This window comes from Nipponia nippon, unplaced genomic scaffold (genome assembly GCF_047370975.1).
Source record: "Nipponia nippon isolate SJK-2023a ecotype South Korea unplaced genomic scaffold, ASM4737097v1 scaffold_59, whole genome shotgun sequence".
Taxonomy (NCBI): Eukaryota; Metazoa; Chordata; class Aves; order Pelecaniformes; family Threskiornithidae; genus Nipponia; species Nipponia nippon.
The window spans coordinates 60,509-201,880 of record NW_028262379.1 but is presented as its reverse complement, the minus strand read 5'-3'; positions in this window follow the sequence as shown (position 1 = coordinate 201,880).

Genomic DNA, 141,372 nt, shown 5'->3' with positions numbered 1-141,372 from the left:
GCTGTCGTGGTTTAACCCCAGCCAGCAACTCAGCACCACGCAGCCACTCGCTCACTCCCCCCTTGGTGGGATGGGGGAGAGAATCAGAAGGGTAAAAGGGAGAAAACTCATGGGCTGAGATAAGAACAGTTTAATAATGGAAGTAAAATAAAATAGAACAGTTATATAGGTAAAGCAAAAGCTGCGCACACAAACAAAGCAAAACAAAGAATTAATTTGCTACTTCCCATCAGCAGGCAGGTGTTCAGCCATCCCCAGGAAAGCAGGGCTCCATCACGCGTAACGGTTACTTGGGAAGACAAACACCATTGCGCCAAATGTGTCTGCCCCCCTTCCTCTTTCTTCCCCCCTCTTTCTTCCCCCATACTGAGCATGACGTCATATGGTGTGGAATGACCCTTTGGCCAGTCTGGGTCAGCCCCTCTGGCTGTGCTCCCCCCCAGCCCCCCCGCCCCCCGCCCCGGCACTGGGCAGAGCACGGAAAGCTGAAACATCCTTGACCAGTTAGCAACCATTTAGCAACAGCTTAGCACTGCTTAGCACTACTTAGCAAGAACCAAAACATCCGTGTGTTATCAACATTATTCTCATTCTAAACCCAAAACACAGCACTACACCAGCTACTAAGAAGAAAATGAACTCTATCCCAGCTGAAACCAGGACACCTGCAGAAAGTGAAAATTTTCCACTGAGGAAAACTATGAACCACCTGTGTTCTGGGAAAGGAATTTGGAAGGGAGCTAGAAGATAAAGAGTATTTGTGTTATTAATGAACCGTGGAAAACTCATGGCTATACCCTTGAAGAAGAGCTAGTGGACTGATACAAGGGTACATCTTGGCACCAAAGGCTGGATGGTGGCCAGACAAACATGATGCACACAGGTGTCTGAGTTCAGACGTGAAACAGCAGAAAAACCTTGACACACCTCCTTTTCACTGTCCTCCTCCCTGTGTGCATACTGGGAATTCCTCGTTTCCCTGAAGTCCTCCCAGACTAACAGGGATGTGGCATCTGTCCAGTCCACGTGCCACTACGAGAAACAGTTTTGACCACTAAGGGGGTAGAAAACAACTGCATCTGCAGAAGCAAAGGGGCAGCCACACCTCAGCTTCAGAGATGCCCAAAGCTGCCCTGAGCCGCAGGAGCCCCTGGCACCCTGGCATTTGCTTGGCCCTGAAGCCCTGCGGGGCCTGCCAGCACTGGGGAGTCCCGGGGACAGAAGCCAAGGACAGTGGTCAGCCCCTGTGGGGAAAGTGACAGGGCTCTGTCCTTCCTTCTGGCCACAGGAGGATGCCCTGGGCAGGCCGTCTCTCCTCCTCACCGCCTGGGGGAAGGCGAGGCCTGAGGAAGGCCCTGGGTGCTGGGCTCAGCACGGGCGCCGGGACCAGGGGCAGAGCCCCGTCTCCTGCCAGCTGCCGGCCTGGCCGAGGCCAGCGGCTCCTGTCACGCAGCTCCTCCTGCCCAGGGCTGTGGCTGGAATACAGACAGACCCACAGTTTCGGAAAGACTTGCCAATCAGAGCAAATCCAGGGCAGCTCCCCTTCCTTCCTCTTCCCTGCCCTTCTTCCCCTTTCCCTCCCCTCCCTCCCTGCGCAGGCCCAGACCCCCCGAGCAGACCGAGGGACGGCAGAGCTGTGCACACACACACCTTGCGCTGCTGAGAGAGCAGCTCCCGGCGCCATGGCCCTTCTGGAGGCCGTCTCTCCGCAGGCCCCGTGTCCCAGTGGGCTGAGGAGCTGCTGCGCTGCGGGGCAGGGCGGGCGCAGGGCGCAGGGCGGCTCTGGGAGGAGAGGCCCAGGCTGCCTGAGCCTGCCCGGCAACAGCTGCGCCATTGGCCATGGCTGAGCCAATCAGTGGAGCCGGAGGTGGCCTGTCAGTCAGAGCTGGGCTGGGGCGGGGCCGGAGGGGGCCGAGGCCGAGGGGCCTGAGGAGAAAGGGGCGAGAGCCGGGCCGGGGGCAGCCAGGACGAGGAGGGGAGCAGGGCCAGGGCCAGGGCCAGGGCCAGGGCCAGGGCCAGGGCCAGGGGAGCTGCAGGAGCAGGAGCAGGAGCAGGAGCAGGTATGTGCCAGTGCGGATGGGCCTGGAGGGAGGGATCTGGAGGCCTCCCTGCCCATGGGCCCCACCATGGCCCAGTCCCCAGCCCTGGGCCTGAGTGCTCAGCCCAGGGCCAGCCCCAGCAGCAGGGTCAGAGCGGTTCCTGCTGCTGCCCCGAGGGTCGCCAGCCCCAGCCCTGCCAGCTGGAGGTGGGTGTTTGATGTCCGCAGGCCAGGGGAAGGTAGAGCGGCCTCCTCTCCCACAGGCGGCTCCAAGCTTTGGAGCAGGCATGCTGTGGTGGGGACAGGCCAGGGGCCTTTGCTGTCCCCATGCCTTCGTGTGGGTCTCATGCTGATGGACAGCCGCATCTCTGCTGACAGCCTTTGATAAGACATGGAAGTTGTTTCTTTCTCCAGGTGAGAGCACGCACCGGGGCTTTGTTGCCAGAGGAGCCAGTGGGGAGCGCTCCTGGTTGGAGGCAGCTCCCTTGGCAGATGCTTGTGCCCCTCTCTGGGCCCCAAGGTCTGATACCTGCCTTTCCCCCCACCCAAGCTGTGCTGCGGGCTTTTGGGAAATGGGGGTACTGAGGGCGGATGGTTTTACCCCAGCTGGGAAGTTCCAGTCAGCCTGTCAGGGATTTTTTTCTGCCTGGTTCTGGCAGTAACAGTTTGGGTTTTTTCTTTTAATGTCTTTTTTCCAAGGAAACTTCACCAAGGCAAGTTCAGGGTTGAGCTCTGATTGCGTTCTGTGTGGATTGTGCCTGTCCTCAGCCAGGCACACGGTAGCTTTCAGATGAGGAATGGGACTATTCCAGGGTGAAGTGAGCAGTGGGGATCCCAGGCCTGTTTTGTTTAAGGCAATCAGGGGAAAATGTGCAGTTAGAGCTGTCTGTGTTGATGACCCTTTTGATTGCAGTGCTCCCTTCTAGTTCTCTGTAATGCTCGCTTCTACTACTTGGCTCCATCACGTTTAAATTTCTGTAAATTGATGCTACGCTTTGCAACTCTTTCTACTTGATTGTTCACAGGTTTGAAAATTCCCTCTTCAGGTCTCTCTACTTTCTTCTCTCCTGTGTCCCACAGAACCGTATTTGACTGCAGGGGCTGCAGAGTCTGTGTTTCCTCCCCGCGGTGAGGAAAACACGGACATGAAAAAGAAATAGATAGTGATTCTGAAAAGACCCCTTTCTTTGTGCTCATTTTCACATTCAGTTGCCTGTTGTGGGTTCTTAAATGATGTGAGTTACTCTGAGTCTTAGCAATCCCTTGTTTGCATGCTCAGGAGGTGCCTCAGAAACTCTGCTTGGGCATTGCTTATGCCAGACAAGTAACCATAGCCCTTTCTGAAAAATAGCTCCTGGGTGAGTTAGTTCCTCAGCCATAACGGCAGGGTTTCTGTTTGCATCTGCAAGAACTTGGGAGCAAACCCTGCTGATGAAAACCCTCAGGAGAAAAGGAAGGCTGGAGAGAGCAGAACAGATCTGTAGAGCTGCGCTGCTTTCCCCCCGATGGCGTCACACCTCCTGGCTTGGTGATTCTGGGTAAGGGTGCTCTCGGGGTGTTTTCTAACCTTTTCCAGTGCTCACCACCAGAGAGCTGACGGCGCTGGGGGAAGGGCAGGACCCCCTTCTTTGTGCACCCCAGGATCTTCTCACGCTGCATAAGCTCCTGTGCAAGCAGAAGTGGCCGATAGTCGACTTTTTCAAGGAGGCTGGTGTGGGCACGAGGAAGATGCCGGGAGCAGACTTCCTTCAAGTCACCAAAGGGGTCTGTAGGGAGCAGAACGGGAGTGACCTGCTGCCACTGCCGTATGTCCTTGTGTGCAGACCCAGGGTGGTTCAAGTGGAGGCAATGGTGGTGGTTCAGCAAGGGGCACTTTCTCTTGTCTTACCCTCAGAGGACGACTCCCACAGTCTGGGAAGCTGGAGGGGAAAGGGAGGGCAAGGATGCAAGATGTGGGATGTCATCTAGAGCGGGTTGTAGGAATGAGGGTACCCATTGCCTCATGGTCTCCAAAGAGAGTCACTGCTCAGTTCTGTGGCTGCCTGGATCCTGCTGCAGACACTGAACTGGCATCACGTTTCCCAGTGTCAATACTTGACCTTTCCCCCACCAGTCTCGTATCTGTATTCTCATTGCGCTGCCTTCCAGCACATATCTGTGCAGCACTGCTCATCCTGAGCCTCACTTCCCACAGGGGACAGCGGTACGGAGCTGTGAGGAGCACGCTCAGGTCTACAAGGGTTCAGCAGTGCAGGTGTTAACTGATACTCTAGTCCAAGCCAAACTAAGCCTTCTCAGTGCCCAGGGCGCTGGGAAGTTTGGCATGTTAACAGCCGAGAGGTCTGCAGAAGGCAGCAAAAGCCCAGTCAAGCCCAATAAAGTTGTTAATGCTTAGACCTCACCAGGTTTTCTTTGTGCTGTGCTTCCCTGCAGAACACCAGCAAATCTCATCGCACCTACTCTGGTGCAAGCCTTGATGTTTTTGTGATCACACTGCCATTTTCTGTATTAGTTGCCAGGCCAAAGTTCCCATGAGAGCCAGGGATCAGGAGGACGTGGTCATCTTGCTGATTTCCTTGAAACGGGGGAAGCAGTGGAGCTCTGGCTGAAGGTCAAAACCAGTGTCTGGAGCTGAGGAAAGGACAATGCCGAGAGACCAGAAGAGGTGAGAGGAGCCCAGTGTGCTGGGAGAGCATCTCTGTATCCTCATTGACGGGAGATGCCAGAGTGGATCCAGAACATGGTTCCCTGAGACCATATAGCAGCCTATAGCAGAGTGGTCAGGAGGAGACTGCTGGGGAAGAGCTGGAGAAGCCAGGGGATGTGCAATACTGCAGTCAGCCCAATGGCAGGAGAGAGGTTATTCAGTCCTTTGGGTTAGACTCAAAATCTGCAGCCTGAGGTGTAACGTCCTGTACTGGATTTTGGTAGGTAGCACTGATCATCCAGCTGATCAAAACCAGACCCTTTCTCCAGCTGTTAGTGGCAGCTGGAAAACAGAGGTTCAGGAGACCTTGCTTTTTAAAACCTAGCCCAGAGCAGAAGGCTTGTCATGGTACCTGTGTTGTCTTTCACTGCAGTTTTCGCATCTGAGAGAGAAGAGGCTACCAGTTTGTAGTACTGACTGTTTTGCAGATTAAACATACCTTGTAAGCATGGAAGAGAACTGGACATGGACAAGCAAATGCCTGAGGCAACTGCAAAGTAGAGATGGGGGCAGTCTGTAATATTGCTGTCAGGATCAAAAGCTAAAGGCTGTTTCCATTCCAAGAGCCGAGTCTGTTGGGAGCTCCAGTCTCAGAAATTCCAAACCCTGTGTGTTAAACAGGGATCAGCCCTGATGTTTCTTTCTGCTACTCTCTAACACAGTTTCTCTGGGCTTTTTCTTTGGTTGGTTTTTAATCTCCGATAGGTGTCCAAGCTCTGTTCCATCAAGCCACTTGCAAACCTGCCACTTGCCCAGCTTCTGCTGGGGGCCAAGCCAGAGGGATGAAGCCTTGTGCTCGTACCAAGCCCAAAGCAAAGTTAAAGCACTGAGAAGTTCCCCCAGTCAGCCCGGAGCCAGAGTGCAGGTATCTAAGCTGTGATGAGATGGAAAAGCCTGGAAAACAATTCATCAGCAGGAGGCGATGGAAGAACGGACAGTGTGTGTGGCACCTGGGATTAAGTGACAGGCTTAGTTTCATGTCTGGATCAGTAGTGTACTTGCACATTTACTAAGCCCCAGTTCAGAGCAGAAATTCTTGTTGCTCATCATGGGCGCCGGAGTGCTGTTCCTGCTCTCTCCTCCCCGGTGCGTTAATTTAATCTTTTGCATATATGCAGGGCCTTGATAATGCTCCTGGGTGGGCAGCGTGTATGTGAATGGCAGGTTTTCTGCATATTTGTGACTGATCTTTCTTGTTTCTTTTGAACAAGAAAATCTTGATAGGTACTCCCCAGGAACTATAGAAATGCAACAACCTGATGAAGAAAGAGGTGCCAATCAAGGAGGGAGTGTAGATTAGTTCTGGTGGGTGTGCAATTGGCTGATGGGTCAGGCTCAAAGGGTTCTAGTAAATGGGGTTACATGGGGCTGGCGACCAGTCACTAGCGGGGTTCCACAGGGATCCATCCTGGGGCCAGCGCTCTTCAATATCTTCATAAATGACTTGGATGGAGGACTTGAAGGTTTGTTATCAAAGTTTGCCGATGACACAAAACTGGGAGGAGCCGTTGACACTCTCAAGGGCAGAGAGGCCCTGCAGAGAGATCTGGACAAATCAGAGAGCTGGGCAATCACCAACGGTATGAAGTTTAACAAGGGCAAGCGCTGGATTTTGCACCTGGGATGTGGCAACCCTGGATGTACATACAGACTGGGGAAGGAGAGGCTGGAGAGCAGCCCCGCGGAGAGGGATCTGGGGGTTCTGGTTGACGGCAAGTTGAACATGAGCCAACAGTGTGCCCTGGCAGCCAGGAGGGCCAACCATGTCCTGGGGTGCATCAAGCGCCGTATTGCTAGCCAGTCGAGGGAGGTGATTGTCCCTCTCTACTCTGCACTGGTGCGGCCTCGTCTTGAGCGCTGTGTGCAGTTTTGGGCACAACAGGACAAAAAGGATACAAAGCTACTAGAGAGTGTCCAGAGGAGAGCCACAAAGATGGTGAAGGGTTTAGAGGGGAAGCCGTATGAGGAGCGGCTGAAGTCATTTGGTCTGTTCAGCCTGGAGAAGAGGAGACTGAGGGGAGACCTCATTGCGGTCTACAGCTTCCTCACGAGGGAAGGAGGAGAGGCAGGTACTGATCTCTTCTCCCTGACGACAAATGATAGGACCCGAGGGAACAGCAGGAAGGTATGCCGGGGAGGTTTAGGTTGGACATTAGGAAAAGGTTCTTCACTCAAAGGGTAGTGGAGTACTGGAAGAAACTCCCCTGGGAGGTAGTCATGGCACCAAGCCTGACAACATTCAAGAAGCAATTGAACAATGCCCTCAGACATAAGGTATGATTTTTGGGGTTGTCCTATGCGGGTACAGGAGTGGGACTCGATGATCCTTGTGAGTCCCTTCAAACTCAGGTTATCCTATGATTCTATGGTTTCTAATTTTCTTGACTGTGTCCTAGCCAAAAGCCTTCTCTTAAACAATTGAAATGAGCTGAATTACTGGGGATTTTTCATCCCTACACAATTCTGTATTGCTACAGACTTTCCCAGCCATAGTCATGGACTCTGAGCCTGTACCGTAGTGAGGTCCAAAGAAGGTATTAAAAAAAAGATTGAAAACAACAGATGGCTGTGGGCAGGTGGGAATAGACAGAAATGGGCAGTGTTACTCAGAAAGAGGAACAGTGATGTGGGTACAGTCGTAGCGTGACAGTTTTCATGGCCTTGAGCAGCACAGCAAGGATTTTCAGGCACCAAGGCCAGCTGCCAGGGGTGTGTGAACAGGTCCTCTTGAGCATGGAGACGGGCATGGGAGAAGACAGTGCCGTTCCTGTTGGTGTGTAGCAGGTGACAGTTGGTGGAAGCTGCTCTCAGGGCCTGTAATTTGGAGCTGTCGTCGTGGTACTCAGTGGGAAATAACGAGGGAGGGAGCTAAGTCATGAAAGGCCATATTAACTCTATGTGTGAAGGGAGGGTAACAACTTCGGGGTGTTAAGGAGACTGTTAGTTGCAATTAAGGCAGTGAGTGAGATGATCCTTTGAGGAGCTTTCTGGATGGGTCAGAAGCGGGCAAGACTGCATGTAAGGACAGAAAAGGTTGTGGCAGTAGTTGAGCCAATCAGATCTCAAGTAGGAAATGATTTGGGCAATATCTGGCGAAGTTGGCATCTTGTACGTGTGGCACAGCCTGCGTAAGGCCTGACTGCTGGCGAGGAGGGGAGTGTGAAAGGAGTGCTGGAGTGCCAAGGAACGGGGATGGAAGTGATCACAGGCTCATTTCTCAGTTTTCCATGGGCTATCTGTATACCCCATGTAACTCATCTTGTGTTCAGGAAGAAGTGCCACCCTTTTGGGGAAAAGAGGGGGAAAAAACAAAAAGGTAATCTGTAGCAGAGCTTGAACTTGGAGTGAGATGACCGTGCTTAGTCTTACCATTCTGGAGTATTAAAAACATTTCCTTGAAACACTTTCCCAAAATAGCAAGGCATGACTTTCTGAAATAGCTGTTTCCTAGGAGCTGCATCTGAGCTAAGGCAGATGAGAGAGTCTTGCCTGCTGTTAGTCACTGAGGCTGATGACAGGTCAGCCAGCAGTTCCGGCAAGGACAGAACAAGATAGATACGTATGCTTCTCTGTGCTGATGGTAATTTCTGGAACATGTGTTGCATAAGTTGGTCTTTTGGTTTTGCAGGTTGTAGGTTTGGCAGGATCTAGTGTGTCATGGACATGATGGTAATAACAAAACCCGGTTGGATGGGGTTGAGAATCAGAAGGGTAAAAGTGAGAAAGAAACTCGTGGGCTGAGATAAAACCAGTTTAATAATTGAAAAGAAATTTTTAAAAAATATTGTAGGGAAAAGAGAAAAAAAAAACAAACAGAGAGAGGCAAATAAAGCCCAAGAAAAACAAGCGATGCAAATGAAAACAATTGCTCACCACCAACCAACCGATAGTCAGTCGGTACCTGAGCAGGGTCCCCCCTGCCACTCTCCCCCTCAGTTTTATTGCTGAGCACGACGTCATAGGGTATGGAATATCCCTTGGGTCAGCTGGGGTCAGCTGTCCCAGCTGTGTCCCCTCCCAACTCGCTGTGCACCTCCACCCTGCTCGCTGGTGGGGCAGCGTGAGGAGCAGAAAAGGCCTTGATGCTGTGTACGTACAGCTCAGCAGTAACTAACACATTGGTGCATTATCAACAGTATTTTCAGCACAAATTCAAAACACAGCCCCATAAAAACTGCTTTGAAGAAATTTAACTATCCCAGCCAAAGCCAGTACAGTAAGGCATTTTGGATTTCATGTAATTTGCAAGAGTGCTTGAACAGTTTAATGTTATGTTGAGGTACAGTAGTTATAATGTCATCAGAAGAAAGTGAAGACAAAGAAGATGAAGGCGGCAAAGATACTCAAAAGCATTATAACCTTTGGCAGCAGAAACATGTCATTTACAGTTTCTATGAACAGTTTTCCTCCAATGTGGTGTTCTTTTCCAAGATTTACAGATGACATTTTGCTATTTCCACATCAGAATTCAGTGATTTTAGCATAAATCTCTCCAGTGAAATGTAAGAAAAATGACTGATGTATCCTGGAAAGAAGTGTCATTACATAGACTGGATAGTTTTACTCTTGTAGTTTACAGTTCTCCTTAAAACATAGGCATGTGTTTTCAACTTGTGCTATGCAGTGGTTAAAAAACCAAACCAAATAGAAAAAAACACCCTTGAAACTTTCTTCTGAAATTAGAGGTGGGTGAGATATATTACATTTTCTGCTTTTTCCGCTATCCTGCTTTCTCTTAAACTTGTTTGTATCACGCTCATAGATCCCTTGCTTACTCTAGAGCCAAGGCAATGTCAGATATTTTTGGGGGCTGGTCTTCTCCTGTCAGGCAGAGATGTCCATGTAGAAGTGCTTGGTCGCAGAGGCAAAAGGCCCGAACAGGTGGGTGCATGGGTAGTGATGGTTCTCCCTTATCAGCAGTACTGTCGGTCCCGTCAGGGAGTAATGCTTTGGAGGGGTTTCTGATCGGTGGTAATTGCAGAATAATTACATGATTATAGTATTATATTCTATTACATTAAATACTACCTGTGGCAGTCTGAGGGTATGAGAAGAACAAAGATTTGGGGAGGGGAGGATAATTTTAATTTGCCGTAAGTTTTAGTACAACAACGTGTTTGTGTGTCAGTGCCAAGATGGTCATGGAGTTGGCAGCTGAGATTCTGTACTGGAAATCCTTTTGTTCTGGAGCTGAAGCCCAAATCGCCCTCTAACAGTCTTAGTCGGACTACTGAATCTGGCAGTACACAGTTTCTTTTCTTAAAACTGAAGATAATTAAGTTAGATAATTAGAATTAACTGAAGATAATTAAGTTAGAGGGCGAGCCTGTTTTCCAGTCTGGGGGAGTCTGGGAGCAGAGGCCAGCTGGGGGCTGGGGTGCTCGGGGGAGGGGGCTGTTTCTGCCCCGTGCCCTGGGCCTGGCGCTCCCAGCTGGGAAGGGGCTTTCCAAGCTCCTGCTGGAAGGAGCCAAATGTGGGACCTGTGGCCAAGCTGGGGGACAAGGAGCACGCCCGGACCAGGCTCAGGACCTGTGGCAAACCTGCCTCAAATCAGCTTTTCCCAGCTGGAAACTGCCCAGGAGTAACTGTGAGTGTTGCTGTCCTCCTTCAGGAAGCATGGCCCGCCCCAAGCACAGCCAGAGCTACGCCTGTGCCAGGAGAAGACTTCAAGCAGAGCCGGGCCTGATGGTGACAGGTCCCAGCAGCTGTCCAGCTCAGGAAGATGCAGGTAAGATGCGACAGAGGTGACCGTGACTGACTGTCACTTCTCTTGCAGGAACAGGATTTAAGAGCAGAAGGGAGGCAGGACGAAATGCCCTTTGAGGTCAAAAAGTGCATCAGGCACCTGGCGCAGCTGCGATGACAGCAGAGGAGGAAGAGAAGGAGATGTAGGTGACCCGGCTGGGACACTGCTGCTGAGGTAAGATCTGCCACAGAGACCCAGAGACAGACACTGGGAGGTGGTGGAGTGAGTGAGAAAGGTGCCTGGGAGAGAGGAGAGCACGGGGAGATGGGAGACAGAGATGGTGATGGAGGGGAAAAATGCAGGGTGTTGGAAGCGAGGATGCTTCTGCTGCGCGGGTGCTTGTGAGGTCACCAGTCTCTGAGTAGCTGTTAGCGTCACAGCATGTCCTGGGCTTGTGCAGGTGCTTGTGGTGTCCCGTGTTGCTTAGTAGATTTCTGGGTGTGAGAAGTCACCTTGCTTGTGACACTTCTTCTGATGTCACTGATTGCTGAGCAGGTGATAGGGCGAGAGCAGGCCCCTGGCTTGTGCAGCTGCTTGTGCCGTCGATAACTCCAGTTTTCACATCTTTTCAGACAAGAGGCAGTTTACAGTACTGATTGTTTTGCAGATCTTTTGCTTCTCTGTGCCCTGCTCTCTGTACCTACCTCTCCCTTTCTCTCTCCCCTTCCTTTTTCCTCTCCTCTTTTTCCCTCTATTCCGCTCCCTCAGCCTAGCTGTGTTGGTCCATACCTCTGTCCTCCCTCCTGCCCTCCTCTGCTCTCTCTGTCCTGCTGCTCGTCACCATGTTCTTGGCTGCCCCTTGCCCCCTTCCCCTTCGTGACCTACTCCCTGTCCCTGTGCCTGCTCCTCACCAGGGGTTTCCTTTCTCCACCCGCTGCCCAGCACCCTGCCCCATACTCCTCATCTCTCTGTCTGTATCTTGTCACTCTGTCCTGCTTCTTTCCCTCTCCGGGCACCCCAACACCCTATCCCACCCCTCTCTGCCACTCTGTCCCTCTCTCTGCCTCCTCCCTGCCCCACTGGGGTCTGGGACACAGGCAGACCAAGGAAGGAAACCCTGGGGCCTGCAGGAGGATCGGGCCCAGCCAGGGCGGTGAGGCAATGTCCCAGCAGGGTGAGACAGAAGAAAGGAGCACCCCACAGCATGCTGGGAGGTGTAGTCCTGGAGCACAGAGCTGCAAGGTGGCCATGTTGTTTCAGGGAAAAGCCGAGAACTGTAGTCCTGAGAAACAGAGATGCTGGTCAGAAATCTTGGTTCCTGGGGCATAGGACTGCAACGTAGCCATGTTCGAAAGTCTTTGAAACCCTGCCGGCGTCATCCAGCCTCAGAGATCAGGAACTGTAGCGAGACTGACTCCAGGGACATGTGGATCGGTAGACAAGCAGCAAGAATGCTGCAAAAGTAGAGCTGCTTTGCAAAGTTGGACTGTGATTAGGAGTGGGTAGCGTGGGCAGGAGTGATCAGTCAAGTCGTCTGGTACCTGGAGGATTGAAGAGTACAAGAACCCTGTGTAAAGGCACACTCGGGCTGCCCCAGTTGGGCTGGGACACGGCACGCGCGTGAAAGAATATTGCCCCCTGTATTTTGATACTTTGCGTCCTAGCCTCTCGCCTCGGTTGGCACGGGCCGTTTGCGCGTTGCTGGTGAGAGCGGCTCAGGGCTGGCCTGTGGGCAGGGGTTTTTGCTGGATGAGGTCCGGGCAGCGCCGGACGAGGCCATAGAGGGGGGCCGAGCGAGCCGTGCAGCCGTTGCAGCGGCAGCTGCGGGGTCTCGGTGCGTGAGCCTCGGCCAGCGACGCCCGCTCGCCGGCCACGGGGCGAGCTGCGTTTTGCGCGCTGAGCCTGTCTCTGCCTGGCCCCCTGGGGCGGCCGCGGCTCCTTGCCAGGGCTGGATCCAGCTGGCCGGCAGTGATGCTGGTGCTGGGGCAGTGCTGGTGATGGCGGTACCGGGGCGGTGATGCCGGTAGTGGGGCAGTGCTGGAGGCCTCCGTCCTCCCGGCGTTGGTGCGAATCAGTGTGGTTTCTCCCACGGGCGCCCGCCACCCGGAGCAATGCCCCGTCTACCCATCGTGTCGGTGGCCATCCCCAGCCCAGCTCAGCCACCCGCGGGGTGGGCAGAGGCTGCGTTAAACCCCACCCACCCCACCCCGCCGCTGAGCAAATGGCCGCAGGCAGAGAGAGGCGCTGCAAAGCGAACACGCAAGCCTTTTAATGAATGAAAGAAAAAAACGGGGGGATGTGGGAGAGGGCTGGGGATGGAGCGGGTGGGTGCAGGTCCCTGCCTGCGCATCTGCTCTGTGCGTGGGTGCTAGGGGGGACGGTGCTGGAGCGGTGGCTTATGGGTAGCCGTAGAAGTTGGCTATCTCCATGTCGATCTCCCTCTGCAGAAAAAACTGCAGCTGCCCCAGTGTCATCTGGTGGGCCGCCCGCTGCTGCTTCTCCTGGGCCAGCTTCTTGAGGCGCTCCCGCTCGGGCCGCTGCTCAGGCGTGATGGGCACGGACTCCTCCTGCTCTTCCAGCGGGGTGTTCATAGCCCGGGGCCAGCGGGAGTCAGGCGGCAGCGTGGAGTTGGCAGGAGGGTGCAGCAGCCGCGGCGGCATGTGCAGCTGCTGCGGCAGCCCCTCCCACAGGGTTTGGCCCCCCGTGGGCGACAGGCGCAGCCAGCTGGGCCGCTTGGGTTTGGCAGCAGCCCCGGTGCGTGCCTTGCTGCTCGATGGCGCCGCTGGTGCCGTCTCCTTCTTGCCATCAGCCAGGGGCTTGGAGGCAGCCGGCCCCGCGCTGGTGTCGGGGGCAGGGGCAGGGGCCTGGGGACCCTGGGGGGCACGCTGGGGCCGGCCTGGGGCTCCGGCTGGGGCGGTTGGTGCACTGGCCCCACCGCCTTCACCCTTTGCCCCAGCGGGTGGAAGCTTTGGATGGAGGCCAGCAGGTGGGCCCTCAGGTCGGTGCGGGGTGTCCTCAGCCCCCGCAGTGTTTTGGCCTGGAGCTTTTTGCGCAGCAGCCTGTCGTGGGGTCGCATGGCGCAGGGATGCGTGCTGCGCGCCTTCTCGACCAGCAGCGGGTGGGGTGGGCGGGTGGGCGGGCGGCAGGGGCGGGGCGCTTTGCCCCCCGGTGTCCCCAGGGCTTCTGGGTCGCTTGTGTATGTATGCAAATACTTCCAATATTTGCCAGTATTGAACTTCAGGAGGCTCCAGAAGGAGACAGCGCCAGCATTTGTGGGTCTGTGAATGAGGTTGCCTGGATACTTGAAGAGCAGCAAGAGCTTTTGGTCCTGGCACCTTTGGTGTGGGAGGAATCCCTGGACATTCGCAATTGCTGTGCCTGGCTCCGGCCGTACTCAGCGGCCCAGGCAGATAGTATTGGACTTTGGGAGGCTCTCGAAAGAGACATCGCCAGCGTTTGTGGGTCTGTGAATGCGGTTGCCTGGCTACTTGAAGAGCAGGAAGAGCTTTTGGTCCTGGCATCTTTGGTGTGGGAGGAATTCCTGGACATTCACAATGTCTGAGCTGGGCTCCAGCTCTACTCAGCGGGCCATGGAGAGCGACTGTATTGAACTTTCTGAGGCTGCAAAAATAATGCTGTGATTAGATTTGAAGGATTCTTGAAGACAAGCTGTCGTTACTTGCCCATTTTTTGAGGGAGAAATCCCTGGACCTTTTTAATTTCCACACTGGATTCTTGCTGTAATGTGCTCATATGGTCACCCAGAAATGTGACAACCCATATCCATGCTCTCTTTCTACATGGACCTACCAGATACATGGGGAAAGGGCGTCCCACAGTGAACTTCCCAACCGTTTGCTTTCTGCTGACTTGTCAGTGACACTGGCAGATATGGACCTAAAAGCACATATCCCAGACATGAGTCATGGGCTTACTTATCAGCTATTTCAGAAAGAATTGATCTCACTGTCCCTTTTTCTAGTTCTGTTCCTGCTGCTGTCCTGTCAGTTCTGGTGACAGAAGTGACCTCACAGCCACCTTCACAGGAATGTGCCTCTGGCTGGGTCATGAGATTGTGGGACACAGGTGACCTTATCACAGCATTCCTACCCATCTCTTCCTTGTGGCCTATGAGCTGATCAGATACAGATTACCTCACATTCCTCTTCCAATGCCATGCGACTGTTCCAGGACCTCACAATCCCTGCCCTAGTCCCGGGGACCAAGCAGCTAAAATTAGGGTTGGAAGAGCTGACAAAGATGGGGGGGGTTAGAGTGCAGGAAAGAGGTCTTTGAGGATTAGGTGTTCAGGTTAGGGTTTGGGGATTAGAGCTTGCGAAAAGCAAAGTCTTACGGGGAATGTTTAGTGTTCTGCTTAGGATTTCTGGTTAGTGTTTAGGGTATGGGCTAGCTTTGTGGGTTAGGGGTTTTTTAAAGGCTGCATTCGGGGCTAGGATTAAGGCCAACATTTTAATGCTAGGTATAAAAGCTAGGGATTAGGTAAGAGTAAGGGTAGGAAATTAAGCGTTTGGGATTTGTCTTAGAGGTAAGGTTTGAGGTTATGGATTAGAGTAATGGATTCCTATCAGGGTGAGGAGTAGCATTTAGAGGTAAGGTTAGGGCTTATAGTTACTGGTTAGACAGAGGATAAGGGCCTATCATGAATGTGTTCATAGTCAGTTTCACAGAGGCATCAACATTACCTGAATCCCTTTTTACCTCATTAAAATCTTTATCTCTGTTTCCCAAACGCCTCCTCCATCCCCCAAATCTCCCATCTCTCTCATCCAGGCTCCTCCGGACCTCCCCAAATCTATGATTTTATTGGGGGCTGCTTTCTGATGACCTTCATGACCTCTGAGTGTCTGCCTCGCCCCTGCTGGCCACTCACTTCCTGAGAGGTTAAGGAAAGTCGCTTGCTGGGACTTGAGATGGCTTCAGAGAGGAGGGAAATACAGCAGGGAAGGGGCAGGAGGCTGTCAACGAGATGGAACCACCAGTGGTGCCAAGGAAGAGGATGGGAGACCACAGGCAGAAGTTGAAAGAAGAGTGGTTCAGACTGAAGAATAGAAAATATTTTTCACCATTAAGAAAATCAAGCATTTGGAACAGGTTACCCAGGGGGGTTGATCAGTTTCCATCCTTGGAGGTTTGCAAAACTTGATCGATAAAGGCCTGAGCGATATGGTCTGACCGCAGAACTGACCCTGCTTTGAGCAGGAGGTCAGCCTAGAGACCTCTGGAGGTCCCTTCCAATCTGAATTATCCTTTCATCCTCTGACATGTATCTCTGGGACCATTTCTGATGGTCCTGGGTTTTTGAGAGGGCCAAGAAATTTGGGGTGATGTGACACAGGGCTTTGATTTGATTTTCAGCTTTTCTTCTATATCCAGTTTCCTTTATTTTTCTGCTTACAGAACAAGTGGTATCAGCAATCTCCAATTCATGTGGATGCAGAGCATCTCCTGATGAAGTTTGAATACGTAGGAAAAGTAAGATCCTTTCTGCCGCATACACTATGGGCAATGACCACCTGTCTGTCCATGTCCCCCCGCCCCCTGCCTTTTCTGTCATTGGCTATCTGGGACTTACATCACGCTTTCTCAAATCTAAGCTTTTTCCACTAAAGTCTGCAGCTGAATGATTCAGATCATTTGCACTGATTCCAAACCTGCCTTGCTTGGAGAACCGGCTGTGCACAGTCGCAGAAGTATATTCCTTAATTGTGAAGAAAAAAAAAAATAATAGAATAGTTCAGTAAAAAGTAAAACACATTCCTCAGCTATATATGAAGTCCAAGTTGCCTGCACTGAAGTACACCTTCCACTGTGGGTAGCTTTGGTGGAACACTCTCACCTTTTCTACAGGAGCTTTGGATTTGGCATCATCCCTACATCACAGAATCATAGACTGATTTGGGTTGGAAGGGACATTTATAGGTCATTGGCTAAAGAGGCCATCGGGCACACTACTGAAAGACAAGGCAAGCTTTCAACTTTCTGAAGCTCAGTGCAGCACCTGGGTAGCTGAGAGGTGTCTGCATAGACAGAGAGTAACGGGAGGAGGACAACTGGATGGACACTGGAAACTGCATGCGTCCAGGCAGTCTGCTGAAAAGATACCTTTAGAAGAGGTCAGTTCAAACAGGACAAGTGGAAATACGTGAAAGAGTGCTGAGAGTCAATACACAGTATACTAGGCAGAAAAGTGTCATGGATGTAATGGGGAAGATCAGTATTTCTTCTCCTGAGTGTAGTACACAGGCTGGAAATGTCCATGTTGGTATAATGGAAAAACATTGCCTGTGGATGAAAATATTCAATGCATTTGACCTGATGAATGAAAAACGTGCTCCTATTTTCTTTAAATGTTGAAAATGGTTTCTTAGCTTTCCAGGCAGGGCTCAGTGCCCAAGGCACAGCCCTGTCACTGCAGTTCTTGTACAGCCGGTCAGATCTTGTCCTGGGACCAAATCTCTCACTTCCTGCTTGATAACACCACTAACCAGCCATCTGCAATACAAATGGGGACACCAAATGAGCTCTGCCCTGAGCCTGGCACAACCACTTGCAATCGAGGACTGATGTTCCTCAGGGAGGTCTTCCCCTTCACCAAAACGTGCTTCCTTAACTGGTAGTTAAGGGTCTGTGAGTGTTGAATGGAGAGACATGATCATTTCTGGAAGGGGGAATCGAAAGCCTTATTGAGAAACCTGACCACTGCCTGGTGCAGGTCCAGGGAATCACCCTGCATGGATGCAGATGTTTCTCAGGAAGTGGTCCCAAACCAGGTACCAAAATCTCAGACCATGGGGTAGCTTTCACCCACAGACCTAACCTTTCCTTCTAGCTCTTTCAAGGAAGCGCTTGATCCAGAACATGGACTTTTCATGATTGCTTTCTAGTGGTGCTTAATTTTCCTTAATGACAGCATCACAATGTCTCTGGGCACATGTCAGTGCTCAGTCACCCTCACAGTGAAAAAGGTTTCCTGATGTTCAGACAGAGACTCCTGGGTTTCAGTTTGTGCCCATTGCCTCCTCTTGTGTAACTGGGCACCACTGAAAAAAGCCTGGCTCCATCTTCTCTGCACCCTCCCTTCAGACTGGTGTCTTCTCATGGGCCACAGTTGAAGAGACAGCAGCCATAGTCGAGCGGACAAGGACTTCAGTTCTGTTGGTGGGGGTGACCCAGCCCCACCAAGCCTCTTTGCTGTCCCCACTACAGGCTGTCCTACACCTGTGCCTGCTTCCCTACAGACTTTAGCCACACTCCTCTTTCCCCATCTCAATCTGACCTCATGATGTCTCAAGCTTTACTCATGTGTCTCTGTTTTCAGTGGTCATTGCTTCAAATGGAAAGCTGAAACTGTTGATAATACAGGGCTGTTTTAGCTGTTACTGAACAGTGCTTGCAGAGCATCAAGGTCTTTTCTGTTTCTTGCACTACCCCAGCAGTGAGTATGCTGAGGGTGTACAATAAGCTGGGAGGGGACACAGCCAGGACAGCTGAGCCCAACTGACCCAAAGGGTATTCTGTACTGTATGACATTGTGCTCAGCAATAAAAACTGTGTGGAAGAAGGAGGAAGGAGGTACACTCAGAGTAATGGTCTATGTCTTCACAAATAACCATTATGTGTGATGAAACCTTGCTTTTCTGGAGATCGCTGAACTGCCAGTGGGAAGCAGTGAATTAATCCCTTGTTTTGCTTTGCGTTCATGCACAGCTTTGCTTTATCTATTAAACTGTCTTTATCTCAACTGATGAGTTTTCTCATTTTACCTTTCCGATTGTCTCCCCTATCCCACTCGAGAGGAGTGAGTGAGCTGCTGTGAGGGGCTGAGCTGCCTACTGTGATTCACCCAAGACACTCCAGCCTCTGTAGATCTCTCTGGATGACAGCTCTGCCCTCCAGCATATTGACGGGCTCTTCCACAGTTTAGTGTCATCTGCAAACTTGATGAGAGTGTACTCCATCAGTTCCTCCATGTCATTGGTAAAGATGTTACCCAGGACAGATCCCAGGATGAACACTTGCAGTACTCCACTTGTGGTTACTGGTCTGCAGACAGAGAACCACTTATTCAACATGATCCTCTGAACACCACCGTCCAACCAGCCATCCAGACTGTAATGTCCTTACTTGGATACAAGAGTATCCAAGAATATAGGGGGGGGCGGGGGGGCGGTGTTGAAAGCCTTGCTTAAATCCAGGTAAATGACGCCTACTGCTCTCCTCTCATCCAGAAACGCAGTCCTTTTAATCACAGAAAGGTGTGAGGATGGTCAGACATGATCTACCCATGGTAAATCAAGTCACTCTTCCTTTCAGGTTCCCAGAAATGGGATCCAAGAGGACAAGCTCTGTGATACACTCCTCACCAAAGTGTGATTACATAGCCTTTAGTTCCCCAGCTTATCCTTTGGGCCTTACTGGAAGATGCATGTGACTCTTTGCAAGTCATCAGGGACCTCCCCTGATCTCCATGACCATTTCAACATGATGCAGAGTGTCCTTACTATGCCATTGGTTGGCTCTCTCAGCACCCCTGGATGTCTCCTGTTTAGTCAATGGACTCTGAAGGGATGAGTTTGCTCAAGTAGTCCCTGACTTGATCTTCATCCACTGCTGGTTGTTCTCCTCCTCTTTGAGTCCTGCCTGAGGGCACAAAGACCTGGGAGACCTTGCTGGTGAAGACAGAGGGAAAAAAGACATAGTGTACTTCAGACCTGGCTGCATCTACTTTTCCTAAATTCAGTAGTGGCCCAATTTTCTTTGTTTGTTTTTTTTTTTTTTTTAACTGTTAAGGAAGCAGTAGCAGCTTATCTTGTTGCCCTTTGACATCCCTTGCAAGCTTGAACTTTTGGGGAGTTTTGACTCTCCTAACACAATCCTTATTTCTCCAGACAACATTTCTAAACTCCTCCTTTGTAGCCTGTCCCTGCTTCCACCTTCTGACTGCTGCCTTTTGGCACTGGAGCAGAACCATGAGGTTCCTGGTTAGCCCAGCCAGTTTCCTGAGTATCAGGACAGATACTTCCTGTGCTTGGAGGAAGATGTCCTTAAAGGACTCTCAGCTTTCCTGAGCTTCGTTACCTTTCAGAGCTGCCTCCCCATGGGATCCTCTACTACCAGAGCCCTGAGTAGGCCAATGTCTTCTTCTCTGAGATCCCAAACCTGTGCTCTGCTATTCTCCAGCCTCACTTTGCATGGGAACTGGGACCCAGCAATGTCACAGTCAGCAAAGCCAAGGCTGACACTTTAACTTCCTTGACCAGCCCTGACTCACACTCTCAGCTCACTTGGCAGCTGTAATAAGAAGTTGACCCCAAGACAAGACAAGAAGAAAAGAAAAGAAAAGAAAAGAAAAGAAAAGAAAAGAAAAGAAAAGAAAAGAAAAGAAAAGAAAAGAAAAGAAAAGAAAAGAAAAGAAAAGAAAAGAAAAGAAAAGAAAAGAAAAGAAAAGAAAAGAAAAGAAAAGAAAAGAAAAGAAAAGAGAAAAAAGAAAAGAAGGAAAGGGAAAGGGAAGGCGAGGGGAGGGGAGGGGAGGGGAGGGGAGGGGAGGGGAGGGGAGGGGAGGGGAGGGGAGGGGAGGGGGAGGGCGAGGGGAGGGCGAGGGGAAGGGGAAGGGGACGGGAAGGGGAGGGGAAGGCAAGGGGAAGGCAAGGGGAAGGGAAGGGAAGAAGGGAAAGGAAAAAGAAAAGAATAAAACGGAGTAGTTCCATTGGAAGGGACCTACAACGATCATCTAATCTAACTGCCTGACTGCTTTAGGGCTGACCTGGCATAGCACTAGAGGCTTTTTTTATGTGACTTATGTCTGAATTTTTCAGTTAGCTGTTCTGTAGTGAGTGCAGTGGATGGAGCCTAGAAAGACATCTCTACCCTCCTTCTTGTGCACTCCTCCTTTTGATCAGCTGAAAGCCAACAGCTGCCATGGAAATCTGAGTCTAAGAGATCCTCAGATGCCCTAAACATTGGGTGTAATCTGAGGTGACCAAGGGAGCCCATCCTCACAGCACCACAGCTGATGCTCAGGCATGTATGTGTGTCCTGTGTATGCTCCATCAGAGCTTGCAGACACGTACACAAGTCTTGCACCACTCCTGGCACCTCACATGCCACCAGGTGTTTGTGTGTGAGCAGCCAACTGCCACCCTCCATCCCCACAGATCACAGTGGGATCTCAAGGAAGAGGCTGGTCTGCAGGCACCTATTTTCAGCACACTTAGCTGAAGCAAGAGGAATTCCAGCTCCTGTAGGTCTGTGGGGTGTATGGGGGAGAGATGAACCACACTCCAGTCTCCAGACTACTTGCGGCAGGGGAGATACCTGATGGACTCGGCTGAATCCCTGTCCTACGTGGGGGAAAATGGGTCACAACAACCCCATGCAACACTACAGGCTTGTCCCTAGCGACAGGCTTGGACGGGCATGCGCTTTGCTGGGTAAAAAACTGGCTGGATGGCTGGCCCAAAGAGTTGTGGTTAACGGAGTTAAATACAGTTGGTGGCCAGTCACAAGTGGTGTTCCCCAGGACTCAGTATTGGGGCCAGTTCTGTTTAATATCTTTTTCAATGATCTGGATGAGGGGATCAAGTGCACCCTCAGTAAATTTGCAGATGACACCAAGTTGGGCAGGAGTGTTGATCTGCTGGAGGGTAGGAAGGCTCTACAGAGGGATCTGGACAGGCTGCATCGATGGGCCAAGGCCAATTGTATGAGGTTCAACGAGGCTAAGTGCAAGGTCCTGCGCTTGGGTCATAATAACCCCATGCAACGCTACAGGCTTGGGGAAGAGTGGCTGGATGGAAAGCTGGCTGGTGGAAAAGGACCTGAGGGTGTTGGTCGACAGCCGGCTGAATATGAACCAGCAGTGTGCCCAGGTAGCCAAGATGGCCAATAGCATCCTGGCTTGTGTGAGAAATACTGTGGCCAGCAGAACTAGGGAAGTGATAATCCCCCTGTACTTGGCACTGGTGAGACCACACCTTGAATCCTGTGTTCAGTTTTGTGTCCCTCACTACAAGAAGGACATTAAAGTGATGGACCGTGTCCACAGAAGGGCCGTGAAGCTGGTGAAGGGTCTAGAGCACGTGTCTTATGAGGAGCAGCTGAGGGAACTGGGGTTGTTTAGCCTGGAGAAAAAGACGCTCAGAGGAGATCTTATCGTTCTCTACAGCTACCTGAAAGGAGGTTGTAGCGAGGTGGGGGGTCGGTCTCTTCTCCCAAGTAACAAGCGATAGGACAAGAGGAAATGGCCTCAAGTTGCACCAGGGGAGGTTTAGATTGGATATTAGGAAAAATTTCTCCACTGAAAGGGTTGTCAAGCATTGGAAGAGGCTGCCCATGGAAGTGGTTGAGTCCCCATCCCTGCAGGCAGTTAAAAGATGTGTAGATGTGGTGCTTAGGGACATGGTTTAGTGGTGGACTTGGCAGTGCTAGGTAACGGTTGGACTTGATGATCTTAAAGGTCTTTTCCCACCTAAACAATTCTATCATTCTATGATTCTATGTTGGTTTGAACATGCCACGGATATTCAAAATTCTCAAGAGCTATTGTAACTAGGCTGAATGAGAAAAGGAAGGTGAAGGAGCTGGGGAAGGTGTACCCCGCCTCTCTCCGCCATAGATTGTTTCTCTAAGGAGAAGAGGTAAAAAGTGTGATTATTAATAGTTTCTGAGAGATGGCTCCCAAAGTACGGGGATGACGGCAGTGCTGAGTACCATCTTATGACAGATAATTTTATCATACCGTAAACCAGTGTTACACAGTACGGCAAAGCGATAACTTTAATCCACCTCCCAGAGGTGATAAACAGCACCACAGGGAGTGCATACAGCAAGTAAGGTGTTACATAACACAACTTTGAGAGCAAATAAATCAACATTGCGACCAGCGACTATTAAACTAATGTAATGAATGCTTATCACAAATTTGTTTTAACATGCTCTGGTCAGATCTGTTGTTATCTCAAACCCTTTGGGCCCCACGTTGGGCGGCAAAAAGGACTGTTGTGGTTTAACCCGGCAGGCAGTGAAACACTGCTGAGCTGCTCACTCCCCCTCCCCCTCCCAGTGGGATAGGGGGAGAGAATCAGAAGGATAAAAGTGAGAAAACTTGCAGGTTGAGATAAGAACAGCTTAATAATTCAAATAAAATAAAATAAAATAAAATAATAATAATAATAATAATAGTAGTAGTAATAATAGTAATAAGAATACTAATAATAGTGAAAAGGAAAACAACAACAAAAAGGAACAAAAACACAGGAAAACAAGTGATGCAACTGCTCACCACCTGCCAACTGACACCCAGCCAGTCCCAGAGCAGCAATCACTGCCCCCCCTGGCCAACTCCCCCCAGCTCATACACTGAGCATGACATCATATGGTATGGAATATCCCTTTGGCCAGTTGGGGTCAACTGTCCTGGCTGTGCCTCCTCCAAGCTTCTTGTGCACTTGGGGAAGAAGGGGAGCATGGGAAGCTGAAAAAGTCCTTGGCTACTACTAGACCTTGGCACCACTATAGCAACAACTAAAACATCAGTGTGTTATCAACATTATTCTCATTCTAAACCCAAAATACAGCATTATACCAGCCACTAGGAAGAAAATTAACTCTATCCCAGCCAAAACGAGGACAAGGCCCTAGTGGCAACATGACACCACTGTGAGGGTCTGGGTCTAGGGTTTCCATACTTAGTGTTAACCCACAGGCAGATGAGGAATTAGTGACTTCAAGACTTGTAGTAGCTGTCAGCGGAAATGATAGGTTGACCAGGGAACTGTTCAAGTTGGAAGGGAGCTTGGGATGTGTCTAGACCAACCTCCTGCTCACAACAGGATCAACTCTAAATTCACCCCAAGTTCCTCGAGACTTTTTCCAACAGAGTCCTGAAAACCTCTTCTGGGGACTTTCTCAGAGATCCTTGGTGAATTTGAATCTTGATCCAGGGAGCCCTCTGAGGAAGTTCAAGGTGCCTGTTGCTGCCAGGTAAGGATAGTCAGAAGAGACCTTGACTTCTGACAAGCTGCTGCAAAGCTCTAACAGCTTCTAAGGAGCTCTGTCAGCTTTCCTTCATGAATGGGTGCACTGCTGAGAGACTGCTGAAGATTGTCTGGCCCTTGAACAATTACTCCCTGCTGTTCTTCCAAATGAGCACTACTGGCACTGTCCCAGGAGTAGTAAGTAACAAGCATGATTACGTGACTCTGGGCACAATGGTCAAGGTCGTGTGGCACAAGTGGTGATCTCCTCAGTCCTACTGCTGAGGGGAAAAGGTTTAAGAAGTGGACAGATCCTGCAAGTAGACAACTTGTTGCACAGCTGGTGTCAGCTGTCTACCATGAGACCCTCTCTGAGGATCAACAATTGCTTGGAAGAGAAGGAATTCACATGCTGAAGTGTGGAGAAAGTATCTCTGTCAACAAACTGGCCAACCTGGCAAGAAAACTTTAAACTGGAAGTGATGAGGAAGGGAAGGAATGACCAACAATCACATGAGGAAGCGGTGCATGGCGTTGACAAGTAAAGGGTTTTTCATGGTGCATACAGAAAGGACATGGTAATCAACAGAACAGAGCTGGGGGTCAATCGCACCAAATATATGTACATATGTAAGAGCCCTGATGAAAATGCTCTCATGCCCTTTCTGAGAAATCAGCATGACTGGACACCTCTTTTGAGGGCTTGCACAGTAATTTTCACACCATGGAGAACAAACAAGAGGAATTAGATGTCTGTATGCAGTTCCAGAGCCACAGTCTCATTTGGCTAACAGAGACACGGTGCATACCTCACATAACTGGAATGCTGCAATGGATAGATACAGGCTCTTTAGAAAGACAGGCCATGAAGGGGAGGAAGAGAAGTTGTCCTTCACATGAGAGAGCAGCAGGAATGCATGGATCTCTGCCTGGAGAAAGGTGATGAGTCAGCTCAGAACAAATGAGTTCGTGGGCAGAGAAACATGGGCAACATTGTTTCTTCAAGTGTTCACAGACCCTGCTCCCACAGGGAACTTGAAAGCCCTGATATCTGCCTGAGAGGAAACACAGAAGGGCACAAGCTATCTAGAAGGCTTCTGGAGAAATGATAGTTTCCCAACTGTTGAAACATGGGGTTAAGAAAGGCAGACTCCCAGCCAACTCCCACCTGCAGTTTAATCTGGAAAGGGACATGAAGGGCAACAAGAGAGAGTGACAAAAAACATTAAAAAAAACGAGGGATTCGATGCATTGTTAACTTATTTATGCTTGTTATGCCAGCTGTTAGTAATCCCAGACCCCTGAGGCTAGAGGGAAAGTCTGTATCAAGGAAGACATACACTTTCACAGAATCACAGAATGGTTGAGGTTGGAAGGAACCTCTAAAAGTCGCCTGGTCAACTCCCCCTGCTCAAGCAGGGCCAACTAGAGCCAGTTGTCCAGGATCACATCCAGGTGGCCTTTGAATATCACCAAGGATGGAGACTCCACAGCCTCTCTGGGCAACCTGTGTCACTGCTTAGTCAACCTCACACTAAAAAAATGTTTCCTGATGTTCAGAGGGAACATCCTGTGTTCATTCCCATTGCCTCTGGTCTTGTTAGAAAATCCCTGAAAAGAGCCTGGCTCTGTCTTCTTTGCACCCTCCCTTCAGGTCTTTATAGACATTCATAAGATCCTTCCTGACCCTTCTCTTCTTCAGGCTGAACAGTCCCACCTTCTCACCTGCCTCCCTGCCCTTAGGATCCTGAAGTCTAGGACACCATCTCATAGTCACTGAAGTCAAGGCTGTCTTTGACCTTTCACATCCCCAATGGGCCCCAATTTCTTTGGCAGTATAAGGACCAGCAGGGAACCTCTCCTTATTAGCTGCTCTGTCACTTGGGAGGGAAGCTGTCATGGATGTTCCCCAGGAATCTCTTGGATTTCTAATAACCTGTTGTGTTGTACCTCCAGCAGATATCTGCATGGCTCAAGTTCTCCATTGAGACTAGGGCCTGAAAATATGAGGCTAGTTCTAGCTGCCTGTAGAACACCTTTTGGCACATGTTTTTCCTGGGCAGATGTCCTGGACAAACAGCCACTATAACATCATCAGAGACACTGATCAACAGCATGGAATGATAGAATGACAGAACAGTTTCATTTGGAAGGGACCTTTAAAGATCATCTATTCCAACCCTCCTGCCATGGGCAGGGACATCTTTCACTAGAGCTGGTTGCTCAAAGCCCCATCCAACCTGAGCTTGAACACTTCCAATGATGGGGCATCCACGACTTCTCTGGGAAACCCGTTCCAGTGACTTGCCACCCTCATCATAAAACATTTCTTCCCTGTATCCTATCTAAATCTACCCTCTTTCAGTTTAAAATCACTGCTCCTTTTCCTGTCACTACAGGCCCTGGCAAAAAATCTCCATCTTTCTTATAAGCCCCCTTTATATACTGAAAGGCTACAGTAATGTCTCCTTGGAGCCTTTTCTTCTCCAGGCTGAACAACCCCTACTGGCTCAGACTTTCTTCACAGGAAAGGTGTTACAGCCCTCAAATAATTTCCGTGGCCTTTCTCTGGACCTGCTGTAACAGGTCCATGCCTTTCTTGTACTGGGGATGCCAGAGGTGGATACAGTACTCCAGGTACGGTCTCACAAGAGCGGAATAGAGGGGGAGGATCACCTCCCTTGACATGCTGACCACACTTCTTTTGATGCAGCCCAGGATACAATTGGCTTCAGCTATGTTCAGAAGGGGAATGCACATTGCTGGGGGATGGCTGGACTATCATTAGCCATGCCCCATGAGCTCACCTTGCTCAAACTTGGAGAAGCTGATGCTAGAAGCAGCAGCAGCAGCAATTGCCATGTGCTGAGAGGAGTATGAGGCTTGTGAGGTACCCAGGAGGGTGTCTGAGTGGGTTTCTGGGCCCCTGATACCCTTGAGCTATGTGTGTGGAGGGATCAGAAGGAAGAAAGGAGGACCAGCTGCTAGAAGATACCAACACGCTGGGGCACTGCAGTTTCGCCAGGCAGACTGCCTCCGCCCAGGGCCCCAGCACCAGTCATCATCCCCCCACAGGGAGTTCAACAGAGACTACCACCTGACAGAAAGCTATGTCCTCTGTGTCTAATTGTGGAATTAGCACCCACTGGGACACATGCAGTTACCCAGATAAAACTCCCAAGGCAACATGGATCCATCCTGATTTCCAGCTGCAGGGTGTTCCCAAGGTTTAGAAGAAATGCTCAGCCTGGTGTCTGAGCTTCGGGAGGAAGTGGAAAGGTTGAGGAACATCTCGGTATCTAAGAAGGAGATTGATGGAACCATGCTCTGCTCTCACTGGAACAGAAATCTCAGCTAGACATAACACATAACATGGGTGATACTGCACTCTCTCTCCACCCGGAATAAGACTTCAGGGATAGAGGTGAATGGAAACACCAATGGCAGCAGGAAAAGCCCCTCCTTGTCTACCTTGCCTTCCCAGGTGCCCTTACACAACAGATATGAAGCTCTGGAATTGGAAGGACAGGGACATGATGAGGTGGATGACGATCCATCTATGCTAGGAGTCACCAAGGCCAAGTCAGCCTATCCCCCACATCATGACCACCTCCATGAAGTAGAAATAGCCAGTTATTGTTGTAGGTGACTTCCTTCTGAGGGGAACAGAGGGTCCAATCTGCCGATCAAACCCACCTTTTAGGGAAATTTGCTGCCTCCTTGGGGCTCAGCTTAAAGACGTGATCTGGTACAGATTATTGTCTGCTATCGCTTTTTCATGTGGGTACCCAAAATCATGATGAGAAGTCCAAGGGTGATAAAAAGAGACTTCAGAGCCTTGGGGAGATTAGTAAATGGACCAGGAGCACAGGTAGTATTTTCCTCTGTCTTCCCACTTGTAGAACGACCTTGAAAGAAAGAGGCAGACCCAACTTCTCAATACCTAGCTTCAAGGCTGGTGTCACTGACAGAACTTTGGGATTTTCAATCATGGAATAGTTTATGAGACACCAGGCCTGCTGGGGCCTGACAGGATTCACCTTTCTTGATGGGGGAAAAGTATTTTTGCTCACGAGTTTGCAGGGCTGATTGAAGGAGCTTTAAAATACATTTAAGGGGAAAAGGGATAAAATCAGGCTTACTAGAGATAAACTAGGGGATGCCATGACAATGTATGAAGGACAGTGTGCTAGTGAGGGCTTTCAATCTGCTCCATGATGTGCTGAGTACACTGGAGTACATTTGAAATGTTTGCACACTACTGAATGAGCATGAGGAATAAACAGGAGGAACTAGAAGCTTTGGCTCAGTCCCAGAGCCACAACATTATTAGCATAAGTGAGACTTCATGGGAAGTGTCCTGTAATTGGAGTGCTGTCATCGATGGTTGTAGGATTCTCAGGAGAGATAGGCAGGACAGGCAAAGTAGAGGAGCAGTGCTGTATGTAAAGAAGAGGTTGGACTTTACAGCACTTGCAGTTAGGGACAACGTGGTTGAGAGCCTCTGGGTAAGGATTAGGGGAAAAGCTGATAAAGTGGATCTTGTTGTGGGAGTGTACTACAGGTCACTCAGGCAGGATGGTGACACCAATGTATTATTCTTTAAGGAATTAAGGGAAATCTCTAGATCAGTTGCCCTTGTCCTTACGGGTGACTTCAACTTCCTAGATGTGAACTGGGACTATCATGCAGCAGACATTAACAGGACCAGGAAATTCCTAAAGCCCATTGAAGATAACTTTTTGAAGCAAGTACTTTGGGAGCCAACTAGGAAAGGTGCCCTCCTAGACCTGTTGTTTGTAAATAAATATGGTCTTGTGGATGAAGTGATGATTGGTGGCTGTCTTGACCACAGTGATCAAGAAATGGTTGCACTTAAAATCTTTGGTGATACAAGAAAAACAGTCAGCAGAAGCACTACCCTGGATTTTGGGAGAGAAGACTTCAGGCTGCTCACGGAACTAGTTAGTAAGGTCCCCTGGATACTGCATTTGAGTTTGTTGGGGTCTATAAATGCTGTTTATTTTTTAAGAGACATCTTTTAAGAGCACAGGAGCAGGCAATTCCAATGTGTTTGAAGTCAAGCAAGTGGGGAAGAAGGCCGGCTTGGCTGAAGAGGGATCTCCTTCAGTAACTGTATTGGGTTTGTATGGCAAGGTTTTGGTAGTGAGGGGGGTACAAGGGTGGCTTCTGTGAGAAGATGTCAGAAGCTTCCCCTATGTCTGATGGAGCCAATGCCAGCCAGCTTCAAGACGGACCCACCGCTGGCCAAGGCCCAGCCTGTTAGTGACAGTGGTAGTGCCTCTGTGATAAGATATTTAAGAAGGGGGGGAGGGGGAGGGGAAACTGCACAATTGCAGCTGGAAAAGAGAGGAGTGAGAATACATGAGAAAACAACTCTGCAGACACCAAGGTCAGTGAAGGAGAGGAAGGAGGTTTTCCAGGTGCCAGAGCAGAGATTCTTCTGCAGCCGTTGCTGAAGACCATGGTGAGGCAAGTTGTCCCCCTGCAGCCCATGGAGGTTACCAGTGGAGCAGATACCCACCTGCAGTCCGTGGAGGATCCCATGTCTAAGCGGGTGGATGCCTGAAGGAGGCTGTGACCCTGTGGGAAACCCATGCTGGAGCAGGCTTCTGGCAGGAGCTGTGGAGTATGGAGAGAGGAGCCCATCCTGGAGCATGTTTGCTTGCAGGACTTGTGACCCAGTGGGGGACCCATGCTGGAGCAGTCTGTTAATGAAAGATTGCGCCCTCTTGAAGGGACCCATGCTGGAGCAGTTCATGAAGAACTGAAGCCCATGGGCAGGACTCATATTGGAGAAGTCCATGGAGGACCGTGTCCTGTGGGAGCGACCCCACACTGGAGCAGGGGAAGACTGTGAGAAGTCTTCCGCCTGAAGAAGAAGGAGCAGCAGAAACAACGTGTGATGAACTGATCACAAGACTCATTCCCCATCCCACTCTGCTGCCGGACAGGAGGAGGTAGAAAAATCATGAGTAAAGTTAAGCCCAGGGAGAAGACGGGGGAGTGGGGAGAGGAAGGTGTTTTAACATTTAGTTTGTATTACCTCATTACCTTGCTCTGGTAATGAATGAAACTAATTTCCTCAAGTTGTGTCTGTTTTGCCTGTGATGGTAATTGGTACTCAGCGGCCCAGGGAGATTGTATTGGACTTTGGGAGGCTCTAGAAAGAGACAGCCCCAGCGTTTGTGGGTCTGTGAATGGGGTTGCCTGGCTACTTAAAGAGCAGCAAGAGCTTTTGGTCGTGGCACCTTTGGGGTGGGAGGGATCCCTGGACGTTCGCAATGGCTGAGCTGGGCTCCGGCTGTACTCAGTGGCCCAGGCAGATACTATTGGTCTTTGGGAGGCTCTAGAAAAAGACAGCGCCAGCGTTTGTGGGTCTGTAAATGGGGTTGCCTGGATACTGGAAGAGCAGCAAGAGCTTTTGGTCGTGGCACTTTTGGTGTGGGAGGAATCCATGGACGTTCGCAATTGCTGAGCCTAGCTCCGTCTCTACTCAGGGGCCCAGCCACAGAAATTGTATTGGACTTTGGGAGAGTACAGAAAGAGATAGCGCCAGCGTTTGTCCGTCTGTGAATGGGGTTGCATGGATACTTGAAAAGCAGCAAGAGCTCTTGGTCCTGGCACCTTTGGTGTGGGAGGAATCCCTGCACGTTGACAATTGCTGAGCTGCCTAAGGCTCAGCAGCCCAGGCAGATAGTATTGGACTTTGGGAGGCTCCAGAAAGAAACAGCCCCAGTGTTTGTTGCGCTGTGAATGGGGTTGCCTGGATACTTGAAGAGCAACAAGAGCTTTTAGTCCTGGCACTTTTGGTGTGGGAGGAATCCGTGGACTTTCGCAATTGCTGAGCCTGGCTCCAGCTCTACTCATCGGCCGAGGCAGAGAGATTGTATTAGACTTTGGGAGGCTCTAGAAAGACACAGCCCCAGTGTTTGTGGGTCTGTGAATGGGGTTGCCTGGCTACTTAAAGAGCAGCAAGAGCTTTTGGTCCTGGCACATTTAGGGAGGGATGAATCCCGGGACGTGCGCAGTTTCTGAGGCTGCCTCCGGCTCTACTCAGCGGCCCAGACAAAGATTGTATTGGACTTTGGGAGGCTCTAGAAAGAGACATCGCCAGCGTTTGTGGGTCTGTGAATGGGATTGCCTGGCTACTTGAAGAGCAGCAAGAGCTTTTGGTCGTGGCACCTTTGGTGTGGGAGGAATCCTTGGACATTCGTAATTGCTGAGCCTGGCTCTGGCTCTACTCAGCGGCTTAGGAAGATATTATTGGCCTTTGGGAGGCTCTAGAAAGAGACATCGCCAGCGTTTCTGGGGCAGTGAATGCGGTTGCCTGGATAGTTGAAGAGCAGCAAGAGCTTTTGGTCCTGGCACTTCTGGTGTGGGAGGAATCCCTGGACGTCCGCAATTGCTGAGGCTGGCTCCAGCTCTACTCAGCGGCCCAGGCAGAGATATCGTATTGGACTTTTAGAGGCTCTCGAAAGAGACATCGCCAGCGTTTGTGGGGCTGTGAATGGGGTTGCCTGGCTACTTGAAGAGCAGCAAGAGCTTTTGGTCGTGGCACCTTTGGTGTGGGAGGAATCCCTGGACGTTTGCAATCGCTGAGGTGGCTCCGGCTGTACTCAGCACCCTAGGGAGATCGTATTGGCCTTTGGGAGGGTCTAGATAGAGACAGCCCCAGCATTTATGGGGCAGTGAATGCAGTTGCCTGGATAGTTGAACAGCAGCAAGAGCTTTTGGTCGTGGCCCCTTTGGTGTGGGACGAATCCCTGGCCGTTCAAATTTGCTGAGCTGGCTCTGGCTGTACTCTGCGGCCCAGGCAGATAGTATTGGACTTTGGGAGGCTCTAGAAAGAGATAGCCCAAGCTTTTGTGGGGCTGTGAATGGGATTGTCTGCATACTTGAAGAGCAGCAAGAGCTTTTCTTCGTGGCACCTTTTGGGTGGGAGGAATGCCTGGACGTTCGCAATTGCTGAGCCTGGCTCCGTCGGTACTCAGCGGCCCAGGCAGATAGTATTGGAGTTTGGGAGACTCTAGAAAGAGACATCGCCATCATTTGTGGGTCTGTGAATGGGGTTGCCTGGATAGTTGAAGAGCAGCAAGAGCTTTTTGTCGTGGCATCTTTGGGGTGGGAGGAATGCCTGGACGTTCGCAATTGCTGAGCCTGGCTTCAGCTCTATTTAGCGGCCCAGGCAGATAGTGTTGGACTTTAGGAGGCTCTAGAAAGAGACAGCCCCAGCGTTTGTGGGTCTGTGAATGGGGTTGCCTGGCTACTTGAAGTGCAGCAAGAGCTTTTGGTCGTGGCAGCTTTTCGGTGGGAGGAATCCGTACACGTTCGCAATCGCTGACCTGGCTCCGGCTGTACTCAGCGGCACAGGCAGATAGTATTGGCCTTTGGGATGATCTAGAAAGAGACAGCCCCAGCGTTTATAGGGCTGTGAATGTGGTTTCCTGCATACTTGAAGAGCAGCAAGAGCTTTTGGTCCTGGCACCTTTAGTGTGGGTGGAATCCCTAGACGTTCGCGTTTGCTGAGCTGGCTCCTGCTCTACTCAGTGGCCCAGGCAGATAGTATTGGACTTTGGGAGGCTCTAGGAAGAGATAGCCTCAGCTTTTGTGGGGCACTGAATGTGGTTGTTTGGATACATGAAGAGAAAAAGGTCTCTTAGTCGTGGCACCTTTTGTGTGTGAGGAATCCCCGGACATTCGTAATTGCTGAGGTGGCTAAGGCTCAGTTGACCAGGCAGAGAGTATTGGACTTTGGGAGGCTCAAGAAAGAGAGAGCCCCGTCGTTTGTGGGCCTGTGAATGCGGTTGCCTGGATACTTGAAAAGCAGCAAAAGGTTTTCATCCCAGCAACAAGAGATCTTGCTGCTCTTCAAGTAGCCAGGCAACCCCATTCACAGACCCACAAACGCGGGAGCTGTCTCTTTCTAGACCCTCCCAAAGACCAATAATATCTGCCTGGGCCAGTGAGCCGGAGCCAGGCTCAGCAATTGCGAACGTCCAGGGATTCCTCCCACCCCAAATGTGCCACGACTAAAAGCTCTTGCTGGTCTTCAGGTATCGAGGTAACCCAATTCACAACCCCAAAAATGCTGGGGCTCTCTCTTTCTGGAGCTTCCCAAAGTCTGATACTATCTACCTGGGTCGCAGAGTACAGCCGGAGCCAGCTCAGCAAATACGAACGTCCAGGGATTCCTCACACACCAAAGGTGCCAAAAGCAAAAGCTCTTGCTGCTCTTCCAGTATCCAGGCAACCGCATTCACTGCCCCACAAACGCTGGGGCTGTCTCTTTCTGGACTCTGCCAAAGTCCAATACTACCTACCTCGGCTGCTGAGCCGGAGCCAGCTCACCAATTCCGAACGTCCAGGGATTCCTCCCACAACAAATAACCAAATTCAAAAGCTCTTGGTCCTCTTCCAGTATCCAGGCATCCGCATTCACTGCCCCACAAACGCTGGGGCTGTCTCTTTCTATAGTCTCCTAAAGTCCAATACTCTCTGCCTGGGCTGCTGAGCCGGAGCCAGCTCAGGAATAGCGAACGTCCAGGGATTCCTCCCACACTAAAGGTGCCAAAACTAAAAGCAGTTGCTGCTCTTCAAGTAGCCAGGCAACTGCATTCACTGCCCCACAAACGCTGGGGCTGTCTCTTTCTGTAATCTCCCAAAGTCCAATAGTATCTGCCTGGGCTGCTGAGCCGGAGCCGGCTCACCAATTCTGAACGTCCAGGGATTCCTCCCACAACAAATAGCCAAACTCAAAAGCTCTTCCTGCTCTTCCAGTATCCAGGCAACCGCATTCACTGCCCCACAAATGCTGGGGCTGTCTCTTTCTGTACTCTCCCAAAGTCCAATACTATCTGCCTGGGCTGCTGGTCCAGAGCCAACTACCAGTAGCGAACGTCCAGGGATTCCTCCCACAGCAAAGGTGCCGGGACCAAAAGCTCTTGCTGCTCTTCCAGTATCCAGGCAACCGCATTCACTGCCCCACAAACGCTGGGGCTGTCTCTTTCTGTACTCTCCCAAAGTCCAATACTATCTCCCAGGGCTGCTGAGCCGGAGCCAGCTCAGCAATTCCGAACGTCCAGGGATTCCTCCCACACCAAAGGTGCCGGCACCAAAAGCTCTTGCTGCTCTTCCAGTATCCAGGCAACTGCATTCACTGCCCCACAAGAGCTGGGGCTGTCTCTTTCTGTACTCTCCCAAAGTCCAATACTAGCTGCCTGGGCTGCTGAGCCGGAGCCAGCTCAGCAATTCCGAACGTCCAGGGATTCCTCCCACAGCAAAGGTGCCGGGACCAAAAGCTCTTGCTGCTCTTCCAGTATCCAGGCAACCGCATTCACTGCCCCACAAACGCTGGGGCTGTCTCTTTCTCTACTATCCCAAAGTCCAATACTATCTGCCTGGGCTGCTGGTCTGGAGCCGAGTAGCAATAGCGAACGTGCAGGGATTCGTCCCACACCAAAGGTGCCGGGCCCAAAAGCTCTTGCTGCTCTTCCAGTATCCAGGCAACCGCATTCACTGCCCCACAAGCGCTGGGGCTGTCTCTTTCTGTACTCTCCCAAGTCCAATACTATCTGCCTGGGCTGCTGAGCCGGAGCCAGCTCACCAATTCCGAACGTCCAGGGATTCCTCCCACACCAAAGGTGCCGGCACCACAAGCTCTTGCTGCTCTTCCAGTATCCAGGCAACTGCATTCACTGCCCCACAAACGCTGGGGCTGTCTCTTTCTGTACTCTCCCAAAGTCCAATAATATCTGCCTGGGCCGCTAGTCCGGAACCGACTAGAAGTTGCGAACGTGCAGGGATTCCTCCCACACCAAAGGTCCCAAAACCAAAACTTCTTGCTGCTCTTCCAGTATGCAGGCAACCGCATTCACTGCCCCACAAACGCTGGGGCTCTCTCTTTCTGTACTCTCCCAAAGTCCAATACTATCTGCCTGGGCCGCTGGTCCAGATCCGAATAGCAGTAGCGAACGTCCAGGGATTCGTCCCACACTAGAGGTGCAAAAACCAAAAGCTCTTGCTGCTCTTCCAGTATCCAGGCAACTGCATTCACTGCCCCACAAACGCTGGGGCTGTCTCTTTCTGTACTCTCCCAAGTCCAATACTATCTGCCTGGGCTGCTGGTCCAGAGCCAACTAGCAATAGCGAACGTCCAACGATTCCTCCCACAGCAAAAGTGCCGGCACCAAAAGCTCTTGCTGCTCTTCCAGTATCCAGGCAACTGAATTCACTGCCCCACAAACACTGGGTCTGTCTCTTTCTGGACTCTGCCAAAGTCCAATATTATCTGCCTGGGCCGCTGGTCCGGAGTCGACTAGCAGTTGCGAACGTCCAGGGATTCGTCCCACACTAGAGGTGCCAAAACCAAAAGCTCTTGCTGCTCTTCCAGTATCCAGGCAACTGCATTCACTGCCCCACAAACGCTGGGGCTGTCTCTTTCTGTACTCTCCCAAGTCCAATACTATCTGCCTGGGCTGCTGGTCCAGAGCCAACTAGCAATAGCGAACGTCCAGTGATTCCTCCCACAGCAAAGGTGCCGGCACCAAAAGCTCTTGCTGCTCTTCCAGTATCCAGGCAACTGCATTCACTGCCCCACAAACGCTGGGGCTGATTCTTTCTGTACTCTGCCAAAGTCCAATAGTCTCTGCCTGGGCCGCTGGTCCGGAGTCGACTAGCAGTTGCGGACATCCAGGGATTCGTCCCACACCAAAGGTGCCAAAACCAAAAGCTCTTACTGCTCTTCCAGTATCCAGGCAACTGCATTCACTGCCCCACAAGCGCTTTGGCTGTCTCTTTCTATAGTCTCCCAAAGTCCAATACTATCTGCCTGGGCTCCTGAGCCGGTGCCAGCTAATCAATAGCGAACGTGCAAGGATTCCTCCCACACCAAAGGTGCCGGGACCAAAAGCTCTTGCTGCTCTTCCAGTATCCAGGCAACTGCATTCACTGCCCCACAAGCGCTGGGGCTGTCTCTTTCTGTACTCTCCCAACGTCCAATACTATCTGCCTTGGCCACTCGTCCAGAGCAGCCTAGCAATACAGAACGTGCAGGGATTCCTCCCACACCAAAGGTGCCGGGACTAAAAGCTCTTGCTGCTCTTCCAGCATCCAGGCAACTGCATTCACTGCCCCACAAACGCTAGGGCTCTCTCTTTCTGTGCTCTCCCAAAGTCCTATAGTCTCTGCCTGGGCCACTGGTCCGGAGTCGACTAGCAGTTGCGAACGTGCAGGGATTCGTCCCACACCAAAGGTGCCGGGACCAAAAGCTCTTGCTGCTCTTCCAGTATCCAGGCAACTGCATTCACTGCCCCACAAGCGCTGGGGCTGTCTCTTTCTGTACTCTCCCAAAGTCCAATACTATCTTCCTGGGCTGCTGGTCCAGAGGAGACTAGCAATAGCAAAGGTCCAGGGATTTCTCCCACACCAAAGGTGCCGGCACCAAAACCTCTTGCTGTTCTTCCAGCATCCAGGCAACTGCATTCACTGCCCCACAAACGCTGGGGCTGTCTCTTTCTGTACTCTCGCAAAGTCCAGTACTATCTCCCTGGGCTGCTGGTCCAGAGAAAACTAGCAATAGCGAACGTGCAGGGATTCCTCCCAGACCAAAGGTGCCGGTACCAAAAGCTCTTGCTGCTCTTTCAGCATCCAGGCAACTGCATTCACTGCCCCACAAGTGCTTGGGCTGTCTCTTTCTGTACTCTCCCAAAGTCCCTTACTGTCAGCCGGGGCTGCTGGTATGGAGCCGACTAGCAATAGCGAACGTGCAGGGATTCCTCCCACACCAAAGGTGCCGGTACCAAAAGCTCTTCCTGCTCTTCCAGTATCCAGGCAACCGCATTCACAGCACTACAAGCGCTGGGGCTGTCTCTTTCTGTACTCTCCCAAAGTCCAATACTATCTGCCTGGTCTGCTGAGCAGGAGCAGCTCACCAGTTCCGAACGTCCAGGGATTCCTCCCACACCAAAGGTGCCGGGACCAAAAGCTCTTGCTGCTCTTCCAGCATCCAGGCAACTGCATTCACTGCCCCACAAACACTGGGGCTGTCTCTTTCTGTACTCTCCCAAAGTCCAATAGTCTCTGACCGGGCTGCTGTTCCGGAGTCGATTAGCAGGTGTGGACGTCCAGGGATTCGTTCCACACCAAAGGTGCCAATACCAAAAGCACTTGCTGCTCTTCCAGTATCCAGGTAACTGCATTCACTGCCCCACAAACGCTGGAGCTGTCTCTTTCTGTACTCTCCCAAAGTCCAATACCATCTGCCTGGGCCGCTGGTTGAGAGCCGACCAGCAATAGCGAACGTCCAGGGATTCCTCCCACACCAAAGGTGCCGGGACCAAAAGCTCTTGCTGCTCTTCCAGCATCCAGGCAACTGCATTCACTGCCCCACAAACGCTGGGGCTGTCTCTTTCTGTACTCTCCCAAAGTCCAATACTATCTGCCTGGGCTGCTGAGCAGGAGCCAGCTCACCAATTCCGAACGTCCAAGGATTCCTCCCACACCAAGGTGCCGGGACCAAAAGCTCTTGCTGCTCTTCCAGTATCCAGGCAACTGCATTCACTGCCCCACAAACGCTGGGGCTGTCTCTTTCTGTACTCTCCCAAGTCCAATACTATCTGCCTGGGCTGCTGGTAGAGCCAAGTAGCAATAGCGAACGTTCAGTGATTCCTCCCACAGCAAAGGTGCCAGCACCAAAAGCTCTTGCTGCTCTTCCAGTATCCAGGCAACCGCATTCACTGCCCCACAAACGCTGGGGCTGTCTCTTTCTGTACTCTCCCAAAGTCCAATATTATCTGCTGTGCGCTGGTCCAGAGCCAACTACCAATAGCGAACGTCCAGGGATTCCTCCCACACCAAAGGTGCCGGCACCAAAAGCTCTTGCTGCTCTTCCAGTATCCAGGCAACCGCATTCACTGCCCCACAAACGCTGGGGCTGTCTCTTTCTGGACTCTCCCAAAGTCCAATACTATCTGCCTGGGCTGCTGAGCCGGAGCCAGCTCAGCAATTCCGAACGTCCAGGGATTCCTCCCACACCAAAGGTGCCGGCACCAAAAGCTCTTGCTGCTCTTCCAGTATCCAGGCAACCGCATTCACTGCCCCACAAACGCTGGGGCTGTCTCTTTCTGGACTCTCCCAAAGTCCAATACTATCTGCCTGGGCTGCTGAGCCGGAGCCAGCTCAGCAATTCCGAACGTCCAGGGATTCCTCCCACACCAAAGGTGCCGGCACCAAAAGCTCTTGCTGCTCTTCCAGTATCCAGGCAACCGCATTCACTGCCCCACAAACGCTGGGGCTGTCTCTTTCTGGACTCTCCCAAAGTCCAATACTATCTGCCTGGGCTGCTGAGCCGGAGCCAGCTCAGCAATTCCGAACGTCCAGGGATTCCTCCCACACCAAAGGTGCCGGCACCAAAAGCTCTTGCTGCTCTTCCAGTATCCAGGCAACCGCATTCACTGCCCCACAAACGCTGGGGCTGTCTCTTTCTGGACTCTCCCAAAGTCCAATACTATCTGCCTGGGCTGCTGAGCCGGAGCCAGCTCAGCAATTCCGAACGTCCAGGGATTCCTCCCACACCAAAGGTGCCGGCACCAAAAGCTCTTGCTGCTCTTCCAGTATCCAGGCAACCGCATTCACTGCCCCACAAACGCTGGGGCTGTCTCTTTCTGGACTCTCCCAAAGTCCAATACTATCTGCCTGGGCTGCTGAGCCGGAGCCAGCTCAGCAATTCCGAACGTCCAGGGATTCCTCCCACACCAAAGGTGCCGGCACCAAAAGCTCTTGCTGCTCTTCCAGTATCCAGGCAACCGCATTCACTGCCCCACAAACGCTGGGGCTGTCTCTTTCTGGACTCTCCCAAAGTCCAATACTATCTGCCTGGGCTGCTGAGCCGGAGCCAGCTCAGCAATTCCGAACGTCCAGGGATTCCTCCCACACCAAAGGTGCCGGCACCAAAAGCTCTTGCTGCTCTTCCAGTATCCAGGCAACCGCATTCACTGCCCCACAAACGCTGGGGCTGTCTCTTTCTGGACTCTCCCAAAGTCCAATACTATCTGCCTGGGCTGCTGAGCCGGAGCCAGCTCAGCAATTCCGAACGTCCAGGGATTCCTCCCACACCAAAGGTGCCGGCACCAAAAGCTCTTGCTGCTCTTCCAGTATCCAGGCAACCGCATTCACTGCCCCACAAACGCTGGGGCTGTCTCTTTCTGGACTCTCCCAAAGTCCAATACTATCTGCCTGGGCTGCTGAGCCGGAGCCAGCTCAGCAATTCCGAACGTCCAGGGATTCCTCCCACACCAAAGGTGCCGGCACCAAAAGCTCTTGCTGCTCTTCCAGTATCCAGGCAACCGCATTCACTGCCCCACAAACGCTGGGGCTGTCTCTTTCTGGACTCTCCCAAAGTCCAATACTATCTGCCTGGGCTGCTGAGCCGGAGCCAGCTCAGCAATTCCGAACGTCCAGGGATTCCTCCCACACCAAAGGTGCCGGCACCAAAAGCTCTTGCTGCTCTTCCAGTATCCAGGCAACCGCATTCACTGCCCCACAAACGCTGGGGCTGTCTCTTTCTGGACTCTCCCAAAGTCCAATACTATCTGCCTGGGCTGCTGAGCCGGAGCCAGCTCAGCAATTCCGAACGTCCAGGGATTCCTCCCACACCAAAGGTGCCGGCACCAAAAGCTCTTGCTGCTCTTCCAGTATCCAGGCAACCGCATTCACTGCCCCACAAACGCTGGGGCTGTCTCTTTCTGGACTCTCCCAAAGTCCAATACTATCTGCCTGGGCTGCTGAGCCGGAGCCAGCTCAGCAATTCCGAACGTCCAGGGATTCCTCCCACACCAAAGGTGCCGGCACCAAAAGCTCTTGCTGCTCTTCCAGTATCCAGGCAACCGCATTCACTGCCCCACAAACGCTGGGGCTGTCTCTTTCTGGACTCTCCCAAAGTCCAATACTATCTGCCTGGGCTGCTGAGCCGGAGCCAGCTCAGCAATTCCGAACGTCCAGGGATTCCTCCCACACCAAAGGTGCCGGCACCAAAAGCTCTTGCTGCTCTTCCAGTATCCAGGCAACCGCATTCACTGCCCCACAAACGCTGGGGCTGTCTCTTTCTGGACTCTCCCAAAGTCCAATACTATCTGCCTGGGCTGCTGAGCCGGAGCCAGCTCAGCAATTCCGAACGTCCAGGGATTCCTCCCACACCAAAGGTGCCGGCACCAAAAGCTCTTGCTGCTCTTCCAGTATCCAGGCAACCGCATTCACTGCCCCACAAACGCTGGGGCTGTCTCTTTCTGGACTCTCCCAAAGTCCAATACTATCTGCCTGGGCTGCTGAGCCGGAGCCAGCTCAGCAATTCCGAACGTCCAGGGATTCCTCCCACACCAAAGGTGCCGGCACCAAAAGCTCTTGCTGCTCTTCCAGTATCCAGGCAACCGCATTCACTGCCCCACAAACGCTGGGGCTGTCTCTTTCTGGACTCTCCCAAAGTCCAATACTATCTGCCTGGGCTGCTGAGCCGGAGCCAGCTCAGCAATTCCGAACGTCCAGGGATTCCTCCCACACCAAAGGTGCCGGCACCAAAAGCTCTTGCTGCTCTTCCAGTATCCAGGCAACCGCATTCACTGCCCCACAAACGCTGGGGCTGTCTCTTTCTGGACTCTCCCAAAGTCCAATACTATCTGCCTGGGCTGCTGAGCCGGAGCCAGCTCAGCAATTCCGAACGTCCAGGGATTCCTCCCACACCAAAGGTGCCGGCACCAAAAGCTCTTGCTGCTCTTCCAGTATCCAGGCAACCGCATTCACTGCCCCACAAACGCTGGGGCTGTCTCTTTCTGGACTCTCCCAAAGTCCAATACTATCTGCCTGGGCTGCTGAGCCGGAGCCAGCTCAGCAATTCCGAACGTCCAGGGATTCCTCCCACACCAAAGGTGCCGGCACCAAAAGCTCTTGCTGCTCTTCCAGTATCCAGGCAACCGCATTCACTGCCCCACAAACGCTGGGGCTGTCTCTTTCTGGACTCTCCCAAAGTCCAATACTATCTGCCTGGGCTGCTGAGCCGGAGCCAGCTCAGCAATTCCGAACGTCCAGGGATTCCTCCCACACCAAAGGTGCCGGCACCAAAAGCTCTTGCTGCTCTTCCAGTATCCAGGCAACCGCATTCACTGCCCCACAAACGCTGGGGCTGTCTCTTTCTGGACTCTCCCAAAGTCCAATACTATCTGCCTGGGCTGCTGAGCCGGAGCCAGCTCAGCAATTCCGAACGTCCAGGGATTCCTCCCACACCAAAGGTGCCGGCACCAAAAGCTCTTGCTGCTCTTCCAGTATCCAGGCAACCGCATTCACTGCCCCACAAACGCTGGGGCTGTCTCTTTCTGGACTCTCCCAAAGTCCAATACTATCTGCCTGGGCTGCTGAGCCGGAGCCAGCTCAGCAATTCCGAACGTCCAGGGATTCCTCCCACACCAAAGGTGCCGGCACCAAAAGCTCTTGCTGCTCTTCCAGTATCCAGGCAACCGCATTCACTGCCCCACAAACGCTGGGGCTGTCTCTTTCTGGACTCTCCCAAAGTCCAATACTATCTGCCTGGGCTGCTGAGCCGGAGCCAGCTCAGCAATTCCGAACGTCCAGGGATTCCTCCCACACCAAAGGTGCCGGCACCAAAAGCTCTTGCTGCTCTTCCAGTATCCAGGCAACCGCATTCACTGCCCCACAAACGCTGGGGCTGTCTCTTTCTGGACTCTCCCAAAGTCCAATACTATCTGCCTGGGCTGCTGAGCCGGAGCCAGCTCAGCAATTCCGAACGTCCAGGGATTCCTCCCACACCAAAGGTGCCGGCACCAAAAGCTCTTGCTGCTCTTCCAGTATCCAGGCAACCGCATTCACTGCCCCACAAACGCTGGGGCTGTCTCTTTCTGGACTCTCCCAAAGTCCAATACTATCTGCCTGGGCTGCTGAGCCGGAGCCAGCTCAGCAATTCCGAACGTCCAGGGATTCCTCCCACACCAAAGGTGCCGGCACCAAAAGCTCTTGCTGCTCTTCCAGTATCCAGGCAACCGCATTCACTGCCCCACAAACGCTGGGGCTGTCTCTTTCTGGACTCTCCCAAAGTCCAATACTATCTGCCTGGGCTGCTGAGCCGGAGCCAGCTCACCAATTCCGAACGTCCAGGGATTCCTCCCACACCAAAGGTGCCGGCACCAAAAGCTCTTGCTGCTCTTCCAGTATCCAGGCAACCGCATTCACTGCCCCACAAACGCTGGGGCTGTCTCTTTCTGGACTCTCCCAAAGTCCAATACTATCTGCCTGGGCTGCTGAGCCGGAGCCAGCTCAGCAATTCCGAACGTCCAGGGATTCCTCCCACACCAAAGGTGCCGGCACCAAAAGCTCTTGCTGCTCTTCCAGTATCCAGGCAACCGCATTCACTGCCCCACAAACGCTGGGGCTGTCTCTTTCTGGACTCTCCCAAAGTCCAATACTATCTGCCTGGGCTGCTGAGCCGGAGCCAGCTCAGCAATTCCGAACGTCCAGGGATTCCTCCCACACCAAAGGTGCCGGCACCAAAAGCTCTTGCTGCTCTTCCAGTATCCAGGCAACCGCATTCACTGCCCCACAAACGCTGGGGCTGTCTCTTTCTGGACTCTCCCAAAGTCCAATACTATCTGCCTGGGCTGCTGAGCCGGAGCCAGCTCAGCAATTCCGAACGTCCAGGGATTCCTCCCACACCAAAGGTGCCGGCACCAAAAGCTCTTGCTGCTCTTCCAGTATCCAGGCAACCGCATTCACTGCCCCACAAACGCTGGGGCTGTCTCTTTCTGGACTCTCCCAAAGTCCAATACTATCTGCCTGGGCTGCTGAGCCGGAGCCAGCTCAGCAATTCCGAACGTCCAGGGATTCCTCCCACACCAAAGGTGCCGGCACCAAAAGCTCTTGCTGCTCTTCCAGTATCCAGGCAACCGCATTCACTGCCCCACAAACGCTGGGGCTGTCTCTTTCTGGACTCTCCCAAAGTCCAATACTATCTGCCTGGGCTGCTGAGCCGGAGCCAGCTCAGCAATTCCGAACGTCCAGGGATTCCTCCCACACCAAAGGTGCCGGCACCAAAAGCTCTTGCTGCTCTTCCAGTATCCAGGCAACCGCATTCACTGCCCCACAAACGCTGGGGCTGTCTCTTTCTGGACTCTCCCAAAGTCCAATACTATCTGCCTGGGCTGCTGAGCCGGAGCCAGCTCAGCAATTCCGAACGTCCAGGGATTCCTCCCACACCAAAGGTGCCGGCACCAAAAGCTCTTGCTGCTCTTCCAGTATCCAGGCAACCGCATTCACTGCCCCACAAACGCTGGGGCTGTCTCTTTCTGGACTCTCCCAAAGTCCAATACTATCTGCCTGGGCTGCTGAGCCGGAGCCAGCTCAGCAATTCCGAACGTCCAGGGATTCCTCCCACACCAAAGGTGCCGGCACCAAAAGCTCTTGCTGCTCTTCCAGTATCCAGGCAACCGCATTCACTGCCCCACAAACGCTGGGGCTGTCTCTTTCTGGACTCTCCCAAAGTCCAATACTATCTGCCTGGGCTGCTGAGCCGGAGCCAGCTCAGCAATTCCGAACGTCCAGGGATTCCTCCCACACCAAAGGTGCCGGCACCAAAAGCTCTTGCTGCTCTTCCAGTATCCAGGCAACCGCATTCACTGCCCCACAAACGCTGGGGCTGTCTCTTTCTGGACTCTCCCAAAGTCCAATACTATCTGCCTGGGCTGCTGAGCCGGAGCCAGCTCAGCAATTCCGAACGTCCAGGGATTCCTCCCACACCAAAGGTGCCGGCACCAAAAGCTCTTGCTGCTCTTCCAGTATCCAGGCAACCGCATTCACTGCCCCACAAACGCTGGGGCTGTCTCTTTCTGGACTCTCCCAAAGTCCAATACTATCTGCCTGGGCTGCTGAGCCGGAGCCAGCTCAGCAATTCCGAACGTCCAGGGATTCCTCCCACACCAAAGGTGCCGGCACCAAAAGCTCTTGCTGCTCTTCCAGTATCCAGGCAACCGCATTCACTGCCCCACAAACGCTGGGGCTGTCTCTTTCTGGACTCTCCCAAAGTCCAATACTATCTGCCTGGGCTGCTGAGCCGGAGCCAGCTCAGCAATTCCGAACGTCCAGGGATTCCTCCCACACCAAAGGTGCCGGCACCAAAAGCTCTTGCTGCTCTTCCAGTATCCAGGCAACCGCATTCACTGCCCCACAAACGCTGGGGCTGTCTCTTTCTGGACTCTCCCAAAGTCCAATACTATCTGCCTGGGCTGCTGAGCCGGAGCCAGCTCAGCAATTCCGAACGTCCAGGGATTCCTCCCACACCAAAGGTGCCGGCACCAAAAGCTCTTGCTGCTCTTCCAGTATCCAGGCAACCGCATTCACTGCCCCACAAACGCTGGGGCTGTCTCTTTCTGGACTCTCCCAAAGTCCAATACTATCTGCCTGGGCTGCTGAGCCGGAGCCAGCTCAGCAATTCCGAACGTCCAGGGATTCCTCCCACACCAAAGGTGCCGGCACCAAAAGCTCTTGCTGCTCTTCCAGTATCCAGGCAACCGCATTCACTGCCCCACAAACGCTGGGGCTGTCTCTTTCTGGACTCTCCCAAAGTCCAATACTATCTGCCTGGGCTGCTGAGCCGGAGCCAGCTCAGCAATTCCGAACGTCCAGGGATTCCTCCCACACCAAAGGTGCCGGCACCAAAAGCTCTTGCTGCTCTTCCAGTATCCAGGCAACCGCATTCACTGCCCCACAAACGCTGGGGCTGTCTCTTTCTGGACTCTCCCAAAGTCCAATACTATCTGCCTGGGCTGCTGAGCCGGAGCCAGCTCAGCAATTCCGAACGTCCAGGGATTCCTCCCACACCAAAGGTGCCGGCACCAAAAGCTCTTGCTGCTCTTCCAGTATCCAGGCAACCGCATTCACTGCCCCACAAACGCTGGGGCTGTCTCTTTCTGGACTCTCCCAAAGTCCAATACTATCTGCCTGGGCTGCTGAGCCGGAGCCAGCTCAGCAATTCCGAACGTCCAGGGATTCCTCCCACACCAAAGGTGCCGGCACCAAAAGCTCTTGCTGCTCTTCCAGTATCCAGGCAACCGCATTCACTGCCCCACAAACGCTGGGGCTGTCTCTTTCTGGACTCTCCCAAAGTCCAATACTATCTGCCTGGGCTGCTGAGCCGGAGCCAGCTCAGCAATTCCGAACGTCCAGGGATTCCTCCCACACCAAAGGTGCCGGCACCAAAAGCTCTTGCTGCTCTTCCAGTATCCAGGCAACCGCATTCACTGCCCCACAAACGCTGGGGCTGTCTCTTTCTGGACTCTCCCAAAGTCCAATACTATCTGCCTGGGCTGCTGAGCCGGAGCCAGCTCAGCAATTCCGAACGTCCAGGGATTCCTCCCACACCAAAGGTGCCGGCACCAAAAGCTCTTGCTGCTCTTCCAGTATCCAGGCAACCGCATTCACTGCCCCACAAACGCTGGGGCTGTCTCTTTCTGTACTCTCCCAAAGTCCAATACTATCTGCCTGGGCTGCTGAGCCGGAGCCAGCTCAGCAATTCCGAACGTCCAGGGATTCCTCCCACACCAAAGGTGCCGGCACCAAAAGCTCTTGCTGCTCTTCCAGTATCCAGGCAACCGCATTCACTGCCCCACAAACGCTGGGGCTGTCTCTTTCTGGACTCTCCCAAAGTCCAATACTATCTGCCTGGGCTGCTGAGCCGGAGCCAGCTCAGCAATTCCGAACGTCCAGGGATTCCTCCCACACCAAAGGTGCCGGCACCAAAAGCTCTTGCTGCTCTTCCAGTATCCAGGCAACCGCATTCACTGCCCCACAAACGCTGGGGCTGTCTCTTTCTGGACTCTCCCAAAGTCCAATACTATCTGCCTGGGCTGCTGAGCCGGAGCCAGCTCAGCAATTCCGAACGTCCAGGGATTCCTCCCACACCAAAGGTGCCGGCACCAAAAGCTCTTGCTGCTCTTCCAGTATCCAGGCAACCGCATTCACTGCCCCACAAACGCTGGGGCTGTCTCTTTCTGGACTCTCCCAAAGTCCAATACTATCTGCCTGGGCTGCTGAGCCGGAGCCAGCTCAGCAATTCCGAACGTCCAGGGATTCCTCCCACACCAAAGGTGCCGGCACCAAAAGCTCTTGCTGCTCTTCCAGTATCCAGGCAACCGCATTCACTGCCCCACAAACGCTGGGGCTGTCTCTTTCTGGACTCTCCCAAAGTCCAATACTATCTGCCTGGGCTGCTGAGCCGGAGCCAGCTCAGCAATTCCGAACGTCCAGGGATTCCTCCCACACCAAAGGTGCCGGCACCAAAAGCTCTTGCTGCTCTTCCAGTATCCAGGCAACCGCATTCACTGCCCCACAAACGCTGGGGCTGTCTCTTTCTGGACTCTCCCAAAGTCCAATACTATCTGCCTGGGCTGCTGAGCCGGAGCCAGCTCAGCAATTCCGAACGTCCAGGGATTCCTCCCACACCAAAGGTGCCGGCACCAAAAGCTCTTGCTGCTCTTCCAGTATCCAGGCAACCGCATTCACTGCCCCACAAACGCTGGGGCTGTCTCTTTCTGGACTCTCCCAAAGTCCAATACTATCTGCCTGGGCTGCTGAGCCGGAGCCAGCTCAGCAATTCCGAACGTCCAGGGATTCCTCCCACACCAAAGGTGCCGGCACCAAAAGCTCTTGCTGCTCTTCCAGTATCCAGGCAACCGCATTCACTGCCCCACAAACGCTGGGGCTGTCTCTTTCTGGACTCTCCCAAAGTCCAATACTATCTGCCTGGGCTGCTGAGCCGGAGCCAGCTCAGCAATTCCGAACGTCCAGGGATTCCTCCCACACCAAAGGTGCCGGCACCAAAAGCTCTTGCTGCTCTTCCAGTATCCAGGCAACCGCATTCACTGCCCCACAAACGCTGGGGCTGTCTCTTTCTGGACTCTCCCAAAGTCCAATACTATCTGCCTGGGCTGCTGAGCCGGAGCCAGCTCAGCAATTCCGAACGTCCAGGGATTCCTCCCACACCAAAGGTGCCGGCACCAAAAGCTCTTGCTGCTCTTCCAGTATCCAGGCAACCGCATTCACTGCCCCACAAACGCTGGGGCTGTCTCTTTCTGGACTCTCCCAAAGTCCAATACTATCTGCCTGGGCTGCTGAGCCGGAGCCAGCTCAGCAATTCCGAACGTCCAGGGATTCCTCCCACACCAAAGGTGCCGGCACCAAAAGCTCTTGCTGCTCTTCCAGTATCCAGGCAACCGCATTCACTGCCCCACAAACGCTGGGGCTGTCTCTTTCTGGACTCTCCCAAAGTCCAATACTATCTGCCTGGGCTGCTGAGCCGGAGCCAGCTCAGCAATTCCGAACGTCCAGGGATTCCTCCCACACCAAAGGTGCCGGCACCAAAAGCTCTTGCTGCTCTTCCAGTATCCAGGCAACCGCATTCACTGCCCCACAAACGCTGGGGCTGTCTCTTTCTGGACTCTCCCAAAGTCCAATACTATCTGCCTGGGCTGCTGAGCCGGAGCCAGCTCAGCAATTCCGAACGTCCAGGGATTCCTCCCACACCAAAGGTGCCGGCACCAAAAGCTCTTGCTGCTCTTCCAGTATCCAGGCAACCGCATTCACTGCCCCACAAACGCTGGGGCTGTCTCTTTCTGGACTCTCCCAAAGTCCAATACTATCTGCCTGGGCTGCTGAGCCGGAGCCAGCTCAGCAATTCCGAACGTCCAGGGATTCCTCCCACACCAAAGGTGCCGGCACCAAAAGCTCTTGCTGCTCTTCCAGTATCCAGGCAACCGCATTCACTGCCCCACAAACGCTGGGGCTGTCTCTTTCTGGACTCTCCCAAAGTCCAATACTATCTGCCTGGGCTGCTGAGCCGGAGCCAGCTCAGCAATTCCGAACGTCCAGGGATTCCTCCCACACCAAAGGTGCCGGCACCAAAAGCTCTTGCTGCTCTTCCAGTATCCAGGCAACCGCATTCACTGCCCCACAAACGCTGGGGCTGTCTCTTTCTGGACTCTCCCAAAGTCCAATACTATCTGCCTGGGCTGCTGAGCCGGAGCCAGCTCAGCAATTCCGAACGTCCAGGGATTCCTCCCACACCAAAGGTGCCGGCACCAAAAGCTCTTGCTGCTCTTCCAGTATCCAGGCAACCGCATTCACTGCCCCACAAACGCTGGGGCTGTCTCTTTCTGGACTCTCCCAAAGTCCAATACTATCTGCCTGGGCTGCTGAGCCGGAGCCAGCTCAGCAATTCCGAACGTCCAGGGATTCCTCCCACACCAAAGGTGCCGGCACCAAAAGCTCTTGCTGCTCTTCCAGTATCCAGGCAACCGCATTCACTGCCCCACAAACGCTGGGGCTGTCTCTTTCTGGACTCTCCCAAAGTCCAATACTATCTGCCTGGGCTGCTGAGCCGGAGCCAGCTCAGCAATTCCGAACGTCCAGGGATTCCTCCCACACCAAAGGTGCCGGCACCAAAAGCTCTTGCTGCTCTTCCAGTATCCAGGCAACCGCATTCACTGCCCCACAAACGCTGGGGCTGTCTCTTTCTGGACTCTCCCAAAGTCCAATACTATCTGCCTGGGCTGCTGAGCCGGAGCCAGCTCAGCAATTCCGAACGTCCAGGGATTCCTCCCACACCAAAGGTGCCGGCACCAAAAGCTCTTGCTGCTCTTCCAGTATCCAGGCAACCGCATTCACTGCCCCACAAACGCTGGGGCTGTCTCTTTCTGGACTCTCCCAAAGTCCAATACTATCTGCCTGGGCTGCTGAGCCGGAGCCAGCTCAGCAATTCCGAACGTCCAGGGATTCCTCCCACACCAAAGGTGCCGGCACCAAAAGCTCTTGCTGCTCTTCCAGTATCCAGGCAACCGCATTCACTGCCCCACAAACGCTGGGGCTGTCTCTTTCTGGACTCTCCCAAAGTCCAATACTATCTGCCTGGGCTGCTGAGCCGGAGCCAGCTCAGCAATTCCGAACGTCCAGGGATTCCTCCCACACCAAAGGTGCCGGCACCAAAAGCTCTTGCTGCTCTTCCAGTATCCAGGCAACCGCATTCACTGCCCCACAAACGCTGGGGCTGTCTCTTTCTGGACTCTCCCAAAGTCCAATACTATCTGCCTGGGCTGCTGAGCCGGAGCCAGCTCAGCAATTCCGAACGTCCAGGGATTCCTCCCACACCAAAGGTGCCGGCACCAAAAGCTCTTGCTGCTCTTCCAGTATCCAGGCAACCGCATTCACTGCCCCACAAACGCTGGGGCTGTCTCTTTCTGGACTCTCCCAAAGTCCAATACTATCTGCCTGGGCTGCTGAGCCGGAGCCAGCTCACCAATTCCGAACGTCCAGGGATTCCTCCCACACCAAAGGTGCCGGCACCAAAAGCTCTTGCTGCTCTTCCAGTATCCAGGCAACCGCATTCACTGCCCCACAAACGCTGGGGCTGTCTCTTTCTGGACTCTCCCAAAGTCCAATACTATCTGCCTGGGCTGCTGAGCCGGAGCCAGCTCAGCAATTCCGAACGTCCAGGGATTCCTCCCACACCAAAGGTGCCGGCACCAAAAGCTCTTGCTGCTCTTCCAGTATCCAGGCAACCGCATTCACTGCCCCACAAACGCTGGGGCTGTCTCTTTCTGGACTCTCCCAAAGTCCAATACTATCTGCCTGGGCTGCTGAGCCGGAGCCAGCTCAGCAATTCCGAACGTCCAGGGATTCCTCCCACACCAAAGGTGCCGGCACCAAAAGCTCTTGCTGCTCTTCCAGTATCCAGGCAACCGCATTCACTGCCCCACAAACGCTGGGGCTGTCTCTTTCTGGACTCTCCCAAAGTCCAATACTATCTGCCTGGGCTGCTGAGCCGGAGCCAGCTCAGCAATTCCGAACGTCCAGGGATTCCTCCCACACCAAAGGTGCCGGCACCAAAAGCTCTTGCTGCTCTTCCAGTATCCAGGCAACCGCATTCACTGCCCCACAAACGCTGGGGCTGTCTCTTTCTGGACTCTCCCAAAGTCCAATACTATCTGCCTGGGCTGCTGAGCCGGAGCCAGCTCAGCAATTCCGAACGTCCAGGGATTCCTCCCACACCAAAGGTGCCGGCACCAAAAGCTCTTGCTGCTCTTCCAGTATCCAGGCAACCGCATTCACTGCCCCACAAACGCTGGGGCTGTCTCTTTCTGGACTCTCCCAAAGTCCAATACTATCTGCCTGGGCTGCTGAGCCGGAGCCAGCTCAGCAATTCCGAACGTCCAGGGATTCCTCCCACACCAAAGGTGCCGGCACCAAAAGCTCTTGCTGCTCTTCCAGTATCCAGGCAACCGCATTCACTGCCCCACAAACGCTGGGGCTGTCTCTTTCTGGACTCTCCCAAAGTCCAATACTATCTGCCTGGGCTGCTGAGCCGGAGCCAGCTCAGCAATTCCGAACGTCCAGGGATTCCTCCCACACCAAAGGTGCCGGCACCAAAAGCTCTTGCTGCTCTTCCAGTATCCAGGCAACCGCATTCACTGCCCCACAAACGCTGGGGCTGTCTCTTTCTGGACTCTCCCAAAGTCCAATACTATCTGCCTGGGCTGCTGAGCCGGAGCCAGCTCAGCAATTCCGAACGTCCAGGGATTCCTCCCACACCAAAGGTGCCGGCACCAAAAGCTCTTGCTGCTCTTCCAGTATCCAGGCAACCGCATTCACTGCCCCACAAACGCTGGGGCTGTCTCTTTCTGTACTCTCCCAAAGTCCAATACTATCTGCCTGGGCTGCTGAGCCGGAGCCAGCTCAGCAATTCCGAACGTCCAGGGATTCCTCCCACACCAAAGGTGCCGGCACCAAAAGCTCTTGCTGCTCTTCCAGTATCCAGGCAACCGCATTCACTGCCCCACAAACGCTGGGGCTGTCTCTTTCTGGACTCTCCCAAAGTCCAATACTATCTGCCTGGGCTGCTGAGCCGGAGCCAGCTCAGCAATTCCGAACGTCCAGGGATTCCTCCCACACCAAAGGTGCCGGCACCAAAAGCTCTTGCTGCTCTTCCAGTATCCAGGCAACCGCATTCACTGCCCCACAAACGCTGGGGCTGTCTCTTTCTGGACTCTCCCAAAGTCCAATACTATCTGCCTGGGCTGCTGAGCCGGAGCCAGCTCAGCAATTCCGAACGTCCAGGGATTCCTCCCACACCAAAGGTGCCGGCACCAAAAGCTCTTGCTGCTCTTCCAGTATCCAGGCAACCGCATTCACTGCCCCACAAACGCTGGGGCTGTCTCTTTCTGGACTCTCCCAAAGTCCAATACTATCTGCCTGGGCTGCTGAGCCGGAGCCAGCTCAGCAATTCCGAACGTCCAGGGATTCCTCCCACACCAAAGGTGCCGGCACCAAAAGCTCTTGCTGCTCTTCCAGTATCCAGGCAACCGCATTCACTGCCCCACAAACGCTGGGGCTGTCTCTTTCTGGACTCTCCCAAAGTCCAATACTATCTGCCTGGGCTGCTGAGCCGGAGCCAGCTCAGCAATTCCGAACGTCCAGGGATTCCTCCCACACCAAAGGTGCCGGCACCAAAAGCTCTTGCTGCTCTTCCAGTATCCAGGCAACCGCATTCACTGCCCCACAAACGCTGGGGCTGTCTCTTTCTGGACTCTCCCAAAGTCCAATACTATCTGCCTGGGCTGCTGAGCCGGAGCCAGCTCAGCAATTCCGAACGTCCAGGGATTCCTCCCACACCAAAGGTGCCGGCACCAAAAGCTCTTGCTGCTCTTCCAGTATCCAGGCAACCGCATTCACTGCCCCACAAACGCTGGGGCTGTCTCTTTCTGGACTCTCCCAAAGTCCAATACTATCTGCCTGGGCTGCTGAGCCGGAGCCAGCTCAGCAATTCCGAACGTCCAGGGATTCCTCCCACACCAAAGGTGCCGGCACCAAAAGCTCTTGCTGCTCTTCCAGTATCCAGGCAACCGCATTCACTGCCCCACAAACGCTGGGGCTGTCTCTTTCTGTACTCTCCCAAAGTCCAATACTATCTGCCTGGGCTGCTGAGCCGGAGCCAGCTCAGCAATTCCGAACGTCCAGGGATTCCTCCCACACCAAAGGTGCCGGCACCAAAAGCTCTTGCTGCTCTTCCAGTATCCAGGCAACCGCATTCACTGCCCCACAAACGCTGGGGCTGTCTCTTTCTGGACTCTCCCAAAGTCCAATACTATCTGCCTGGGCTGCTGAGCCGGAGCCAGCTCAGCAATTCCGAACGTCCAGGGATTCCTCCCACACCAAAGGTGCCGGCACCAAAAGCTCTTGCTGCTCTTCCAGTATCCAGGCAACCGCATTCACTGCCCCACAAACGCTGGGGCTGTCTCTTTCTGGACTCTCCCAAAGTCCAATACTATCTGCCTGGGCTGCTGAGCCGGAGCCAGCTCAGCAATTCCGAACGTCCAGGGATTCCTCCCACACCAAAGGTGCCGGCACCAAAAGCTCTTGCTGCTCTTCCAGTATCCAGGCAACCGCATTCACTGCCCCACAAACGCTGGGGCTGTCTCTTTCTGGACTCTCCCAAAGTCCAATACTATCTGCCTGGGCTGCTGAGCCGGAGCCAGCTCAGCAATTCCGAACGTCCAGGGATTCCTCCCACACCAAAGGTGCCGGCACCAAAAGCTCTTGCTGCTCTTCCAGTATCCAGGCAACCGCATTCACTGCCCCACAAACGCTGGGGCTGTCTCTTTCTGGACTCTCCCAAAGTCCAATACTATCTGCCTGGGCTGCTGAGCCGGAGCCAGCTCAGCAATTCCGAACGTCCAGGGATTCCTCCCACACCAAAGGTGCCGGCACCAAAAGCTCTTGCTGCTCTTCCAGTATCCAGGCAACCGCATTCACTGCCCCACAAACGCTGGGGCTGTCTCTTTCTGGACTCTCCCAAAGTCCAATACTATCTGCCTGGGCTGCTGAGCCGGAGCCAGCTCAGCAATTCCGAACGTCCAGGGATTCCTCCCACACCAAAGGTGCCGGCACCAAAAGCTCTTGCTGCTCTTCCAGTATCCAGGCAACCGCATTCACTGCCCCACAAACGCTGGGGCTGTCTCTTTCTGTACTCTCCCAAAGTCCAATACTATCTGCCTGGGCTGCTGAGCCGGAGCCAGCTCAGCAATTCCGAACGTCCAGGGATTCCTCCCACACCAAAGGTGCCGGCACCAAAAGCTCTTGCTGCTCTTCCAGTATCCAGGCAACCGCATTCACTGCCCCACAAACGCTGGGGCTGTCTCTTTCTGGACTCTCCCAAAGTCCAATACTATCTGCCTGGGCTGCTGAGCCGGAGCCAGCTCAGCAATTCCGAACGTCCAGGGATTCCTCCCACACCAAAGGTGCCGGCACCAAAAGCTCTTGCTGCTCTTCCAGTATCCAGGCAACCGCATTCACTGCCCCACAAACGCTGGGGCTGTCTCTTTCTGGACTCTCCCAAAGTCCAATACTATCTGCCTGGGCTGCTGAGCCGGAGCCAGCTCAGCAATTCCGAACGTCCAGGGATTCCTCCCACACCAAAGGTGCCGGCACCAAAAGCTCTTGCTGCTCTTCCAGTATCCAGGCAACCGCATTCACTGCCCCACAAACGCTGGGGCTGTCTCTTTCTGGACTCTCCCAAAGTCCAATACTATCTGCCTGGGCTGCTGAGCCGGAGCCAGCTCAGCAATTCCGAACGTCCAGGGATTCCTCCCACACCAAAGGTGCCGGCACCAAAAGCTCTTGCTGCTCTTCCAGTATCCAGGCAACCGCATTCACTGCCCCACAAACGCTGGGGCTGTCTCTTTCTGTACTCTCCCAAAGTCCAATACTATCTGCCTGGGCTGCTGAGCCGGAGCCAGCTCAGCAATTCCGAACGTCCAGGGATTCCTCCCACACCAAAGGTGCCGGCACCAAAAGCTCTTGCTGCTCTTCCAGTATCCAGGCAACCGCATTCACTGCCCCACAAACGCTGGGGCTGTCTCTTTCTGGACTCTCCCAAAGTCCAATACTATCTGCCTGGGCTGCTGAGCCGGAGCCAGCTCAGCAATTCCGAACGTCCAGGGATTCCTCCCACACCAAAGGTGCCGGCACCAAAAGCTCTTGCTGCTCTTCCAGTATCCAGGCAACCGCATTCACTGCCCCACAAACGCTGGGGCTGTCTCTTTCTGGACTCTCCCAAAGTCCAATACTATCTGCCTGGGCTGCTGAGCCGGAGCCAGCTCAGCAATTCCGAACGTCCAGGGATTCCTCCCACACCAAAGGTGCCGGCACCAAAAGCTCTTGCTGCTCTTCCAGTATCCAGGCAACCGCATTCACTGCCCCACAAACGCTGGGGCTGTCTCTTTCTGGACTCTCCCAAAGTCCAATACTATCTGCCTGGGCTGCTGAGCCGGAGCCAGCTCAGCAATTCCGAACGTCCAGGGATTCCTCCCACACCAAAGGTGCCGGCACCAAAAGCTCTTGCTGCTCTTCCAGTATCCAGGCAACCGCATTCACTGCCCCACAAACGCTGGGGCTGTCTCTTTCTGGACTCTCCCAAAGTCCAATACTATCTGCCTGGGCTGCTGAGCCGGAGCCAGCTCAGCAATTCCGAACGTCCAGGGATTCCTCCCACACCAAAGGTGCCGGCACCAAAAGCTCTTGCTGCTCTTCCAGTATCCAGGCAACCGCATTCACTGCCCCACAAACGCTGGGGCTGTCTCTTTCTGGACTCTCCCAAAGTCCAATACTATCTGCCTGGGCTGCTGAGCCGGAGCCAGCTCAGCAATTCCGAACGTCCAGGGATTCCTCCCACACCAAAGGTGCCGGCACCAAAAGCTCTTGCTGCTCTTCCAGTATCCAGGCAACCGCATTCACTGCCCCACAAACGCTGGGGCTGTCTCTTTCTGTACTCTCCCAAAGTCCAATACTATCTGCCTGGGCTGCTGAGCCGGAGCCAGCTCAGCAATTCCGAACGTCCAGGGATTCCTCCCACACCAAAGGTGCCGGCACCAAAAGCTCTTGCTGCTCTTCCAGTATCCAGGCAACCGCATTCACTGCCCCACAAACGCTGGGGCTGTCTCTTTCTGGACTCTCCCAAAGTCCAATACTATCTGCCTGGGCTGCTGAGCCGGAGCCAGCTCAGCAATTCCGAACGTCCAGGGATTCCTCCCACACCAAAGGTGCCGGCACCAAAAGCTCTTGCTGCTCTTCCAGTATCCAGGCAACCGCATTCACTGCCCCACAAACGCTGGGGCTGTCTCTTTCTGGACTCTCCCAAAGTCCAATACTATCTGCCTGGGCTGCTGAGCCGGAGCCAGCTCAGCAATTCCGAACGTCCAGGGATTCCTCCCACACCAAAGGTGCCGGCACCAAAAGCTCTTGCTGCTCTTCCAGTATCCAGGCAACCGCATTCACTGCCCCACAAACGCTGGGGCTGTCTCTTTCTGGACTCTCCCAAAGTCCAATACTATCTGCCTGGGCTGCTGAGCCGGAGCCAGCTCAGCAATTCCGAACGTCCAGGGATTCCTCCCACACCAAAGGTGCCGGCACCAAAAGCTCTTGCTGCTCTTCCAGTATCCAGGCAACCGCATTCACTGCCCCACAAACGCTGGGGCTGTCTCTTTCTGGACTCTCCCAAAGTCCAATACTATCTGCCTGGGCTGCTGAGCCGGAGCCAGCTCAGCAATTCCGAACGTCCAGGGATTCCTCCCACACCAAAGGTGCCGGCACCAAAAGCTCTTGCTGCTCTTCCAGTATCCAGGCAACCGCATTCACTGCCCCACAAACGCTGGGGCTGTCTCTTTCTGGACTCTCCCAAAGTCCAATACTATCTGCCTGGGCTGCTGAGCCGGAGCCAGCTCAGCAATTCCGAACGTCCAGGGATTCCTCCCACACCAAAGGTGCCGGCACCAAAAGCTCTTGCTGCTCTTCCAGTATCCAGGCAACCGCATTCACTGCCCCACAAACGCTGGGGCTGTCTCTTTCTGGACTCTCCCAAAGTCCAATACTATCTGCCTGGGCTGCTGAGCCGGAGCCAGCTCAGCAATTCCGAACGTCCAGGGATTCCTCCCACACCAAAGGTGCCGGCACCAAAAGCTCTTGCTGCTCTTCCAGTATCCAGGCAACCGCATTCACTGCCCCACAAACGCTGGGGCTGTCTCTTTCTGGACTCTCCCAAAGTCCAATACTATCTGCCTGGGCTGCTGAGCCGGAGCCAGCTCAGCAATTCCGAACGTCCAGGGATTCCTCCCACACCAAAGGTGCCGGCACCAAAAGCTCTTGCTGCTCTTCCAGTATCCAGGCAACCGCATTCACTGCCCCACAAACGCTGGGGCTGTCTCTTTCTGGACTCTCCCAAAGTCCAATACTATCTGCCTGGGCTGCTGAGCCGGAGCCAGCTCAGCAATTCCGAACGTCCAGGGATTCCTCCCACACCAAAGGTGCCGGCACCAAAAGCTCTTGCTGCTCTTCCAGTATCCAGGCAACCGCATTCACTGCCCCACAAACGCTGGGGCTGTCTCTTTCTGTACTCTCCCAAAGTCCAATACTATCTGCCTGGGCTGCTGAGCCGGAGCCAGCTCAGCAATTCCGAACGTCCAGGGATTCCTCCCACACCAAAGGTGCCGGCACCAAAAGCTCTTGCTGCTCTTCCAGTATCCAGGCAACCGCATTCACTGCCCCACAAACGCTGGGGCTGTCTCTTTCTGGACTCTCCCAAAGTCCAATACTATCTGCCTGGGCTGCTGAGCCGGAGCCAGCTCACCAATTCCGAACGTCCAGGGATTCCTCCCACACCAAAGGTGCCGGCACCAAAAGCTCTTGCTGCTCTTCCAGTATCCAGGCAACCGCATTCACTGCCCCACAAACGCTGGGGCTGTCTCTTTCTGGACTCTCCCAAAGTCCAATACTATCTGCCTGGGCTGCTGAGCCGGAGCCAGCTCAGCAATTCCGAACGTCCAGGGATTCCTCCCACACCAAAGGTGCCGGCACCAAAAGCTCTTGCTGCTCTTCCAGTATCCAGGCAACCGCATTCACTGCCCCACAAACGCTGGGGCTGTCTCTTTCTGGACTCTCCCAAAGTCCAATACTATCTGCCTGGGCTGCTGAGCCGGAGCCAGCTCAGCAATTCCGAACGTCCAGGGATTCCTCCCACACCAAAGGTGCCGGCACCAAAAGCTCTTGCTGCTCTTCCAGTATCCAGGCAACCGCATTCACTGCCCCACAAACGCTGGGGCTGTCTCTTTCTGGACTCTCCCAAAGTCCAATACTATCTGCCTGGGCTGCTGAGCCGGAGCCAGCTCAGCAATTCCGAACGTCCAGGGATTCCTCCCACACCAAAGGTGCCGGCACCAAAAGCTCTTGCTGCTCTTCCAGTATCCAGGCAACCGCATTCACTGCCCCACAAACGCTGGGGCTGTCTCTTTCTGTACTCTCCCAAAGTCCAATACTATCTGCCTGGGCTGCTGAGCCGGAGCCAGCTCAGCAATTCCGAACGTCCAGGGATTCCTCCCACACCAAAGGTGCCGGCACCAAAAGCTCTTGCTGCTCTTCCAGTATCCAGGCAACCGCATTCACTGCCCCACAAACGCTGGGGCTGTCTCTTTCTGGACTCTCCCAAAGTCCAATACTAGCTCGCTGGGCTGCTGAGCCGGAGCCAGCTCAGCAATTCCGAACGTCCAGGGATTCCTCCCACACCAAAGGTGCCGGCACCAAAAGCTCTTGCTGCTCTTCCAGTATCCAGGCAACCGCATTCACTGCCCCACAAACGCTGGGGCTGTCTCTTTCTGGACTCTCCCAAAGTCCAATACTATCTGCCTGGGCTGCTGAGCCGGAGCCAGCTCAGCAATTCCGAACGTCCAGGGATTCCTCCCACACCAAAGGTGCCGGCACCAAAAGCTCTTGCTGCTCTTCCAGTATCCAGGCAACCGCATTCACTGCCCCACAAACGCTGGGGCTGTCTCTTTCTGGACTCTCCCAAAGTCCAATACTATCTGCCTGGGCTGCTGAGCCGGAGCCAGCTCAGCAATTCCGAACGTCCAGGGATTCCTCCCACACCAAAGGTGCCGGCACCAAAAGCTCTTGCTGCTCTTCCAGTATCCAGGCAACCGCATTCACTGCCCCACAAACGCTGGGGCTGTCTCTTTCTGGACTCTCCCAAAGTCCAATACTATCTGCCTGGGCTGCTGAGCCGGAGCCAGCTCAGCAATTCCGAACGTCCAGGGATTCCTCCCACACCAAAGGTGCCGGCACCAAAAGCTCTTGCTGCTCTTCCAGTATCCAGGCAACCGCATTCACTGCCCCACAAACGCTGGGGCTGTCTCTTTCTGGACTCTCCCAAAGTCCAATACTATCTGCCTGGGCTGCTGAGCCGGAGCCAGCTCAGCAATTCCGAACGTCCAGGGATTCCTCCCACACCAAAGGTGCCGGCACCAAAAGCTCTTGCTGCTCTTCCAGTATCCAGGCAACCGCATTCACTGCCCCACAAACGCTGGGGCTGTCTCTTTCTGTACTCTCCCAAAGTCCAATACTATCTGCCTGGGCTGCTGAGCCGGAGCCAGCTCAGCAATTCCGAACGTCCAGGGATTCCTCCCACACCAAAGGTGCCGGCACCAAAAGCTCTTGCTGCTCTTCCAGTATCCAGGCAACCGCATTCACTGCCCCACAAACGCTGGGGCTGTCTCTTTCTGGACTCTCCCAAAGTCCAATACTAGCTGCCTGGGCTGCTGAGCCGGAGCCAGCTCAGCAATTCCGAACGTCCAGGGATTCCTCCCACACCAAAGGTGCCGGCACCAAAAGCTCTTGCTGCTCTTCCAGTATCCAGGCAACCGCATTCACTGCCCCACAAACGCTGGGGCTGTCTCTTTCTGGACTCTCCCAAAGTCCAATACTCTCTGCCTGGGCTGCTGAGCCGGAGCCAGCTCAGCAATTCCGAACGTCCAGGGATTCCTCCCACACCAAAGGTGCCGGCACCAAAAGCTCTTGCTGCTCTTCCAGTATCCAGGCAACCGCATTCACTGCCCCACAAACGCTGGGGCTGTCTCTTTCTGGACTCTCCCAAAGTCCAATACTAGCTCAGCCTGGGCTGCTGAGCCGGAGCCAGCTCAGCAATTCCGAACGTCCAGGGATTCCTCCCACACCAAAGGTGCCGGCACCAAAAGCTCTTGCTGCTCTTCCAGTATCCAGGCAACCGCATTCACTGCCCCACAAACGCTGGGGCTGTCTCTTTCTGGACTCTCCCAAAGTCCAATACTATCTGCCTGGGCTGCTGAGCCGGAGCCAGCTCAGCAATTCCGAACGTCCAGGGATTCCTCCCACACCAAAGGTGCCGGCACCAAAAGCTCTTGCTGCTCTTCCAGTATCCAGGCAACCGCATTCACTGCCCCACAAACGCTGGGGCTGTCTCTTTCTGGACTCTCCCAAAGTCCAATACTATCTGCCTGGGCTGCTGAGCCGGAGCCAGCTCAGCAATTCCGAACGTCCAGGGATTCCTCCCACACCAAAGGTGCCGGCACCAAAAGCTCTTGCTGCTCTTCCAGTATCCAGGCAACCGCATTCACTGCCCCACAAACGCTGGGGCTGTCTCTTTCTGGACTCTCCCAAAGTCCAATACTATCTGCCTGGGCTGCTGAGCCGGAGCCAGCTCAGCAATTCCGAACGTCCAGGGATTCCTCCCACACCAAAGGTGCCGGCACCAAAAGCTCTTGCTGCTCTTCCAGTATCCAGGCAACCGCATTCACTGCCCCACAAACGCTGGGGCTGTCTCTTTCTGTACTCTCCCAAAGTCCAATACTATCTGCCTGGGCTGCTGAGCCGGAGCCAGCTCAGCAATTCCGAACGTCCAGGGATTCCTCCCACACCAAAGGTGCCGGCACCAAAAGCTCTTGCTGCTCTTCCAGTATCCAGGCAACCGCATTCACTGCCCCACAAACGCTGGGGCTGTCTCTTTCTGGACTCTCCCAAAGTCCAATACTATCTGCCTGGGCTGCTGAGCCGGAGCCAGCTCAGCAATTCCGAACGTCCAGGGATTCCTCCCACACCAAAGGTGCCGGCACCAAAAGCTCTTGCTGCTCTTCCAGTATCCAGGCAACCGCATTCACTGCCCCACAAACGCTGGGGCTGTCTCTTTCTGGACTCTCCCAAAGTCCAATACTATCTGCCTGGGCTGCTGAGCCGGAGCCAGCTCAGCAATTCCGAACGTCCAGGGATTCCTCCCACACCAAAGGTGCCGGCACCAAAAGCTCTTGCTGCTCTTCCAGTATCCAGGCAACCGCATTCACTGCCCCACAAACGCTGGGGCTGTCTCTTTCTGGACTCTCCCAAAGTCCAATACTATCTGCCTGGGCTGCTGAGCCGGAGCCAGCTCAGCAATTCCGAACGTCCAGGGATTCCTCCCACACCAAAGGTGCCGGCACCAAAAGCTCTTGCTGCTCTTCCAGTATCCAGGCAACCGCATTCACTGCCCCACAAACGCTGGGGCTGTCTCTTTCTGGACTCTCCCAAAGTCCAATACTATCTGCCTGGGCTGCTGAGCCGGAGCCAGCTCAGCAATTCCGAACGTCCAGGGATTCCTCCCACACCAAAGGTGCCGGCACCAAAAGCTCTTGCTGCTCTTCCAGTATCCAGGCAACCGCATTCACTGCCCCACAAACGCTGGGGCTGTCTCTTTCTGGACTCTCCCAAAGTCCAATACTATCTGCCTGGGCTGCTGAGCCGGAGCCAGCTCAGCAATTCCGAACGTCCAGGGATTCCTCCCACACCAAAGGTGCCGGCACCAAAAGCTCTTGCTGCTCTTCCAGTATCCAGGCAACCGCATTCACTGCCCCACAAACGCTGGGGCTGTCTCTTTCTGTACTCTCCCAAAGTCCAATACTATCTGCCTGGGCTGCTGAGCCGGAGCCAGCTCAGCAATTCCGAACGTCCAGGGATTCCTCCCACACCAAAGGTGCCGGCACCAAAAGCTCTTGCTGCTCTTCCAGTATCCAGGCAACCGCATTCACTGCCCCACAAACGCTGGGGCTGTCTCTTTCTGGACTCTCCCAAAGTCCAATACTATCTGCCTGGGCTGCTGAGCCGGAGCCAGCTCAGCAATTCCGAACGTCCAGGGATTCCTCCCACACCAAAGGTGCCGGCACCAAAAGCTCTTGCTGCTCTTCCAGTATCCAGGCAACCGCATTCACTGCCCCACAAACGCTGGGGCTGTCTCTTTCTGGACTCTCCCAAAGTCCAATACTATCTGCCTGGGCTGCTGAGCCGGAGCCAGCTCAGCAATTCCGAACGTCCAGGGATTCCTCCCACACCAAAGGTGCCGGCACCAAAAGCTCTTGCTGCTCTTCCAGTATCCAGGCAACCGCATTCACTGCCCCACAAACGCTGGGGCTGTCTCTTTCTGGACTCTCCCAAAGTCCAATACTATCTGCCTGGGCTGCTGAGCCGGAGCCAGCTCAGCAATTCCGAACGTCCAGGGATTCCTCCCACACCAAAGGTGCCGGCACCAAAAGCTCTTGCTGCTCTTCCAGTATCCAGGCAACCGCATTCACTGCCCCACAAACGCTGGGGCTGTCTCTTTCTGGACTCTCCCAAAGTCCAATACTATCTGCCTGGGCTGCTGAGCCGGAGCCAGCTCAGCAATTCCGAACGTCCAGGGATTCCTCCCACACCAAAGGTGCCGGCACCAAAAGCTCTTGCTGCTCTTCCAGTATCCAGGCAACCGCATTCACTGCCCCACAAACGCTGGGGCTGTCTCTTTCTGGACTCTCCCAAAGTCCAATACTATCTGCCTGGGCTGCTGAGCCGGAGCCAGCTCAGCAATTCCGAACGTCCAGGGATTCCTCCCACACCAAAGGTGCCGGCACCAAAAGCTCTTGCTGCTCTTCCAGTATCCAGGCAACCGCATTCACTGCCCCACAAACGCTGGGGCTGTCTCTTTCTGGACTCTCCCAAAGTCCAATACTATCTGCCTGGGCTGCTGAGCCGGAGCCAGCTCAGCAATTCCGAACGTCCAGGGATTCCTCCCACACCAAAGGTGCCGGCACCAAAAGCTCTTGCTGCTCTTCCAGTATCCAGGCAACCGCATTCACTGCCCCACAAACGCTGGGGCTGTCTCTTTCTGGACTCTCCCAAAGTCCAATACTATCTGCCTGGGCTGCTGAGCCGGAGCCAGCTCAGCAATTCCGAACGTCCAGGGATTCCTCCCACACCAAAGGTGCCGGCACCAAAAGCTCTTGCTGCTCTTCCAGTATCCAGGCAACCGCATTCACTGCCCCACAAACGCTGGGGCTGTCTCTTTCTGTACTCTCCCAAAGTCCAATACTATCTGCCTGGGCTGCTGAGCCGGAGCCAGCTCAGCAATTCCGAACGTCCAGGGATTCCTCCCACACCAAAGGTGCCGGCACCAAAAGCTCTTGCTGCTCTTCCAGTATCCAGGCAACCGCATTCACTGCCCCACAAACGCTGGGGCTGTCTCTTTCTGGACTCTCCCAAAGTCCAATACTATCTGCCTGGGCTGCTGAGCCGGAGCCAGCTCAGCAATTCCGAACGTCCAGGGATTCCTCCCACACCAAAGGTGCCGGCACCAAAAGCTCTTGCTGCTCTTCCAGTATCCAGGCAACCGCATTCACTGCCCCACAAACGCTGGGGCTGTCTCTTTCTGGACTCTCCCAAAGTCCAATACTATCTGCCTGGGCTGCTGAGCCGGAGCCAGCTCAGCAATTCCGAACGTCCAGGGATTCCTCCCACACCAAAGGTGCCGGCACCAAAAGCTCTTGCTGCTCTTCCAGTATCCAGGCAACCGCATTCACTGCCCCACAAACGCTGGGGCTGTCTCTTTCTGGACTCTCCCAAAGTCCAATACTATCTGCCTGGGCTGCTGAGCCGGAGCCAGCTCAGCAATTCCGAACGTCCAGGGATTCCTCCCACACCAAAGGTGCCGGCACCAAAAGCTCTTGCTGCTCTTCCAGTATCCAGGCAACCGCATTCACTGCCCCACAAACGCTGGGGCTGTCTCTTTCTGGACTCTCCCAAAGTCCAATACTATCTGCCTGGGCTGCTGAGCCGGAGCCAGCTCAGCAATTCCGAACGTCCAGGGATTCCTCCCACACCAAAGGTGCCGGCACCAAAAGCTCTTGCTGCTCTTCCAGTATCCAGGCAACCGCATTCACTGCCCCACAAACGCTGGGGCTGTCTCTTTCTGTACTCTCCCAAAGTCCAATACTATCTGCCTGGGCTGCTGAGCCGGAGCCAGCTCAGCAATTCCGAACGTCCAGGGATTCCTCCCACACCAAAGGTGCCGGCACCAAAAGCTCTTGCTGCTCTTCCAGTATCCAGGCAACCGCATTCACTGCCCCACAAACGCTGGGGCTGTCTCTTTCTGGACTCTCCCAAAGTCCAATACTATCTGCCTGGGCTGCTGAGCCGGAGCCAGCTCAGCAATTCCGAACGTCCAGGGATTCCTCCCACACCAAAGGTGCCGGCACCAAAAGCTCTTGCTGCTCTTCCAGTATCCAGGCAACCGCATTCACTGCCCCACAAACGCTGGGGCTGTCTCTTTCTGTACTCTCCCAAAGTCCAATACTATCTGCCTGGGCTGCTGAGCCGGAGCCAGCTCAGCAATTCCGAACGTCCAGGGATTCCTCCCACACCAAAGGTGCCGGCACCAAAAGCTCTTGCTGCTCTTCCAGTATCCAGGCAACCGCATTCACTGCCCCACAAACGCTGGGGCTGTCTCTTTCTGTACTCTCCCAAAGTCCAATACTATCTGCCTGGGCTGCTGAGCCGGAGCCAGCTCAGCAATTCCGAACGTCCAGGGATTCCTCCCACACCAAAGGTGCCGGCACCAAAAGCTCTTGCTGCTCTTCCAGTATCCAGGCAACCGCATTCACTGCCCCACAAACGCTGGGGCTGTCTCTTTCTGTACTCTCCCAAAGTCCAATACTATCTGCCTGGGCTGCTGAGCCGGAGCCAGCTCAGCAATTCCGAACGTCCAGGGATTCCTCCCACACCAAAGGTGCCGGCACCAAAAGCTCTTGCTGCTCTTCCAGTATCCAGGCAACCGCATTCACTGCCCCACAAACGCTGGGGCTGTCTCTTTCTGTACTCTCCCAAAGTCCAATACTATCTGCCTGGGCTGCTGAGCCGGAGCCAGCTCAGCAATTCCGAACGTCCAGGGATTCCTCCCACACCAAAGGTGCCGGCACCAAAAGCTCTTGCTGCTCTTCCAGTATCCAGGCAACCGCATTCACTGCCCCACAAACGCTGGGGCTGTCTCTTTCTGGACTCTCCCAAAGTCCAATACTATCTGCCTGGGCTGCTGAGCCGGAGCCAGCTCAGCAATTCCGAACGTCCAGGGATTCCTCCCACACCAAAGGTGCCGGCACCAAAAGCTCTTGCTGCTCTTCCAGTATCCAGGCAACCGCATTCACTGCCCCACAAACGCTGGGGCTGTCTCTTTCTGTACTCTCCCAAAGTCCAATACTATCTGCCTGGGCTGCTGAGCCGGAGCCAGCTCAGCAATTCCGAACGTCCAGGGATTCCTCCCACACCAAAGGTGCCGGCACCAAAAGCTCTTGCTGCTCTTCCAGTATCCAGGCAACCGCATTCACTGCCCCACAAACGCTGGGGCTGTCTCTTTCTGTACTCTCCCAAAGTCCAATACTATCTGCCTGGGCTGCTGAGCCGGAGCCAGCTCAGCAATTCCGAACGTCCAGGGATTCCTCCCACACCAAAGGTGCCGGCACCAAAAGCTCTTGCTGCTCTTCCAGTATCCAGGCAACCGCATTCACTGCCCCACAAACGCTGGGGCTGTCTCTTTCTGGACTCTCCCAAAGTCCAATACTATCTGCCTGGGCTGCTGAGCCGGAGCCAGCTCAGCAATTCCGAACGTCCAGGGATTCCTCCCACACCAAAGGTGCCGGCACCAAAAGCTCTTGCTGCTCTTCCAGTATCCAGGCAACCGCATTCACTGCCCCACAAACGCTGGGGCTGTCTCTTTCTGTACTCTCCCAAAGTCCAATACTATCTGCCTGGGCTGCTGAGCCGGAGCCAGCTCAGCAATTCCGAACGTCCAGGGATTCCTCCCACACCAAAGGTGCCGGCACCAAAAGCTCTTGCTGCTCTTCCAGTATCCAGGCAACCGCATTCACTGCCCCACAAACGCTGGGGCTGTCTCTTTCTGTACTCTCCCAAAGTCCAATACTATCTGCCTGGGCTGCTGAGCCGGAGCCAGCTCAGCAATTCCGAACGTCCAGGGATTCCTCCCACACCAAAGGTGCCGGCACCAAAAGCTCTTGCTGCTCTTCCAGTATCCAGGCAACCGCATTCACTGCCCCACAAACGCTGGGGCTGTCTCTTTCTGGACTCTCCCAAAGTCCAATACTATCTGCCTGGGCTGCTGAGCCGGAGCCAGCTCAGCAATTCCGAACGTCCAGGGATTCCTCCCACACCAAAGGTGCCGGCACCAAAAGCTCTTGCTGCTCTTCCAGTATCCAGGCAACCGCATTCACTGCCCCACAAACGCTGGGGCTGTCTCTTTCTGTACTCTCCCAAAGTCCAATACTATCTGCCTGGGCTGCTGAGCCGGAGCCAGCTCAGCAATTCCGAACGTCCAGGGATTCCTCCCACACCAAAGGTGCCGGCACCAAAAGCTCTTGCTGCTCTTCCAGTATCCAGGCAACCGCATTCACTGCCCCACAAACGCTGGGGCTGTCTCTTTCTGTACTCTCCCAAAGTCCAATACTATCTGCCTGGGCTGCTGAGCCGGAGCCAGCTCAGCAATTCCGAACGTCCAGGGATTCCTCCCACACCAAAGGTGCCGGCACCAAAAGCTCTTGCTGCTCTTCCAGTATCCAGGCAACCGCATTCACTGCCCCACAAACGCTGGGGCTGTCTCTTTCTGTACTCTCCCAAAGTCCAATACTATCTGCCTGGGCTGCTGAGCCGGAGCCAGCTCAGCAATTCCGAACGTCCAGGGATTCCTCCCACACCAAAGGTGCCGGCACCAAAAGCTCTTGCTGCTCTTCCAGTATCCAGGCAACCGCATTCACTGCCCCACAAACGCTGGGGCTGTCTCTTTCTGGACTCTCCCAAAGTCCAATACTATCTGCCTGGGCTGCTGAGCCGGAGCCAGCTCAGCAATTCCGAACGTCCAGGGATTCCTCCCACACCAAAGGTGCCGGCACCAAAAGCTCTTGCTGCTCTTCCAGTATCCAGGCAACCGCATTCACTGCCCCACAAACGCTGGGGCTGTCTCTTTCTGTACTCTCCCAAAGTCCAATACTATCTGCCTGGGCTGCTGAGCCGGAGCCAGCTCAGCAATTCCGAACGTCCAGGGATTCCTCCCACACCAAAGGTGCCGGCACCAAAAGCTCTTGCTGCTCTTCCAGTATCCAGGCAACCGCATTCACTGCCCCACAAACGCTGGGGCTGTCTCTTTCTGGACTCTCCCAAAGTCCAATACTATCTGCCTGGGCTGCTGAGCCGGAGCCAGCTCAGCAATTCCGAACGTCCAGGGATTCCTCCCACACCAAAGGTGCCGGCACCAAAAGCTCTTGCTGCTCTTCCAGTATCCAGGCAACCGCATTCACTGCCCCACAAACGCTGGGGCTGTCTCTTTCTGTACTCTCCCAAAGTCCAATACTATCTGCCTGGGCTGCTGAGCCGGAGCCAGCTCAGCAATTCCGAACGTCCAGGGATTCCTCCCACACCAAAGGTGCCGGCACCAAAAGCTCTTGCTGCTCTTCCAGTATCCAGGCAACCGCATTCACTGCCCCACAAACGCTGGGGCTGTCTCTTTCTGGACTCTCCCAAAGTCCAATACTATCTGCCTGGGCTGCTGAGCCGGAGCCAGCTCAGCAATTCCGAACGTCCAGGGATTCCTCCCACACCAAAGGTGCCGGCACCAAAAGCTCTTGCTGCTCTTCCAGTATCCAGGCAACCGCATTCACTGCCCCACAAACGCTGGGGCTGTCTCTTTCTGTACTCTCCCAAAGTCCAATACTATCTGCCTGGGCTGCTGAGCCGGAGCCAGCTCAGCAATTCCGAACGTCCAGGGATTCCTCCCACACCAAAGGTGCCGGCACCAAAAGCTCTTGCTGCTCTTCCAGTATCCAGGCAACCGCATTCACTGCCCCACAAACGCTGGGGCTGTCTCTTTCTGTACTCTCCCAAAGTCCAATACTATCTGCCTGGGCTGCTGAGCCGGAGCCAGCTCAGCAATTCCGAACGTCCAGGGATTCCTCCCACACCAAAGGTGCCGGCACCAAAAGCTCTTGCTGCTCTTCCAGTATCCAGGCAACCGCATTCACTGCCCCACAAACGCTGGGGCTGTCTCTTTCTGTACTCTCCCAAAGTCCAATACTATCTGCCTGGGCTGCTGAGCCGGAGCCAGCTCAGCAATTCCGAACGTCCAGGGATTCCTCCCACACCAAAGGTGCCGGCACCAAAAGCTCTTGCTGCTCTTCCAGTATCCAGGCAACCGCATTCACTGCCCCACAAACGCTGGGGCTGTCTCTTTCTGTACTCTCCCAAAGTCCAATACTATCTGCCTGGGCTGCTGAGCCGGAGCCAGCTCAGCAATTCCGAACGTCCAGGGATTCCTCCCACACCAAAGGTGCCGGCACCAAAAGCTCTTGCTGCTCTTCCAGTATCCAGGCAACCGCATTCACTGCCCCACAAACGCTGGGGCTGTCTCTTTCTGTACTCTCCCAAAGTCCAATACTATCTGCCTGGGCTGCTGAGCCGGAGCCAGCTCAGCAATTCCGAACGTCCAGGGATTCCTCCCACACCAAAGGTGCCGGCACCAAAAGCTCTTGCTGCTCTTCCAGTATCCAGGCAACCGCATTCACTGCCCCACAAACGCTGGGGCTGTCTCTTTCTGTACTCTCCCAAAGTCCAATACTATCTGCCTGGGCTGCTGAGCCGGAGCCAGCTCAGCAATTCCGAACGTCCAGGGATTCCTCCCACACCAAAGGTGCCGGCACCAAAAGCTCTTGCTGCTCTTCCAGTATCCAGGCAACCGCATTCACTGCCCCACAAACGCTGGGGCTGTCTCTTTCTGTACTCTCCCAAAGTCCAATACTATCTGCCTGGGCTGCTGAGCCGGAGCCAGCTCAGCAATTCCGAACGTCCAGGGATTCCTCCCACACCAAAGGTGCCGGCACCAAAAGCTCTTGCTGCTCTTCCAGTATCCAGGCAACCGCATTCACTGCCCCACAAACGCTGGGGCTGTCTCTTTCTGTACTCTCCCAAAGTCCAATACTATCTGCCTGGGCTGCTGAGCCGGAGCCAGCTCAGCAATTCCGAACGTCCAGGGATTCCTCCCACACCAAAGGTGCCGGCACCAAAAGCTCTTGCTGCTCTTCCAGTATCCAGGCAACCGCATTCACTGCCCCACAAACGCTGGGGCTGTCTCTTTCTGTACTCTCCCAAAGTCCAATACTATCTGCCTGGGCTGCTGAGCCGGAGCCAGCTCAGCAATTCCGAACGTCCAGGGATTCCTCCCACACCAAAGGTGCCGGCACCAAAAGCTCTTGCTGCTCTTCCAGTATCCAGGCAACCGCATTCACTGCCCCACAAACGCTGGGGCTGTCTCTTTCTGTACTCTCCCAAAGTCCAATACTATCTGCCTGGGCTGCTGAGCCGGAGCCAGCTCAGCAATTCCGAACGTCCAGGGATTCCTCCCACACCAAAGGTGCCGGCACCAAAAGCTCTTGCTGCTCTTCCAGTATCCAGGCAACCGCATTCACTGCCCCACAAACGCTGGGGCTGTCTCTTTCTGTACTCTCCCAAAGTCCAATACTATCTGCCTGGGCTGCTGAGCCGGAGCCAGCTCAGCAATTCCGAACGTCCAGGGATTCCTCCCACACCAAAGGTGCCGGCACCAAAAGCTCTTGCTGCTCTTCCAGTATCCAGGCAACCGCATTCACTGCCCCACAAACGCTGGGGCTGTCTCTTTCTGTACTCTCCCAAAGTCCAATACTATCTGCCTGGGCTGCTGAGCCGGAGCCAGCTCAGCAATTCCGAACGTCCAGGGATTCCTCCCACACCAAAGGTGCCGGCACCAAAAGCTCTTGCTGCTCTTCCAGTATCCAGGCAACCGCATTCACTGCCCCACAAACGCTGGGGCTGTCTCTTTCTGTACTCTCCCAAAGTCCAATACTATCTGCCTGGGCTGCTGAGCCGGAGCCAGCTCAGCAATTCCGAACGTCCAGGGATTCCTCCCACACCAAAGGTGCCGGCACCAAAAGCTCTTGCTGCTCTTCCAGTATCCAGGCAACCGCATTCACTGCCCCACAAACGCTGGGGCTGTCTCTTTCTGTACTCTCCCAAAGTCCAATACTATCTGCCTGGGCTGCTGAGCCGGAGCCAGCTCAGCAATTCCGAACGTCCAGGGATTCCTCCCACACCAAAGGTGCCGGCACCAAAAGCTCTTGCTGCTCTTCCAGTATCCAGGCAACCGCATTCACTGCCCCACAAACGCTGGGGCTGTCTCTTTCTGTACTCTCCCAAAGTCCAATACTATCTGCCTGGGCTGCTGAGCCGGAGCCAGCTCAGCAATTCCGAACGTCCAGGGATTCCTCCCACACCAAAGGTGCCGGCACCAAAAGCTCTTGCTGCTCTTCCAGTATCCAGGCAACCGCATTCACTGCCCCACAAACGCTGGGGCTGTCTCTTTCTGTACTCTCCCAAAGTCCAATACTATCTGCCTGGGCTGCTGAGCCGGAGCCAGCTCAGCAATTCCGAACGTCCAGGGATTCCTCCCACACCAAAGGTGCCGGCACCAAAAGCTCTTGCTGCTCTTCCAGTATCCAGGCAACCGCATTCACTGCCCCACAAACGCTGGGGCTGTCTCTTTCTGGACTCTCCCAAAGTCCAATACTAGAGCCTGGGCTGCTGAGCCGGAGCCAGCTCAGCAATTCCGAACGTCCAGGGATTCCTCCCACACCAAAGGTGCCGGCACCAAAAGCTCTTGCTGCTCTTCCAGTATCCAGGCAACCGCATTCACTGCCCCACAAACGCTGGGGCTGTCTCTTTCTGTACTCTCCCAAAGTCCAATACTATCTGCCTGGGCTGCTGAGCCGGAGCCAGCTCAGCAATTCCGAACGTCCAGGGATTCCTCCCACACCAAAGGTGCCGGCACCAAAAGCTCTTGCTGCTCTTCCAGTATCCAGGCAACCGCATTCACTGCCCCACAAACGCTGGGGCTGTCTCTTTCTGTACTCTCCCAAAGTCCAATACTAGCTCCCTGGGCTGCTGAGCCGGAGCCAGCTCAGCAATTCCGAACGTCCAGGGATTCCTCCCACACCAAAGGTGCCGGCACCAAAAGCTCTTGCTGCTCTTCCAGTATCCAGGCAACCGCATTCACTGCCCCACAAACGCTGGGGCTGTCTCTTTCTGTACTCTCCCAAAGTCCAATACTATCTGCCTGGGCTGCTGAGCCGGAGCCAGCTCAGCAATTCCGAACGTCCAGGGATTCCTCCCACACCAAAGGTGCCGGCACCAAAAGCTCTTGCTGCTCTTCCAGTATCCAGGCAACCGCATTCACTGCCCCACAAACGCTGGGGCTGTCTCTTTCTGTACTCTCCCAAAGTCCAATACTATCTGCCTGGGCTGCTGAGCCGGAGCCAGCTCAGCAATTCCGAACGTCCAGGGATTCCTCCCACACCAAAGGTGCCGGCACCAAAAGCTCTTGCTGCTCTTCCAGTATCCAGGCAACCGCATTCACTGCCCCACAAACGCTGGGGCTGTCTCTTTCTGTACTCTCCCAAAGTCCAATACTATCTGCCTGGGCTGCTGAGCCGGAGCCAGCTCAGCAATTCCGAACGTCCAGGGATTCCTCCCACACCAAAGGTGCCGGCACCAAAAGCTCTTGCTGCTCTTCCAGTATCCAGGCAACCGCATTCACTGCCCCACAAACGCTGGGGCTGTCTCTTTCTGTACTCTCCCAAAGTCCAATACGCTCTGCCTGGGCTGCTGAGCCGGAGCCAGCTCAGCAATTCCGAACGTCCAGGGATTCCTCCCACACCAAAGGTGCCGGCACCAAAAGCTCTTGCTGCTCTTCCAGTATCCAGGCAACCGCATTCACTGCCCCACAAACGCTGGGGCTGTCTCTTTCTGTACTCTCCCAAAGTCCAATACTATCTGCCTGGGCTGCTGAGCCGGAGCCAGCTCAGCAATTCCGAACGTCCAGGGATTCCTCCCACACCAAAGGTGCCGGCACCAAAAGCTCTTGCTGCTCTTCCAGTATCCAGGCAACCGCATTCACTGCCCCACAAACGCTGGGGCTGTCTCTTTCTGTACTCTCCCAAAGTCCAATACTAGCTCTGCCTGGGCTGCTGAGCCGGAGCCAGCTCAGCAATTCCGAACGTCCAGGGATTCCTCCCACACCAAAGGTGCCGGCACCAAAAGCTCTTGCTGCTCTTCCAGTATCCAGGCAACCGCATTCACTGCCCCACAAACGCTGGGGCTGTCTCTTTCTGTACTCTCCCAAAGTCCAATACTATCTGCCTGGGCTGCTGAGCCGGAGCCAGCTCAGCAATTCCGAACGTCCAGGGATTCCTCCCACACCAAAGGTGCCGGCACCAAAAGCTCTTGCTGCTCTTCCAGTATCCAGGCAACCGCATTCACTGCCCCACAAACGCTGGGGCTGTCTCTTTCTGTACTCTCCCAAAGTCCAATACTATCTGCCTGGGCTGCTGAGCCGGAGCCAGCTCAGCAATTCCGAACGTCCAGGGATTCCTCCCACACCAAAGGTGCCGGCACCAAAAGCTCTTGCTGCTCTTCCAGTATCCAGGCAACCGCATTCACTGCCCCACAAACGCTGGGGCTGTCTCTTTCTGTACTCTCCCAAAGTCCAATACTATCTGCCTGGGCTGCTGAGCCGGAGCCAGCTCAGCAATTCCGAACGTCCAGGGATTCCTCCCACACCAAAGGTGCCGGCACCAAAAGCTCTTGCTGCTCTTCCAGTATCCAGGCAACCGCATTCACTGCCCCACAAACGCTGGGGCTGTCTCTTTCTGTACTCTCCCAAAGTCCAATACTATCTGCCTGGGCTGCTGAGCCGGAGCCAGCTCAGCAATTCCGAACGTCCAGGGATTCCTCCCACACCAAAGGTGCCGGCACCAAAAGCTCTTGCTGCTCTTCCAGTATCCAGGCAACCGCATTCACTGCCCCACAAACGCTGGGGCTGTCTCTTTCTGGACTCTCCCAAAGTCCAATACTATCTGCCTGGGCTGCTGAGCCGGAGCCAGCTCAGCAATTCCGAACGTCCAGGGATTCCTCCCACACCAAAGGTGCCGGCACCAAAAGCTCTTGCTGCTCTTCCAGTATCCAGGCAACCGCATTCACTGCCCCACAAACGCTGGGGCTGTCTCTTTCTGTACTCTCCCAAAGTCCAATACTATCTGCCTGGGCTGCTGAGCCGGAGCCAGCTCAGCAATTCCGAACGTCCAGGGATTCCTCCCACACCAAAGGTGCCGGCACCAAAAGCTCTTGCTGCTCTTCCAGTATCCAGGCAACCGCATTCACTGCCCCACAAACGCTGGGGCTGTCTCTTTCTGTACTCTCCCAAAGTCCAATACTATCTGCCTGGGCTGCTGAGCCGGAGCCAGCTCAGCAATTCCGAACGTCCAGGGATTCCTCCCACACCAAAGGTGCCGGCACCAAAAGCTCTTGCTGCTCTTCCAGTATCCAGGCAACCGCATTCACTGCCCCACAAACGCTGGGGCTGTCTCTTTCTGTACTCTCCCAAAGTCCAATACTATCTGCCTGGGCTGCTGAGCCGGAGCCAGCTCAGCAATTCCGAACGTCCAGGGATTCCTCCCACACCAAAGGTGCCGGCACCAAAAGCTCTTGCTGCTCTTCCAGTATCCAGGCAACCGCATTCACTGCCCCACAAACGCTGGGGCTGTCTCTTTCTGTACTCTCCCAAAGTCCAATACTATCTGCCTGGGCTGCTGAGCCGGAGCCAGCTCAGCAATTCCGAACGTCCAGGGATTCCTCCCACACCAAAGGTGCCGGCACCAAAAGCTCTTGCTGCTCTTCCAGTATCCAGGCAACCGCATTCACTGCCCCACAAACGCTGGGGCTGTCTCTTTCTGTACTCTCCCAAAGTCCAATACTATCTGCCTGGGCTGCTGAGCCGGAGCCAGCTCAGCAATTCCGAACGTCCAGGGATTCCTCCCACACCAAAGGTGCCGGCACCAAAAGCTCTTGCTGCTCTTCCAGTATCCAGGCAACCGCATTCACTGCCCCACAAACGCTGGGGCTGTCTCTTTCTGTACTCTCCCAAAGTCCAATACTATCTGCCTGGGCTGCTGAGCCGGAGCCAGCTCAGCAATTCCGAACGTCCAGGGATTCCTCCCACACCAAAGGTGCCGGCACCAAAAGCTCTTGCTGCTCTTCCAGTATCCAGGCAACCGCATTCACTGCCCCACAAACGCTGGGGCTGTCTCTTTCTGTACTCTCCCAAAGTCCAATACTATCTGCCTGGGCTGCTGAGCCGGAGCCAGCTCAGCAATTCCGAACGTCCAGGGATTCCTCCCACACCAAAGGTGCCGGCACCAAAAGCTCTTGCTGCTCTTCCAGTATCCAGGCAACCGCATTCACTGCCCCACAAACGCTGGGGCTGTCTCTTTCTGTACTCTCCCAAAGTCCAATACTATCTGCCTGGGCTGCTGAGCCGGAGCCAGCTCAGCAATTCCGAACGTCCAGGGATTCCTCCCACACCAAAGGTGCCGGCACCAAAAGCTCTTGCTGCTCTTCCAGTATCCAGGCAACCGCATTCACTGCCCCACAAACGCTGGGGCTGTCTCTTTCTGTACTCTCCCAAAGTCCAATACTCTCTGCCTGGGCTGCTGAGCCGGAGCCAGCTCAGCAATTCCGAACGTCCAGGGATTCCTCCCACACCAAAGGTGCCGGCACCAAAAGCTCTTGCTGCTCTTCCAGTATCCAGGCAACCGCATTCACTGCCCCACAAACGCTGGGGCTGTCTCTTTCTGTACTCTCCCAAAGTCCAATACTATCTGCCTGGGCTGCTGAGCCGGAGCCAGCTCAGCAATTCCGAACGTCCAGGGATTCCTCCCACACCAAAGGTGCCGGCACCAAAAGCTCTTGCTGCTCTTCCAGTATCCAGGCAACCGCATTCACTGCCCCACAAACGCTGGGGCTGTCTCTTTCTGTACTCTCCCAAAGTCCAATACTCTCTGCCTGGGCTGCTGAGCCGGAGCCAGCTCAGCAATTCCGAACGTCCAGGGATTCCTCCCACACCAAAGGTGCCGGCACCAAAAGCTCTTGCTGCTCTTCCAGTATCCAGGCAACCGCATTCACTGCCCCACAAACGCTGGGGCTGTCTCTTTCTGTACTCTCCCAAAGTCCAATACTATCTGCCTGGGCTGCTGAGCCGGAGCCAGCTCAGCAATTCCGAACGTCCAGGGATTCCTCCCACACCAAAGGTGCCGGCACCAAAAGCTCTTGCTGCTCTTCCAGTATCCAGGCAACCGCATTCACTGCCCCACAAACGCTGGGGCTGTCTCTTTCTGTACTCTCCCAAAGTCCAATACTATCTGCCTGGGCTGCTGAGCCGGAGCCAGCTCAGCAATTCCGAACGTCCAGGGATTCCTCCCACACCAAAGGTGCCGGCACCAAAAGCTCTTGCTGCTCTTCCAGTATCCAGGCAACCGCATTCACTGCCCCACAAACGCTGGGGCTGTCTCTTTCTGTACTCTCCCAAAGTCCAATACTATCTGCCTGGGCTGCTGAGCCGGAGCCAGCTCAGCAATTCCGAACGTCCAGGGATTCCTCCCACACCAAAGGTGCCGGCACCAAAAGCTCTTGCTGCTCTTCCAGTATCCAGGCAACCGCATTCACTGCCCCACAAACGCTGGGGCTGTCTCTTTCTGTACTCTCCCAAAGTCCAATACTATCTGCCTGGGCTGCTGAGCCGGAGCCAGCTCAGCAATTCCGAACGTCCAGGGATTCCTCCCACACCAAAGGTGCCGGCACCAAAAGCTCTTGCTGCTCTTCCAGTATCCAGGCAACCGCATTCACTGCCCCACAAACGCTGGGGCTGTCTCTTTCTGTACTCTCCCAAAGTCCAATACTAGCTCCCTGGGCTGCTGAGCCGGAGCCAGCTCAGCAATTCCGAACGTCCAGGGATTCCTCCCACACCAAAGGTGCCGGCACCAAAAGCTCTTGCTGCTCTTCCAGTATCCAGGCAACCGCATTCACTGCCCCACAAACGCTGGGGCTGTCTCTTTCTGTACTCTCCCAAAGTCCAATACTATCTGCCTGGGCTGCTGAGCCGGAGCCAGCTCAGCAATTCCGAACGTCCAGGGATTCCTCCCACACCAAAGGTGCCGGCACCAAAAGCTCTTGCTGCTCTTCCAGTATCCAGGCAACCGCATTCACTGCCCCACAAACGCTGGGGCTGTCTCTTTCTGTACTCTCCCAAAGTCCAATACTATCTGCCTGGGCTGCTGAGCCGGAGCCAGCTCAGCAATTCCGAACGTCCAGGGATTCCTCCCACACCAAAGGTGCCGGCACCAAAAGCTCTTGCTGCTCTTCCAGTATCCAGGCAACCGCATTCACTGCCCCACAAACGCTGGGGCTGTCTCTTTCTGTACTCTCCCAAAGTCCAATACTATCTGCCTGGGCTGCTGAGCCGGAGCCAGCTCAGCAATTCCGAACGTCCAGGGATTCCTCCCACACCAAAGGTGCCGGCACCAAAAGCTCTTGCTGCTCTTCCAGTATCCAGGCAACCGCATTCACTGCCCCACAAACGCTGGGGCTGTCTCTTTCTGTACTCTCCCAAAGTCCAATACTAGCTCCCTGGGCTGCTGAGACGGACCCAGCTCAGCAATTCCGAACGTCCAGGGATTCCTCCCACACCAAAGGTGCCGGCACCAAAAGCTCTTGCTGCTCTTCCAGTATCCAGGCAACCGCATTCACTGCCCCACAAACGCTGGGGCTGTCTCTTTCTGTACTCTCCCAAAGTCCAATACTATCTGCCTGGGCTGCTGAGCCGGAGCCAGCTCAGCAATTCCGAACGTCCAGGGATTCCTCCCACACCAAAGGTGCCGGCACCAAAAGCTCTTGCTGCTCTTCCAGTATCCAGGCAACCGCATTCACTGCCCCACAAACGCTGGGGCTGTCTCTTTCTGTACTCTCCCAAAGTCCAATACTAGCTCCCTGGGCTGCTGAGCCGGAGCCAGCTCAGCAATTCCGAACGTCCAGGGATTCCTCCCACACCAAAGGTGCCGGCACCAAAAGCTCTTGCTGCTCTTCCAGTATCCAGGCAACCGCATTCACTGCCCCACAAACGCTGGGGCTGTCTCTTTCTGTACTCTCCCAAAGTCCAATACTATCTGCCTGGGCTGCTGAGCCGGAGCCAGCTCAGCAATTCCGAACGTCCAGGGATTCCTCCCACACCAAAGGTGCCGGCACCAAAAGCTCTTGCTGCTCTTCCAGTATCCAGGCAACCGCATTCACTGCCCCACAAACGCTGGGGCTGTCTCTTTCTGTACTCTCCCAAAGTCCAATACTATCTGCCTGGGCTGCTGAGCCGGAGCCAGCTCAGCAATTCCGAACGTCCAGGGATTCCTCCCACACCAAAGGTGCCGGCACCAAAAGCTCTTGCTGCTCTTCCAGTATCCAGGCAACCGCATTCACTGCCCCACAAACGCTGGGGCTGTCTCTTTCTGTACTCTCCCAAAGTCCAATACTATCTGCCTGGGCTGCTGAGCCGGAGCCAGCTCAGCAATTCCGAACGTCCAGGGATTCCTCCCACACCAAAGGTGCCGGCACCAAAAGCTCTTGCTGCTCTTCCAGTATCCAGGCAACCGCATTCACTGCCCCACAAACGCTGGGGCTGTCTCTTTCTGTACTCTCCCAAAGTCCAATACTATCTGCCTGGGCTGCTGAGCCGGAGCCAGCTCAGCAATTCCGAACGTCCAGGGATTCCTCCCACACCAAAGGTGCCGGCACCAAAAGCTCTTGCTGCTCTTCCAGTATCCAGGCAACCGCATTCACTGCCCCACAAACGCTGGGGCTGTCTCTTTCTGTACTCTCCCAAAGTCCAATACTAGCTCTCTGGGCTGCTGAGCCGGAGCCAGCTCAGCAATTCCGAACGTCCAGGGATTCCTCCCACACCAAAGGTGCCGGCACCAAAAGCTCTTGCTGCTCTTCCAGTATCCAGGCAACCGCATTCACTGCCCCACAAACGCTGGGGCTGTCTCTTTCTGTACTCTCCCAAAGTCCAATACTATCTGCCTGGGCTGCTGAGCCGGAGCCAGCTCAGCAATTCCGAACGTCCAGGGATTCCTCCCACACCAAAGGTGCCGGCACCAAAAGCTCTTGCTGCTCTTCCAGTATCCAGGCAACCGCATTCACTGCCCCACAAACGCTGGGGCTGTCTCTTTCTGTACTCTCCCAAAGTCCAATACTATCTGCCTGGGCTGCTGAGCCGGAGCCAGCTCAGCAATTCCGAACGTCCAGGGATTCCTCCCACACCAAAGGTGCCGGCACCAAAAGCTCTTGCTGCTCTTCCAGTATCCAGGCAACCGCATTCACTGCCCCACAAACGCTGGGGCTGTCTCTTTCTGTACTCTCCCAAAGTCCAATACTATCTGCCTGGGCTGCTGAGCCGGAGCCAGCTCAGCAATTCCGAACGTCCAGGGATTCCTCCCACACCAAAGGTGCCGGCACCAAAAGCTCTTGCTGCTCTTCCAGTATCCAGGCAACCGCATTCACTGCCCCACAAACGCTGGGGCTGTCTCTTTCTGTACTCTCCCAAAGTCCAATACTAGCTCTGCCTGGGCTGCTGAGCCGGAGCCAGCTCAGCAATTCCGAACGTCCAGGGATTCCTCCCACACCAAAGGTGCCGGCACCAAAAGCTCTTGCTGCTCTTCCAGTATCCAGGCAACCGCATTCACTGCCCCACAAACGCTGGGGCTGTCTCTTTCTGTACTCTCCCAAAGTCCAATACTATCTGCCTGGGCTGCTGAGCCGGAGCCAGCTCAGCAATTCCGAACGTCCAGGGATTCCTCCCACACCAAAGGTGCCGGCACCAAAAGCTCTTGCTGCTCTTCCAGTATCCAGGCAACTGCATTCACTGCCCCACAAACGCTGGGGCTGTCTCTTTCTGTACTCTCCCAAAGTCCAATACTAGCTCCCTGGGCTGCTGAGCCGGAGCCAGCTCAGCAATTCCGAACGTCCAGGGATTCCTCCCACACCAAAGGTGCCGGCACCAAAAGCTCTTGCTGCTCTTCCAGTATCCAGGCAACCGCATTCACTGCCCCACAAACGCTGGGGCTGTCTCTTTCTGTACTCTCCCAAAGTCCAATACTATCTGCCTGGGCTGCTGAGCCGGAGCCAGCTCAGCAATTCCGAACGTCCAGGGATTCCTCCCACACCAAAGGTGCCGGCACCAAAAGCTCTTGCTGCTCTTCCAGTATCCAGGCAACTGCATTCACTGCCCCACAAACGCTGGGGCTGTCTCTTTCTGTACTCTCCCAAAGTCCAATACTATCTGCCTGGGCTGCTGAGCCGGAGCCAGCTCAGCAATTCCGAACGTCCAGGGATTCCTCCCACACCAAAGGTGCCGGCACCAAAAGCTCTTGCTGCTCTTCCAGTATCCAGGCAACCGCATTCACTGCCCCACAAACGCTGGGGCTGTCTCTTTCTGTACTCTCCCAAAGTCCAATACTATCTGCCTGGGCTGCTGAGCCGGAGCCAGCTCAGCAATTCCGAACGTCCAGGGATTCCTCCCACACCAAAGGTGCCGGCACCAAAAGCTCTTGCTGCTCTTCCAGTATCCAGGCAACCGCATTCACTGCCCCACAAACGCTGGGGCTGTCTCTTTCTGTACTCTCCCAAAGTCCAATACTATCTGCCTGGGCTGCTGAGCCGGAGCCAGCTCAGCAATTCCGAACGTCCAGGGATTCCTCCCACACCAAAGGTGCCGGCACCAAAAGCTCTTGCTGCTCTTCCAGTATCCAGGCAACTGCATTCACTGCCCCACAAACGCTGGGGCTGTCTCTTTCTGTACTCTCCCAAAGTCCAATACTATCTGCCTGGGCTGCTGAGCCGGAGCCAGCTCAGCAATTCCGAACGTCCAGGGATTCCTCCCACACCAAAGGTGCCGGCACCAAAAGCTCTTGCTGCTCTTCCAGTATCCAGGCAACCGCATTCACTGCCCCACAAACGCTGGGGCTGTCTCTTTCTGTACTCTCCCAAAGTCCAATACTATCTGCCTGGGCTGCTGAGCCGGAGCCAGCTCAGCAATTCCGAACGTCCAGGGATTCCTCCCACACCAAAGGTGCCGGCACCAAAAGCTCTTGCTGCTCTTCCAGTATCCAGGCAACTGCATTCACTGCCCCACAAACGCTGGGGCTGTCTCTTTCTGTACTCTCCCAAAGTCCAATACTATCTGCCTGGGCTGCTGAGCCGGAGCCAGCTCAGCAATTCCGAACGTCCAGGGATTCCTCCCACACCAAAGGTGCCGGCACCAAAAGCTCTTGCTGCTCTTCCAGTATCCAGGCAACCGCATTCACTGCCCCACAAACGCTGGGGCTGTCTCTTTCTGTACTCTCCCAAAGTCCAATACTATCTGCCTGGGCTGCTGAGCCGGAGCCAGCTCAGCAATTCCGAACGTCCAGGGATTCCTCCCACACCAAAGGTGCCGGCACCAAAAGCTCTTGCTGCTCTTCCAGTATCCAGGCAACCGCATTCACTGCCCCACAAACGCTGGGGCTGTCTCTTTCTGTACTCTCCCAAAGTCCAATACTATCTGCCTGGGCTGCTGAGCCGGAGCCAGCTCAGCAATTCCGAACGTCCAGGGATTCCTCCCACACCAAAGGTGCCGGCACCAAAAGCTCTTGCTGCTCTTCCAGTATCCAGGCAACTGCATTCACTGCCCCACAAACGCTGGGGCTGTCTCTTTCTGTACTCTCCCAAAGTCCAATACTATCTGCCTGGGCTGCTGAGCCGGAGCCAGCTCAGCAATTCCGAACGTCCAGGGATTCCTCCCACACCAAAGGTGCCGGCACCAAAAGCTCTTGCTGCTCTTCCAGTATCCAGGCAACTGCATTCACTGCCCCACAAACGCTGGGGCTGTCTCTTTCTGTACTCTCCCAAAGTCCAATACTATCTGCCTGGGCTGCTGAGCCGGAGCCAGCTCAGCAATTCCGAACGTCCAGGGATTCCTCCCACACCAAAGGTGCCGGCACCAAAAGCTCTTGCTGCTCTTCCAGTATCCAGGCAACCGCATTCACTGCCCCACAAACGCTGGGGCTGTCTCTTTCTGTACTCTCCCAAAGTCCAATACTATCTGCCTGGGCTGCTGAGCCGGAGCCAGCTCAGCAATTCCGAACGTCCAGGGATTCCTCCCACACCAAAGGTGCCGGCACCAAAAGCTCTTGCTGCTCTTCCAGTATCCAGGCAACCGCATTCACTGCCCCACAAACGCTGGGGCTGTCTCTTTCTGTACTCTCCCAAAGTCCAATACTATCTGCCTGGGCTGCTGAGCCGGAGCCAGCTCAGCAATTCCGAACGTCCAGGGATTCCTCCCACACCAAAGGTGCCGGCACCAAAAGCTCTTGCTGCTCTTCCAGTATCCAGGCAACCGCATTCACTGCCCCACAAACGCTGGGGCTGTCTCTTTCTGTACTCTCCCAAAGTCCAATACGCTCTGCCTGGGCTGCTGAGCCGGAGCCAGCTCAGCAATTCCGAACGTCCAGGGATTCCTCCCACACCAAAGGTGCCGGCACCAAAAGCTCTTGCTGCTCTTCCAGTATCCAGGCAACTGCATTCACTGCCCCACAAACGCTGGGGCTGTCTCTTTCTGTACTCTCCCAAAGTCCAATACTATCTGCCTGGGCTGCTGAGCCGGAGCCAGCTCAGCAATTCCGAACGTCCAGGGATTCCTCCCACACCAAAGGTGCCGGCACCAAAAGCTCTTGCTGCTCTTCCAGTATCCAGGCAACCGCATTCACTGCCCCACAAACGCTGGGGCTGTCTCTTTCTGTACTCTCCCAAAGTCCAATACTAGCTCCCTGGGCTGCTGAGCCGGAGCCAGCTCAGCAATTCCGAACGTCCAGGGATTCCTCCCACACCAAAGGTGCCGGCACCAAAAGCTCTTGCTGCTCTTCCAGTATCCAGGCAACTGCATTCACTGCCCCACAAACGCTGGGGCTGTCTCTTTCTGTACTCTCCCAAAGTCCAATACTATCTGCCTGGGCTGCTGAGCCGGAGCCAGCTCAGCAATTCCGAACGTCCAGGGATTCCTCCCACACCAAAGGTGCCGGCACCAAAAGCTCTTGCTGCTCTTCCAGTATCCAGGCAACTGCATTCACTGCCCCACAAACGCTGGGGCTGTCTCTTTCTGTACTCTCCCAAAGTCCAATACTATCTGCCTGGGCTGCTGAGCCGGAGCCAGCTCAGCAATTCCGAACGTCCAGGGATTCCTCCCACACCAAAGGTGCCGGCACCAAAAGCTCTTGCTGCTCTTCCAGTATCCAGGCAACCGCATTCACTGCCCCACAAACGCTGGGGCTGTCTCTTTCTGTACTCTCCCAAAGTCCAATACTATCTGCCTGGGCTGCTGAGCCGGAGCCAGCTCAGCAATTCCGAACGTCCAGGGATTCCTCCCACACCAAAGGTGCCGGCACCAAAAGCTCTTGCTGCTCTTCCAGTATCCAGGCAACCGCATTCACTGCCCCACAAACGCTGGGGCTGTCTCTTTCTGTACTCTCCCAAAGTCCAATACTATCTGCCTGGGCTGCTGAGCCGGAGCCAGCTCAGCAATTCCGAACGTCCAGGGATTCCTCCCACACCAAAGGTGCCGGCACCAAAAGCTCTTGCTGCTCTTCCAGTATCCAGGCAACCGCATTCACTGCCCCACAAACGCTGGGGCTGTCTCTTTCTGTACTCTCCCAAAGTCCAATACTATCTGCCTGGGCTGCTGAGCCGGAGCCAGCTCAGCAATTCCGAACGTCCAGGGATTCCTCCCACACCAAAGGTGCCGGCACCAAAAGCTCTTGCTGCTCTTCCAGTATCCAGGCAACCGCATTCACTGCCCCACAAACGCTGGGGCTGTCTCTTTCTGTACTCTCCCAAAGTCCAATACTATCTGCCTGGGCTGCTGAGCCGGAGCCAGCTCAGCAATTCCGAACGTCCAGGGATTCCTCCCACACCAAAGGTGCCGGCACCAAAAGCTCTTGCTGCTCTTCCAGTATCCAGGCAACTGCATTCACTGCCCCACAAACGCTGGGGCTGTCTCTTTCTGTACTCTCCCAAAGTCCAATACTATCTGCCTGGGCTGCTGAGCCGGAGCCAGCTCAGCAATTCCGAACGTCCAGGGATTCCTCCCACACCAAAGGTGCCGGCACCAAAAGCTCTTGCTGCTCTTCCAGTATCCAGGCAACCGCATTCACTGCCCCACAAACGCTGGGGCTGTCTCTTTCTGTACTCTCCCAAAGTCCAATACTATCTGCCTGGGCTGCTGAGCCGGAGCCAGCTCAGCAATTCCGAACGTCCAGGGATTCCTCCCACACCAAAGGTGCCGGCACCAAAAGCTCTTGCTGCTCTTCCAGTATCCAGGCAACTGCATTCACTGCCCCACAAACGCTGGGGCTGTCTCTTTCTGTACTCTCCCAAAGTCCAATACTATCTGCCTGGGCTGCTGAGCCGGAGCCAGCTCAGCAATTCCGAACGTCCAGGGATTCCTCCCACACCAAAGGTGCCGGCACCAAAAGCTCTTGCTGCTCTTCCAGTATCCAGGCAACCGCATTCACTGCCCCACAAACGCTGGGGCTGTCTCTTTCTGTACTCTCCCAAAGTCCAATACTATCTGCCTGGGCTGCTGAGCCGGAGCCAGCTCAGCAATTCCGAACGTCCAGGGATTCCTCCCACACCAAAGGTGCCGGCACCAAAAGCTCTTGCTGCTCTTCCAGTATCCAGGCAACCGCATTCACTGCCCCACAAACGCTGGGGCTGTCTCTTTCTGTACTCTCCCAAAGTCCAATACTATCTGCCTGGGCTGCTGAGCCGGAGCCAGCTCAGCAATTCCGAACGTCCAGGGATTCCTCCCACACCAAAGGTGCCGGCACCAAAAGCTCTTGCTGCTCTTCCAGTATCCAGGCAACTGCATTCACTGCCCCACAAACGCTGGGGCTGTCTCTTTCTGTACTCTCCCAAAGTCCAATACTATCTGCCTGGGCTGCTGAGCCGGAGCCAGCTCAGCAATTCCGAACGTCCAGGGATTCCTCCCACACCAAAGGTGCCGGCACCAAAAGCTCTTGCTGCTCTTCCAGTATCCAGGCAACCGCATTCACTGCCCCACAAACGCTGGGGCTGTCTCTTTCTGTACTCTCCCAAAGTCCAATACTATCTGCCTGGGCTGCTGAGCCGGAGCCAGCTCAGCAATTCCGAACGTCCAGGGATTCCTCCCACACCAAAGGTGCCGGCACCAAAAGCTCTTGCTGCTCTTCCAGTATCCAGGCAACCGCATTCACTGCCCCACAAACGCTGGGGCTGTCTCTTTCTGTACTCTCCCAAAGTCCAATACTATCTGCCTGGGCTGCTGAGCCGGAGCCAGCTCAGCAATTCCGAACGTCCAGGGATTCCTCCCACACCAAAGGTGCCGGCACCAAAAGCTCTTGCTGCTCTTCCAGTATCCAGGCAACTGCATTCACTGCCCCACAAACGCTGGGGCTGTCTCTTTCTGTACTCTCCCAAAGTCCAATACTATCTGCCTGGGCTGCTGAGCCGGAGCCAGCTCAGCAATTCCGAACGTCCAGGGATTCCTCCCACACCAAAGGTGCCGGCACCAAAAGCTCTTGCTGCTCTTCCAGTATCCAGGCAACTGCATTCACTGCCCCACAAACGCTGGGGCTGTCTCTTTCTGTACTCTCCCAAAGTCCAATACTAGCTCCCTGGGCTGCTGAGCCGGAGCCAGCTCAGCAATTCCGAACGTCCAGGGATTCCTCCCACACCAAAGGTGCCGGCACCAAAAGCTCTTGCTGCTCTTCCAGTATCCAGGCAACTGCATTCACTGCCCCACAAACGCTGGGGCTGTCTCTTTCTGTACTCTCCCAAAGTCCAATACTATCTGCCTGGGCTGCTGAGCCGGAGCCAGCTCAGCAATTCCGAACGTCCAGGGATTCCTCCCACACCAAAGGTGCCGGCACCAAAAGCTCTTGCTGCTCTTCCAGTATCCAGGCAACTGCATTCACTGCCCCACAAACGCTGGGGCTGTCTCTTTCTGTACTCTCCCAAAGTCCAATACTATCTGCCTGGGCTGCTGAGCCGGAGCCAGCTCAGCAATTCCGAACGTCCAGGGATTCCTCCCACACCAAAGGTGCCGGCACCAAAAGCTCTTGCTGCTCTTCCAGTATCCAGGCAACCGCATTCACTGCCCCACAAACGCTGGGGCTGTCTCTTTCTGTACTCTCCCAAAGTCCAATACTATCTGCCTGGGCTGCTGAGCCGGAGCCAGCTCAGCAATTCCGAACGTCCAGGGATTCCTCCCACACCAAAGGTGCCGGCACCAAAAGCTCTTGCTGCTCTTCCAGTATCCAGGCAACCGCATTCACTGCCCCACAAACGCTGGGGCTGTCTCTTTCTGTACTCTCCCAAAGTCCAATACTATCTGCCTGGGCTGCTGAGCCGGAGCCAGCTCAGCAATTCCGAACGTCCAGGGATTCCTCCCACACCAAAGGTGCCGGCACCAAAAGCTCTTGCTGCTCTTCCAGTATCCAGGCAACTGCATTCACTGCCCCACAAACGCTGGGGCTGTCTCTTTCTGTACTCTCCCAAAGTCCAATACTATCTGCCTGGGCTGCTGAGCCGGAGCCAGCTCAGCAATTCCGAACGTCCAGGGATTCCTCCCACACCAAAGGTGCCGGCACCAAAAGCTCTTGCTGCTCTTCCAGTATCCAGGCAACCGCATTCACTGCCCCACAAACGCTGGGGCTGTCTCTTTCTGTACTCTCCCAAAGTCCAATACTATCTGCCTGGGCTGCTGAGCCGGAGCCAGCTCAGCAATTCCGAACGTCCAGGGATTCCTCCCACACCAAAGGTGCCGGCACCAAAAGCTCTTGCTGCTCTTCCAGTATCCAGGCAACTGCATTCACTGCCCCACAAACGCTGGGGCTGTCTCTTTCTGTACTCTCCCAAAGTCCAATACTATCTGCCTGGGCTGCTGAGCCGGAGCCAGCTCAGCAATTCCGAACGTCCAGGGATTCCTCCCACACCAAAGGTGCCGGCACCAAAAGCTCTTGCTGCTCTTCCAGTATCCAGGCAACCGCATTCACTGCCCCACAAACGCTGGGGCTGTCTCTTTCTGTACTCTCCCAAAGTCCAATACTATCTGCCTGGGCTGCTGAGCCGGAGCCAGCTCAGCAATTCCGAACGTCCAGGGATTCCTCCCACACCAAAGGTGCCGGCACCAAAAGCTCTTGCTGCTCTTCCAGTATCCAGGCAACCGCATTCACTGCCCCACAAACGCTGGGGCTGTCTCTTTCTGTACTCTCCCAAAGTCCAATACTATCTGCCTGGGCTGCTGAGCCGGAGCCAGCTCAGCAATTCCGAACGTCCAGGGATTCCTCCCACACCAAAGGTGCCGGCACCAAAAGCTCTTGCTGCTCTTCCAGTATCCAGGCAACCGCATTCACTGCCCCACAAACGCTGGGGCTGTCTCTTTCTGTACTCTCCCAAAGTCCAATACTATCTGCCTGGGCTGCTGAGCCGGAGCCAGCTCAGCAATTCCGAACGTCCAGGGATTCCTCCCACACCAAAGGTGCCGGCACCAAAAGCTCTTGCTGCTCTTCCAGTATCCAGGCAACCGCATTCACTGCCCCACAAACGCTGGGGCTGTCTCTTTCTGTACTCTCCCAAAGTCCAATACTATCTGCCTGGGCTGCTGAGCCGGAGCCAGCTCAGCAATTCCGAACGTCCAGGGATTCCTCCCACACCAAAGGTGCCGGCACCAAAAGCTCTTGCTGCTCTTCCAGTATCCAGGCAACTGCATTCACTGCCCCACAAACGCTGGGGCTGTCTCTTTCTGTACTCTCCCAAAGTCCAATACTATCTGCCTGGGCTGCTGAGCCGGAGCCAGCTCAGCAATTCCGAACGTCCAGGGATTCCTCCCACACCAAAGGTGCCGGCACCAAAAGCTCTTGCTGCTCTTCCAGTATCCAGGCAACTGCATTCACTGCCCCACAAACGCTGGGGCTGTCTCTTTCTGTACTCTCCCAAAGTCCAATACTATCTGCCTGGGCTGCTGAGCCGGAGCCAGCTCAGCAATTCCGAACGTCCAGGGATTCCTCCCACACCAAAGGTGCCGGCACCAAAAGCTCTTGCTGCTCTTCCAGTATCCAGGCAACCGCATTCACTGCCCCACAAACGCTGGGGCTGTCTCTTTCTGTACTCTCCCAAAGTCCAATACTATCTGCCTGGGCTGCTGAGCCGGAGCCAGCTCAGCAATTCCGAACGTCCAGGGATTCCTCCCACACCAAAGGTGCCGGCACCAAAAGCTCTTGCTGCTCTTCCAGTATCCAGGCAACCGCATTCACTGCCCCACAAACGCTGGGGCTGTCTCTTTCTGTACTCTCCCAAAGTCCAATACTATCTGCCTGGGCTGCTGAGCCGGAGCCAGCTCAGCAATTCCGAACGTCCAGGGATTCCTCCCACACCAAAGGTGCCGGCACCAAAAGCTCTTGCTGCTCTTCCAGTATCCAGGCAACCGCATTCACTGCCCCACAAACGCTGGGGCTGTCTCTTTCTGTACTCTCCCAAAGTCCAATACTATCTGCCTGGGCTGCTGAGCCGGAGCCAGCTCAGCAATTCCGAACGTCCAGGGATTCCTCCCACACCAAAGGTGCCGGCACCAAAAGCTCTTGCTGCTCTTCCAGTATCCAGGCAACCGCATTCACTGCCCCACAAACGCTGGGGCTGTCTCTTTCTGTACTCTCCCAAAGTCCAATACTATCTGCCTGGGCTGCTGAGCCGGAGCCAGCTCAGCAATTCCGAACGTCCAGGGATTCCTCCCACACCAAAGGTGCCGGCACCAAAAGCTCTTGCTGCTCTTCCAGTATCCAGGCAACTGCATTCACTGCCCCACAAACGCTGGGGCTGTCTCTTTCTGTACTCTCCCAAAGTCCAATACTATCTGCCTGGGCTGCTGAGCCGGAGCCAGCTCAGCAATTCCGAACGTCCAGGGATTCCTCCCACACCAAAGGTGCCGGCACCAAAAGCTCTTGCTGCTCTTCCAGTATCCAGGCAACCGCATTCACTGCCCCACAAACGCTGGGGCTGTCTCTTTCTGTACTCTCCCAAAGTCCAATACTATCTGCCTGGGCTGCTGAGCCGGAGCCAGCTCAGCAATTCCGAACGTCCAGGGATTCCTCCCACACCAAAGGTGCCGGCACCAAAAGCTCTTGCTGCTCTTCCAGTATCCAGGCAACTGCATTCACTGCCCCACAAACGCTGGGGCTGTCTCTTTCTGTACTCTCCCAAAGTCCAATACTATCTGCCTGGGCTGCTGAGCCGGAGCCAGCTCAGCAATTCCGAACGTCCAGGGATTCCTCCCACACCAAAGGTGCCGGCACCAAAAGCTCTTGCTGCTCTTCCAGTATCCAGGCAACTGCATTCACTGCCCCACAAACGCTGGGGCTGTCTCTTTCTGTACTCTCCCAAAGTCCAATACTATCTGCCTGGGCTGCTGAGCCGGAGCCAGCTCAGCAATTCCGAACGTCCAGGGATTCCTCCCACACCAAAGGTGCCGGCACCAAAAGCTCTTGCTGCTCTTCCAGTATCCAGGCAACCGCATTCACTGCCCCACAAACGCTGGGGCTGTCTCTTTCTGTACTCTCCCAAAGTCCAATACTATCTGCCTGGGCTGCTGAGCCGGAGCCAGCTCAGCAATTCCGAACGTCCAGGGATTCCTCCCACACCAAAGGTGCCGGCACCAAAAGCTCTTGCTGCTCTTCCAGTATCCAGGCAACCGCATTCACTGCCCCACAAACGCTGGGGCTGTCTCTTTCTGTACTCTCCCAAAGTCCAATACTATCTGCCTGGGCTGCTGAGCCGGAGCCAGCTCAGCAATTCCGAACGTCCAGGGATTCCTCCCACACCAAAGGTGCCGGCACCAAAAGCTCTTGCTGCTCTTCCAGTATCCAGGCAACTGCATTCACTGCCCCACAAACGCTGGGGCTGTCTCTTTCTGTACTCTCCCAAAGTCCAATACTATCTGCCTGGGCTGCTGAGCCGGAGCCAGCTCAGCAATTCCGAACGTCCAGGGATTCCTCCCACACCAAAGGTGCCGGCACCAAAAGCTCTTGCTGCTCTTCCAGTATCCAGGCAACCGCATTCACTGCCCCACAAACGCTGGGGCTGTCTCTTTCTGTACTCTCCCAAAGTCCAATACTATCTGCCTGGGCTGCTGAGCCGGAGCCAGCTCAGCAATTCCGAACGTCCAGGGATTCCTCCCACACCAAAGGTGCCGGCACCAAAAGCTCTTGCTGCTCTTCCAGTATCCAGGCAACTGCATTCACTGCCCCACAAACGCTGGGGCTGTCTCTTTCTGTACTCTCCCAAAGTCCAATACTATCTGCCTGGGCTGCTGAGCCGGAGCCAGCTCAGCAATTCCGAACGTCCAGGGATTCCTCCCACACCAAAGGTGCCGGGACCAAAAGCTCTTGCTGCTCTTCCAGTATCCAGGCAACTGCATTCACTGCCCCACAAACGCTGGGGCTGTCTCTTTCTGTACTCTCCCAAAGTCCAATACTATCTGCCTGGGCTGCTGAGCCGGAGCCAGCTCAGCAATTCCGAACGTCCAGGGATTCCTCCCACACCAAAGGTGCCGGCACCAAAAGCTCTTGCTGCTCTTCCAGTATCCAGGCAACTGCATTCACTGCCCCACAAACGCTGGGGCTGTCTCTTTCTGTACTCTCCCAAAGTCCAATACTATCTGCCTGGGCTGCTGAGCCGGAGCCAGCTCAGCAATTCCGAACGTCCAGGGATTCCTCCCACACCAAAGGTGCCAGGACCAAAAGCTCTTGCTGCTCTTCCAGTATCCAGGCAACCGCATTCACTGCCCCACAAACGCTGGGGCTGTCTCTTTCTGTACTCTCCCAAAGTCCAATACTATCTGCCTGGGCTGCTGAGCCGGAGCCAGCTCAGCAATTCCGAACGTCCAGGGATTCCTCCCACACCAAAGGTGCCGGCACCAAAAGCTCTTGCTGCTCTTCCAGTATCCAGGCAACTGCATTCACTGCCCCACAAACGCTGGGGCTGTCTCTTTCTGTACTCTCCCAAAGTCCAATACTATCTGCCTGGGCTGCTGAGCCGGAGCCAGCTCAGCAATTCCGAACGTCCAGGGATTCCTCCCACACCAAAGGTGCCGGCACCAAAAGCTCTTGCTGCTCTTCCAGTATCCAGGCAACTGCATTCACTGCCCCACAAACGCTGGGGCTGTCTCTTTCTGTACTCTCCCAAAGTCCAATACTATCTGCCTGGGCTGCTGAGCCGGAGCCAGCTCAGCAATTCCGAACGTCCAGGGATTCCTCCCACACCAAAGGTGCCGGCACCAAAAGCTCTTGCTGCTCTTCCAGTATCCAGGCAACCGCATTCACTGCCCCACAAACGCTGGGGCTGTCTCTTTCTGTACTCTCCCAAAGTCCAATACTATCTGCCTGGGCTGCTGAGCCGGAGCCAGCTCAGCAATTCCGAACGTCCAGGGATTCCTCCCACACCAAAGGTGCCGGCACCAAAAGCTCTTGCTGCTCTTCCAGTATCCAGGCAACCGCATTCACTGCCCCACAAACGCTGGGGCTGTCTCTTTCTGTACTCTCCCAAAGTCCAATACTATCTGCCTGGGCTGCTGAGCCGGAGCCAGCTCAGCAATTCCGAACGTCCAGGGATTCCTCCCACACCAAAGGTGCCGGCACCAAAAGCTCTTGCTGCTCTTCCAGTATCCAGGCAACCGCATTCACTGCCCCACAAACGCTGGGGCTGTCTCTTTCTGTACTCTCCCAAAGTCCAATACTATCTGCCTGGGCTGCTGAGCCGGAGCCAGCTCAGCAATTCCGAACGTCCAGGGATTCCTCCCACACCAAAGGTGCCGGCACCAAAAGCTCTTGCTGCTCTTCCAGTATCCAGGCAACTGCATTCACTGCCCCACAAACGCTGGGGCTGTCTCTTTCTGTACTCTCCCAAAGTCCAATACTATCTGCCTGGGCTGCTGAGCCGGAGCCAGCTCAGCAATTCCGAACGTCCAGGGATTCCTCCCACACCAAAGGTGCCGGCACCAAAAGCTCTTGCTGCTCTTCCAGTATCCAGGCAACCGCATTCACTGCCCCACAAACGCTGGGGCTGTCTCTTTCTGTACTCTCCCAAAGTCCAATACTATCTGCCTGGGCTGCTGAGCCGGAGCCAGCTCAGCAATTCCGAACGTCCAGGGATTCCTCCCACACCAAAGGTGCCGGCACCAAAAGCTCTTGCTGCTCTTCCAGTATCCAGGCAACTGCATTCACTGCCCCACAAACGCTGGGGCTGTCTCTTTCTGTACTCTCCCAAAGTCCAATACTATCTGCCTGGGCTGCTGAGCCGGAGCCAGCTCAGCAATTCCGAACGTCCAGGGATTCCTCCCACACCAAAGGTGCCGGCACCAAAAGCTCTTGCTGCTCTTCCAGTATCCAGGCAACTGCATTCACTGCCCCACAAACGCTGGGGCTGTCTCTTTCTGTACTCTCCCAAAGTCCAATACTATCTGCCTGGGCTGCTGAGCCGGAGCCAGCTCAGCAATTCCGAACGTCCAGGGATTCCTCCCACACCAAAGGTGCCGGCACCAAAAGCTCTTGCTGCTCTTCCAGTATCCAGGCAACCGCATTCACTGCCCCACAAACGCTGGGGCTGTCTCTTTCTGTACTCTCCCAAAGTCCAATACTATCTGCCTGGGCTGCTGAGCCGGAGCCAGCTCAGCAATTCCGAACGTCCAGGGATTCCTCCCACACCAAAGGTGCCGGCACCAAAAGCTCTTGCTGCTCTTCCAGTATCCAGGCAACTGCATTCACTGCCCCACAAACGCTGGGGCTGTCTCTTTCTGTACTCTCCCAAAGTCCAATACTATCTGCCTGGGCTGCTGAGCCGGAGCCAGCTCAGCAATTCCGAACGTCCAGGGATTCCTCCCACACCAAAGGTGCCGGCACCAAAAGCTCTTGCTGCTCTTCCAGTATCCAGGCAACTGCATTCACTGCCCCACAAACGCTGGGGCTGTCTCTTTCTGTACTCTCCCAAAGTCCAATACTATCTGCCTGGGCTGCTGAGCCGGAGCCAGCTCAGCAATTCCGAACGTCCAGGGATTCCTCCCACACCAAAGGTGCCGGCACCAAAAGCTCTTGCTGCTCTTCCAGTATCCAGGCAACCGCATTCACTGCCCCACAAACGCTGGGGCTGTCTCTTTCTGTACTCTCCCAAAGTCCAATACTATCTGCCTGGGCTGCTGAGCCGGAGCCAGCTCAGCAATTCCGAACGTCCAGGGATTCCTCCCACACCAAAGGTGCCGGCACCAAAAGCTCTTGCTGCTCTTCCAGTATCCAGGCAACCGCATTCACTGCCCCACAAACGCTGGGGCTGTCTCTTTCTGTACTCTCCCAAAGTCCAATACTATCTGCCTGGGCTGCTGAGCCGGAGCCAGCTCAGCAATTCCGAACGTCCAGGGATTCCTCCCACACCAAAGGTGCCGGCACCAAAAGCTCTTGCTGCTCTTCCAGTATCCAGGCAACTGCATTCACTGCCCCACAAACGCTGGGGCTGTCTCTTTCTGTACTCTCCCAAAGTCCAATACTATCTGCCTGGGCTGCTGAGCCGGAGCCAGCTCAGCAATTCCGAACGTCCAGGGATTCCTCCCACACCAAAGGTGCCGGCACCAAAAGCTCTTGCTGCTCTTCCAGTATCCAGGCAACTGCATTCACTGCCCCACAAACGCTGGGGCTGTCTCTTTCTGTACTCTCCCAAAGTCCAATACTATCTGCCTGGGCTGCTGAGCCGGAGCCAGCTCAGCAATTCCGAACGTCCAGGGATTCCTCCCACACCAAAGGTGCCGGCACCAAAAGCTCTTGCTGCTCTTCCAGTATCCAGGCAACCGCATTCACTGCCCCACAAACGCTGGGGCTGTCTCTTTCTGTACTCTCCCAAAGTCCAATACTATCTGCCTGGGCTGCTGAGCCGGAGCCAGCTCAGCAATTCCGAACGTCCAGGGATTCCTCCCACACCAAAGGTGCCAGGACCAAAAGCTCTTGCTGCTCTTCCAGTATCCAGGCAACTGCATTCACTGCCCCACAAACGCTGGGGCTGTCTCTTTCTGTACTCTCCCAAAGTCCAATACTATCTGCCTGGGCTGCTGAGCCGGAGCCAGCTCAGCAATTCCGAACGTCCAGGGATTCCTCCCACACCAAAGGTGCCGGCACCAAAAGCTCTTGCTGCTCTTCCAGTATCCAGGCAACTGCATTCACTGCCCCACAAACGCTGGGGCTGTCTCTTTCTGTACTCTCCCAAAGTCCAATACTATCTGCCTGGGCTGCTGAGCCGGAGCCAGCTCAGCAATTCCGAACGTCCAGGGATTCCTCCCACACCAAAGGTGCCGGCACCAAAAGCTCTTGCTGCTCTTCCAGTATCCAGGCAACCGCATTCACTGCCCCACAAACGCTGGGGCTGTCTCTTTCTGTACTCTCCCAAAGTCCAATACTATCTGCCTGGGCTGCTGAGCCGGAGCCAGCTCAGCAATTCCGAACGTCCAGGGATTCCTCCCACACCAAAGGTGCCGGCACCAAAAGCTCTTGCTGCTCTTCCAGTATCCAGGCAACTGCATTCACTGCCCCACAAACGCTGGGGCTGTCTCTTTCTGTACTCTCCCAAAGTCCAATACTATCTGCCTGGGCTGCTGAGCCGGAGCCAGCTCAGCAATTCCGAACGTCCAGGGATTCCTCCCACACCAAAGGTGCCGGCACCAAAAGCTCTTGCTGCTCTTCCAGTATCCAGGCAACTGCATTCACTGCCCCACAAACGCTGGGGCTGTCTCTTTCTGTACTCTCCCAAAGTCCAATACTATCTGCCTGGGCTGCTGAGCCGGAGCCAGCTCAGCAATTCCGAACGTCCAGGGATTCCTCCCACACCAAAGGTGCCGGCACCAAAAGCTCTTGCTGCTCTTCCAGTATCCAGGCAACCGCATTCACTGCCCCACAAACGCTGGGGCTGTCTCTTTCTGTACTCTCCCAAAGTCCAATACTATCTGCCTGGGCTGCTGAGCCGGAGCCAGCTCAGCAATTCCGAACGTCCAGGGATTCCTCCCACACCAAAGGTGCCGGCACCAAAAGCTCTTGCTGCTCTTCCAGTATCCAGGCAACCGCATTCACTGCCCCACAAACGCTGGGGCTGTCTCTTTCTGTACTCTCCCAAAGTCCAATACTATCTGCCTGGGCTGCTGAGCCGGAGCCAGCTCAGCAATTCCGAACGTCCAGGGATTCCTCCCACACCAAAGGTGCCGGCACCAAAAGCTCTTGCTGCTCTTCCAGTATCCAGGCAACCGCATTCACTGCCCCACAAACGCTGGGGCTGTCTCTTTCTGTACTCTCCCAAAGTCCAATACTATCTGCCTGGGCTGCTGAGCCGGAGCCAGCTCAGCAATTCCGAACGTCCAGGGATTCCTCCCACACCAAAGGTGCCGGCACCAAAAGCTCTTGCTGCTCTTCCAGTATCCAGGCAACTGCATTCACTGCCCCACAAACGCTGGGGCTGTCTCTTTCTGTACTCTCCCAAAGTCCAATACTATCTGCCTGGGCTGCTGAGCCGGAGCCAGCTCAGCAATTCCGAACGTCCAGGGATTCCTCCCACACCAAAGGTGCCGGCACCAAAAGCTCTTGCTGCTCTTCCAGTATCCAGGCAACCGCATTCACTGCCCCACAAACGCTGGGGCTGTCTCTTTCTGTACTCTCCCAAAGTCCAATACTATCTGCCTGGGCTGCTGAGCCGGAGCCAGCTCAGCAATTCCGAACGTCCAGGGATTCCTCCCACACCAAAGGTGCCGGCACCAAAAGCTCTTGCTGCTCTTCCAGTATCCAGGCAACTGCATTCACTGCCCCACAAACGCTGGGGCTGTCTCTTTCTGTACTCTCCCAAAGTCCAATACTATCTGCCTGGGCTGCTGAGCCGGAGCCAGCTCAGCAATTCCGAACGTCCAGGGATTCCTCCCACACCAAAGGTGCCGGCACCAAAAGCTCTTGCTGCTCTTCCAGTATCCAGGCAACTGCATTCACTGCCCCACAAACGCTGGGGCTGTCTCTTTCTGTACTCTCCCAAAGTCCAATACTATCTGCCTGGGCTGCTGAGCCGGAGCCAGCTCAGCAATTCCGAACGTCCAGGGATTCCTCCCACACCAAAGGTGCCGGCACCAAAAGCTCTTGCTGCTCTTCCAGTATCCAGGCAACTGCATTCACTGCCCCACAAACGCTGGGGCTGTCTCTTTCTGTACTCTCCCAAAGTCCAATACTATCTGCCTGGGCTGCTGAGCCGGAGCCAGCTCAGCAATTCCGAACGTCCAGGGATTCCTCCCACACCAAAGGTGCCGGCACCAAAAGCTCTTGCTGCTCTTCCAGTATCCAGGCAACTGCATTCACTGCCCCACAAACGCTGGGGCTGTCTCTTTCTGTACTCTCCCAAAGTCCAATACTATCTGCCTGGGCTGCTGAGCCGGAGCCAGCTCAGCAATTCCGAACGTCCAGGGATTCCTCCCACACCAAAGGTGCCGGCACCAAAAGCTCTTGCTGCTCTTCCAGTATCCAGGCAACCGCATTCACTGCCCCACAAACGCTGGGGCTGTCTCTTTCTGTACTCTCCCAAAGTCCAATACTATCTGCCTGGGCTGCTGAGCCGGAGCCAGCTCAGCAATTCCGAACGTCCAGGGATTCCTCCCACACCAAAGGTGCCGGCACCAAAAGCTCTTGCTGCTCTTCCAGTATCCAGGCAACTGCATTCACTGCCCCACAAACGCTGGGGCTGTCTCTTTCTGTACTCTCCCAAAGTCCAATACTATCTGCCTGGGCTGCTGAGCCGGAGCCAGCTCAGCAATTCCGAACGTCCAGGGATTCCTCCCACACCAAAGGTGCCGGCACCAAAAGCTCTTGCTGCTCTTCCAGTATCCAGGCAACTGCATTCACTGCCCCACAAACGCTGGGGCTGTCTCTTTCTGTACTCTCCCAAAGTCCAATACTATCTGCCTGGGCTGCTGAGCCGGAGCCAGCTCAGCAATTCCGAACGTCCAGGGATTCCTCCCACACCAAAGGTGCCGGCACCAAAAGCTCTTGCTGCTCTTCCAGTATCCAGGCAACTGCATTCACTGCCCCACAAACGCTGGGGCTGTCTCTTTCTGTACTCTCCCAAAGTCCAATACTATCTGCCTGGGCTGCTGAGCCGGAGCCAGCTCAGCAATTCCGAACGTCCAGGGATTCCTCCCACACCAAAGGTGCCGGCACCAAAAGCTCTTGCTGCTCTTCCAGTATCCAGGCAACCGCATTCACTGCCCCACAAACGCTGGGGCTGTCTCTTTCTGTACTCTCCCAAAGTCCAATACTATCTGCCTGGGCTGCTGAGCCGGAGCCAGCTCAGCAATTCCGAACGTCCAGGGATTCCTCCCACACCAAAGGTGCCGGCACCAAAAGCTCTTGCTGCTCTTCCAGTATCCAGGCAACTGCATTCACTGCCCCACAAACGCTGGGGCTGTCTCTTTCTGTACTCTCCCAAAGTCCAATACTATCTGCCTGGGCTGCTGAGCCGGAGCCAGCTCAGCAATTCCGAACGTCCAGGGATTCCTCCCACACCAAAGGTGCCGGCACCAAAAGCTCTTGCTGCTCTTCCAGTATCCAGGCAACCGCATTCACTGCCCCACAAACGCTGGGGCTGTCTCTTTCTGTACTCTCCCAAAGTCCAATACTATCTGCCTGGGCTGCTGAGCCGGAGCCAGCTCAGCAATTCCGAACGTCCAGGGATTCCTCCCACACCAAAGGTGCCGGCACCAAAAGCTCTTGCTGCTCTTCCAGTATCCAGGCAACTGCATTCACTGCCCCACAAACGCTGGGGCTGTCTCTTTCTGTACTCTCCCAAAGTCCAATACTATCTGCCTGGGCTGCTGAGCCGGAGCCAGCTCAGCAATTCCGAACGTCCAGGGATTCCTCCCACACCAAAGGTGCCGGCACCAAAAGCTCTTGCTGCTCTTCCAGTATCCAGGCAACTGCATTCACTGCCCCACAAACGCTGGGGCTGTCTCTTTCTGTACTCTCCCAAAGTCCAATACTATCTGCCTGGGCTGCTGAGCCGGAGCCAGCTCAGCAATTCCGAACGTCCAGGGATTCCTCCCACACCAAAGGTGCCGGCACCAAAAGCTCTTGCTGCTCTTCCAGTATCCAGGCAACCGCATTCACTGCCCCACAAACGCTGGGGCTGTCTCTTTCTGTACTCTCCCAAAGTCCAATACTATCTGCCTGGGCTGCTGAGCCGGAGCCAGCTCAGCAATTCCGAACGTCCAGGGATTCCTCCCACACCAAAGGTGCCGGCACCAAAAGCTCTTGCTGCTCTTCCAGTATCCAGGCAACTGCATTCACTGCCCCACAAACGCTGGGGCTGTCTCTTTCTGTACTCTCCCAAAGTCCAATACTATCTGCCTGGGCTGCTGAGCCGGAGCCAGCTCAGCAATTCCGAACGTCCAGGGATTCCTCCCACACCAAAGGTGCCGGCACCAAAAGCTCTTGCTGCTCTTCCAGTATCCAGGCAACTGCATTCACTGCCCCACAAACGCTGGGGCTGTCTCTTTCTGTACTCTCCCAAAGTCCAATACTATCTGCCTGGGCTGCTGAGCCGGAGCCAGCTCAGCAATTCCGAACGTCCAGGGATTCCTCCCACACCAAAGGTGCCGGCACCAAAAGCTCTTGCTGCTCTTCCAGTATCCAGGCAACTGCATTCACTGCCCCACAAACGCTGGGGCTGTCTCTTTCTGTACTCTCCCAAAGTCCAATACTATCTGCCTGGGCTGCTGAGCCGGAGCCAGCTCAGCAATTCCGAACGTCCAGGGATTCCTCCCACACCAAAGGTGCCGGCACCAAAAGCTCTTGCTGCTCTTCCAGTATCCAGGCAACTGCATTCACTGCCCCACAAACGCTGGGGCTGTCTCTTTCTGTACTCTCCCAAAGTCCAATACTATCTGCCTGGGCTGCTGAGCCGGAGCCAGCTCAGCAATTCCGAACGTCCAGGGATTCCTCCCACACCAAAGGTGCCGGCACCAAAAGCTCTTGCTGCTCTTCCAGTATCCAGGCAACTGCATTCACTGCCCCACAAACGCTGGGGCTGTCTCTTTCTGTACTCTCCCAAAGTCCAATACTATCTGCCTGGGCTGCTGAGCCGGAGCCAGCTCAGCAATTCCGAACGTCCAGGGATTCCTCCCACACCAAAGGTGCCGGCACCAAAAGCTCTTGCTGCTCTTCCAGTATCCAGGCAACTGCATTCACTGCCCCACAAACGCTGGGGCTGTCTCTTTCTGTACTCTCCCAAAGTCCAATACTATCTGCCTGGGCTGCTGAGCCGGAGCCAGCTCAGCAATTCCGAACGTCCAGGGATTCCTCCCACACCAAAGGTGCCGGCACCAAAAGCTCTTGCTGCTCTTCCAGTATCCAGGCAACTGCATTCACTGCCCCACAAACGCTGGGGCTGTCTCTTTCTGTACTCTCCCAAAGTCCAATACTATCTGCCTGGGCTGCTGAGCCGGAGCCAGCTCAGCAATTCCGAACGTCCAGGGATTCCTCCCACACCAAAGGTGCCGGCACCAAAAGCTCTTGCTGCTCTTCCAGTATCCAGGCAACCGCATTCACTGCCCCACAAACGCTGGGGCTGTCTCTTTCTGTACTCTCCCAAAGTCCAATACTATCTGCCTGGGCTGCTGAGCCGGAGCCAGCTCAGCAATTCCGAACGTCCAGGGATTCCTCCCACACCAAAGGTGCCGGCACCAAAAGCTCTTGCTGCTCTTCCAGTATCCAGGCAACTGCATTCACTGCCCCACAAACGCTGGGGCTGTCTCTTTCTGTACTCTCCCAAAGTCCAATACTATCTGCCTGGGCTGCTAGTCCGGCGCCAGCTCAGCAATTCCGAACGTCCAGGGATTCCTCCCACACCAAAGGTGCCGGCACCAAAAGCTCTTGCTGCTCTTCCAGTATCCAGGCAACCGCATTCACTGCCCCACAAACGCTGGGGCTGTCTCTTTCTGTACTCTCCCAAAGTCCAATACTATCTGCCTGGGCTGCTGAGCCGGAGCCAGCTCAGCAATTCCGAACGTCCAGGGATTCCTCCCACACCAAAGGTGCCGGCACCAAAAGCTCTTGCTGCTCTTCCAGTATCCAGGCAACTGCATTCACTGCCCCACAAACGCTGGGGCTGTCTCTTTCTGTACTCTCCCAAAGTCCAATACTATCTGCCTGGGCTGCTGAGCCGGAGCCAGCTCAGCAATTCCGAACGTCCAGGGATTCCTCCCACACCAAAGGTGCCGGCACCAAAAGCTCTTGCTGCTCTTCCAGTATCCAGGCAACTGCATTCACTGCCCCACAAACGCTGGGGCTGTCTCTTTCTGTACTCTCCCAAAGTCCAATACTATCTGCCTGGGCTGCTGAGCCGGAGCCAGCTCAGCAATTCCGAACGTCCAGGGATTCCTCCCACACCAAAGGTGCCGGCACCAAAAGCTCTTGCTGCTCTTCCAGTATCCAGGCAACCGCATTCACTGCCCCACAAACGCTGGGGCTGTCTCTTTCTGTACTCTCCCAAAGTCCAATACTATCTGCCTGGGCTGCTGAGCCGGAGCCAGCTCAGCAATTCCGAACGTCCAGGGATTCCTCCCACACCAAAGGTGCCGGCACCAAAAGCTCTTGCTGCTCTTCCAGTATCCAGGCAACTGCATTCACTGCCCCACAAACGCTGGGGCTGTCTCTTTCTGTACTCTCCCAAAGTCCAATACTATCTGCCTGGGCTGCTGAGCCGGAGCCAGCTCAGCAATTCCGAACGTCCAGGGATTCCTCCCACACCAAAGGTGCCGGCACCAAAAGCTCTTGCTGCTCTTCCAGTATCCAGGCAACTGCATTCACTGCCCCACAAACGCTGGGGCTGTCTCTTTCTGTACTCTCCCAAAGTCCAATACTATCTGCCTGGGCTGCTGAGCCGGAGCCAGCTCAGCAATTCCGAACGTCCAGGGATTCCTCCCACACCAAAGGTGCCGGCACCAAAAGCTCTTGCTGCTCTTCCAGTATCCAGGCAACTGCATTCACTGCCCCACAAACGCTGGGGCTGTCTCTTTCTGTACTCTCCCAAAGTCCAATACTATCTGCCTGGGCTGCTGAGCCGGAGCCAGCTCAGCAATTCCGAACGTCCAGGGATTCCTCCCACACCAAAGGTGCCGGCACCAAAAGCTCTTGCTGCTCTTCCAGTATCCAGGCAACTGCATTCACTGCCCCACAAACGCTGGGGCTGTCTCTTTCTGTACTCTCCCAAAGTCCAATACTATCTGCCTGGGCTGCTGAGCCGGAGCCAGCTCAGCAATTCCGAACGTCCAGGGATTCCTCCCACACCAAAGGTGCCGGCACCAAAAGCTCTTGCTGCTCTTCCAGTATCCAGGCAACTGCATTCACTGCCCCACAAACGCTGGGGCTGTCTCTTTCTGTACTCTCCCAAAGTCCAATACTATCTGCCTGGGCTGCTGAGCCGGAGCCGACCAGCAATTCCGAACGTCCAGGGATTCCTCCCACACCAAAGGTGCCGGCACCAAAAGCTCTTGCTGCTCTTCCAGTATCCAGGCAACTGCATTCACTGCCCCACAAACGCTGGGGCTGTCTCTTTCTGTACTCTCCCAAAGTCCAATACTATCTGCCTGGGCTGCTGAGCCGGAGCCAGCTCAGCAATTCCGAACGTCCAGGGATTCCTCCCACACCAAAGGTGCCGGCACCAAAAGCTCTTGCTGCTCTTCCAGTATCCAGGCAACTGCATTCACTGCCCCACAAACGCTGGGGCTGTCTCTTTCTGTACTCTCCCAAAGTCCAATACTATCTGCCTGGGCTGCTGAGCCGGAGCCAGCTCAGCAATTCCGAACGTCCAGGGATTCCTCCCACACCAAAGGTGCCGGCACCAAAAGCTCTTGCTGCTCTTCCAGTATCCAGGCAACCGCATTCACTGCCCCACAAACGCTGGGGCTGTCTCTTTCTGTACTCTCCCAAAGTCCAATACTATCTGCCTGGGCTGCTGAGCCGGAGCCAGCTCAGCAATTCCGAACGTCCAGGGATTCCTCCCACACCAAAGGTGCCGGCACCAAAAGCTCTTGCTGCTCTTCCAGTATCCAGGCAACTGCATTCACTGCCCCACAAACGCTGGGGCTGTCTCTTTCTGTACTCTCCCAAAGTCCAATACTATCTGCCTGGGCTGCTGAGCCGGAGCCAGCTCAGCAATTCCGAACGTCCAGGGATTCCTCCCACACCAAAGGTGCCGGCACCAAAAGCTCTTGCTGCTCTTCCAGTATCCAGGCAACCGCATTCACTGCCCCACAAACGCTGGGGCTGTCTCTTTCTGTACTCTCCCAAAGTCCAATACTATCTGCCTGGGCTGCTGAGCCGGAGCCAGCTCAGCAATTCCGAACGTCCAGGGATTCCTCCCACACCAAAGGTGCCGGCACCAAAAGCTCTTGCTGCTCTTCCAGTATCCAGGCAACCGCATTCACTGCCCCACAAACGCTGGGGCTGTCTCTTTCTGTACTCTCCCAAAGTCCAATACTATCTGCCTGGGCTGCTGAGCCGGAGCCAGCTCAGCAATTCCGAACGTCCAGGGATTCCTCCCACACCAAAGGTGCCGGCACCAAAAGCTCTTGCTGCTCTTCCAGTATCCAGGCAACTGCATTCACTGCCCCACAAACGCTGGGGCTGTCTCTTTCTGTACTCTCCCAAAGTCCAATACTATCTGCCTGGGCTGCTGAGCCGGAGCCAGCTCAGCAATTCCGAACGTCCAGGGATTCCTCCCACACCAAAGGTGCCGGCACCAAAAGCTCTTGCTGCTCTTCCAGTATCCAGGCAACCGCATTCACTGCCCCACAAACGCTGGGGCTGTCTCTTTCTGTACTCTCCCAAAGTCCAATACTATCTGCCTGGGCTGCTGAGCCGGAGCCGCCTCAGCAATTCCGAACGTCCAGGGATTCCTCCCACACCAAAGGTGCCAGGACCAAAAGCTCTTGCTGCTCTTCCAGTATCCAGGCAACTGCATTCACTGCCCCACAAACGCTGGGGCTGTCTCTTTCTGTACTCTCCCAAAGTCCAATACTATCTGCCTGGGCTGCTGAGCCGGAGCCAGCTCAGCAATTCCGAACGTCCAGGGATTCCTCCCACACCAAAGGTGCCGGCACCAAAAGCTCTTGCTGCTCTTCCAGTATCCAGGCAACTGCATTCACTGCCCCACAAACGCTGGGGCTGTCTCTTTCTGTACTCTCCCAAAGTCCAATACTATCTGCCTGGGCTGCTGAGCCGGAGCCAGCTCAGCAATTCCGAACGTCCAGGGATTCCTCCCACACCAAAGGTGCCGGGACCAAAAGCTCTTGCTGCTCTTCCAGTATCCAGGCAACTGCATTCACTGCCCCACAAACGCTGGGGCTGTCTCTTTCTGTACTCTCCCAAAGTCCAATACTATCTGCCTGGGCTGCTGAGCCGGAGCCAGCTCAGCAATTCCGAACGTCCAGGGATTCCTCCCACACCAAAGGTGCCGGCACCAAAAGCTCTTGCTGCTCTTCCAGTATCCAGGCAACTGCATTCACTGCCCCACAAACGCTGGGGCTGTCTCTTTCTGTACTCTCCCAAAGTCCAATACTATCTGCCTGGGCTGCTGAGCCGGAGCCAGCTCAGCAATTCCGAACGTCCAGGGATTCCTCCCACACCAAAGGTGCCGGCACCAAAAGCTCTTGCTGCTCTTCCAGTATCCAGGCAACTGCATTCACTGCCCCACAAACGCTGGGGCTGTCTCTTTCTGTACTCTCCCAAAGTCCAATACTATCTGCCTGGGCTGCTGAGCCGGAGCCAGCTCAGCAATTCCGAACGTCCAGGGATTCCTCCCACACCAAAGGTGCCGGGACCAAAAGCTCTTGCTGCTCTTCCAGTATCCAGGCAACTGCATTCACTGCCCCACAAACGCTGGGGCTGTCTCTTTCTGTACTCTCCCAAAGTCCAATACTATCTGCCTGGGCTGCTGAGCCGGAGCCAGCTCAGCAATTCCGAACGTCCAGGGATTCCTCCCACACCAAAGGTGCCGGGACCAAAAGCTCTTGCTGCTCTTCCAGTATCCAGGCAACCGCATTCACTGCCCCACAAACGCTGGGGCTGTCTCTTTCTGTACTCTCCCAAAGTCCAATACTATCTGCCTGGGCTGCTGAGCCGGAGCCAGCTCAGCAATTCCGAACGTCCAGGGATTCCTCCCACACCAAAGGTGCCGGCACCAAAAGCTCTTGCTGCTCTTCCAGTATCCAGGCAACCGCATTCACTGCCCCACAAACGCTGGGGCTGTCTCTTTCTGTACTCTCCCAAAGTCCAATACTATCTGCCTGGGCTGCTGAGCCGGAGCCCGCTCAGCAATTCCGAACGTCCAGGGATTCCTCCCACACCAAAGGTGCCGTGACCAAAAGTTCTTGCTGCTCTTCCAGTATCCAGGCAACTGCATTCACTGCCCCACAAACGCTGGGGCTCTCCCTTTCTGTACTCTCCCAAAGTCCAATACTAGCTGCCTGGGCTGCTGAGCCGGAGCGAGCTCAGCAATTCTCAACGTCCAGGGATTCCTCCCACACCAAAGGTGCCAAAAACAAAAGCTCTTGCTGCTCTTCCAGTATCCAGGCAACCGCATTCACTGCCCCACAAACGCTGGGGCTGTCTCTTTCTGGACTCTCCCAAAGTCCAATATTATCTGCTGTGCGCTGGTCCAGAGCCGACTAGCAATAGCGAACAACCAGGGATTCCTCCCACACCAAAGGTGCCGGCACCAAAAGCTCTTGCTGCTCTTCCAGTATCCAGGCAACTGCGTTCTCTGCCCCACAAACGCTGGGGCTGTCTCTTTCTCTACTCTCCCAAAGTCCAATACTATCTGCCTGGGCTGCTGAGCCGGAGCCAGCTCACCAATTCCGAACGTCCAGGGATTCCTCCCACACCAAAGGTGCCCAAACCAAAAGCTCTTGCTGCTCTTCCAGTATCCAGGCAACCGCATTCACTGCCCCACAAACGCTGGGGCTGTCTCTTTCTGGACTCTCCCAAAGTCCAATACTATCTGCCTGGGCTGCTGGTCCAGAGCCAGCTCAGCAATAGCGAACGTCCAGGGATTCCTCCCACACCAAAGGTGCCGGCACCAAAAGCTCTTGCTGCTCTTCCAGTAGCCAGGCAACCGCATTCACTGCCCCACAAACGCTGGGGCTGTCTCTTTCTGGACTCTCCCAAAGTCCAATACTATCTGCCTGGGCTGCTGAGCCGGAGCGAGCTCAGCAATTCTCAACGTCCAGGGATTCCTCCCACACCAAAGGTGCCGGCACCAAAAGCTCTTGCTGCTCTTCCAGTATCCAGGCAACCGCATTCACTGCCCCACAAACGCTGGGGCTGTCTCTTTCTGGACTCTCCCAAAGTCCAATACTATCTGCCTGGGCTGCTGAGCCGGAGCCAGCTCACCAATTCTGAACGTCCAGGGATTCCTCCCACACCAAAGGTGCCCAAACCAAAAGCTCTTGCTGCTCTTCCAGTATCCAGGCAACCGCATTCACTGCCCCACAAACGCTGGGGCTGTCTCTTTCTCTACTCTCCCAAAGTCCAATACTATCTGCCTGGGCCGCTGAGCCAGCTCTAGCTTCAACCAAGAGCGAACGTCCAGGGATTCCTCCCACACCAAAGGTGCCAAAAACAAAAGCTCTTGCTGCTCTTCCAGTAGCCAGGCAACCGCATTCACTGCCCCACAAACGCTGGGGCTGTCTCTTTCTGGACTCTCCCAAAGTCCAATACTATCTGCCTGGGCTGCTGAGCCGGAGCCAGCTCAGCAATAGCGAACGTCCAGGGATTCCTCCCACACCAAAGGTGCCCAAACCAAAAGCTCTTGCTGCTCTTCCAGTAGCCAGGCAACCGCATTCACTGCCCCACAAACGCTGGGGCTGTCTCTTTCTGTACTCTCCCAAAGTCCAATACTAGCTGCCTGGGCTGCTGAGCCGGAGCCAGCTCAGCAATTCCGAACGTCCAGGGATTCCTCCCACACCAAAGGTGCCGGCACCAAAAGCTCTTGCTGCTCTTCCAGTATCCAGGCAACCGCATTCACTGCCCCACAAACGCTGGGGCTGTCTCTTTCTGGACATTCCCAAAGTCCAATATTATCTGCTGTGCGCTGGTCCAGAGCCGACTAGCAATAGCGAACAACCAGGGATTCCTCCCACACCAAAGGTGCCGGGACCAAAAACTCTTGCTGCTCTTCCAGTATCCAGGCAACTGCGTTCACTGCCCCACAAACGCTGGGGCTGTCTCTTTCTCTACTCTCCCAAAGTCCAATACTATCTGCCTGGGCTGCTGAGCCGGAGGCAGCTCACCAATTCCGAACGTCCAGGGATTCCTCCCACACCAAAGGTGCCGGCACCAAAAGCTCTTGCTGCTCTTCCAGTAGCCAGGCAACCGCATTCACTGCCCCACAAACGCTGGGGCTGTCTCTTTCTGGACTCTCCCAAAGTCCAATACTATCTGCCTGGGCCGCTGAGCCAGCTCTAGCTTCAACCAAGAGCGAACGTCCAGGGATTCCTCCCACACCAAAGGTGCCCAAACCAAAAGCTCTTGCTGCTCTTCCAGTATCCAGGCAACTGCATTCACTGCCCCACAAACGCTGGGGCTGTCTCTTTCTGGACTCTCCCAAAGTCCAATACTAGCTGCCTGGGCTGCTGAGCCGGAGCCAGCTCACCAATTCCGAACGTCCAGGGATTCCTCCCACACCAAAGGTGCCCAAACCAAAAGCTCTTGCTGCTCTTCCAGTATCCAGGCAACCGCATTCACTGCCCCACAAACGCTGGGGCTGTCTCTTTCTGGACTCTCCCAAAGTCCAATACTATCTGCCTGGGCTGCTGAGCCGGAGCCAGCTCACCAATTCTCAACGTCCAGGGATTCCTCCCACACCAAAGGTGCCAAAAACAAAAGCTCTTGCTGCTCTTCCAGTATCCAGGCAACTGCATTCACTGCCCCACAAACGCTGGGGCTGTCTCTTTCTGTACTCTCCCAAAGTCCAATATTATCTGCCTGGGCTGCTGAGTCGGAGCCAGCTCAGCAATTCCGAACGTCCAGGGATTCCTCCCACACCAAAGGTGCCGGGACCAAAAGCTCTTGCTGCTCTTCCAGTATCCAGGCAACTGCATTCACTGCCCCACAAACGCTGGGGCTGTCTCTTTCTGTACTCTCCCAAAGTCCAATACTATCTGCCTGGGCTGCTGAGCCGGAGCCAGCTCAGCAATAGCGAACGTCCAGGGATTCCTCCCACACCAAAGGTGCCGGCACCAAAAGCTCTTGCTGCTCTTCCAGTATCCAGGCAACTGCATTCACTGCCCCACAAACGCTGGGGCTGTCTCTTTCTGTACTCTCCCAAAGTCCAATACTATCTGCCTGGGCTGCTGAGCCGGAGCCAGCTCAGCAATTCCGAACGTCCAGGGATTCCTCCCACACCAAAGGTGCCGGCACCAAAAGCTCTTGCTGCTCTTCCAGTATCCAGGCAACCGCATTCACTGCCCCACAAACGCTGGGGCTGTCTCTTTCTGTACTCTCCCAAAGTCCAATACTATCTGCCTGGGCTGCTGGTCCGGAGCCAGCTCAGCAATTCCGAACGTCCAGGGATTCCTCCCACACCAAAGGTGCCGGCACCAAAAGCTCTTGCTGCTCTTCCAGTATCCAGGCAACTGCATTCACTGCCCCACAAACGCTGGGGCTGTCTCTTTCTGTACTCTCCCAAAGTCCAATACTATCTGCCTGGGCTGCTGAGCCAGAGCCAGCTCAGCAATTCCGAACGTCCAGGGATTCCTCCCACACCAAAGGTGCCGGCACCAAAAGCTCTTGCTGCTCTTCCAGTATCCAGGCAACTGCATTCACTGCCCCACAAACGCTGGGGCTGTCTCTTTCTGTACTCTCCCAAAGTCCAATACTATCTGCCTGGGCTGCTGAGCCGGAGCCAGCTCAGCAATTCCGAACGTCCAGGGATTCCTCCCACACCAAAGGTGCCGGGACCAAAAGCTCTTGCTGCTCTTCCAGTATCCAGGCAACTGCATTCACTGCCCCACAAACGCTGGGGCTGTCTCTTTCTGTACTCTCCCAAAGTCCAATACTATCTGCCTGGGCCGCTGAGCCGGAGCCAGCTCAGCAATTCCGAACGTCCAGGGATTCCTCCCACACCAAAGGTGTCAGGACCAAAAGCTCTTGCTGCTCTTCCAGTATCCAGGCAACTGCATTCACTGCCCCACAAACGCTGGGGCTGTCTCTTTCTGTACTCTCCCAAAGTCCAATATTATCTGCCTGGGCTGCTGAGCTGGAGCCAGCTCAGCAATTCCGAACGTCCAGGGATTCCTCCCACACCAAAGGTGCCGGCACCAAAAGCTCTTGCTGCTCTTCCAGTATCCAGGCAACTGCATTCACTGCCCCACAAACGCTGGGGCTGTCTCTTTCTGTACTCTCCCAAAGTCCAATACTATCTGCCTGGGCTGCTGAGCCGGAGCCAGCTCAGCAATTCCGAACGTCCAGGGATTCCTCCCACACCAAAGGTGCCGGGACCAAAAGCTCTTGCTGCTCTTCCAGTATCCAGGCAACTGCATTCACTGCCCCACAAACGCTGGGGCTGTCTCTTTCTGTACTCTCCCAAAGTCCAATACTATCTGCCTGGGCTGCTGGTCCGGAGCCAGCTCAGCAATTCCGAACGTCCAGGGATTCCTCCCACACCAAAGGTGCCGGCACCAAAAGCTCTTGCTGCTCTTCCAGTATCCAGGCAACCGCATTCACTGCCCCACAAACGCTGGGGCTGTCTCTTTCTGTACTCTCCCAAAGTCCAATACTATCTGCCTGGGCCGCTGAGCCGGAGCCGACTAGCAATAGCGAACGTCCAGGGATTCCTCCCACACCAAAGGTGCCGGCACCAAAAGCTCTTGCTGCTCTTCCAGTATCCAGGCAACTGCATTCACTGCCCCACAAACGCTGGGGCTGTCTCTTTCTGTACTCTCCCAAAGTCCAATACTATCTGCCTGGGCTGCTGAGCCGGAGCCAGCTCAGCAATTCCGAACGTCCAGGGATTCCTCCCACACCAAAGGTGCCGGGACCAAAAGCTCTTGCTGCTCTTCCAGTATCCAGGCAACTGCATTCACTGCCCCACAAACGCTGGGGCTGTCTCTTTCTGTACTCTCCCAAAGTCCAATACTATCTGCCTGGGCTGCTGAGCCGGAGCCAGCTCAGCAATTCCGAACGTCCAGGGATTCCTCCCACACCAAAGGTGCCGGCACCAAAAGCTCTTGCTGCTCTTCCAGTATCCAGGCAACTGCATTCACTGCCCCACAAACGCTGGGGCTGTCTCTTTCTGTACTCTCCCAAAGTCCAATACTATCTGCCTGGGCTGCTGAGCCGGAGCCAGCTCAGCAATTCCGAACGTCCAGGGATTCCTCCCACACCAAAGGTGCCGGGACCAAAAGCTCTTGCTGCTCTTCCAGTATCCAGGCAACCGCATTCACTGCCCCACAAACGCTGGGGCTGTCTCTTTCTGTACTCTCCCAAAGTCCAATACTATCTGCCTGGGCTGCTGAGCCGGAGCCAGCTCAGCAATTCCGAACGTCCAGGGATTCCTCCCACACCAAAGGTGCCGGCACCAAAAGCTCTTGCTGCTCTTCCAGTATCCAGGCAACTGCATTCACTGCCCCACAAACGCTGGGGCTGTCTCTTTCTGTACTCTCCCAAAGTCCAATACTATCTGCCTGGGCTGCTGAGCCGGAGCCAGCTCAGCAATTCCGAACGTCCAGGGATTCCTCCCACACCAAAGGTGCCGGGACCAAAAGCTCTTGCTGCTCTTCCAGTATCCAGGCAACTGCATTCACTGCCCCACAAACGCTGGGGCTGTCTCTTTCTGTACTCTCCCAAAGTCCAATACTATCTGCCTGGGCTGCTGAGCCGGAGCCAGCTCAGCAATTCCGAACGTCCAGGGATTCCTCCCACACCAAAGGTGCCGGGACCAAAAGCTCTTGCTGCTCTTCCAGTATCCAGGCAACTGCATTCACTGCCCCACAAACGCTGGGGCTGTCTCTTTCTGTACTCTCCCAAAGTCCAATACTATCTGCCTGGGCTGCTGAGCCGGAGCCAGCTCAGCAATTCCGAACGTCCAGGGATTCCTCCCACACCAAAGGTGCCGGCACCAAAAGCTCTTGCTGCTCTTCCAGTATCCAGGCAACTGCATTCACTGCCCCACAAACGCTGGGGCTGTCTCTTTCTGTACTCTCCCAAAGTCCAATACTATCTGCCTGGGCTGCTGAGCCGGAGCCAGCTCAGCAATTCCGAACGTCCAGGGATTCCTCCCACACCAAAGGTGCCGGGACCAAAAGCTCTTGCTGCTCTTCCAGTATCCAGGCAACTGCATTCACTGCCCCACAAACGCTGGGGCTGTCTCTTTCTGTACTCTCCCAAAGTCCAATACTATCTGCCTGGGCTGCTGAGCCGGAGCCAGCTCAGCAATTCCGAACGTCCAGGGATTCCTCCCACACCAAAGGTGCCGGCACCAAAAGCTCTTGCTGCTCTTCCAGTATCCAGGCAACTGCATTCACTGCCCCACAAACGCTGGGGCTGTCTCTTTCTGTACTCTCCCAAAGTCCAATACTATCTGCCTGGGCTGCTGAGCCGGAGCCAGCTCAGCAATTCCGAACGTCCAGGGATTCCTCCCACACCAAAGGTGCCGGCACCAAAAGCTCTTGCTGCTCTTCCAGTATCCAGGCAACTGCATTCACTGCCCCACAAACGCTGGGGCTGTCTCTTTCTGTACTCTCCCAAAGTCCAATACTATCTGCCTGGGCTGCTGAGCCGGAGCCAGCTCAGCAATTCCGAACGTCCAGGGATTCCTCCCACACCAAAGGTGCCGGCACCAAAAGCTCTTGCTGCTCTTCCAGTATCCAGGCAACCGCATTCACTGCCCCACAAACGCTGGGGCTGTCTCTTTCTGTACTCTCCCAAAGTCCAATACTATCTGCCTGGGCTGCTGAGCCGGAGCCAGCTCAGCAATTCCGAACGTCCAGGGATTCCTCCCACACCAAAGGTGCCGGCACCAAAAGCTCTTGCTGCTCTTCCAGTATCCAGGCAACTGCATTCACTGCCCCACAAACGCTGGGGCTGTCTCTTTCTGTACTCTCCCAAAGTCCAATACTATCTGCCTGGGCTGCTGAGCCGGAGCCAGCTCAGCAATTCCGAACGTCCAGGGATTCCTCCCACACCAAAGGTGCCGGGACCAAAAGCTCTTGCTGCTCTTCCAGTATCCAGGCAACTGCATTCACTGCCCCACAAACGCTGGGGCTGTCTCTTTCTGTACTCTCCCAAAGTCCAATACTATCTGCCTGGGCTGCTGAGCCGGAGCCAGCTCAGCAATTCCGAACGTCCAGGGATTCCTCCCACACCAAAGGTGCCGGCACCAAAAGCTCTTGCTGCTCTTCCAGTATCCAGGCAACTGCATTCACTGCCCCACAAACGCTGGGGCTGTCTCTTTCTGTACTCTCCCAAAGTCCAATACTATCTGCCTGGGCTGCTGAGCCGGAGCCAGCTCAGCAATTCCGAACGTCCAGGGATTCCTCCCACACCAAAGGTGCCGGCACCAAAAGCTCTTGCTGCTCTTCCAGTATCCAGGCAACTGCATTCACTGCCCCACAAACGCTGGGGCTGTCTCTTTCTGTACTCTCCCAAAGTCCAATACTATCTGCCTGGGCTGCTGAGCCGGAGCCAGCTCAGCAATTCCGAACGTCCAGGGATTCCTCCCACACCAAAGGTGCCGGCACCAAAAGCTCTTGCTGCTCTTCCAGTATCCAGGCAACTGCATTCACTGCCCCACAAACGCTGGGGCTGTCTCTTTCTGTACTCTCCCAAAGTCCAATACTATCTGCCTGGGCTGCTGAGCCGGAGCCAGCTCAGCAATTCCGAACGTCCAGGGATTCCTCCCACACCAAAGGTGCCGGCACCAAAAGCTCTTGCTGCTCTTCCAGTATCCAGGCAACTGCATTCACTGCCCCACAAACGCTGGGGCTGTCTCTTTCTGTACTCTCCCAAAGTCCAATACTATCTGCCTGGGCTGCTGAGCCGGAGCCAGCTCAGCAATTCCGAACGTCCAGGGATTCCTCCCACACCAAAGGTGCCGGGACCAAAAGCTCTTGCTGCTCTTCCAGTATCCAGGCAACTGCATTCACTGCCCCACAAACGCTGGGGCTGTCTCTTTCTGTACTCTCCCAAAGTCCAATACTATCTGCCTGGGCTGCTGAGCCGGAGCCAGCTCAGCAATTCCGAACGTCCAGGGATTCCTCCCACACCAAAGGTGCCAGGACCAAAAGCTCTTGCTGCTCTTCCAGTATCCAGGCAACTGCATTCACTGCCCCACAAACGCTGGGGCTGTCTCTTTCTGTACTCTCCCAAAGTCCAATACTATCTGCCTGGGCTGCTGAGCCGGAGCCAGCTCAGCAATTCCGAACGTCCAGGGATTCCTCCCACACCAAAGGTGCCGGCACCAAAAGCTCTTGCTGCTCTTCCAGTATCCAGGCAACTGCATTCACTGCCCCACAAACGCTGGGGCTGTCTCTTTCTGTACTCTCCCAAAGTCCAATACTATCTGCCTGGGCTGCTGAGCCGGAGCCAGCTCAGCAATTCCGAACGTCCAGGGATTCCTCCCACACCAAAGGTGCCGGCACCAAAAGCTCTTGCTGCTCTTCCAGTATCCAGGCAACCGCATTCACTGCCCCACAAACGCTGGGGCTGTCTCTTTCTGTACTCTCCCAAAGTCCAATACTATCTGCCTGGGCTGCTGAGCCGGAGCCAGCTCAGCAATTCCGAACGTCCAGGGATTCCTCCCACACCAAAGGTGCCGGCACCAAAAGCTCTTGCTGCTCTTCCAGTATCCAGGCAACTGCATTCACTGCCCCACAAACGCTGGGGCTGTCTCTTTCTGTACTCTCCCAAAGTCCAATACTATCTGCCTGGGCTGCTGAGCCGGAGCCAGCTCAGCAATTCCGAACGTCCAGGGATTCCTCCCACACCAAAGGTGCCGGCACCAAAAGCTCTTGCTGCTCTTCCAGTATCCAGGCAACCGCATTCACTGCCCCACAAACGCTGGGGCTGTCTCTTTCTGTACTCTCCCAAAGTCCAATACTATCTGCCTGGGCTGCTGAGCCGGAGCCAGCTCAGCAATTCCGAACGTCCAGGGATTCCTCCCACACCAAAGGTGCCGGCACCAAAAGCTCTTGCTGCTCTTCCAGTATCCAGGCAACTGCATTCACTGCCCCACAAACGCTGGGGCTGTCTCTTTCTGTACTCTCCCAAAGTCCAATACTATCTGCCTGGGCTGCTGAGCCGGAGCCAGCTCAGCAATTCCGAACGTCCAGGGATTCCTCCCACACCAAAGGTGCCAGGACCAAAAGCTCTTGCTGCTCTTCCAGTATCCAGGCAACTGCATTCACTGCCCCACAAACGCTGGGGCTGTCTCTTTCTGTACTCTCCCAAAGTCCAATACTATCTGCCTGGGCTGCTGAGCCGGAGCCAGCTCAGCAATTCCGAACGTCCAGGGATTCCTCCCACACCAAAGGTGCCGGCACCAAAAGCTCTTGCTGCTCTTCCAGTATCCAGGCAACTGCATTCACTGCCCCACAAACGCTGGGGCTGTCTCTTTCTGTACTCTCCCAAAGTCCAATACTATCTGCCTGGGCTGCTGAGTCGGAGCCAGCTCAGCAATTCCGAACGTCCAGGGATTCCTCCCACACCAAAGGTGCCGGGACCAAAAGCTCTTGCTGCTCTTCCAGTATCCAGGCAACCGCATTCACTGCCCCACAAACGCTGGGGCTGTCTCTTTCTGTACTCTCCCAAAGTCCAATACTATCTGCCTGGGCTGCTGAGCCGGAGCCAGCTCAGCAATTCCGAACGTCCAGGGATTCCTCCCACACCAAAGGTGCCGGGACCAAAAGCTCTTGCTGCTCTTCCAGTATCCAGGCAACTGCATTCACTGCCCCACAAACGCTGGGGCTGTCTCTTTCTGTACTCTCCCAAAGTCCAATACTATCTGCCTGGGCTGCTGAGCCGGAGCCAGCTCAGCAATTCCGAACGTCCAGGGATTCCTCCCACACCAAAGGTGCCGGCACCAAAAGCTCTTGCTGCTCTTCCAGTATCCAGGCAACTGCATTCACTGCCCCACAAACGCTGGGGCTGTCTCTTTCTGTACTCTCCCAAAGTCCAATACTATCTGCCTGGGCTGCTGAGCCGGAGCCAGCTCAGCAATTCCGAACGTCCAGGGATTCCTCCCACACCAAAGGTGCCGGCACCAAAAGCTCTTGCTGCTCTTCCAGTATCCAGGCAACTGCATTCACTGCCCCACAAACGCTGGGGCTGTCTCTTTCTGTACTCTCCCAAAGTCCAATACTATCTGCCTGGGCTGCTGAGCCGGAGCCAGCTCAGCAATTCCGAACGTCCAGGGATTCCTCCCACACCAAAGGTGCCAGGACCAAAAGCTCTTGCTGCTCTTCCAGTATCCAGGCAACTGCATTCACTGCCCCACAAACGCTGGGGCTGTCTCTTTCTGTACTCTCCCAAAGTCCAATACTATCTGCCTGGGCTGCTGAGCCGGAGCCAGCTCAGCAATTCCGAACGTCCAGGGATTCCTCCCACACCAAAGGTGCCGGCACCAAAAGCTCTTGCTGCTCTTCCAGTATCCAGGCAACTGCATTCACTGCCCCACAAACGCTGGGGCTGTCTCTTTCTGTACTCTCCCAAAGTCCAATACTATCTGCCTGGGCTGCTGAGCCGGAGCCAGCTCAGCAATTCCGAACGTCCAGGGATTCCTCCCACACCAAAGGTGCCGGCACCAAAAGCTCTTGCTGCTCTTCCAGTATCCAGGCAACTGCATTCACTGCCCCACAAACGCTGGGGCTGTCTCTTTCTGTACTCTCCCAAAGTCCAATACTATCTGCCTGGGCTGCTGAGCCGGAGCCAGCTCAGCAATTCTGAACGTCCAGGGATTCCTCCCACACCAAAGGTGCCGGGACCAAAAGCTCTTGCTGCTCTTCCAGTATCCAGGCAACTGCATTCACTGCCCCACAAACGCTGGGGCTGTCTCTTTCTGTACTCTCCCAAAGTCCAATACTATCTGCCTGGGCCGCTGAGCCGGAGCCGACTAGCAATTCCGAACGTCCAGGGATTCCTCCCACACCAAAGGTGCCGGGACCAAAAGCTCTTGCTGCTCTTCCAGTATCCAGGCAACTGCATTCACTGCCCCACAAACGCTGGGGCTGTCTCTTTCTGTACTCTCCCAAAGTCCAATACTATCTGCCTGGGCTGCTGAGCCGGAGCCAGCTCAGCAATTCCGAACGTCCAGGGATTCCTCCCACACCAAAGGTGCCGGCACCAAAAGCTCTTGCTGCTCTTCCAGTATCCAGGCAACTGCATTCACTGCCCCACAAACGCTGGGGCTGTCTCTTTCTGTACTCTCCCAAAGTCCAATACTATCTGCCTGGGCTGCTGAGCCGGAGCCAGCTCAGCAATTCCGAACGTCCAGGGATTCCTCCCACACCAAAGGTGCCGGCACCAAAAGCTCTTGCTGCTCTTCCAGTATCCAGGCAACTGCATTCACTGCCCCACAAACGCTGGGGCTGTCTCTTTCTGTACTCTCCCAAAGTCCAATACTATCTGCCTGGGCTGCTGAGCCGGAGCCAGCTCAGCAATAGCGAACGTCCAGGGATTCCTCCCACACCAAAGGTGCCAGGACCAAAAGCTCTTGCTGCTCTTCCAGTATCCAGGCAACTGCATTCACTGCCCCACAAACGCTGGGGCTGTCTCTTTCTGTACTCTCCCAAAGTCCAATACTATCTGCCTGGGCTGCTGAGCCGGAGCCAGCTCAGCAATTCCGAACGTCCAGGGATTCCTCCCACACCAAAGGTGCCGGCACCAAAAGCTCTTGCTGCTCTTCCAGTATCCAGGCAACTGCATTCACTGCCCCACAAACGCTGGGGCTGTCTCTTTCTGTACTCTCCCAAAGTCCAATACTATCTGCCTGGGCTGCTGAGCCGGAGCCAGCTCAGCAATTCCGAACGTCCAGGGATTCCTCCCACACCAAAGGTGCCGGGACCAAAAGCTCTTGCTGCTCTTCCAGTATCCAGGCAACTGCATTCACTGCCCCACAAACGCTGGGGCTGTCTCTTTCTGTACTCTCCCAAAGTCCAATACTATCTGCCTGGGCTGCTGAGCCGGAGCCAGCTCAGCAATTCCGAACGTCCAGGGATTCCTCCCACACCAAAGGTGCCGGCACCAAAAGCTCTTGCTGCTCTTCCAGTATCCAGGCAACTGCATTCACTGCCCCACAAACGCTGGGGCTGTCTCTTTCTGTACTCTCCCAAAGTCCAATACTATCTGCCTGGGCTGCTGAGCCGGAGCCAGCTCAGCAATTCCGAACGTCCAGGGATTCCTCCCACACCAAAGGTGCCGGCACCAAAAGCTCTTGCTGCTCTTCCAGTATCCAGGCAACTGCATTCACTGCCCCACAAACGCTGGGGCTGTCTCTTTCTGTACTCTCCCAAAGTCCAATACTATCTGCCTGGGCTGCTGAGCCGGAGCCAGCTCAGCAATTCCGAACGTCCAGGGATTCCTCCCACACCAAAGGTGCCGGCACCAAAAGCTCTTGCTGCTCTTCCAGTATCCAGGCAACTGCATTCACTGCCCCACAAACGCTGGGGCTGTCTCTTTCTGTACTCTCCCAAAGTCCAATACTATCTGCCTGGGCTGCTGAGCCGGAGCCAGCTCAGCAATTCCGAACGTCCAGGGATTCCTCCCACACCAAAGGTGCCGGCACCAAAAGCTCTTGCTGCTCTTCCAGTATCCAGGCAACTGCATTCACTGCCCCACAAACGCTGGGGCTGTCTCTTTCTGTACTCTCCCAAAGTCCAATACTATCTGCCTGGGCCGCTGAGCCGGAGCCGACTAGCAATAAGGAACGTCCAGGGATTCCTCCCACACCAAAGGTGCCGGGACCAAAAGCTCTTGCTGCTCTTCCAGTATCCAGGCAACTGCATTCACTGCCCCACAAACGCTGGGGCTGTCTCTTTCTGTACTCTCCCAAAGTCCAATACTATCTGCCTGGGCCGCTGAGCCGGAGCCGACTAGCAATTCCGAACGTCCAGGGATTCCTCCCACACCAAAGGTGCCGGGACCAAAAGCTCTTGCTGCTCTTCCAGTATCCAGGCAACTGCATTCACTGCCCCACAAACGCTGGGGCTGTCTCTTTCTGTACTCTCCCAAAGTCCAATACTATCTGCCTGGGCTGCTGAGCCGGAGCCAGCTCAGCAATTCCGAACGTCCAGGGATTCCTCCCACACCAAAGGTGCCGGGACCAAAAGCTCTTGCTGCTCTTCCAGTATCCAGGCAACTGCATTCACTGCCCCACAAACGCTGGGGCTGTCTCTTTCTGTACTCTCCCAAAGTCCAATACTATCTGCCTGGGCTGCTGAGCCGGAGCCAGCTCAGCAATTCCGAACGTCCAGGGATTCCTCCCACACCAAAGGTGCCGGGACCAAAAGCTCTTGCTGCTCTTCCAGTATCCAGGCAACTGCATTCACTGCCCCACAAACGCTGGGGCTGTCTCTTTCTGTACTCTCCCAAAGTCCAATACTATCTGCCTGGGCTGCTGAGCCGGAGCCAGCTCAGCAATTCCGAACGTCCAGGGATTCCTCCCACACCAAAGGTGCCGGCACCAAAAGCTCTTGCTGCTCTTCCAGTATCCAGGCAACTGCATTCACTGCCCCACAAACGCTGGGGCTGTCTCTTTCTGTACTCTCCCAAAGTCCAATACTATCTGCCTGGGCTGCTGAGCCGGAGCCAGCTCAGCAATTCCGAACGTCCAGGGATTCCTCCCACACCAAAGGTGCCGGCACCAAAAGCTCTTGCTGCTCTTCCAGTATCCAGGCAACTGCATTCACTGCCCCACAAACGCTGGGGCTGTCTCTTTCTGTACTCTCCCAAAGTCCAATACTATCTGCCTGGGCTGCTGAGCCGGAGCCAGCTCAGCAATTCCGAACGTCCAGGGATTCCTCCCACACCAAAGGTGCCGGCACCAAAAGCTCTTGCTGCTCTTCCAGTATCCAGGCAACCGCATTCACTGCCCCACAAACGCTGGGGCTGTCTCTTTCTGTACTCTCCCAAAGTCCAATACTATCTGCCTGGGCTGCTGAGCCGGAGCCAGCTCAGCAATTCCGAACGTCCAGGGATTCCTCCCACACCAAAGGTGCCGGCACCAAAAGCTCTTGCTGCTCTTCCAGTATCCAGGCAACTGCATTCACTGCCCCACAAACGCTGGGGCTGTCTCTTTCTGTACTCTCCCAAAGTCCAATACTATCTGCCTGGGCTGCTGAGCCGGAGCCAGCTCAGCAATTCCGAACGTCCAGGGATTCCTCCCACACCAAAGGTGCCGGCACCAAAAGCTCTTGCTGCTCTTCCAGTATCCAGGCAACTGCATTCACTGCCCCACAAACGCTGGGGCTGTCTCTTTCTGTACTCTCCCAAAGTCCAATACTATCTGCCTGGGCTGCTGAGCCGGAGCCAGCTCAGCAATTCCGAACGTCCAGGGATTCCTCCCACACCAAAGGTGCCGGCACCAAAAGCTCTTGCTGCTCTTCCAGTATCCAGGCAACCGCATTCACTGCCCCACAAACGCTGGGGCTGTCTCTTTCTGTACTCTCCCAAAGTCCAATACTATCTGCCTGGGCTGCTGAGCCGGAGCCAGCTCAGCAATTCCGAACGTCCAGGGATTCCTCCCACACCAAAGGTGCCGGCACCAAAAGCTCTTGCTGCTCTTCCAGTATCCAGGCAACCGCATTCACTGCCCCACAAACGCTGGGGCTGTCTCTTTCTGTACTCTCCCAAAGTCCAATACTATCTGCCTGGGCTGCTGAGCCGGAGCCAGCTCAGCAATTCCGAACGTCCAGGGATTCCTCCCACACCAAAGGTGCCGGCACCAAAAGCTCTTGCTGCTCTTCCAGTATCCAGGCAACTGCATTCACTGCCCCACAAACGCTGGGGCTGTCTCTTTCTGTACTCTCCCAAAGTCCAATACTATCTGCCTGGGCTGCTGAGCCGGAGCCAGCTCAGCAATTCCGAACGTCCAGGGATTCCTCCCACACCAAAGGTGCCGGGACCAAAAGCTCTTGCTGCTCTTCCAGTATCCAGGCAACTGCATTCACTGCCCCACAAACGCTGGGGCTGTCTCTTTCTGTACTCTCCCAAAGTCCAATACTATCTGCCTGGGCTGCTGAGCCGGAGCCAGCTCAGCAATTCCGAACGTCCAGGGATTCCTCCCACACCAAAGTTGCCGGCACCAAAAGCTCTTGCTGCTCTTCCGGCATCCATGGTGCTGGCAACTTTGGTGTGGGAGGAATCCGTGGACGTTCGGAATTGCTGAGCTGGCTCCGGCTCAGCAGCCCAGGCAGATAGTATTGGACTTTGGGAGAGTACAGAAAGAGACAGCCCCAGCGTTTGTGGGGCAGTGAATGCGGTTGCCTGGATACTGGAAGAGCAGCAAGAGCTTTTGGTGCCGGCACCTTTGGTGTGGGAGGAATCCCTGGACGTTCGGAATTGCTGAGCTGGCTCCGGCTCAGCAGCCCAGGCAGATAGTATTGGACTTTGGGAGAGTACAGAAAGAGACAGCCCCAGCGTTTGTGGGGCAGTGAATGCGGTTGCCTGGATACTGGAAGAGCAGCAAGAGCTTTTGGTGCCGGCACCTTTGGTGTGGGAGGAATCCCTGGACGTTCGGAATTGCTGAGCTGGCTCCGGCTCAGCAGCCCAGGCAGATAGTATTGGACTTTGGGAGAGTACAGAAAGAGACAGCCCCAGCGTTTGTGGGGCAGTGAATGCGGTTGCCTGGATACTGGAAGAGCAGCAAGAGCTTTTGGTGCCGGCACCTTTGGTGTGGGAGGAATCCCTGGACGTTCGGAATTGCTGAGCTGGCTCCGGCTCAGCAGCCCAGGCAGATAGTATTGGACTTTGGGAGAGTACAGAAAGAGACAGCCCCAGCGTTTGTGGGGCAGTGAATGCGGTTGCCTGGATACTGGAAGAGCAGCAAGAGCTTTTGGTGCCGGCACCTTTGGTGTGGGAGGAATCCCTGGACGTTCGGAATTGCTGAGCTGGCTCCGGCTCAGCAGCCCAGGCAGATAGTATTGGACTTTGGGAGAGTACAGAAAGAGACAGCCCCAGCGTTTGTGGGGCAGTGAATGCGGTTGCCTGGATACTGGAAGAGCAGCAAGAGCTTTTGGTGCCGGCACCTTTGGTGTGGGAGGAATCCCTGGACGTTCGGAATTGCTGAGCTGGCTCCGGCTCAGCAGCCCAGGCAGATAGTATTGGACTTTGGGAGAGTACAGAAAGAGACAGCCCCAGCGTTTGTGGGGCAGTGAATGCGGTTGCCTGGATACTGGAAGAGCAGCAAGAGCTTTTGGTGCCGGCACCTTTGGTGTGGGAGGAATCCCTGGACGTTCGGAATTGCTGAGCTGGCTCCGGCTCAGCAGCCCAGGCAGATAGTATTGGACTTTGGGAGAGTACAGAAAGAGACAGCCCCAGCGTTTGTGGGGCAGTGAATGCGGTTGCCTGGATACTGGAAGAGCAGCAAGAGCTTTTGGTGCCGGCACCTTTGGTGTGGGAGGAATCCCTGGACGTTCGGAATTGCTGAGCTGGCTCCGGCTCAGCAGCCCAGGCAGATAGTATTGGACTTTGGGAGAGTACAGAAAGAGACAGCCCCAGCGTTTGTGGGGCAGTGAATGCGGTTGCCTGGATACTGGAAGAGCAGCAAGAGCTTTTGGTGCCGGCACCTTTGGTGTGGGAGGAATCCCTGGACGTTCGGAATTGCTGAGCTGGCTCCGGCTCAGCAGCCCAGGCAGATAGTATTGGACTTTGGGAGAGTACAGAAAGAGACAGCCCCAGCGTTTGTGGGGCAGTGAATGCCGTTGCCTGGATACTGGAAGAGCAGCAAGAGCTTTTGGTGCCGGCACCTTTGGTGTGGGAGGAATCCCTGGACGTTCGGAATTGCTGAGCTGGCTCCGGCTCAGCAGCCCAGGCAGATAGTATTGGACTTTGGGAGAGTACAGAAAGAGACAGCCCCAGCGTTTGTGGGGCAGTGAATGCGGTTGCCTGGATACTGGAAGAGCAGCAAGAGCTTTTGGTGCCGGCACCTTTGGTGTGGGAGGAATCCCTGGACGTTCGGAATTGCTGAGCTGGCTCCGGCTCAGCAGCCCAGGCAGATAGTATTGGACTTTGGGAGAGTACAGAAAGAGACAGCCCCAGCGTTTGTGGGGCAGTGAATGCGGTTGCCTGGATACTGGAAGAGCAGCAAGAGCTTTTGGTGCCGGCACCTTTGGTGTGGGAGGAATCCCTGGACGTTCGGAATTGCTGAGCTGGCTCCGGCTCAGCAGCCCAGGCAGATAGTATTGGACTTTGGGAGAGTACAGAAAGAGACAGCCCCAGCGTTTGTGGGGCAGTGAATGCGGTTGCCTGGATACTGGAAGAGCAGCAAGAGCTTTTGGTGCCGGCACCTTTGGTGTGGGAGGAATCCCTGGACGTTCGGAATTGCTGAGCTGGCTCCGGCTCAGCAGCCCAGGCAGATAGTATTGGACTTTGGGAGAGTACAGAAAGAGACAGCCCCAGCGTTTGTGGGGCAGTGAATGCCGTTGCCTGGATACTGGAAGAGCAGCAAGAGCTTTTGGTCCCGGCACCTTTGGTGTGGGAGGAATCCCTGGACGTTCGGAATTGCTGAGCTGGCTCCGGCTCAGCAGCCCAGGCAGATAGTATTGGACTTTGGGAGAGTACAGAAAGAGACAGCCCCAGCGTTTGTGGGGCAGTGAATGCCGTTGCCTGGATACTGGAAGAGCAGCAAGAGCTTTTGGTGCCGGCACCTTTGGTGTGGGAGGAATCCCTGGACGTTCGGAATTGCTGAGCTGGCTCCGGCTCAGCAGCCCAGGCAGATAGTATTGGACTTTGGGAGAGTACAGAAAGAGACAGCCCCAGCGTTTGTGGGGCAGTGAATGCGGTTGCCTGGATACTGGAAGAGCAGCAAGAGCTTTTGGTGCCGGCACCTTTGGTGTGGGAGGAATCCCTGGACGTTCGGAATTGCTGAGCTGGCTCCGGCTCAGCAGCCCAGGCAGATAGTATTGGACTTTGGGAGAGTACAGAAAGAGACAGCCCCAGCGTTTGTGGGGCAGTGAATGCCGTTGCCTGGATACTGGAAGAGCAGCAAGAGCTTTTGGTGCCGGCACCTTTGGTGTGGGAGGAATCCCTGGACGTTCGGAATTGCTGAGCTGGCTCCGGCTCAGCAGCCCAGGCAGATAGTATTGGACTTTGGGAGAGTACAGAAAGAGACAGCCCCAGCGTTTGTGGGGCAGTGAATGCGGTTGCCTGGATACTGGAAGAGCAGCAAGAGCTTTTGGTGCCGGCACCTTTGGTGTGGGAGGAATCCCTGGACGTTCGGAATTGCTGAGCTGGCTCCGGCTCAGCAGCCCAGGCAGATAGTATTGGACTTTGGGAGAGTACAGAAAGAGACAGCCCCAGCGTTTGTGGGGCAGTGAATGCGGTTGCCTGGATACTGGAAGAGCAGCAAGAGCTTTTGGTGCCGGCACCTTTGGTGTGGGAGGAATCCCTGGACGTTCGGAATTGCTGAGCTGGCTCCGGCTCAGCAGCCCAGGCAGATAGTATTGGACTTTGGGAGAGTACAGAAAGAGACAGCCCCAGCGTTTGTGGGGCAGTGAATGCGGTTGCCTGGATACTGGAAGAGCAGCAAGAGCTTTTGGTGCCGGCACCTTTGGTGTGGGAGGAATCCCTGGACGTTCGGAATTGCTGAGCTGGCTCCGGCTCAGCAGCCCAGGCAGATAGTATTGGACTTTGGGAGAGTACAGAAAGAGACAGCCCCAGCGTTTGTGGGGCAGTGAATGCGGTTGCCTGGATACTGGAAGAGCAGCAAGAGCTTTTGGTGCCGGCACCTTTGGTGTGGGAGGAATCCCTGGACGTTCGGAATTGCTGAGCTGGCTCCGGCTCAGCAGCCCAGGCAGATAGTATTGGACTTTGGGAGAGTACAGAAAGAGACAGCCCCAGCGTTTGTGGGGCAGTGAATGCGGTTGCCTGGATACTGGAAGAGCAGCAAGAGCTTTTGGTGCCGGCACCTTTGGTGTGGGAGGAATCCCTGGACGTTCGGAATTGCTGAGCTGGCTCCGGCTCAGCAGCCCAGGCAGATAGTATTGGACTTTGGGAGAGTACAGAAAGAGACAGCCCCAGCGTTTGTGGGGCAGTGAATGCGGTTGCCTGGATACTGGAAGAGCAGCAAGAGCTTTTGGTGCCGGCACCTTTGGTGTGGGAGGAATCCCTGGACGTTCGGAATTGCTGAGCTGGCTCCGGCTCAGCAGCCCAGGCAGATAGTATTGGACTTTGGGAGAGTACAGAAAGAGACAGCCCCAGCGTTTGTGGGGCAGTGAATGCGGTTGCCTGGATACTGGAAGAGCAGCAAGAGCTTTTGGTGCCGGCACCTTTGGTGTGGGAGGAATCCCTGGACGTTCGGAATTGCTGAGCTGGCTCCGGCTCAGCAGCCCAGGCAGATAGTATTGGACTTTGGGAGAGTACAGAAAGAGACAGCCCCAGCGTTTGTGGGGCAGTGAATGCGGTTGCCTGGATACTGGAAGAGCAGCAAGAGCTTTTGGTGCCGGCACCTTTGGTGTGGGAGGAATCCCTGGACGTTCGGAATTGCTGAGCTGGCTCCGGCTCAGCAGCCCAGGCAGATAGTATTGGACTTTGGGAGAGTACAGAAAGAGACAGCCCCAGCGTTTGTGGGGCAGTGAATGCGGTTGCCTGGATACTGGAAGAGCAGCAAGAGCTTTTGGTGCCGGCACCTTTGGTGTGGGAGGAATCCCTGGACGTTCGGAATTGCTGAGCTGGCTCCGGCTCAGCAGCCCAGGCAGATAGTATTGGACTTTGGGAGAGTACAGAAAGAGACAGCCCCAGCGTTTGTGGGGCAGTGAATGCGGTTGCCTGGATACTGGAAGAGCAGCAAGAGCTTTTGGTGCCGGCACCTTTGGTGTGGGAGGAATCCCTGGACGTTCGGAATTGCTGAGCTGGCTCCGGCTCAGCAGCCCAGGCAGATAGTATTGGACTTTGGGAGAGTACAGAAAGAGACAGCCCCAGCGTTTGTGGGGCAGTGAATGCGGTTGCCTGGATACTGGAAGAGCAGCAAGAGCTTTTGGTGCCGGCACCTTTGGTGTGGGAGGAATCCCTGGACGTTCGGAATTGCTGAGCTGGCTCCGGCTCAGCAGCCCAGGCAGATAGTATTGGACTTTGGGAGAGTACAGAAAGAGACAGCCCCAGCGTTTGTGGGGCAGTGAATGCGGTTGCCTGGATACTGGAAGAGCAGCAAGAGCTTTTGGTGCCGGCACCTTTGGTGTGGGAGGAATCCCTGGACGTTCGGAATTGCTGAGCTGGCTCCGGCTCAGCAGCCCAGGCAGATAGTATTGGACTTTGGGAGAGTACAGAAAGAGACAGCCCCAGCGTTTGTGGGGCAGTGAATGCGGTTGCCTGGATACTGGAAGAGCAGCAAGAGCTTTTGGTGCCGGCACCTTTGGTGTGGGAGGAATCCCTGGACGTTCGGAATTGCTGAGCTGGCTCCGGCTCAGCAGCCCAGGCAGATAGTATTGGACTTTGGGAGAGTACAGAAAGAGACAGCCCCAGCGTTTGTGGGGCAGTGAATGCGGTTGCCTGGATACTGGAAGAGCAGCAAGAGCTTTTGGTGCCGGCACCTTTGGTGTGGGAGGAATCCCTGGACGTTCGGAATTGCTGAGCTGGCTCCGGCTCAGCAGCCCAGGCAGATAGTATTGGACTTTGGGAGAGTACAGAAAGAGACAGCCCCAGCGTTTGTGGGGCAGTGAATGCGGTTGCCTGGATACTGGAAGAGCAGCAAGAGCTTTTGGTGCCGGCACCTTTGGTGTGGGAGGAATCCCTGGACGTTCGGAATTGCTGAGCTGGCTCCGGCTCAGCAGCCCAGGCAGATAGTATTGGACTTTGGGAGAGTACAGAAAGAGACAGCCCCAGCGTTTGTGGGGCAGTGAATGCGGTTGCCTGGATACTGGAAGAGCAGCAAGAGCTTTTGGTGCCGGCACCTTTGGTGTGGGAGGAATCCCTGGACGTTCGGAATTGCTGAGCTGGCTCCGGCTCAGCAGCCCAGGCAGATAGTATTGGACTTTGGGAGAGTACAGAAAGAGACAGCCCCAGCGTTTGTGGGGCAGTGAATGCGGTTGCCTGGATACTGGAAGAGCAGCAAGAGCTTTTGGTGCCGGCACCTTTGGTGTGGGAGGAATCCCTGGACGTTCGGAATTGCTGAGCTGGCTCCGGCTCAGCAGCCCAGGCAGATAGTATTGGACTTTGGGAGAGTACAGAAAGAGACAGCCCCAGCGTTTGTGGGGCAGTGAATGCGGTTGCCTGGATACTGGAAGAGCAGCAAGAGCTTTTGGTGCCGGCACCTTTGGTGTGGGAGGAATCCCTGGACGTTCGGAATTGCTGAGCTGGCTCCGGCTCAGCAGCCCAGGCAGATAGTATTGGACTTTGGGAGAGTACAGAAAGAGACAGCCCCAGCGTTTGTGGGGCAGTGAATGCGGTTGCCTGGATACTGGAAGAGCAGCAAGAGCTTTTGGTGCCGGCACCTTTGGTGTGGGAGGAATCCCTGGACGTTCGGAATTGCTGAGCTGGCTCCGGCTCAGCAGCCCAGGCAGATAGTATTGGACTTTGGGAGAGTACAGAAAGAGACAGCCCCAGCGTTTGTGGGGCAGTGAATGCGGTTGCCTGGATACTGGAAGAGCAGCAAGAGCTTTTGGTGCCGGCACCTTTGGTGTGGGAGGAATCCCTGGACGTTCGGAATTGCTGAGCTGGCTCCGGCTCAGCAGCCCAGGCAGATAGTATTGGACTTTGGGAGAGTACAGAAAGAGACAGCCCCAGCGTTTGTGGGGCAGTGAATGCGGTTGCCTGGATACTGGAAGAGCAGCAAGAGCTTTTGGTGCCGGCACCTTTGGTGTGGGAGGAATCCCTGGACGTTCGGAATTGCTGAGCTGGCTCCGGCTCAGCAGCCCAGGCAGATAGTATTGGACTTTGGGAGAGTACAGAAAGAGACAGCCCCAGCGTTTGTGGGGCAGTGAATGCGGTTGCCTGGATACTGGAAGAGCAGCAAGAGCTTTTGGTGCCGGCACCTTTGGTGTGGGAGGAATCCCTGGACGTTCGGAATTGCTGAGCTGGCTCCGGCTCAGCAGCCCAGGCAGATAGTATTGGACTTTGGGAGAGTACAGAAAGAGACAGCCCCAGCGTTTGTGGGGCAGTGAATGCGGTTGCCTGGATACTGGAAGAGCAGCAAGAGCTTTTGGTGCCGGCACCTTTGGTGTGGGAGGAATCCCTGGACGTTCGGAATTGCTGAGCTGGCTCCGGCTCAGCAGCCCAGGCAGATAGTATTGGACTTTGGGAGAGTACAGAAAGAGACAGCCCCAGCGTTTGTGGGGCAGTGAATGCGGTTGCCTGGATACTGGAAGAGCAGCAAGAGCTTTTGGTGCCGGCACCTTTGGTGTGGGAGGAATCCCTGGACGTTCGGAATTGCTGAGCTGGCTCCGGCTCAGCAGCCCAGGCAGATAGTATTGGACTTTGGGAGAGTACAGAAAGAGACAGCCCCAGCGTTTGTGGGGCAGTGAATGCGGTTGCCTGGATACTGGAAGAGCAGCAAGAGCTTTTGGTGCCGGCACCTTTGGTGTGGGAGGAATCCCTGGACGTTCGGAATTGCTGAGCTGGCTCCGGCTCAGCAGCCCAGGCAGATAGTATTGGACTTTGGGAGAGTACAGAAAGAGACAGCCCCAGCGTTTGTGGGGCAGTGAATGCAGTTGCCTGGATACTGGAAGAGCAGCAAGAGCTTTTGGTGCCGGCACCTTTGGTGTGGGAGGAATCCCTGGACGTTCGGAATTGCTGAGCTGGCTCCGGCTCAGCAGCCCAGGCAGATAGTATTGGACTTTGGGAGAGTACAGAAAGAGACAGCCCCAGCGTTTGTGGGGCAGTGAATGCGGTTGCCTGGATACTGGAAGAGCAGCAAGAGCTTTTGGTGCCGGCACCTTTGGTGTGGGAGGAATCCCTGGACGTTCGGAATTGCTGAGCTGGCTCCGGCTCAGCAGCCCAGGCAGATAGTATTGGACTTTGGGAGAGTACAGAAAGAGACAGCCCCAGCGTTTGTGGGGCAGTGAATGCGGTTGCCTGGATACTGGAAGAGCAGCAAGAGCTTTTGGTGCCGGCACCTTTGGTGTGGGAGGAATCCCTGGACGTTCGGAATTGCTGAGCTGGCTCCGGCTCAGCAGCCCAGGCAGATAGTATTGGACTTTGGGAGAGTACAGAAAGAGACAGCCCCAGCGTTTGTGGGGCAGTGAATGCGGTTGCCTGGATACTGGAAGAGCAGCAAGAGCTTTTGGTGCCGGCACCTTTGGTGTGGGAGGAATCCCTGGACGTTCGCTATTGCTGAGCTGGCTCTGGCTCAGCAGCCCAGGCAGATAGTATTGGACTTTGGGAGAGTACAGAAAGAGACAGCCCCAGCGTTTGTGGGGCAGTGAATGCGGTTGCCTGGATACTGGAAGAGCAGCAAGAGCTTTTGGTGCCGGCACCTTTGGTGTGGGAGGAATCCCTGGACGTTCGGAATTGCTGAGCTGGCTCCGGCTCAGCAGCCCAGGCAGATAGTATTGGACTTTGGGAGAGTACAGAAAGAGACAGCCCCAGCGTTTGTGGGGCAGTGAATGCGGTTGCCTGGATACTGGAAGAGCAGCAAGAGCTTTTGGTCCCGGCACCTTTGGTGTGGGAGGAATCCCTGGACGTTCGGAATTGCTGATCTGGCTCCGGCTCAGCAGCCCAGGCAGATAGTATTGGACTTTGGGAGAGTACAGAAAGAGACAGCCCCAGCGTTTGTGGGGCAGTGAATGCAGTTGCCTGGATACTGGAAGAGCAGCAAGAGCTTTTGGTGCCGGCACCTTTGGTGTGGGAGGAATCCCTGGACGTTCGGAATTGCTGAGCTGGCTCCGGCTCAGCAGCCCAGGCAGATAGTATTGGACTTTGGGAGAGTACAGAAAGAGACAGCCCCAGCGTTTGTGGGGCAGTGAATGCGGTTGCCTGGATACTGGAAGAGCAGCAAGAGCTTTTGGTGCCGGCACCTTTGGTGTGGGAGGAATCCCTGGACGTTCGCTATTGCTGAGCTGGCTCCGGCTCAGCAGCCCAGGCAGATAGTATTGGACTTTGGGAGAGTACAGAAAGAGACAGCCCCAGCGTTTGTGGGGCAGTGAATGCGGTTGCCTGGATACTGGAAGAGCAGCAAGAGCTTTTGGTGCCGGCACCTTTGGTGTGGGAGGAATCCCTGGACGTTCGCTATTGCTAGTCGGCTCTGGACCAGCAGCCCAGGCAGCTAGTATTGGACTTTGGGAGAGTACAGAAAGAGACAGCCCCAGCGTTTGTGGGGCAGTGAATGCAGTTGCCTGGATACTGGAAGAGCAGCAAGAGCTTTTGGTTTGGGCACCTTTGGTGTGGGAGGAATCCCTGGACGTTCGGAATTGCTGAGCTGGCTCTGGCTCAGCAGCCCAGGCAGCTAGTATTGGACTTTGGGAGAGTACAGAAAGAGACAGCCCCAGCGTTTGTGGGGCAGTGAATGCGGTTGCCTGGATACTGGAAGAGCAGCAAGAGCTTTTGGTTTGGGCACCTTTGGTGTGGGAGGAATCCCTGGACGTTCGGAATTGCTGAGCTGGCTCCGGCTCAGCAGCCCAGGCAGATAGTATTGGACTTTGGGAGAGTACAGAAAGAGACAGCCCCAGCGTTTGTGGGGCAGTGAATGCGGTTGCCTGGATACTGGAAGAGCAGCAAGAGCTTCTGGTCCCGGCACCTTTGGTGTGGGAGGAATCCCTGGACGTTCGGAATTGCTGAGCTGGCTCCGGCTCAGCAGCCCAGGCAGATAGTATTGGACTTTGGGAGAGTACAGAAAGAGACAGCCCCAGCGTTTGTGGGGCAGTGAATGCGGTTGCCTGGATACTGGAAGAGCAGCAAGAGCTTTTGGTGCCGGCACCTTTGGTGTGGGAGGAATCCCTGGACGTTCGGAATTGCTGAGCTGGCTCCGGCTCAGCAGCCCAGGCAGATAGTATTGGACTTTGGGAGAGTACAGAAAGAGACAGCCCCAGCGTTTGTGGGGCAGTGAATGCGGTTGCCTGGATACTGGAAGAGCAGCAAGAGCTTTTGGTGCCGGCACCTTTGGTGTGGGAGGAATCCCTGGACGTTCGGAATTGCTGAGCTGGCTCTGGCTCAGCAGCCCAGGCAGCTAGTATTGGACTTTGGGAGAGTACAGAAAGAGACAGCCCCAGCGTTTGTGGGGCAGTGAATGCGGTTGCCTGGATACTGGAAGAGCAGCAAGAGCTTTTGGTGCCGGCACCTTTGGTGTGGGAGGAATCCCTGGACGTTCGGAATTGCTGAGCTGGCTCCGGCTCAGCAGCCCAGGCAGATAGTATTGGACTTTGGGAGAGTACAGAAAGAGACAGCCCCAGCGTTTGTGGGGCAGTGAATGCGGTTGCCTGGATACTGGAAGAGCAGCAAGAGCTTTTGGTCCCGGCACCTTTGGTGTGGGAGGAATCCCTGGACGTTCGGAATTGCTGAGCTGGCTCCGGCTCAGCAGCCCAGGCAGATAGTATTGGACTTTGGGAGAGTACAGAAAGAGACAGCCCCAGCGTTTGTGGGGCAGTGAATGCGGTTGCCTGGATACTGGAAGAGCAGCAAGAGCTTTTGGTGCCGGCACCTTTGGTGTGGGAGGAATCCCTGGACGTTCGGAATTGCTGAGCTGGCTCTGGCTCAGCAGCCCAGGCAGATAGTATTGGACTTTGGGAGAGTACAGAAAGAGACAGCCCCAGCGTTTGTGGGGCAGTGAATGCGGTTGCCTGGATACTGGAAGAGCAGCAAGAGCTTTTGGTTTGGGCACCTTTGGTGTGGGAGGAATCCCTGGACGTTCGGAATTGCTGAGCTGGCTCCGGCTCAGCAGCCCAGGCAGCTAGTATTGGACTTTGGGAGAGTACAGAAAGAGACAGCCCCAGCGTTTGTGGGGCAGTGAATGCGGTTGCCTGGATACTGGAAGAGCAGCAAGAGCTTTTGGTGCCGGCACCTTTGGTGTGGGAGGAATCCCTGGACGTTCGGAATTGCTGAGCTGGCTCTGGCTCAGCAGCCCAGGCAGCTAGTATTGGACTTTGGGAGAGTACAGAAAGAGACAGCCCCAGCGTTTGTGGGGCAGTGAATGCGGTTGCCTGGATACTGGAAGAGCAGCAAGAGCTTTTGGTTTGGGCACCTTTGGTGTGGGAGGAATCCCTGGACGTTCGGAATTGCTGAGCTGGCTCTGGCTCAGCAGCCCAGGCAGCTAGTATTGGACTTTGGGAGAGTACAGAAAGAGACAGCCCCAGCGTTTGTGGGGCAGTGAATGCGGTTGCCTGGATACTGGAAGAGCAGCAAGAGCTTTTGGTTTGGGCACCTTTGGTGTGGGAGGAATCCCTGGACGTTCGGAATTGCTGAGCTGGCTCCGGCTCAGCAGCCCAGGCAGCTAGTATTGGACTTTGGGAGAGTACAGAAAGAGACAGCCCCAGCGTTTGTGGGGCAGTGAATGCGGTTGCCTGGATACTGGAAGAGCAGCAAGAGCTTTTGGTGCCGGCACCTTTGGTGTGGGAGGAATCCCTGGACGTTCGGAATTGCTGAGCTGGCTCCGGCTCAGCAGCCCAGGCAGCTAGTATTGGACTTTGGGAGAGTACAGAAAGAGACAGCCCCAGCGTTTGTGGGGCAGTGAATGCGGTTGCCTGGATACTGGAAGAGCAGCAAGAGCTTTTGGTTTGGGCACCTTTGGTGTGGGAGGAATCCCTGGACGTTCGGAATTGCTGAGCTGGCTCCGGCTCAGCAGCCCAGGCAGCTAGTATTGGACTTTGGGAGAGTACAGAAAGAGACAGCCCCAGCGTTTGTGGGGCAGTGAATGCAGTTGCCTGGATACTGGAAGAGCAGCAAGAGCTTTTGGTGCCGGCACCTTTGGTGTGGGAGGAATCCCTGGACGTTCGGAATTGCTGAGCTGGCTCCGGCTCAGCAGCCCAGGCAGCTAGTATTGGACTTTGGGAGAGTACAGAAAGAGACAGCCCCAGCGTTTGTGGGGCAGTGAATGCGGTTGCCTGGATACTGGAAGAGCAGCAAGAGCTTTTGGTTTGGGCACCTTTGGTGTGGGAGGAATCCCTGGACGTTCGGAATTGCTGAGCTGGCTCTGGCTCAGCAGCCCAGGCAGATAGTATTGGACTTTGGGAGAGTACAGAAAGAGACAGCCCCAGCGTTTGTGGGGCAGTGAATGCGGTTGCCTGGATACTGGAAGAGCAGCAAGAGCTTTTGGTGCCGGCACCTTTGGTGTGGGAGGAATCCCTGGACGTTCGGAATTGCTGAGCTGGCTCCGGCTCAGCAGCCCAGGCAGCTAGTATTGGACTTTGGGAGAGTACAGAAAGAGACAGCCCCAGCGTTTGTGGGGCAGTGAATGCGGTTGCCTGGATACTGGAAGAGCAGCAAGAGCTTTTGGTGCCGGCACCTTTGGTGTGGGAGGAATCCCTGGACGTTCGGAATTGCTGAGCTGGCTCCGGCTCAGCAGCCCAGGCAGCTAGTATTGGACTTTGGGAGAGTACAGAAAGAGACAGCCCCAGCGTTTGTGGGGCAGTGAATGCGGTTGCCTGGATACTGGAAGAGCAGCAAGAGCTTTTGGTTTGGGCACCTTTGGTGTGGGAGGAATCCCTGGACGTTCGGAATTGCTGAGCTGGCTCCGGCTCAGCAGCCCAGGCAGCTAGTATTGGACTTTGGGAGAGTACAGAAAGAGACAGCCCCAGCGTTTGTGGGGCAGTGAATGCGGTTGCCTGGATACTGGAAGAGCAGCAAGAGCTTTTGGTGCCGGCACCTTTGGTGTGGGAGGAATCCCTGGACGTTCGGAATTGCTGAGCTGGCTCTGGCTCAGCAGCCCAGGCAGCTAGTATTGGACTTTGGGAGAGTACAGAAAGAGACAGCCCCAGCGTTTGTGGGGCAGTGAATGCGGTTGCCTGGATACTGGAAGAGCAGCAAGAGCTTTTGGTTTGGGCACCTTTGGTGTGGGAGGAATCCCTGGACGTTCGGAATTGCTGAGCTGGCTCCGGCTCAGCAGCCCAGGCAGCTAGTATTGGACTTTGGGAGAGTACAGAAAGAGACAGCCCCAGCGTTTGTGGGGCAGTGAATGCGGTTGCCTGGATACTGGAAGAGCAGCAAGAGCTTCTGGTCCCGGCACCTTTGGTGTGGGAGGAATCCCTGGACGTTCGGAATTGCTAGTCGGCTGTGGACCAGCAGCCCAGGCAGCTAGTATTGGACTTTGGGAGAGTACAGAAAGAGACAGCCCCAGCGTTTGTGGGGCAGTGAATGCGGTTGCCTGGATACTGGAAGAGCAGCAAGAGCTTTTGGTTTGGGCACCTTTGGTGTGGGAGGAATCCCTGGACGTTCGGAATTGCTGAGCTGGCTCCGGCTCAGCAGCCCAGGCAGATAGTATTGGACTTTGGGAGAGTACAGAAAGAGACAGCCCCAGCGTTTGTGGGGCAGTGAATGCGGTTGCCTGGATACTGGAAGAGCAGCAAGAGCTTTTGGTGCCGGCACCTTTGGTGTGGGAGGAATCCCTGGACGTTCGGAATTGCTGAGCTGGCTCCGGCTCAGCAGCCCAGGCAGCTAGTATTGGACTTTGGGAGAGTACAGAAAGAGACAGCCCCAGCGTTTGTGGGGCAGTGAATGCGGTTGCCTGGATACTGGAAGAGCAGCAAGAGCTTTTGGTTTGGGCACCTTTGGTGTGGGAGGAATCCCTGGACGTTCGGAATTGCTGAGCTGGCTCCGGCTCAGCAGCCCAGGCAGCTAGTATTGGACTTTGGGAGAGTACAGAAAGAGACAGCCCCAGCGTTTGTGGGGCAGTGAATGCGGTTGCCTGGATACTGGAAGAGCAGCAAGAGCTTTTGGTGCCGGCACCTTTGGTGTGGGAGGAATCCCTGGACGTTCGGAATTGCTGAGCTGGCTCCGGCTCAGCAGCCCAGGCAGATAGTATTGGACTTTGGGAGAGTACAGAAAGAGACAGCCCCAGCGTTTGTGGGGCAGTGAATGCGGTTGCCTGGATACTGGAAGAGCAGCAAGAGCTTTTGGTGCCGGCACCTTTGGTGTGGGAGGAATCCCTGGACGTTCGGAATTGCTGAGCTGGCTCCGGCTCAGCAGCCCAGGCAGCTAGTATTGGACTTTGGGAGAGTACAGAAAGAGACAGCCCCAGCGTTTGTGGGGCAGTGAATGCGGTTGCCTGGATACTGGAAGAGCAGCAAGAGCTTTTGGTTTGGGCACCTTTGGTGTGGGAGGAATCCCTGGACGTTCGGAATTGCTGAGCTGGCTCCGGCTCAGCAGCCCAGGCAGATAGTATTGGACTTTGGGAGAGTACAGAAAGAGACAGCCCCAGCGTTTGTGGGGCAGTGAATGCGGTTGCCTGGATACTGGAAGAGCAGCAAGAGCTTTTGGTTTGGGCACCTTTGGTGTGGGAGGAATCCCTGGACGTTCGGAATTGCTGAGCTGGCTCCGGCTCAGCAGCCCAGGCAGCTAGTATTGGACTTTGGGAGAGTACAGAAAGAGACAGCCCCAGCGTTTGTGGGGCAGTGAATGCGGTTGCCTGGATACTGGAAGAGCAGCAAGAGCTTTTGGTGCCGGCACCTTTGGTGTGGGAGGAATCCCTGGACGTTCGGAATTGCTGAGCTGGCTCTGGCTCAGCAGCCCAGGCAGATAGTATTGGACTTTGGGAGAGTACAGAAAGAGACAGCCCCAGCGTTTGTGGGGCAGTGAATGCGGTTGCCTGGATACTGGAAGAGCAGCAAGAGCTTTTGGTGCCGGCACCTTTGGTGTGGGAGGAATCCCTGGACGTTCGGAATTGGTGAGCTGGCTCTGGCTCAGCAGCCCAGGCAGCTAGTATTGGACTTTGGGAGAGTACAGGAAGAGACAGCCCCAGCGTTTGTGGGGCAGTGAATGCGGTTGCCTGGATACTGGAAGAGCAGCAAGAGCTTTTGGTTTGGGCACCTTTGGTGTGGGAGGAATCCCTGGACGTTCGGAATTGCTGAGCTGGCTCTGGCTCAGCAGCCCAGGCAGCTAGTATTGGACTTTGGGAGAGTACAGAAAGAGACAGCCCCAGCGTTTGTGGGGCAGTGAATGCGGTTGCCTGGATACTGGAAGAGCAGCAAGAGCTTTTGGTTTGGGCACCTTTGGTGTGGGAGGAATCCCTGGACGTTCGGAATTGCTGAGCTGGCTCTGGCTCAGCAGCCCAGGCAGCTAGTATTGGACTTTGGGAGAGTACAGAAAGAGACAGCCCCAGCGTTTGTGGGGCAGTGAATGCGGTTGCCTGGATACTGGAAGAGCAGCAAGAGCTTTTGGTTTGGGCACCTTTGGTGTGGGAGGAATCCCTGGACGTTCGGAATTGCTGAGCTGGCTCCGGCTCAGCAGCCCAGGCAGCTAGTATTGGACTTTGGGAGAGTACAGAAAGAGACAGCCCCAGCGTTTGTGGGGCAGTGAATGCGGTTGCCTGGATACTGGAAGAGCAGCAAGAGCTTCTGGTCCCGGCACCTTTGGTGTGGGAGGAATCCCTGGACGTTCGGAATTGCTGAGCTGGCTCTGGCTCAGCAGCCCAGGCAGCTAGTATTGGACTTTGGGAGAGTACAGAAAGAGACAGCCCCAGCGTTTGTGGGGCAGTGAATGCGGTTGCCTGGATACTGGAAGAGCAGCAAGAGCTTTTGGTGCCGGCACCTTTGGTGTGGGAGGAATCCCTGGACGTTCGGAATTGCTGAGCTGGCTCCGACTCAGCAGCCCAGGCAGATAGTATTGGACTTTGGGAGAGTACAGAAAGAGACAGCCCCAGCGTTTGTGGGGCAGTGAATGCGGTTGCCTGGATACTGGAAGAGCAGCAAGAGCTTTTGGTGCCGGCACCTTTGGTGTGGGAGGAATCCCTGGACGTTCGGAATTGCTGAGCTGGCTCTGGACCAGCAGCCCAGGCAGATAGTATTGGACTTTGGGAGAGTACAGAAAGAGACAGCCCCAGCGTTTGTGGGGCAGTGAATGCGGTTGCCTGGATACTGGAAGAGCAGCAAGAGCTTTTGGTGCCGGCACCTTTGGTGTGGGAGGAATCCCTGGACGTTCGGAATTGCTGAGCTGGCTCCGGCTCAGCAGCCCAGGCAGCTAGTATTGGACTTTGGGAGAGTACAGAAAGAGACAGCCCCAGCGTTTGTGGGGCAGTGAATGCGGTTGCCTGGATACTGGAAGAGCAGCAAGAGCTTTTGGTGCCGGCACCTTTGGTGTGGGAGGAATCCCTGGACGTTCGGAATTGCTGAGCTGGCTCCGGCTCAGCAGCCCAGGCAGCTAGTATTGGACTTTGGGAGAGTACAGAAAGAGACAGCCCCAGCGTTTGTGGGGCAGTGAATGCGGTTGCCTGGATACTGGAAGAGCAGCAAGAGCTTTTGGTGCCGGCACCTTTGGTGTGGGAGGAATCCCTGGACGTTCGGAATTGCTGAGCTGGCTCTGGCTCAGCAGCCCAGGCAGCTAGTATTGGACTTTGGGAGAGTACAGAAAGAGACAGCCCCAGCGTTTGTGGGGCAGTGAATGCGGTTGCCTGGATACTGGAAGAGCAGCAAGAGCTTTTGGTGCCGGCACCTTTGGTGTGGGAGGAATCCCTGGACGTTCGGAATTGCTGAGCTGGCTCTGGCTCAGCAGCCCAGGCAGCTAGTATTGGACTTTGGGAGAGTACAGAAAGAGACAGCCCCAGCGTTTGTGGGGCAGTGAATGCGGTTGCCTGGATACTGGAAGAGCAGCAAGAGCTTTTGGTCCCGGCACCTTTGGTGTGGGAGGAATCCCTGGACGTTCGGAATTGCTGAGCTGGCTCTGGCTCAGCAGCCCAGGCAGCTAGTATTGGACTTTGGGAGAGTACAGAAAGAGACAGCCCCAGCGTTTGTGGGGCAGTGAATGCGGTTGCCTGGATACTGGAAGAGCAGCAAGAGCTTCTGGTCCCGGCACCTTTGGTGTGGGAGGAATCCCTGGACGTTCGGAATTGCTGAGCTGGCTCCGGCTCAGCAGCCCAGGCAGCTAGTATTGGACTTTGGGAGAGTACAGAAAGAGACAGCCCCAGCGTTTGTGGGGCAGTGAATGCGGTTGCCTGGATACTGGAAGAGCAGCAAGAGCTTTTGGTCCCGGCACCTTTGGTGTGGGAGGAATCCCTGGACGTTCGGAATTGCTGAGCTGGCTCTGGACCAGCAGCCCAGGCAGCTAGTATTGGACTTTGGGAGAGTACAGAAAGAGACAGCCCCAGCGTTTGTGGGGCAGTGAATGCGGTTGCCTGGATACTGGAAGAGCAGCAAGAGCTTTTGGTTTGGGCACCTTTGGTGTGGGAGGAATCCCTGGACGTTCGGAATTGCTGAGCTGGCTCCGGCTCAGCAGCCCAGGCAGCTAGTATTGGACTTTGGGAGAGTAGAGAAAGAGACAGCCCCAGCGTTTGTGGGGCAGTGAATGCGGTTGCCTGGATACTGGAAGAGCAGCAAGAGCTTTTGGTTTGGGCACCTTTGGTGTGGGAGGAATCCCTGGACGTTCGGAATTGCTGAGCTGGCTCCGGACCAGCAGCCCAGGCAGATAGTATTGGACTTTGGGAGAGTACAGAAAGAGACAGCCCCAGCGTTTGTGGGGCAGTGAATGCGGTTGCCTGGATACTGGAAGAGCAGCAAGAGCTTTTGGTCCCGGCACCTTTGGTGTGGGAGGAATCCCTGGACGTTCGGAATTGCTGAGCTGGCTCCGGCTCAGCAGCCCAGGCAGCTAGTATTGGACTTTGGGAGAGTACAGAAAGAGACAGCCCCAGCGTTTGTGGGGCAGTGAATGCGGTTGCCTGGATACTGGAAGAGCAGCAAGAGCTTTTGGTGCCGGCACCTTTGGTGTGGGAGGAATCCCTGGACGTTCGGAATTGCTGAGCTGGCTCCGGCTCAGCAGCCCAGGCAGCTAGTATTGGACTTTGGGAGAGTACAGAAAGAGACAGCCCCAGCGTTTGTGGGGCAGTGAATGCGGTTGCCTGGATACTGGAAGAGCAGCAAGAGCTTTTGGTGCCGGCACCTTTGGTGTGGGAGGAATCCCTGGACGTTCGGAATTGCTGAGCTGGCTCTGGCTCAGCAGCCCAGGCAGCTAGTATTGGACTTTGGGAGAGTACAGAAAGAGACAGCCCCAGCGTTTGTGGGGCAGTGAATGCGGTTGCCTGGATACTGGAAGAGCAGCAAGAGCTTTTGGTGCCGGCACCTTTGGTGTGGGAGGAATCCCTGGACGTTCGCTATTGCTAGTTGGCTCTGGACCAGCGCACAGCAGCTAGTATTGGACTTTGGGAGAGTACAGAAAGAGACAGCCCCAGCGTTTGTGGGGCAGTGAATGCGGTTGCCTGGATACTGGAAGAGCAGCAAGAGCTTTTGGTGCCGGCACCTTTGGTGTGGGAGGAATCCCTGGACGTTCGGAATTGCTGAGCTGGCTCTGGCTCAGCAGCCCAGGCAGATAGTATTGGACTTTGGGAGAGTACAGAAAGAGACAGCCCCAGCGTTTGTGGGGCAGTGAATGCGGTTGCCTGGATACTGGAAGAGCAGCAAGAGCTTTTGGTGCCGGCACCTTTGGTGTGGGAGGAATCCCTGGACGTTCGGAATTGCTGAGCTGGCTCCGGCTCAGCAGCCCAGGCAGCTAGTATTGGACTTTGGGAGAGTACAGAAAGAGACAGCCCCAGCGTTTGTGGGGCAGTGAATGCGGTTGCCTGGATACTGGAAGAGCAGCAAGAGCTTCTGGTCCCGGCACCTTTGGTGTGGGAGGAATCCCTGGACGTTCGGAATTGCTAGTCGGCTCTGGACCAGCGCACAGCAGATAGTATTGGACTTTGGGAGAGTACAGAAAGAGACAGCCCCAGCGTTTGTGGGGCAGTGAATGCGGTTGCCTGGATACTGGAAGAGCAGCAAGAGCTTTTGGTGCCGGCACCTTTGGTGTGGGAGGAATCCCTGGACGTTCGGAATTGCTGAGCTGGCTCCGGCTCAGCAGCCCAGGCAGATAGTATTGGACTTTGGGAGAGTACAGAAAGAGACAGCCGCAGCGTTTGTGGGGCAGTGAATGCGGTTGCCTGGATACTGGAAGAGCAGCAAGAGCTTTTGTTTTTGGCACCTTTGGTGTGGGAGGAATCCCTGGACGTTCGGAATTGCTGAGCTGGCTCTGGCTCAGCAGCCCAGGCAGCTAGTATTGGACTTTGGGAGAGTACAGAAAGAGACAGCCCCAGCGTTTGTGGGGCAGTGAATGCGGTTGCCTGGATACTGGAAGAGCAGCAAGAGCTTTTGGTTTGGGCACCTTTGGTGTGGGAGGAATCCCTGGACGTTCGGAATTGCTGAGCTGGCTCCGGCTCAGCAGCCCAGGCAGATAGTATTGGACTTTGGGAGAGTACAGGAAGAGACAGCCCCAGCGTTTGTGGGGCAGTGAATGCGGTTGCCTGGATACTGGAAGAGCAGCAAGAGCTTTTGGTTTGGGCACCTTTGGTGTGGGAGGAATCCCTGGACGTTCGGAATTGCTGAGCTGGCTCCGGCTCAGCAGCCCAGGCAGATAGTATTGGACTTTGGGAGAGTACAGAAAGAGACAGCCCCAGCGTTTGTGGGGCAGTGAATGCGGTTGCCTGGATACTGGAAGAGCAGCAAGAGCTTCTGGTCCCGGCACCTTTGGTGTGGGAGGAATCCCTGGACGTTCGCTATTGCTAGTCGGCTCCGACTCAGCAGCCCAGGCAGCTAGTATTGGACTTTGGGAGAGTACAGAAAGAGACAGCCCCAGCGTTTGTGGGGCAGTGAATGCGGTTGCCTGGATACTGGAAGAGCAGCAAGAGCTTTTGGTGCCGGCACCTTTGGTGTGGGAGGAATCCCTGGACGTTCGGAATTGCTGAGCTGGCTCTGGCTCAGCAGCCCAGGCAGCTAGTATTGGACTTTGGGAGAGTACAGAAAGAGACAGCCCCAGCGTTTGTGGGGCAGTGAATGCGGTTGCCTGGATACTGGAAGAGCAGCAAGAGCTTTTGGTGCCGGCACCTTTGGTGTGGGAGGAATCCCTGGACGTTTGGAATTGCTGCTCGGCTCTGGCTCAGCAGCCCAGGCAGATAGTATTGGACTTTGGGAGAGTAGAGAAAGAGACAGCCCCAGCGTTTGTGGGGCAGTGAATGCGGTTGCCTGGATACTGGAAGAGCAGCAAGAGCTTTTGGTGCCGGCACCTTTGGTGTGGGAGGAATCCCTGGACGTTCGGAATTGCTGAGCTGGCTCCGGCTCAGCAGCCCAGGCAGATGGTATTGGACTTTGGGAGAGTACAGAAAGAGACAGCCCCAGCGTTTGTGGGGCAGTGAATGCGGTTGCCTGGATACTGGAAGAGCAGCAAGAGCTTTTGGTGCCGGCACCTTTGGTGTGGGAGGAATCCCTGGACGTTCGGAATTGCTGAGCTGGCTCCGGCTCAGCAGCCCAGGCAGCTAGTATTGGACTTTGGGAGAGTACAGAAAGAGCCAGCCCCAGCGTTTGTGGGGCAGTGAATGCGGTTGCCTGGATACTGGAAGAGCAGCAAGAGCTTTTGTTTTGGGCACCTTTGGTGTGGGAGGAATCCCTGGACGTTCGGAATTGCTGAGCTGGCTCCGGCTCAGCAGCCCAGGCAGATAGTATTGGACTTTGGGAGAGTACAGAAAGAGACAGCCCCAGCGTTTGTGGGGCAGTGAATGCGGTTGCCTGGATACTGGAAGAGCAGCAAGAGCTTTTGGTGCCGGCACCTTTGGTGTGGGAGGAATCCCTGGACGTTCGGAATTGCTGAGCTGGCTCTGGCTCAGCAGCCCAGGCAGCTAGTATTGGACTTTGGGAGAGTACAGAAAGAGACAGCCCCAGCGTTTGTGGGGCAGTGAATGCGGTTGCCTGGATACTGGAAGAGCAGCAAGAGCTTTTGGTGCCGGCACCTTTGGTGTGGGAGGAATCCCTGGACGTTCGAATTGCTGAGCTGGCTCTGGCTCAGCAGCCCAGGCAGATAGTATTGGACTTTGGGAGAGTACAGAAAGAGACAGCCCCAGCGTTTGTGGGGCAGTGAATGCGGTTGCCTGGATACTGGAAGAGCAGCAAGAGCTTTTGGTGCCGGCACCTTTGGTGTGGGAGGAACCCCTGGACGTTCGGAATTGCTGAGCTGGCTCCGGCTCAGCAGCCCAGGCAGGTAGTATTGGACTTTGCAGGAGAGTACAGAAAGAGACAGCCCCAGCGTTTGTGGGGCAGTGAATGCGGTTGCCTGGATACTGGAAGAGCAGCAAGAGCTTTTGGTGTCGGCACCTTTGGTGTGGGAGGAATCCCTGGACGTTCGGAATTGCTGAGCTGGCTCTGGACCAGCAACACAGGCAGATAGTATTGGGACTTTGGGAGAGTGCAGAAAGAGACAGCCCCAGCGTTTGTGGGGCAGTGAATGCGGTTGCCTGGATACTGGAAGAGCAGCAAGAGCTTTTGGTGGCGGCACCTTTGGTGTGGGAGGAATCCCTGGACGTTCGGAATTGGTGAGCTGGCTCCGGCTCAGCAGCCCAGGCAGATAGTATTGGACTTTGGGAGAGTACAGAAAGAGACAGCCCCAGCGTTTGTGGGGCAGTGAATGCGGTTGCCTGGATACTGGAAGAGCAGCAAGAGCTTTTGGTTTTGCCACCTTTGGTGTGGGAGGAATCCCTGGACGTTCGGAATTGCTAGTCTGGTCTGGGCCAGCGCACAGGCAGATAGTATTGGACTTTGGGAGAGTACAGAAAGAGACAGCCCCAGCGTTTGTGGGGCAGTGAATACAGTTGCCTGGATACTGGAAGAGCAGCAAGAGCTTTTGGTGCCGGCACCTTTGGTGTGGGAGGAATCCCTGGACGTTCGGAATTGCTGATCTGGCTCCGGCTCAGCAGCCCAGGCAGATAGTATTGGACTTTGGGAGAGTACAGAAAGAGACAGCCCCAGCGTTTGTGGGGCAGTGAATGCGGTTGCCTGGATACTGGAAGAGCAGCAAGAGCTTTTGGTTTGGGCACCTTTGGTGTGGGAGGAATCCCTGGACGTTCGCTATTGCTGAGCTGGCTCCGGCTCAGCAGCCCAGGCAGATAGTATTGGACTTTGGGAGAGTACAGAAAGAGACAGCCCCAGCGTTTGTGGGGCAGTGAATGTGGTTGCCTGGATACTGGAAGAGCAGCAAGAGCTTTTGGTGCCGGCACCTTTGGTGTGGGAGGAATCCCTGGACGTTCGCTATTGCTAGTCGGCTCCGACTCAGCAGCCCAGGCAGATAGTATTGGACTTTGGGAGAGTACAGAAAGAGACAGCCCCAGCGTTTGTGGGGCAGTGAATGCGGTTGCCTGGATACTGGAAGAGCAGCAAGAGCTTTTGGTCCCGGCACCTTTGGTGTGGGAGGAATCCCTGGACGTTCGGAATTGCTGAGCTGGCTCCGGCTCAGCAGCCCAGGCAGATAGTATTGGACTTTGGGAGAGTACAGAAAGAGACAGCCCCAGCGTTTGTGGGGCAGTGAATGTGGTTGCCTGGATACTGGAAGAGCAGCAAGAGCTTTTGGTGCCGGCACCTTTGGTGTGGGAGGAATCCCTGGACGTTCGGAATTGCTGAGCTGGCTCCGGCTCAGCAGCCCAGGCAGATAGTATTGAACTTCGGGAAGGTACAGAAAGAGACAGCCCCCAGCGTTTGTGGGGCAGTGAATGCGGTTGCCTGGATACTGGAAGCGCAGCAAGAGCTTTTGGTCCCGGCAACTTCGGTGTGGGCGGAATGCCTGCACGTTTTCTTTTGCTACTCGTCTCCGGCTCAGCGGCCCAGGCAGATAGTATTGGACTTTGGGAGAGTACAGAAAGAGACAGCCCCAGCGTTTGTGGGGCAGTGAATGCGGTTGCCTGGATACTGGAAGAGCAGCAAGAGCTTTGGTGCCGGCACCTTTGGTGTGGGAGGAATCCCTGGTTGTTCGCTATTGCTAGTCGGCTCAGGACCAGGAGCCCAGGCAGATAGTATTGGACTTTGGGAGAGTACAGAAAGAGACAGCCCCAGCGTTTGTGGGGCAGTGAATGCGGTTGCCTGGATACTGGAAGAGCAGCAAGAGCTTTTGGTGCCGGCACCTTTGGTGTGGGAGGAATCCCTGGACGTTCGGAATTGCTGAGTTGGCTCTGGACCAGCAGCCCAGGCAGATAGTATTGGACTTTGGGAGAGTACAGAAAGAGACAGCCCCAGCGTTTGTGGGGCAGTGAATGCGGTTGCCTGGATACTGGAAGAGCAGCAAGAGCTTTTGGTCCCGGCACCTTTGGTGTGGGAGGAATCCCTGGACGTTCGCTCTTGCTAGTCGGCTCTGGACCAGCGCACAGCAGCTAGTATTGGACTTTGGGAGAGTACAGAAAGAGACAGCCCCAGCGTTTGTGGGGCAGTGAATGCGGTTGCCTGGATACTGGAAGAGCAGCAAGAGCTTTTGGTTTGGGCACCTTTGGTGTGGGAGGAATCCCTGGACGTTCGGAATTGCTGAGCTGGCTCCGGCTCAGCAGCCCAGGCAGATAGTATTGGACTTTGGGAGAGTGCAGAAAGATGACAGCCCCAGCGTTTGTGGGGCAGTGAATGCGGTTGCCTGGATACTGGAAGAGCAGCAAGAGCTTTTGGTGCCGGCACCTTTGGTGTGGGAGGAATCCCTGGACGTTCGCTATTGCTAGTCGGCTCCGACTCAGCAGCCCAGGCAGATAGTATTGGACTTTGGGAGAGTACAGAAAGAGACAGCCCCAGCGTTTGTGGGGCAGTGAATGCGGTTGCCTGGATACTGGAAGAGCAGCAAGAGCTTTTGGTGCCGGCACCTTTGGTGTGGGAGGAATCCCTGGACGTTCGGAATTGCTGAGCTGGCTCCGGCTCAGCAGCCCAGGCAGATAGTATTGGACTTTGGGAGAGTACAGAAAGAGACAGCCCCAGCGTTTGTGGGGCAGTGAATGCGGTTGCCTGGATACTGGAAGAGCAGCAAGAGCTTTTGGTGCCGGCACCTTTGGTGTGGGAGGAATCCCTGGACGTTCGGAATTGCTGAGCTGGCTCCGGCTCAGCAGCCCAGGCAGATAGTATTGGACTTTGGGAGAGTACAGAAAGAGACAGCCCCAGCGTTTGTGGGGCAGTGAATGCGGTTGCCTGGATACTGGAAGAGCAGCAAGAGCTTTTGGTGCCGGCACCTTTGGTGTGGGAGGAATCCCTGGACGTTCGCTATTGCTGAGCTGGCTCCGGCTCAGCAGCCCAGGCAGATAGTATTGGACTTTGGGAGAGTACAGAAAGAGACAGCCCCAGCGTTTGTGGGGCAGTGAATGCGGTTGCCTGGATACTGGAAGAGCAGCAAGAGCTTTTGGTGCCGGCACCTTTGGTGTGGGAGGAATCCCTGGACGTTCGGAATTGCTGAGCTGGCTCCGGCTCAGCAGCCCAGGCAGATAGTATTGGACTTTGGGAGAGTACAGAAAGAGACAGCCCCAGCGTTTGTGGGGCAGTGAATGCGGTTGCCTGGATACTGGAAGAGCAGCAAGAGCTTTTGGT